General features: G+C 44.3%; 3 protein-coding genes across 10 annotated transcripts; all 3 read left to right on the plus strand.

Annotated features, from left to right (window-relative positions):
* The first annotated feature begins 35429 nt into the window (after nucleotides 1-35429).
* INTS6L (integrator complex subunit 6 like) lies at nucleotides 35430-91783 on the plus strand. Of its 8 annotated transcripts, none has more exons than XM_049644316.1 (18): nucleotides 35431-35875; nucleotides 36017-36094; nucleotides 58579-58728; nucleotides 59502-59591; nucleotides 59817-60000; nucleotides 60260-60388; nucleotides 62336-62499; nucleotides 64892-65044; nucleotides 69065-69197; nucleotides 78001-78095; nucleotides 79152-79262; nucleotides 81517-81735; nucleotides 82382-82505; nucleotides 84064-84206; nucleotides 85798-86032; nucleotides 88449-88826; nucleotides 89930-90023; nucleotides 90621-91783. In XM_049644316.1, exons 1-18 carry the CDS (start codon nucleotides 35765-35767, stop codon nucleotides 90727-90729), a joined length of 2700 nt encoding a protein of 899 aa, XP_049500273.1. In that variant the 5' UTR covers nucleotides 35431-35764; the 3' UTR covers nucleotides 90730-91783. The 8 variants fall into 8 exon arrangements, with proteins under 8 accessions (XP_049500276.1, XP_049500280.1, XP_049500273.1 ...); XM_049644320.1 differs by having other exon boundaries at nucleotides 88449-88643; XM_049644318.1 differs by having other exon boundaries at nucleotides 85798-85900.
* Nucleotides 91784-117487: 25704 nt separating this feature from the next.
* Nucleotides 117488-123666, plus strand: LOC125932390 (integrator complex subunit 6-like). The gene is made up of 5 exons (XM_049644910.1): nucleotides 117488-117741; nucleotides 119356-119458; nucleotides 122241-122606; nucleotides 122955-123048; nucleotides 123364-123666. Exons 1-5 carry the CDS (start codon nucleotides 117532-117534, stop codon nucleotides 123485-123487), a joined length of 897 nt encoding a protein of 298 aa, XP_049500867.1. The 5' UTR covers nucleotides 117488-117531; the 3' UTR covers nucleotides 123488-123666.
* Nucleotides 123667-140459: 16793 nt separating this feature from the next.
* LOC125931408 (integrator complex subunit 6-like) lies at nucleotides 140460-141956 on the plus strand. The gene is made up of 4 exons (XM_049643300.1): nucleotides 140460-140661; nucleotides 140871-140993; nucleotides 141378-141471; nucleotides 141860-141956. The coding sequence occupies exons 1-4, from the start codon at nucleotides 140460-140462 to the stop codon at nucleotides 141954-141956; spliced, it is 516 nt and encodes a 171-aa protein (XP_049499257.1).
* The last annotated feature ends 2223 nt before the right edge of the window (nucleotides 141957-144179 follow it).

Below are 144179 nucleotides of genomic sequence, written 5' to 3' on the forward strand. Positions count from 1 at the left end.
CATCATTCTTTGTTGCTAAGTCCAATCCCCCTGGTCCTCAGCTTAATAACCTTCCGAGGCTTCTGTTTTAGGATAATTCTAAACAATAGCCTGAGATGGAGAGGGTCTATGGGGATAATTTGTATTTTTCCCGGGCAAGGAATGTCCAGCCTGAGGTGCTTAGAAAAGGCTGGGAGGATTAGACTTGGCTCCTCTTAGGTCTCTGCCTTAACTGGTCCCACCTTCACCCTGGGGCAGATAATTGGGCTTGGTCCACTTTGCACAGTTGTCTGATTCAGCCATCTTGGAATGTAGGCTGCAAGGGTCCTATTTTCTTCTCTGCTTTCAGATGGATCAGTTTCACCATCCAAAACTTGTCTCTTCCCTGTAGAACCTTTCTGAATGCCACAAGGAGCAACCAAAAGAACACTTATATCTCAACCCTCTACAAAGCCCTATAAGACCGTAGCTTTGCTGGGTACACAGTTTACCAAAAAATAAAAATAAAAAAGACCACTTTGAAGCCATATAATGAAGTTTGCCCATTGCCCAACACAGGATAGAGAGCTCTTCACTGCCATCTACCTACCCTTGCCTTAGTCAATTCTACATTGTTCAGCCTGGCCTTTGCCAGACCCCACTTCCAGGGGACCAATTTCTGTATAGGATAGTTTCAGTTGTTTACAATGGAAAGATCAAATCATTGTGTTCTTGTGAGTTCACCTGAATTGGTGTCAAATAATGTCAGATTGTGAGGTGGAGCTGGAGGAATGAACATTTCCCATACTTTGATTTTAGTTTTTCTGATGTCTGCCAGTGCTTCTGATGCCCCCAATATTTGGGCAACTTGAAAGTGCCCTTGACCTTCAGCCTATGCCCACCAGGAGCACACCCGTAGTTGAACAGGTTGGGTTTATTACTCATTACAGTGAGGAGAAATAAACACCATGGGGGAAACCAGGAGGTGTGTCAGTAACAAAAGTGTGATGGGGCTCTCCCAAGTAGTTCAGACTGAAGGGTAAGGGGGAGGGGCAGAAATTGAGCAAGAAAGTAATAGAAGGACTGGATTCTGTCTAGGCAGTCCAGCCTGGATAAGAAGTCATGTCACAGAAAGAGAAATTTGATGGTGCAGAGGAGGAGGGCGGTGGTCAACAGCATTCAATACTAGGTAGATGACCAGAAGGAAAATGTCTGAATTTTGTCAAGACCGATATCAGTTGAGTGATAAGGGTGGAAGCCATATTGCAGCAGCTGAAGAGTGGATAGGAGAGCAAGATTTGGAGACAGCAAATACAGACAATTCTTTTAAAAAGCATGACTGTGAAGGAAGAAGAAAGGACAACAGCTAGAGAGGGCCAGAGTCAAGGTGTTGGTTACATTGATGTTGTTTTAATGGGAAAGACTTGGGTTTGTTTAAATGCTGGTGAGACACATGAAAGAGTGGAGAAGAGATCGAAAATAGAGGGTAAGGGGCGCCTAGCTGGCTCAGTCAGGGGAGCGTGTGACTCTTGATCTCGGGACCACGAATTCAAGCTCCATGTTGGGCACAGAGCTTACTTGAATACATAAAATTTAAAAATTTAAAAAAAAAGAAAATGGGGGGGAAAGGGTGGAAACCAAGGAGAGGGGACAAGTGAGGATTCAGTCTCAACAAGTGCTTAAGGGGCTGCCATATTCCCTGCATTATATAGGTCCTGAAAATGCAATGGTAATCCAGACCCAGAGCACAGATGGGCAGACAGACTGGGCTCAGGTGGAGCAACTTCTCTTCCAACATGACAAGACGAGAGGAGGCAAGGATGGCCTGCTGAAATGGGTGAGTTTTTAGTGGTGGGGAGGTAGGAAGCTAAGGGGCTTCCTGCCCAACAGTGTCCATTTTCCCTGAGGAGTGGGAAGCAAACTTCTTTTATTACCACCGAGGGTTACAAGTGGAGAAGGTTTCAAATAGTTTTTATGGGGCATGGAAAAATGTGATGGTTAATTTTATGGTTCAACTTGACTAGGACACAGTTTGATATTTGGTCAAGCACTAGTCTAGATGTTGCCGTGAAGACTTTTTTTTTCAGATGAGATTAACATTTAAGTCAGTAGACTTTGAGTAAAGGAGATTACCCTCCATAATATGGGTGGGCCTCATCAGGTGAAGGCCCTAAGAGGGAAAGACTGAGGTCCCCGGAGGAAGAAGGAATTCTGCTCACAGACTGCCTTAGAACTCAAGTTGCAACATCAAATTTTCCCTGGGTCTCCAGGCTGCTGGCTGATCCTGTCAAATTCCAGCTTGTCAGCCCCAAAGCCATGTGAGTCAATTCCTTATAATCTCTCTTTCATGATAGATGGGTACATAGGTGATAGATAGATAGATAGATGGTAGATAGATAGATAGATAGATAGGTCAAGATACATCCTATTGGTTCTGTTTCTCTAGAGAACTCTGACAGAACCTACAGTTAGAGGCTGAGTCTGCTGGCTTGGAACACAGAGAAAGGTTGCTGGATGGCATCAAGGACTCGGTTGAGGTTGAGACCGTGAATTTGTAGTCTACCCATCCATATGGTTGCAAGATTTTCTCTTGAAGTGCTCGGCAGCTCTAGATAAGGAGGCAGAAATAAGGCAGATGTAGTTAGATTGATCCAGGATCGGACTTCTGGAGAAATGGAATGGAAATATAAGGGGAATAAGACAGGGAGTCATCACATGATGTACTGCCAGTCTAGTCTGGATTGGGAAAGAATTGATGACAGAAAGGGGTTGACTGAGTAGAAGAACATGGAAGAACCAGGGAGCTGGAATCTGGTGAGATTAAACAACCAAACCAAAACAACAACAAATGGTATGTTATGGGTTGAATTGTGTTCCCCCTCCCAAAAAGAGATGTTGAAGTCCTAACCTCCAGTGCCTCAGAATGTGACCTTATTTGGAAATAGGGTCTTTACAGACGTAATCCAGTTAAAACGAGATCATTAGTGTAGACTCGAAACCAATATGACATTATATGTCCTTATAAAATGGGGAAATTTGACAGAGACAGACATGTATAGAGGGAAGGCAATATAAAGACACAAGAAGAATGCCATGTGACAGAGTATTAGAGAGATGCATCTATAACCCAAGGAAAACCAAAGATTGCTGGCAACCCATTGGGAGCTAGTAAGAGGCAAGGTAGAAATCCCATAGAGGTTTCAGAGGGAGCATGATCCTGCTAACACTTTAATTTCAGACTTCTAGTTTCCAGAACTGTGAGGCAACAAATTCCTGTTATTTTAAGCCACCCAGTTTGTGGTGCTTGTTACAGAAGCCCTAGGAAACTAATACTACAAATGTGGAGAGTAAGGGAGTCAAAGAGCCAGAAGGATGAGAGTTGATTAAAGAGTACATTCTAATTGGGGACAGACCCCTGCGGCAGTTGGATAATCTTGAGGGGTGTACAGACTCATCAGTCCCCTGGAGTTTCTGAAAGACCTAGATTTGTAGGGTCTGATGCTGAGTAACTTAGGGGGCTTCACTGGAGCCACTGGACTCTTTCCTATGTCATCTCAAGACTCAGTGGGGGTCCTAGGGAGCAAACCAGGGGTTCAGAATGTAAGACCTCCCCAAGGTAACCATTTTGAGATCAAATGAGCACTGCACTGCCTTCACCAAACGTTGCTATGAGGCCATTTTGTGTGAAGCTGTAATGGCAAACAGATTTGCGGTTCACCATAGGGTGACTTCCTTTGGCCGTCACTAGGCAACAAATCAGGATAGATCCATCTGTAGCCAATTACATGCTCTCCAGAACAGCACACTTTCTTTAGGAAGCAAAACTAAAAGTCCTAGATTACCAAAACCACAGCAGAAATCCTTTACTTTGCTAAGAACACTTTGACCTTTTGGAATTGCTTCAAAACGAGGCCAGAATTTCATGCCATATACTGGGTTCCAAGTTGTAGTGAATACAGTTGTTACCGTATGAGAAACGTCTTGTTTTGTTCTATAAAGCGAGGGTGGCCGGTGACCCATTTCGTTGACCTACTTTCAGTTTAAGTAGAAAGTGTCAACTAAAACCTACCTCATGTCAGTTGCAGAGATCTGTCTTTCAATATTGATGTATTTCTAAATTTTATTTCTAGAGAGAGAGGGCGAGAGTGCAAGAGGGGGAAGGAGGCAGAGGGAGAGAAAGGGAGAAGCCCAAGCAGTTTCCACGCTCAGCGCAAAGCCCAACTCAGGGCTTGATCGCATGACCCTGGGATCATGACCTGAACCTAAATCAAGAGTTGGACGCTTAGCCACCTGAGCCACCCAGGCGCTCCTCAATATTGACGCATCAAGGAAACATATTACTTCAGGTTTCCTCATAATCAAAAAGAAATGTCTTTTGGCCATCATCTTCAAAGATGATTAGGACACAGGTCCTGGCAGTAAATGTAAATAGAAAGATAATAATACAGAGTAGCATGGGGAATATCTCATTTAATCTTTATAACAATCCTGTGAGGTGGGTAGTATTATTTTAACCATTTTACAGATGAGGAATTCAAGGCACAGACAGGTTAAATAAATTGCCCAAGACAACATAGCTATCAAATGGTACCTCTGGGGTATTGGAGTCCAGGTAGTTTGGTTTCAGAGTCCATACTCTTCAGACTACACTCGAGTAAAAAGGAAACACTCTTTGAATGGCAGCCCTTCAGGTATTCCAAGTCTTGAGCTAGGACAACTGAGAGACAGAAAAGCCTTTGAACATAATTTCACATTCCAGACCCTCGTTAATAATGTGGATGGCTTTTTCAAAGTACACTAGGTTATTACAGACAGTCAGCCAGTATGAATCAATTATTATAAAAATTCTCCAGACACAGGTGAGTGTGGGGAAGGTTCTCGGTCATTCATACCTCAGCGGAGACTCTTCTCTTCTCTGGCTTCTTGCCTTCATTACTTCCTCTGACTCCACTGTGGTGGTCTGCCATATGGCCAGCTGACAAAATATAATGACTTATAAAGGACCTACAACCTTACATTTGTATTTAAAGAAGAAAAGCTCTTATGTATTTTTTAAATGTTTGTTTATTTATTTTTGAGGGAGAGAGAGAGAGAGAGAAAGTGCACACATGGGGGAGGGGAAGAAAGAAGAAGACAGAGAATCAGAAGTAGGCTCCAGGCTCTGAGCTGTCAGTGTAGAGGCCGATGCAGGGCTTGAACTCACAAACCATCAGATCATGACCTGAGCTGAAGTCGGACCTTTAACTGACTAGGCCACCCAAGTATCCTTGTATTTTTTTTAAGGAGCCTTCATGCCCAGCACAGAGCCCAACACGGGCCTGAACTCACAACACTGAGATCACGACCTGACCTGAGATCAGGAGTTGGACGCTCAACTGACTGAGCCACCCAGACACCCCAATAGCTCGTGTGTAGTATTACTGTATATCAGCCTGTTTGTATCTATGATATCAATCTTCACCAAAAATCTATGGAAATAGTGTTATTATCATGCCATTTGGCATCTGAGGAAACAGGTGCATATTGGTTAAAGTACACACAGCTAGTGAGTGGTGGCAGGGACCAGATCTGACCAGCTGGGGTCTAGTCTCTTAAATTCTGCACCCTAATGAGTTCCATGCAATATTGACTGAGAAAATTATGTCTGCATGTCAGTTGACTATGCTGTTGTATATTCCTATTAGTATTTGTATGTTCATTCTGGATACCTCTTCTTAGCTTATTTTAAATGGCTTTAGGACCCCCTGTCATTAATTTATGCAGAGAAACCAGAATTCCTCTATTTCTATGTTGTATGGCAAACTTCTCTAATTTGAGCTAACTCATTAATTCATCCACTCTTCTTATTTAGGACTGCGCATGTATATGTGCATGCATGTGTATGTATGCACATGTGCACACGTATGAGTGTGTATTGAGCAACAATTCAGCTCAGAAGATCTATAAACGGGGGCACCTGGGTGGCTCAGTCAATTAAGCATCTGACTGCGGCTCAGGTCATGATCTCATAGTTCGTGAGTTTGAGCCCCACGTCGGGCTCGCTGCTGTCAGTGCAGAGCCTGCTTCTGATCCTCTGTCCCTTTCTCTCTCTGCCCCTCCCCCACTTGCTCTCTCTCTCTCTCTTACTCTAAAAAATAAACATTAAAAAAGAAGATCTATTAAATTAAAGACCCAAAACCCTTGTGTTTCTAGATACTTTTGCTGTGAGAGACCTATCACACACACACACACACACACACACACACACGACTTGGGTTGGGTCAAGTCAACAAAATCATCCCTACCTTAAGGCCAACTGGGGAGATGGCTTTGGGGGCCCAACGTGCTGGAGCTTATGTAAGGGGCGTGCTGGGAGAGATAATAAGTCCCTGACGTAGAAAAATAAAATTACCTGAGGCTTATAAACTGAGTCTAGAAAGTGGTGAGAGACTAGCTTCCCTGGCGGCCACTCAGTCACCCTGCTCTTTGACTCCTTTTCCCACTAAAGCTATCCCGATGTGCATTTTAACTTGCTTGCCTCTGGATTTGAAACATAGATTGCAATGATCAGGAAAGGCACTGTGAGGTGATTTTCCCGACTCCTATGCCTGATGACTTAAAATGTTCTAGCACCATCTATTCTTCCCCAGCCCCACCCCTGCCAACCTAACTCAGGCTCTCATTTTCTCCTGCCTGAATGGTAACCAGCTGACCTGGATAATCACAATGACTCCCACCTTCGGTCCCTCCCAAGTACTGGATGCCAGAGTAATGATCCCTCAACGTCACATGTGACACTCACTCCCCTGGGCTAAACGTTTCAGATTTCCAGTAGCAGAAAGTCGAAACTTCTATGTTAGCTACCAAGATTCCGCCACCCTCACCCCCCCATCAGGCCACCGTGCCCTTATTTCCCTGCAACGCCTAACATACCTCTTCTACTCTGGTCAGGCCTGTCCATCGGTGCCCCCGTGAACCTAGCAAGCTCATTCATTCACAGATGGTCGTATTATATGATGAAATACCGTATTTGCTTCACTCAAAATGTCTTACAGACCTACTCTGTGCCAGGATCTTGATGAGGTGCTAGATCCCAAAGGTGAACAGGACGGTCCTTCGCCATCTGGTAGAGGTGAACATAAAGGCAACCGTCCGGCAGCATGCTAAGTGAGCAGCGAGATGCCGGAAGAGATGCACCTGACCCAGACCCAGGGCAGCAAGGGGGGATTCAAGAAGTGGTGTAATAATCCTGAGGCATGAGGAATGAGTCAGAGCTAGCTGGGCAAGGGGCTAGAGAGTACAAGTGACATTCTCTGGTTGAACAAGCGGCATGGACAAAGGCCTGGAGAGAGATGTGGACCTGTTCACAGAACTGCCGGTACCTCAGTTCCGGCCGAAGGGTTGAGAGTAGGAAGGTGAAAGTGTTATAGGAACCCACCTGGGAAGCAGGGAATCAAAGACAGAGACAGCGGGGTCTGAATATGTTTCAGACATTTTGCGTCATGCATGTGCACCACACAGCCTCCTGGGTGCATAAGAAACACTCGTGAATGATCCTTACTTGGCCCTTCTGCCTCTCCACCTGCTAGGCCATTTAGCGGATTCATTGTGACCAACGGATGATGTATTAATCATGCTGTAGTACCAATGCCAGAATCTCAGTGGCTGACTAATTTAGCCCAGGTGACACGTGGGGGCAGCTTTCCGCCATGTGGTGACTCAGTCACACCGGTTGCTCTCATTTTGTGGTACCCACATCTCCACATGTGCCTCCACAATCACTACAGGAAGGTAGACAGAAAGCATAGGGTCTCACACAGGCAATTCAGGGCCCTGGTCATGAAATACATCCCTTCATCTCACAATTCATTGGCCACACTGAGTCCCCTGGCCCCTCCCAATAACCAAGGGGCGTGGGGAGCTGGAATCCTCCAGGGCCCTCCCTCAGAAGAAGACCAGTTAGACTGACACCAGCTGGGTGAGCACTAGACTTCTCCTAAGCAGATACCACTTATGTTTATTGTACACCAAGTTCGTTTGTCGGTTATTGCATCTAGAGAGCCAAACACTCAAATGTTTGAGCTTGAATGGTTTTGTTACAGTCTTTTTTCCTGACTGGAGATTATGCCATCATCTGTTCTTGGGTTTGAGCCAACAACACAAAATCATCTGGCAAAGTGATTCCCGCTCCTTGAGCCGCAGTGTTAGCGATGCTGTTGTCACCACTTGGAAAGTGTGATTTGTACATGGTGTAAATGAAACGAGACAAACCGCTAAGTGGCGGACCCGGGGGGCACACCCCCTACGCTCTCTAGGTCGCTGTTCCCCGATAAAGATTTTCTTTGTCTGTGCCTTTTGATGGGTGATTCGGCTATCTCCTTGGATTAGGTTAGTGTACGCCCTGAGTTACACCTATTATCCATTTCCATCTATATTTCCTATCTAGAAACTCTATGAAGTAATATTTACCAAACATTTGTCTTAGAGCGTGTTCGCAGAGTGGACATCTCACATGCCAGGCCCTGAGAAATGGCCCTAATAACTTTCTGAAGATGTTTGCAGGTTATATGGAAGAATGACAGAGGCCAGTTAACCCCCTAAATAGTGATGTTTCCTAATTCACCCTAAATAGGGATTTTTAGCATCTATGGAGTATTGGAACAATAAGATACCTTTTTTTTTTTTTTTTTCGTCCATCATACTAGGAAAGGTTTAAAACTTTGATAATATTGAAGAGGATGTGAACAAACCAGCAGCCTCTGGCTGAAAGTGAAAATTGGTATAACATTTTCAAAGGGTAATTGGATAACATTTATTGAAAGATAAGTTTTCAGAGGCGCCTGGGTGGCTCAGTGGGTTGAACGTCCAACTTTGGCTCAGGTCATGAGCTCACGGTTTGTGGGTTCAGGCCCCTCATCGGACTCTGTGCTGACAGCTCAGGGCCTGGAACCTGTTTCAGATTCTGTGTCCCCCTCTCTCTCTGCCCCTCCCCCACTCTCTCTCTCAAAAAAAGATAACTTTTCTCTCTCTCTCTCTGTCTCTCTCTGTCTCTCTCTCCCTCTTTCAAAAAACAAAGATAACTTTTCAGACCCAGTGAATCCACATTTCCAGTGCTAAAAATGTACCACAATTTGATAAGAAATTTGCCACAAATTTGCAAAGATTTATATACAAGGATGTTGAATCCAAATGTCTATTCATACGAGAACTGAGAAAATATACAATGGTGCATTATTTTTTAAAAATTAGATAGGTTTACATGATATGGGAAAATGTCCATGACATATAGATCAGTGAAGAAAGCTTACAAATTGCATGAATAGTTTGTTTAGAAATTTTTTTTCTTAATAAATGCTATTATACATACAAGAAAAAATGTTTGGAGGACTAGATATTAACTTAACAGTTGTTATCTCTCAAGGGCTGGGACGATGGGACACTTTCACTTTCTATAATATTTGCAGAGTTCCATAATGTTAGAAAATTTTGGAATCAGGAAACGACATTACTTTTTTTTCTCATCTAAAAAGGATGTAAAACCTTTCTCCAAGAAAACCTATAATAAAATTCTTTGAATAAAACCCGACTTCTGAGAAAATCCTGGTTCACTCCATAGCTCAGGGAATAGATGTGACAGCTCTTAACTTGACCAGCCAAGTGTAACAGAGTGGAGCTTAGCAAAAGGCTCTGAGCAATTAAAGTTGCAGAATAATTCCCAGCTACCAGAGCTTCTGATGGAACCCTGGCCTTTGCACTGCTGTCTTTGATCTGCTCTCAGGACCCACAGTTCTAAGTGCTTAGCACTTTGGGGATGAGACCACAGTGCTCATCAGACCACACTCTTTAAAACTTTTCATGGCTACCAGTTGCCTGCAGAATACGTCCAAATCATTTAGCATGGCAGTAAAGGCCCTATGCGATTTGCCAGCCCTCAGTCCCAACCTTGTCAAAGGGCTTAGACAGCAAATGTTTAAGAGTTCAGGCTTTAGATCATTAGCCAGATCTAATATTGAATTTTCTGCTTCGTCTCCATTTCAAGAAACCCTAAACCATTTGTCTTGCAAAGCCAAGTTCACCTGCCCTTTCTCCATCACCCCCTACTTCCAGATCCCTATTGGGAAGCATCAAACTGTCTTTCCCCGAAAATCCGGCGGGGTTGTGTCACTTTTGCCTCCATGGCACTGACACTTTCTTACAACGTGGTTTTTCTTTTATGACCTCCCTAAGAAGCTATGAGCTGCATGAAGGTCTGAACTCCCCCATAGAGTGCAGCACTTTGCTTACACGTGCCAGGCTGACAGTAAATATTTGTGGAATTGAACGAACAAATAAATCTATTTCCCTTTTAACAAGGGCCCCACCAATTTGCATATGTCGCCAGCTCCTCTGCCATTCAGCACTTTGCTGCTCATCAGAGCCTAAAATCCTAAAATAATAAAATTTAAAAGTCCTTATACAGGGGTAAGACAATTTGGCAGAGTTGCAAGTGCTGAACTCAGAATCAGGCAACATGGCCTCGTGGCCTCAGATCTGCCACTAACTAGATAGGTGGCTTGCAATTTCCTTCGCTTTCTGAATCTTTTCTGTGTCTTTGAAACGAACCACAGAATGGGATGCTTTCCAGAGTTGGACACTCTATGATGTTCGTAGTCCGCAAACTCCAGATAACTAGAGCTATGAGATCCTTGGATAGTGGCCACCATCATTTCTCATCTATTCTAGAACAGACTTATGATCACAATAGGGACAGAGGCATTTCCTTAGAAATTCTTTTCAAATGCTCTTTCCTTGTTTAGACATAACGGGATACACTGGGGCCTGACCATCCCACCTTCTCTGACTAGTGTTGACTTGAATGAGGACTCTGACACTCCTCAGAAGTGGGAGGAAGAGGAGGATGAGGGGAAGGAAATTTGGTTCAAGAACCGTGAGATCAACCAAGGCCTCTAATAGCGGGAAGGAACTCTTGCTGTATTTATTTTGAAACCTCGGTTTTTCTTGTGCATAAACGTGTTTAAAAAGTTATGTTCTGGGGAAAGACGTATTGACCTTTTATAATTACTATTATAATTCAGCTACTAAAATTTTTAAAAAATTATTTCTTTGGAGAGAGAGAGAGAGAGAGAGAGAGGATCCCAAGCAGGCCCAGTGCCGGCAGCACAAAGCCTGAGAAGGGGCTTGAACTCACGAACCATGAGATCGTGATCTGAGGCAAAACCAAGAGCAGGATGCCTAACTGACTGAGCCACCCAGGTGCTCCAGCTATTTAAAAAATTTTAAAACCACAGTTCTGGATTTATCAGTAAAACACCGTCTTTGCCTTCCCAATTGGGGAGTACACCTGAAGCCAGGGACCCAAATGGTGCAGCCGAAGGTTAGAGTCTAGAGGCCAAGGCGAGTGCAGGCAGCCATGAGGACAAGAGAAATTCTTACCACTTAGGTCAGGTTATTTATTTTAAAAAATTTTTTTCAGTTTATTTTGAAAGACTGAGAGAGAGAGAAAGAGAGAGAGAGGGAGAGAATGGGGTAGAGGCAGAGAGAGAGGGAGAGAGACTTCCAAGCCAGCTCCGGCGTGACACAGTGCAGAGCCCTACGTGGGGCTTGAACTCATGAACCGTGAGATCATGACCTGAGCTGAAATCAGGAGTCGGACGCCCAATGGACTGAGCCACTCAGGCGCCCCTAAGTCAGGTTTTAAACGTGAGAAAGGACAAAGAGCTGCCAAGGTACTCAGAAAAAAAAAAAAGACATACCTAATTAATATTTTATTTTTGATCAACAGATTTAATGGGTATTGCATTCAAAGTTTCGGTACTCATAAAACTGTAATACAAAGATATACTTTTTGATGAAAAGTTGAACTTGGTGTAGAAGTCTGGTTCTAGCTCCAAGGGAAAATCTTCTCCCTTTCCCCATTATCTCGTGGCAGAGGGTGCAAATTACAAGAGCAGAGATGAAATTTGGACAGGGAAATTAACAGGTGGAAAGAATGTTTCCTAGTTTACGAGGAACAACTAAAAATTAACTTTTGCTGAACCAGTGATATTAATACATCTAAAGAAATAATATGTAGACAACAGTATGAGAGAGAAAGAGATTCTATCTGTGCATGTGCAGCATTGTCTAAGGGAGAGACAAACTGAATCTCATATAATATTAAGTGGAATACCGGATTTCAACCTGTCTACACAAGAGCATCCATTGCCTTTTTGGAGGTATGATTGACATAACATTATATTAGTTTCAGTGTACCATTGTCTTTAATTGTAGTGCACACACATAGAAAAATGAACGGCAGGGGTACTTGGCTGGCTTAGTTGGAAAAGCATGTGGCTCTTGATCTCAAGGTCGTGAGTTCAAGCCCCAAGTTGGGTGTAGAGGATACTTAAATAAATAAACTTGAAAAAAAAGAAAAAATGAATGGTAGAAAACACACAAAATATATTCATAGCGGTTATGACAGTAAGCAATTTTTATTTTCTTCTGTATAATTTTCTGTATCTTCTCAGTTCTCTACAGAACTTGTAAAACTTTTACAACGTAAAACATAAAGTTAATGTAAAGGCCTATTAATTTTTTTAATGTTTATTATTTTTGAAAGAGAGAGAGAGAGAGCAAGAGCGGGGGAGGGGTGGGCAGAGAGAGAGAGGGAGACACAGAATCGGAAGCAGGCTCCAGGCTCCGAGCTGTCAGCGCAGAGTCCAACGAAGGGCTTGAACCCACGAACCAGGAGATCGTGACCTGAGCTGAAGTCGGACGCTTAACCGACTGAGCCACCCAGGTGCCCCTAATGTCAAGGCCTATTATGTGAACAATGAAAAAGACAAGTATGGCTAAAGTTCTCCGGATCCTTGAAGGCTGTGTTGCTGGCCAAACCCTGCAGATTCCCTAATCCCAAAGATGCCCCAGGAAAGAGCCAACGTAGTACTGAGTCTCTAAGTAGTTAAATTTCCTGGTAAACTGGCCCGAAGTGTAAGTGACATGAAAGGACACCTCTTGTCCTTGAGCTTAAAGGAATTTAGGCTAGAGGTAGGCCTGCCTTTTTCTCCTTGGCCTACTCTGATTTCCTCTTTGGGTGAGGTCAAGGGTGCCTGCCCATCACAGGAGGTGACCCTGGTCTGTCTTGTCATAACAGCCACATGAGATGCAGGGGTTAAAAGGATACAGAGAGAACCTGCATCACACTGAAAAGCTGGCTTCAATCCTGTTCTAAAATCCCTTTACTATTTTCAGAAAAACTCCAACTCCCAGTAGGGGAGGGGAAAGGCAAAAGCAGGGGCTCGAAGACTTTGGTGACAATCCCAGTACACACATACCACACACTGTCTCACACACACACACACACACACACACACACACACATACACACACACACACACCTAAAACAAAACATTCGTAAACAATACCTTATAATCAAGGCCGGCTTCCCAGGCATGTGGCTAGCACAGTAGCACAGAGGTCCATGCTCAGAAGGACCCCCACACTTGGTTTAATGTTCTGCTGTTGCTGTCTTGAAATTCTTTGTAATTTTATTTTTGAACTTGTGTTTTGCAGGTGAAGTCGGGTGGAAGAGTGGCGCCTGCCCATGCGCAGATGAAACTCGGGCAACATGCGTGTCTGCTGTCATTTCTCGCTGCTCGTTTGCCCACGGCTTTGCGGATGCCGCCACCCTCCCCCCCCCCCCCGCTCCGGGGTGCCGCACTCCAGTGGGCCTGTGGTGCAGCGGGGTTCAGCAAGACTCCGGGCCAGGACAAAGTGAGAGCGTCACATCTACAACTGAGTAAGGTGGTGGTGACAAACCAGAGGCCACACTTTTCCTTTTGAACCAGAGCTTGTTTCCAGCACAGAAAGAAGTCAGTGGCATTCTGAGAAGCATGGAGACCCAGGAACCCCAGCATACCCCAGTGAGTTACTTTCCTGTATTAACTAATCATTGATGCTGGAAATAATGACACAGGAGGCAAAGAGACACCCGCCCTTTCCCTTTCATCCATCCTTACTCATCGGGAAGCTGAAGGTAGAGACTGTTGGTGAAATAGACATGTATCAAGAAAGGAAATAACATTTTTTCCCTTGGGATGAGAATAGCACATCATGGTGTTGTACAACCAAAACGAGTATCATAATATATGTCAATTATATCCCAACAAACATTTAAAGAATGCGAAATAAAAATTTAGAAAATGAAGTGAAATCAAAACAGCTGAATGAGTTTTGTGAAGTGTGGTCACTATTCTGGTAAGAACTGAATACTTAGTATACGTGCATGCATGGTGATTCGGCCTGTTGGTTAGATGTTCTTACATTTACATTTTATTTTTTAATTTGAGAGAGAGAGTGTGTGAGAGCAAGCGGGAGGGAAGGGGCAGAGGGAGAGAGAGAATTTTTTTAATGTTTACTTATTTTTGAGAGGGGGGGAGAAGAGAAGAGAGAGAGGGGGACTGCAATCCGAAGCGGGCTCTGTACTGACAGCAGAGAGCCTGATGTGGGGCTCGAACTCACGAACCGCAAGATCGTGACCTTGGTTGAAGTCAGACGTTGAACCGCCTGAGCCATCCAGGTGCCCTGAGAGAGAGAGAGAGAGAGAGAGAGAGAGAGAGAGAGAATCTTAAGCAGGCTCCATGCTTGGTGCAGAACCCAGCGTGGGACTCTATCCCACACCCTGGGATGATGACCTGAACCCAAATGAAGAGTTGGACGCTTAACCAACCAAGCTGCCCAGGTGCCCCGTTACATTTGCATTTTATCTATCTATCTATCTATCTATGCATCTATCTATATATTTATTTACATTTGCATTTTAACCTGGCATTGCAAAACATAAAAACGTATGGTAAAATTCATGTTAATGACCAAAGTTTTTGTTTCCTTAGGATGATAACAAATAGATAAAGAGCATGTAAAAATTCTGTGATAAGTCAAAACAAAGACTGCAGAAGAAGGGGAAAAGCTTTATATTTACATGCTTTTCATACCACCTTTGTCCCGCCTTTTGATGAGGAACCCCACATTTTCCATATTCTGCAGCCAGTCCTGCCTCTAATGTTGGGGGGGTGCTGGGATGCTTTCTGCTCTGGTCTTCTCTATTTGTTCTTAAACGCTGTTCATGAGCCACTAAATTGATTTTATGACCCTGAAAGCATTGTGATGGGCAGTTGGAAGAACACTGCCCTAGAAGTTAGAGTGCATAGTTACCATTTCCCCAAACATTTTTCTCCTCCACTAAAGCAAAAAGCTTAACAGCCAGGCCTGGGGTCAATCAGAAGCAGTAACATCCTCCCTTGGGGGAGATAATCAGAGGTATCAGAAAAGTCCTGCCAGCACCTTCACAAGACTGCTTGATTAATTATTGCCATGGCTTCTAGAACCAATGAGATGAGTAATTTGCTCCCTCAATGCCTTATAGTTATGTCTCTTTGATCTTACCCCAGAAGTCTCTGCAATCCATCAAAGTAATGCTTCAATTAAGTTTATCCCAAAGCCATTCCAGGTACTAGGTCAAGAAGTCACCCCCGATTCTACTTCCCATCTAAAATCATACACGACTCCGTTATCTCAATAAGGTCATTGGACAGAATTATACAATGTGTGCCAGATATTAACATCCACAGAGGAAACTACATTTTTAACAAAACAAACACTATGGTGGTTCAGAGCATAAGCAGAGGAATCAATTAGACACAGATACTAATCCTAGTTCTTCCCCCTCTCTTGGGCACATGATGATCTTTCTGAGTTTTGATGACCTCATCTGTAAAATGGGGATATTAATACTTACCTCATAGTGTCGATGTGAGGAGTAAATTAGTTAATGTTTGCAAAGTGCCTAATGACACTTAGTAAATGATAGCTGTTTTCAATTGTCTTTCCAACACAGAAATTTAAGTAAAATGATCAAAGTAAAGCTCCTTACATAGCTTTTATCTGGAATTGTTCAGTCCAGCCTAAAGGGTCTTTCTGGGGTGCCTGTTCTGTGGTTCTAAATGGGGGGTGACATTGCCCCACCAGGCGATATTTGGCAATGTCAATGTCTGGAGACATCTTTGGTTGTCACTACTGTGGGGGAGGTGTTACTGACATTTAGTGGGTGCTGGTAAACTCCCTACTATGCACAGAATGCTCTCCCACTCCAACATACAACAAAGAATGACCCTATGCAAGATGTCAGTAGAGCCAAGGTTGAGAAATCTTGCTCTGGTTGAAGCCTGGACCATCTACAGCATCTAAAGGAAAGTGTATAGCTCCTTCAACACCTCAAACACTGGATTACTCCAACCTCTTATCTTCCAAAGTCTCCAGATCTAGCAGAATACACGGTGTAGTAGCAAAGGAAAATATCCCTGGTTATCTGAAAAAGTTATTAAAACACTAATCTTTTTTTCCAACTACATATCTATATGAGGCCTGATTCTCTTTACATCCTGTAACCAAAACAGCATATGGCAACCGACTGACCACAGAAGCCAATTTGAGAATCTAGCCATCTTTTATTATGCCAGACATTAAAGAGAGTTTCAAAAATGCAAGACAACACCACTTTTCTCACTAGTTCTTTCTGTTTTGGAAAGTGTAAGGTTTTGGGGGGAAAAAATTCATGTTGCCAGTTCTGAGAAATGCTTATCCTCAATACGAAATTAAAATAGCAAATGGGACACAGCCTTCATCACCTACTTGGATTCCTATCACAACTGTGAATCTTCTCCCTGCGAGGAAAGGTATTCTAAGTAAGAATCTAGCTGACGTTTCTCGTCCGGTTTCTAGGGATAGACACAACTGGAGTGAGAATCCATGGATTCCTGGAAAAAGTGTAACTGGAACTAAAGTAAGAATAGAAAACTATTCTCACTGACAAGGTTAGACGATGGTAAGGGAGGGAGCTGATGGATGGATGAGTAGATACTTTGAGGTAGAACGTGGTGAGGTAAACAAGTGAAAAGTGAATTGAAGCTGCGTCTTACCCCGTAACAAAACTTTAATGAAATTCAGACTGACAGCCACTGGGAAACTATTCAAATGCCCATCAGCAGAAGGATGGAGAAACCATTTGGGATGTATTCATACGATGGGATGCTACTCAGCAGTGACAAGGCATGTTCTGCTGATACACACAACACAATTTCAACAACATTATGATGAGTGGGGAAAAAAAGCCAGGCATGAAGGAATATATGCAGTATGATTCCATTTATAGAAAGCTAAAGAACAGGCCAAAATAACTGATGGTGATATAATTTGGAATAGCGGGTACCTATGAGAGGGTACGCATCGACTGGAAATAGGCACGGGTTGGGGGGGCTCTCTGGGATTACTTGGGTAATCGTAACATGGCTGTGTACGTCTTGCAAAGATCATAAGACTGGGCAGGCAAGATCTGTGCCTTCAACGGAATTAAATTGTGCCTCAGTGAAACAAATAAATTCAAGAACCAATGGCTCAATCGCATGTCAAAAGAATCTGTTGTGGGTCACTGATCTCTCCTGAGATGCCCTCCTTTCCAACTGGAGTGGTTGAAGTAAGGCTGTCACCACCCGTGGGCTGTTCTTGTGCAACTGAGACAATTCTCCCTCCCAGAGTATTTCTAGCCTTACACGTGTGTGCCCCTGTGTCCTAACACGGAGCTCTATGTGATTCCTCGCTTGCAGATACAGAAAGGACCAGAATGGGGAAAGGGCTCATTTCTCCAGCAAAAACATCCCACGCATCTACTCCTTCCTGCCTCCACTACTCCACCCAGAGTACCCTGGGATCCTCCCATGTGGACTCCCTCCTTCCAGTGGTGCCCCGCTACAATCCTTTGTCTACACAGCAGCTGGGTCAACCAGATCATACGTACCACTCCCCTGATCAAGACTTCCAGTGGCTTCCTGCCATATCCAGGAAGAAATCCAAGCTCTTCCCTCTCTCCAACAAATCCCCGAATGAGCTCTTCCTGCCTTTTTCACTAGCCACTCTGCCACTTGCTACTATGCTCTGCCCACCCTGGCTTTCTTTCACTTCAAAAGCACCAAGTTCTTTCCTGACTCTGGACAATCACCCAGGCCATGTCTTCTGCCCAGAGAGCTCGTCTCTGTCCTTCTTCTACTGACTAATTCACACATCCTACAAATCTGCTAGAATGTTGCTTCCTCAGAAAGGCCTTTTCTGATTCTCCAGTCTGTTCGATTTCCCTGTTATTCATTCACAGAGCACATCATGTTCTTTTCTTTCATGGAGCTTCTGGTGATTTATAGTTACATGTTTCCTAGTGTACTCATACGTTTATTGTGTAATATTCCCTACTAGAAGGCTGCTGCCTCCAGAGTGCAGTGCTCATTGGCCAATAAATATTGGGTGAATGAACAAATGCTCTCATTCTGCTAATGACCTTGAAAAGTCTTCTAATGGAATACTTTGGAAGCTGCTAGGAAGACTGGCCTAATGAAAACGACAAGGGAGCATTAGAAGTATTCCACGCAAAATAGAAAGAGCAGTCGTGCAACAATGAAGGACATCTGTTGTTTCAATGACTGCCCTAGGTGATTCTGAGGCAGATGGTCCTAAAATGAGACTCATGCTTTACTTGATGCTACAAATACTTCATTAGCACTGGGTGCTGGGGATACCGCCAAGAACAGGATAGATAGTCCCTGCCTCCATGGAGTCCACAGACCGAGAAGTACCACCCTAGCCTGATCACTTTGCTTCTCTCTGCTGTCTCCCTATGTTAGACTACATCCTGACCAGGTCATTGCCTTTCCTGTTTTCACTGTGTTTCCTAGCCATGGCTACACAGTGGGATTGTTTAGGGAGCCTTTAAAAATACTGATACTCTGGGCTCCCCTCCCCTAGATATTCGGTTTTAATTGTTCTGGTACGTGGTCCCGACAGGCAGATATTTTAAAGTTCCCAAGATGACTCTAATGTGTAGCCAAGGTTGAGATGCTGAACTAGAAAGAATAGTGCAAGACGCAACAAGGTTGGACATCTGGGATCTTCTCGGCCCTGGGCCGAGCACGTTAACCCTAACTAGAGGTTCTCATGTGTGGTCCTCTCATTGCCTGAATCTGCTGGGGAGTTTGTTGAATGTGAACTCCTAGATTCTACACCCAGAGTTGGAGATGAGACCCATGAACCTGTCTTACTGCACCGTACAGAACTTCCAGCGCTATGTTGAATGGCAGTGGTAAGCGCAGATATCCTTGCCTTGTTCCCGGTCTTAGGGGTGAAACATCCATTCTTTCCCCATGAAGCATGATGTTAGATGAAGGATTTTTGCAGATTTTTTTTTTAATCAAGTTAAGGAAGTTACCCTCTATTCTTATTTTTAATAGTGTTTTAAAAATTATAATTAGATGTTGAATTTTGTCAAATATTTTGTCTGCATGGATTGACATAATCATGTGATTTTCGGGGCACCTGGGTAGCTCAGTCAGTTGAGTGTCTGACTCCTGATTTTGGCTCAGGTCATGATCCCGGGGTCATTGGATTAAGGCCCGCTGAGCGTGGAGCCTGCTTAGGATTCTCTCTCTCTCTCTCTCTCTCTCTCTCTGTTGTCTCGTCTGCCTCTCTCCCTTGCTCGAGCTCTCTCTCTCTCTCCCTCTAAAATAAAAAAAAAATTTAAATCATGTGGTTGGGGGTATTTGGGTGGCTCAGTCAGTTAAGTGTCCAACTTCGGCTCAGGTCATGATCACAGGGTTCGTGAGTTGAGTGCTGCAACGGGCTCGCTGCTGTCAGTGCAGAACCCACTTTGGATCCTCTTTCCCCCTCTCTCTACCCCTGCCCCTCTGGTTCTCTCTCTCTCTCAAAGTAAATAAATAAAAACTTAAAAAAATCATGTGATTTTCTTGAGCCAGTTATTATCGTGGATTATATTGATTCATTTTTTAAAACTACAGAACCAGCCTTGCATCTCTGGAGTAAAACTCAATTGGTTATGTAGTAGAATTGTTATATTGATGGATTCTATTTGCTAATAGTTTCTTGAGGATTTTTGCATCTCGGTTCATGAGGAATATTAGTCTATACTTTTTGGTCGTTTTTTTTTGTTTTTGTTTTGTTTTGTTTTGTTTTGTTTTTTTTAGTGTTCTGCTTGGTTTTGATATTAAAGTAAAACTGACCTCATGAAATGAAAAAGTGTTCCCCTCTTCTGGAAGATATGGTGGGTTATTGATGTTAATTGTCTGTTAAATGTTTGGTAAGATCCTTTAATGAAACCAACTGGGCCAGGAGATATCTTTTTAGAGAGATTTAAAGTTATGAATTCAATTTCTTTCATTGTTGTAGTACTATTCAAATTATTTATGTCATATTGGGTGGGTTTTGGTAGTTTGTGCTTTTCAAGAATTGGTCCATTTTATCTAAGTTCTCAGATTTCCATGTGTAGAGTTATTTGTAGTATTTTCTTATTATTCTTTCAAGGGCTGCAGAGTCTGTAGTGACGTCCCCTGTTTTGCTCCTGATGTTAGTTGTTTGTGTCTTCTCTCTTTCTTTTCTTTTTCAGTCTTGCTAGAGCTTTGTAAATTTTATATACTTTTTCACAGAACCAGCTTCTCATTTCATTGATCTTATGTAATTTTTTTCTACTTTCAATTTTATTGATTTCTGCTTTTTTATTATTTTCATCCTTTTCCTGGCTTTGGATCTATTTTGCTCTTCTTTTTCTGAGTTCTTAAAGTTGGGGCTTAAATTACTGATTTGATCCTTTTCTTTTTTAAAAAATGTTTGTTTGATTGCTTGCTTGTTTGTTTATTTACAGTGGGGAAGGGGGAGAGAGAGAGAGAGAGAGAGAGAGAGAGAGAGAAGGAGGGAGAGAGAATCCCAAGCAGGCTCCTCGCTGTCAGCACAGAATCCAATGTGGGGCTTGAACTCAGAAATTGTGAGATCATGACCTGAGCTGAAATCAAGAGTCAGACACTTAATCGACTGAGTCACCAAGGCGTCCCTGATTCTTTTCTTTTCTATTGTAAACATTTGGTGCCATAAATTTCCCCTCTAACACTGCTTTATCCGGGTCCCAGAAATTATATGTCAGATTTTAATTTTCATTCAGTTCAATGTATTTTTTTCATTTCCCTTGAAACTTCTTCTTTTGATCTCTGGATTATTTAGAAGTGTGTTCTATAGTTTCCAAGTGTTTTAAAATGTTTCTGTTAGCTTTCTCTTCCTAATTTCTAATTTGATCCCGTTGTGGTCAGAGAACAAACTGTGTGCTTTCAATTCTTTTAAATCTGTTGAGGTTTGTTGTATGGCCCAGTGTATGGTCTCTCTTGGTATTATGTGTCACGGGGGCCTGGAAAGAATGTGCATTCCTCTGTTGTTGGATGGGATATTCTATAAATGTTGATTAGATCCTTTTGGTAGATGGTTTGGTTCCTCTGTATCTTTGCTGATTTTCTGCCTGGTTGTTCTATCAGTTGTTGAGAGCGAAGTGTTGATGTTTCAACTAAAATTGTGGATCTATTTTTCCTTTCAGTTCTGTCAAGTTTTGCCTCACAAACTCCTCAGCTCTGCCATTTGGTGCATACACATTCGGGATTCTTAGCAGATTGGCTCTTTTATCATTATGTAATGCTCCTCCTCTGTCCCTGATACTTTTCTCTGTTTTACAGTTCCTATCTTCCTGTAGGTTATTTGAATGTTTGTTTTTTTTTTTTTTTTTTAGAATCCCATTTTGAGGTAAATATAGTGTTTTTTAGTGTATCTTCTTTTACAGCCTTTTAGTGGCTGCTCTGGGCATTATGCCTATAGAACTCATCACAGTCTACTGGTACCATCATTTTCCCAGTTTCGGTGAGCGTAGAAAACATAATTGAGAGAACTGAAAAGGAGACACGTTTTCTAAATGGTGTTTGACAATTGAAGCAAAGACGAAAACACTACCTTGACCCGGTCGTCATTTATGAAGACAATTACATTATAAATGGGGGAAGGTAAAGGGAAGCAAAGTCTCTGCCTGGGGTGGCTCCCCATTACTGCTGTGTGGGGATGGTAATTCTGGCTCTTCGTATTGTCTCCACTGATACCCGCTCGGGTGGAAAAGGTTGGAAGGTTTTGTTGCTTACTTCTCACAGGGCCTTCACTGATATTCGGGAACTGTGGGTGGTGTGGGGTGACCTATATTCCGCTAGAGGTCCTGACCCCTCACTAGGCCTTTTCGACTCCACCCTGGCAGGGGGAGAAGACAGCTCTGGGACAGCCTCTTGGGGGTGGAGTATAGGCTCTGCACCAGGACCCCATGAGCATGGCTGGGTTGAGGCTTCAGGATTTTCCGTGGGGGTTGGCTAGAGTGGTTATTGTCTAAAAGATTTCCGTCTTGCTAGGCTGCCTCTCTCCTTGGTCTTTGGCTAGAGAGAGCTTGGAGCATTTTTGTCTGTGCCTTTTGGCATTCGGGGTTGCCAGCCTCTCCAGAACCCAGTCTGGAGAGACTTCACTGTTTAGTTCTTTGCATCCCGTGTTTTCTCCTACACCTGCCTTTTTCTTCCCACCTTTCAGTGTCTTCTTGGGTTTATTTCATAAGTAATGTCCAGGGGTTTTAGCTGTACTTAGTGGGAGCACGAGGGGGAAGCACATCTACTCCATCCTTCTGGAAATGGAAGTCTACAGATATGTTTTGAAATTCTGAATTTGGGGGGATTTGAAGGTGACAGTGTGAGGCACGGTGATTCTCAGACTTGAGCCTGCATCAGAATTGCCTGGGTGCTCCTGGGTGGCTCAGTCGGTTAAGCAGCGGACTTCGGCTGAGGTCATGACCTCGCAGCTCGTGAGTTCGAGACCCGCGTCGGGCTCTGTGCTGACAGTTCAGAGCCTGGAGCCTGCTTCGGGTTCTGTGACTCCGTCACTCTCTTCCCCTATTCTGTTTGTGCTCGCTTTCATTCTCTCCCTCTCTCTCTCTCAAAAATAAGTAAACATTAAAAAAATTAAAAAAAAAAAGAATTGCCTGGAGGGCTTGCTAAAAGCACGATTTGCTGCACACATTCCCCAGATATTAAGATTGGCTAAATGTGGGATGGGGTTTGGAAATGCGCCTGACAAGTCCGTGCCAATACTGCAGCTTCAGGGACTACATTTTAAGATCACTCCCTTAGGGATATCTCTGTAGTGATTCTCAACTCTGGCTTCTCCTTAGGCTAACCCAGTGAGTTCGATCTTTTTAAAACAAAAATGTTCAGCCACCACCTATCCCCCACCCCTCCGGTACTTTCTTTCCATTGGTCTGAGGTGAGCCCCGGAAATTTTGTAGCTTTAAAAGCTCCCCAGACCTTGTTCATAATAGCCAAAAAGTGCAAATAACCCCTACATACATCAACTGAAGAATGGAGAATCAAAATGTGTCATACCCACATAATGGAACAGTATTCAGCCATGGAAACGAATGAAGTACATTATGTAAAGTGAAAGAAGTCAGATGCAAAGGGCCACCCACATATTATGATTCCATTTATATGGCATGTCCAAAACAGGCAAATCCATAGAGGCAGAACTTAGATTAGTGGTGGCCAGGGCTGGTAGGATTGGGAGGAAATGGGAAGTGCCTGCTAATGGCCATGGGGTTTCCTTTTGGGCATGATAAAATGTTCTGGAATAAGACAGTGATGATGGTTGCATGATTTTGTGAAAATGCTAAATGCCACTGAAGGGCACTCTTGATTTTTTTATTTTTTAAATATAATTTATCATCAAACTGGCTTACAGACAACACCCAGTGTTCATCCCAAGTGCCCTCCTCAATGCCCATCACCCATGAATGGCACTCTCCAAAACGATGCAGTTTATGGTATGTGAATTCTACCTTGATTAAAACAAATTCCTCCTAGGTGATATCCTGAATGGTCCAACAACTGGAACAACGCAGCATCATGCCTCACACTGAGTTACAAATGCTGCCAGGAGTCATGGAAATTTGTAAACGCCCAGGTGCAACATTTGTACTTTCTTTTTTTTTTCCAAAAAAAATTTTCAATGTTTATTTATTTTTGAGAGAGAGAGAGAGCAGGGGAGGGGCAGAGAGAAATGAAGAAACGACAGAGGGGCAGAGAGAGAGGGAGACACAGAATCCGAAGCAGGCTCCAGGCTCTGAGCTGTCAGCACAGAGCCTGACGTGGCGCTCGAACCCACGAACCGTGAGATCATGACCAGAGTCGAAGTCAGATGCTCAACAGACTGAGCCACCCAGGTGCCTCTAAGTATCTGTTCTTTTAAAATACCTGGAATGATTTTGACATGCAAGTAAGGTTGGGAAACACCATCTTTGGGGTTTTTTTTTTTCGAATAAAGATTTCTTTTTGATTAAAAGTTTTTGTTTTCTTTTTTTTAAACTGAAGTACAGTTAACACAGAATGTTACATTAGTTTCAGGTGCACAACATACTGATTGGACAAATCTATACATTATGCTGTGCTCACCACAATGAAAAAAAAAACAGCATCTTAAGTGAAGGGAAGCCACTGAAGGTTTATTCTCTTTTAATTGAGGATTGTTATTTTCCAAAATGTTTCATTGTTTCAGCAGCTTATTAGAATAGAGTTAATTTAATGAGAATTTTGATTTACCACACGTTTGCCAAAGAGCCATTCAGCGCCCTTACATGTGAGCTATGTTAAACAATGGGATACGGGCTGTGTATTTATAAAGCCCATTTGATGTTGAGTCTAATTATGTCTCTGTAGTCGGTTCCCACAGTTCGCAGAAGGGAATTGATGTCAACTGTAGATTTCTAACTGCTTGCTCATTGTTTCCCCGTCTTGTTCCTTTTTTCTTTTAGCCATGCGTAGCACGTTTCTAACATTTACATTATTTATGCAGTGTTTCTCAAAATGGAAAAGATCTTTCCTGACAGTATTAAACAGAATTGTTTTTAACTATAAGGGGGAAAAAATTAAAGCTCTCCACAGACTCGCCTACTTCCCAGAAGGAACTTCTGTTAATGCTGTGTTACATATACTTCAGACACTTTCTGCATGCACACAAAAGTGGAATTACACTGTGCCTTCTGTCTTTTCCCCTTACTTTGGAGAATACCTCCTGACAGTGCTTTCAAGAGCTACCTTGTCCATATTAATGACTGTATAGGGCAAAGATTAGCAAACCTTAATAGTACCCTGTTTTGGCTAAAGTGTTATGTGGATGACAATTGGTCCAACCCCATTAGGACAATCTTGCATTTCCTATCAATATTTAAATTGTCAGGGCGCTTGGGTAGCTCAGCAGGTTGAGCATCTGACTCTTGATTTCAGCTCAGGTCATGATTCCAGAGTTGTGGGATTGAGTCCTGCATGTGTGAGCATGGAGCCCACTCAGGATTCTCTCTCTTTCTCCCTCTGCCCCTCTCCCCCACCCTTGCACTCTCTCTCTCTCTCTCTCTCTCTCTTAAAAAAACTGTAAAAAATATTTAAATTTTCCACACCTTACGATCCAGTGGTCACATTTCCAGGACTCCAACCACTTCTACAGAAATGGCACAAGGGCATCAGGACATTTGCACAACGGTACCCATTGCAGCACTAGTTGGTAGCAAAATGTAGAAACAACCAAATGTTTTTCAACAGGGAAATGGTTAAATAAATGATGGTGCAATATACTGTGTAACTCTTAAAATGAATGAAACAGATCCACATGTGCTGTCATGAAAAGAGAAGCAGGAAGTAATGTTAGGTAAAAAAGCAAAATTGCAAAAAAAAAAAAAGCAAAATTGCAGAACATCATGTATGCTGTGATCTTAGTTTTGTAAAAAAAATGTTTCTGAAACATATCTATTGTGTATGTGTATATAACATATACATTTTTATACACACACACACCCCTAGAAAAATGTCTGCAATAGAACATAGCAAATGTTAACGGTAATTCTCTTTGGTGAGTGAGATGTTCATTTTTTAAAAAATACAAATTGTATTGTATTGCAACAAATCTAAATTGTAACAAATCTAAATTTATTACAATGAACAAGCAAAGTTTAATTTCTGTGTGTGTATGTGTATATATATATATATGTACATATATATATATATATATGGAATATATAAATTGCAGCTGGAACTGTACAATTCCATCTGGAAGTTGTGCTTTTGTGAAAGTTGGCAGTTCTGGAGACATTTGAACATGATTCAGGCAGGGCTTTAATCTGGAGAGAGACAAGCACCAAGAGAAAGGACCGATGGCAGACATACTCTATAGAGGAAAATCTACAGGACTTAATGACTAATTATATGCAAACTGAGAGCTCGGTCACTGAAAGAACCTGGGGATACCAGTTCCCTGGATAGGGAAGCTAAAGGAAGAATTTTAAAGGTGGTGCTATCGTCACTGCAGAGTCTAGACAAGTGTACCAGTTCTCTATTGCAGCAAAATAAGTTCCTCCAAAACTTGGTGACTTAAGATAACAATAATCATGTGGCATCTGTATGGTTTCTGTGGGCCAGGAATTCAGACTAGGCACAATGAGGAGAACTCGTTTCTGCCCCATGACATCTGTGCCCTCTGCTGGAAGATCCAGAATATGGGGGCTGGAATCATCTGATGTTTCTCTCACTCGAGTGTCTGAAGATTGATGCTGGTATCAACCAGAATGCCAACTTATGGCCTGTTCAGGTGGCCTGGCTTCCCCACAGCATGGTGGCTGAGTTCCAAGAATGAGCATCCTGACAGAAAGAGAGCAAGAGAGAAAGAAGGGCCCAGGTGGAAGCCATATTGCCTTTGTGACCTCGCTTTGGACGTCCCCTGGCACTGCCTCCACTGCATGCCATTGGCCAGTGCAGTCTCAAGCCCTTATCCCCAGATACAAGGGCAGGAAGAACAGACCTCACTTTGGGAAGAAAGTTAGCCACATGGTAAGAGCACATGAGCAAGATCCATAGGTGTGACTATCTTTGGAAAATACAATCTCTCACACCTACATCATACCTTAAGGTGAATTACACTATTAATGTCTCAATGGATTATCACTTTCAGAGAGATCTGTATTTAGCTAAGGACTCCAGTAGTCCCCTATGCCTTGGCCTAAATGAATAAGTCAGTGAATGTGGGGAGGCTATGTCACCAAAGTGGGAGGCATAATTTGAGGAAGAGTGCTGTAGTCTAATATAAAAGGCTTAATGTAAGAATAAAAAAGACTCAAAGGTCTTGAACACAGCATACAAGGTTCTCTATGATCTGGCTCTTGCCTAATTCTTGGGTTTAATATGGTTTAATCTTCCAATTATTCCTAGATTCATACCTTAAATACAAGGTAGGCCAAATTTCTAGAAGTTCATCAAACATACCATCTCAGGTCGGGTTCCCTAGAAGCAGAGCCTGAGACAAGGATCTGGGTGCTTGTAATTTACTGAGGGAGAGGTCCCAGGAAGAAGGGAATAAGGGATGTCCCCTGGAGCAGGGAACAGAGCTGGGGAAGGATGTGGTCTCATTTGGAGTCTAGCTTTGGCCAGATCCCAGATCCCTATGAAGGATGTTTGATACCACAAAGTGATGCCATTCTAAGGCAAGGGAACTGTGTCCATCAGTCATTGGCTGCAGGTTGGAGGAGGGGAGGCAGGCAGGCAGGCTGCCCACGTGGCATGGTGCCTGACCTCTGGACCAAGACAGCTCTCACACCTCAGGGCAATTTTCCGGAGAAGGGAGAGAACTTGTGAGCTTTTAGCAGCCCACATTTCACAGCAGCTGTGGGGACTTGGGGCAGGGCACCAGCAAGGGCCGTCGTGCACGTTAATCTGTTTCAAGCCCTCAGACTCTGGCTCGTACTAGTCCTTTATCCTGGGACACGACTGCCTCTTGTTTTCTTCACTGGTATCACCTCCTCCAGGAGGCTTTCCCTGATAACTAGCTGACTACACCCTACCCTTCTGTGCTCACATAGAACCCTGTGAGACTCTCCCCAGAGCTCAGTATTTACCAGGTACTGAAAGTATCTGCTTACGTAACCAGACTTCCCCTACGGATAGACACTCACCAAGGCAGGAACCACATCAATTCATCTTTTTGCCCCAGGCGCTTGGCAGAGTGCCAGGTGAAGCAGGCCTAAATAAATAGCTGGTGAATTGAACACCAGGTAAGTGGCTTCTTAAGGTGGTGGTGCTCAGCCAGCCAGCCCTGCTGTCAAGAGCTTTTCCATCCCCATGTAGTAGGACGGAGAGTGGGGAATCTAGTTAATATATTTGTGACAAATTAAGTGATTATGACAAATAAACTAGCTGAAGGGTTTCTCCCCACCCCTAAGTACAAACACTGTCCTAGTATTGTCACATTTAATTTTTAATTTTTTTTTACTCATTAAAAATTCTTTAAGTTTATTTATTTTGAGAGAAAGCGCGCGCTCGTGCACAGAGGAGGGGCAGAGAGAGAAAGAGAGAGAGAGAATCCCAAGTGGACTCCACACTGTCAGCACAGAGCCTGACGTGGGGCTCGATCCTACGAACCCGTGAGATCATGACCTGAGTTGGATGCTCAACCAACTGAGCCACCCAGGTGCCCCTATTGTCACATTTTAAAGAATATGTTCTAACATGGTTTAAATGTTGTCACTTTAAAAAACAACAGTGTTGAGGTGCCTGGGTGGCCTCATGGGGATTCTGTCTATAAATGTTTGGCTTTACATTTTCAGTTGAAGGGGCGCCTGGGCGGCTCAGTCGGTTAAGCATTCAGCTCAGGTCATGATCTCGCTGTCCGTGAGTTTGAGCCCCGCGTCGGGCTCTGTGCTGACAGCTCGGGGTCTGGAGCCTGCTTCTGTGTCTCCCTCTTTCTCTGCCCCTCCCCCACTCATGCTCTGTCTCTCTTTCTCTCTCAAAAATAAATAAACATTTAAAAAACTCAAAAAAAAAACAGTGTTAAGGTGAAGAGGGAAAGATGATGAAATCTATGTTTTCACAGGAAGAGAAGTGATTTTTTTTTTTAGCAGCTGTGGCTCGGTGTAAGCTGTGGGAGAGTTTGTCACAGCACTAATCCTGCTAGGACGTACAAAGAGAAACTAAAGTTATGTCAGTGCCATTGGCAACTCAGACGCAAAGGGCCTGAATCCAGGGATAAGGAGGGAGATGAATTTGAGTAATACCTACAAGATAAAGGCTCCTGGGTACTAAGTGACCTGGTGGATGTGGGGGAAGGCAGAGGAAAAGGGCTCCAGGTTGCCAGAGGCCGGAGATGCCAAGGCCAAGGCCAAGGCCGGTTTCCCTGCTGCTGTGCTTGGAATCATTCTGCGTTTGACGTACACCCCTGGAGCGCCACAGAGTGACGGTGTTCTTGCCTTGTGGGTGTCTGACTGAGGCTCCACACGATGGGGAATGGGGCAGTGGCCTCAGGGCAGTGAGGAGGAAGGAGGCGAGCACAGCAGAAGATATGAAGGGGAAACACTGGGATCCCAGGACCTCAGCCCAGAGCCTCCTGCACCCCGACTGGTGACAGGAAGTTGCCCAAGTGGCAAAAACCTCTGGGGACCTTGTCCAGGGGCTGCTCTGGGCCAAATTTCATCACCAGCTATTTTTATTTTTAGCTTGCACCACCTCTCAGGGTAACCAGGTCTATAAATGTCCATACAACTCGCTGTGTCTGAGCTCAGGGCAAAAAGGAGCAGCTAAAAAGGATAGTGCTCGGCCCCTGTGCTGGGCAATTTGCCACCTGCGGTTGGCACCGGCCTGAATCTCACACCCCTCGGGTTACCTCACCAGTCCTCCTCCTATCAGGTTTCACAAAGAAGGTTCCCTGGGCACAGGTAAATCAACAGCCGCCAGCAGGCAGATCACAGCAAACCCAGGTCCCACACCACCTCGTAGGATGGGTTATCCAAGGCCTACCCCTGGGGGATGAGATGGCAGTCTACGGGCCCATGGTGCCGCCTGGGGCTGGTGGACCACTCACGCCCTCCTCTCTCAGGCCCCTCTGCATCCTGCTGGTGAGCTGATTCCTGCCGGGCTGCCTCGAATCCGGGGGTGGGCTCTCGGGCACCTGCACGCACCCTCTCATCCCACTAATGTTCCTGCCAAGTGGGGAAGGAGAGCTGGGGCTCCAGGCTCAGGCAGCTGAGCAGCTGAGGGCCTGCAGTTTCCGACCCCGGCACAATGGGATGAACAGGCCTCACCTCACAGGACTCTCGCCCTGAAATTAGGTGTGCAAAGCGCCAAGCACCTTGCTTTGCGCATAGTTCGCGCTTAAGTAACGACGCACCCATAAGTCTGATGTGTTCCCCCCAAATCTGCAAGAACGGGGTGGCTTCTTGTCCCTTGGAGGCTTATTCTTATACTTTACCCAGCCAGCTTGCCTCCGACTTCTTTTATACTTGGGTCTCCTTCCTTTATTTTCTCCGTAGCACTTGTCACCATCTCGCGCACTAGATATTTGCTTGTTTACTTATTCTCCATTCCTGAGGGCAGGGAGCTCAGCCTGTCTTGTTCACAGGTGTTTCTCCAGCTCCTGGAACAATGTCCAATGTGTAGTAGATGCTTAATAAACATTTGTTACATGAGCCACCCCCCAATATGCGTGTGGCCCCGCAGCTGCCCTGTTGCCCAAGCCAGGGTACTGGTCCCCCTCAGCTCCTTCCCTTGCCTCACACCCACATTCAATCAAGGGTTAACACCTGACTGTCCTACCACCTAAGGGTCCCTGGCACCCATGCACTTCCCCTCATCCCCTTGTTAACATGACAACCTGGCTCACTCAGAATAAACAAAGAGACTCCTAATTTGTCTTCTGGATTCCATGTTTGCCCACACCTAACCCATTGTCTATGCTGAAGATGGACTGATATTACCCAAATAATTCTTCAGTTGTCCTTTACTGCCCCCAGAATAAAAGTCCCTCCCTAGCAGGGCCTACTAGGCGCTCATGGCGTGGCCCCTGCTCACCTCTGTGCCCATCCTGCTCCTCTGCCCTCCCTCCCCTTTAATACAGAACTTTCCTTTTTCTACTGGGTCTCCTTTTTCTTTTTAAGTTTATTTATTTATTTATCTGGTGGAGGAGGGCCAGAGAGAGAGAGAGAGAGAGAGAGAGAGAGAGAGAATCCCAAGCAGGCTCCACGCTGTCAGCACAGAACCTGATATGGGGCTTGAACCCATGAACCACGAGACCATGAGCTGAGCTGAAGTCAAGAGTCAGATGCTTAACTGACTGAGCCACCCAGGTGCCCCTCTACTAGGTCTCTCTCTCTCTCTCTCTCTCTTTCTCTCTCTCTCTCTCTTTTTAAATATAATCTATTGTCAAATTGTTTTCCATACAACACCCAATGAGTAGTGCTCATCTACTAGGTCTCTTTTAATGTCTCTCAGAATCTTGCCCACCTCACCATTCCCTATCTAGAACACTGTCCCTTGTCTCCTTGAGCCATGCCTCACCTGCACCAGCCCTCCTTCACCAGGCTACTCCCTTCGTTCCTCTTGAGTGACAGCTTCAAAGTCATCTCCTCAGGAGACCTTCTCTGTGTGTCCCCTTGACCTCTCCACACCCTGCAGAGCATATGCTCCTTCCCAGTGTCCCCATAACACAATGCATTGCCTCTCTCACAGCACTTCATATATACACTGCATCTACTCTTTTAATTATTTTCCCCAATAGAATATAATCTCCATGGCCACAGACGATATCTGTTCTTGCTTTGGTTTAACACTGACATAGAGCTGACTCTGTGCTAAGCACCTCTAGAAACTCTCTACAAATATTAATTCCTTTGATCCTCATAACAGTCCTAGGAGGCAATACTGTTATTACCATTATACAGACAAGGTAGCTGAGGCAGAGAGAGGTCAAGGAACTTGCCCAAGGTCATAGAGCTAGTAATGGGCAGAGCTGGGATTTGAACCCCCAAATCCAAGCTCTCAACCATTATAATACACCAGTTCCCTTGTTCACTAAAGTATTCTCTCTCCCTTTATTTTTTAAGTTTATTTATTTATTTTGAGAGACAGCACACGTGCTTGTGAGTGGGGCAGGGGCAGAGAGAAACAGAGGGAGAGAGAGAATCCAAAGCAGGCTCCGCCCCGACAGCACAGAGCCCAACGCAGGGCTTGAACTCACAAACGGTGAGATCATGACCTGAGCCAAAATCAAGAGTTGGATGTTTAACCCACTGAGCCACCCAGGCGCCCCTCACCAAGATATTGCCTGTCACATAGCAGGTGCACCCAAGAAATATTTGGAGAAAAAAAAAAGAATGACTAAATGGATACTGACCATGGGAATGGCAAAGTCTCTTGTGGAACAGTAGGAGAGGGAAAAGAGGTAGCCACACACTGAGACAGAGAGTAAGTTTAGGAGTCAGAGGAGTTGAAAGCAAATAGTCCAAAGGGTAAGGAAGACACCCAGAGAAATGGCAGGTGATGAAAGAAAAGGTGGCCGGGGAGGGAGAGCTCAGAATGGCCAGTGACAGCTCTGCCTTCAACAAAGGAAATCTAGACCAGACCATGGGATCTGGCCAGGAGCTGGCCCTGGGGGACATCAGAGCAGTTTCCAAAGAGTGCTGGGAAGAGAAGCCAGACTGCAAGGCTGAGGAGGCAGTAGGTGCTGCAGAAGCCAAACAGATTTCACTCCCCTCCGAGCCACGACAGGCGACTCCGGAAGGGGGAACAATCAGGTTAAGTCAGGTCTTTTTGTTAACATGCAGTGATCAGGGTCCACTTAAAGGCAGGGGGTCACACATTTTGGGGAAGTGAGAAGTCAAACCAGCTGTCACCAAAATACCCCACCACGGCCAATGCCAGGGAGTGTAAACGTGGGACAAAGCATGCTAACATTTGTTGTGAAGGGAATGAAGGCCAGGAGGGCAGTGCTTGGTAGGAACTTTTTCCTGAGAGATGCCTGCTAACCCCAGCCATAAGGTAGACAGATCTGGAATCGGGGAGTATGGTGAGGTATTAAAGCAAATTGATTTAGAAGCTACCGGTGAAAGAAAAGCAGATATGGAAAGGCAGAGATATGAAGAGGAAAGAGGAAAGAGGAAACTATTTTCAAGAGCTCACGAGTTCAAAAAGCATGAGGAAACCAGAAAGAAGACAGGACGGTCAGTGCAGGGCATAGAGCTGCAAAGAACAAAGAATCCTGTTACCTGGCCAGAGGCCTAGCAGTGAAAATGGGCCTGAAATGGGAAAGCAGTCAGGCACAGGGTTTGGCTGAGGCGGGGGGGGGGGCGGTAAACAGTGAGCAGTGGCCCAAAGAAGAGTCATTTCGGAAGGAAGCATGAGTAGAACCACAGGGAAGCAGCAGCGTTTTGTTTTTGTTTTGTTTTATTTTGTTCTTGCGGGGCGTGGTGGGGATCATCAGCTCAGGGGCTCGGCCTGAAGAAGCCCAGTGGTGCTCAAACCCCAAAGAGACAGGGAGCCATCCTGCTTAAGCGGGGGTGGGGAGGGTGGCAGGCAGGGGCCAACAAGGCAGGCTGAGAACCCAAGGAAAGCAGCACCCAGGAAGACAATGAAAAACAATGTGATAGTGCCGCGAGCAATTTCTTTCAACAACGATTTGCTGAGCAGGCTCCTTGCACCAGGCACTGGTTATAGGCTCTACCTGCTCTCCAGGAGTGTAGCTTCCAGTAGGAGGCAAAGCCAAAGCACAACTTAACCTATAACAGAGGGGACTGGTGGTCCAGAATGGAAAAAGATGTAAAAAGGAAGTGCTCTGAGGGGTTCAGTGTTGATGTGTGCCAGAGAAATGCAATAAAGAGGTATATATGCACACTCAAGCACAATACAAGGTTTACTTTCCTCCAGGAAGTGAAGAAGAGAGGTTGTATGCTGTGGGCTTGGGGTTTGGTGCGATCTGAAGAAGCCTATAAATCCACCTCCTGAAGGTGGCCGTCAGCAAAAGACAGCCACAAGGAAATGAATTCTGCCAACACGCTGACTGACCTTGGAAGCTGATTCCTTCCCAGTCGAGTCTCCAGATGAAAACACAGCCTGGCCGACGTCCTGACTGCAGCCTTTGAGACTGAGCAGAGAATCTAGCCGCTCCATGCCCAGACCCCTGATTCATGGCAGCTGTGAGGTAATAAATATCCATGTCGTTTTGAGCTGCTGACTCTGTGGTAATTTGTTACACAGCAGTAGAAAACTAACACACCAGTGCCCCAACCAGTCCTGCACTTTCAGCTCGTTGGCCCATGTGAACCTTGCCCTTCTCTAACCATATTTGTATCAGAATGGAAATGGAAGCTTCTAGTGCCTTTTTCATCCTGATTTCCTCATTAATTCCCACCAGGTGTATCCCACCAGACTGGCCTGGAACGCCCCATGCATATTACTGTTACTGGTTTGAATTTTTGTTCACCCTATTCCTTCCAACCCAGAATCCCTCCCTTCTGCCTCTGTGCCCCTTCCATGAAACCTTCCGAACTTCCAGACCACTAGACCATTGCTTTCATTGCACTCTTTATTTGCATTGCTTGTTTGTCTCTGGTTCAAATGCTGCCATGGCGCCTCTTCTGAAATATTATTTTTTTCTGAAAATGTTATTGAATGTGTATGCATGTACTATATATGTATATATGTGCGTATGTGTGTATATATGTATTACATTACAAAGCACATATGAATTGTAAGCTCATTGAAGCTCAGGATTCCATGTTATGCATAGCATACTGCTGGGATCACACCTCCATATTTAAAAGTTGTGTTACACCAAGTAGTCAGCCGAGCACGGTTGGCCCTCTACTGAGCCTCTCCATGGAACCAGACTTGAGAATATCCCTCAGTGTTACCCTAATTCTAGCAAGCTGCACTTTCCTTTACTGGAAATCAAATATAATGCCATCTAGCCCAATTATTTCAAAGATTAAATAAAGCCAACACGGGTGCCCGGCACATCATAGGTGCTCAATAAATGAGATTTGAATCAGAACCTAGGGTGGGAAACCTCCCATGTGTAAAGGCTGTAGCAGGCACAACCATGGGTGGAATTATCACAGGCAGGCCAATACTTGAAAAGCTCAATGAAACTGAAGAAGCTTGTAGATACAAAAGGCCAGTTTAGGTAACCGTGTTTGTTCCAAGCTTTAGTTTTCTTTCTAAGTAGATATATGTGGAATGCAAGGCCAGCAACCGCCTTACAAATACTGATCAAGAGTGGGGAGGCATCGAAAGGAATACGAGTAGGTCTTGCCAGGAAAGAAGTTTGCTGCTTCTGAAATGTTTTGGTCTTAGCCACTGGCAGGATTGATCGATTGCAGTTAGCAGAGCGTTTTCTGTGCAGCCTGTCCAAGCGTCTGCTTCTGTAGTGCTGCGCAACTGTTGCTCAAATTCACTCTTCCTTTCGAGCCATCGTGTTTGAAGAGCAAGAGAATATCCATCCAAACCACCCTAAGTATCCTAACGGCTTCCAAGTCGTTTAAAGGAGGGTCCTTAACATCTCCCCTCACTTACCCCCTGCTTGGGTTCAAACTTCAACTCCCAGGGTTCGCCCAAGTCCCGCCCCTTGCCCTGTCATCTAATGAATATGCAAATACCACATAATTGGCAGCCAATGGCGTGGTTTCTGGTCACATGGTGCCCATGGTAGGTGAGCGGACAGAAGTTGTGTGTCGGTGAACAGAGACAGCTCTCAGTCTGGGGCGAGCGCTTGAGTGAGCGTGGACGGATGCTTGGGCAGTAGTCCCTGCGGCGGCGGCGGCGGCGGCGGCAGTAGTGGTGGCAGGGGAGGGGAAAGGGGGAGGGCCCCGAGGGCTACACACGCTCCCACTTTCAAGTTCCCTTGGAGGGAGAGGAGGTGGGGCTGCAGAAAGAGGAGGCCAGGAGCAGTTCCATCCGTCCCGTCCCGTCTCCCCCTTTTCCTCTTGCTCCTTGCACCCTGCCTCTGCGAGAGTTGAGGGTTCGGGTGGCAGTCCGCGGCAGTGAGGGCAAGTGGGCCAGGAGAGTGGGCAGCGGAGCCAGGGGTGCGGGGGAAGATGCCCATCCTGCTGTTCCTCATAGACACGTCCGCCTCTATGAACCAGCGCACTGACCTGGGCACCTCCTATTTGGACATTGCCAAAGGCGCTGTGGAGTTATTCTTGAAGGTAAAGGGAGGGGAGGGGAGAGCTGGGGAGAGCTCCCGAGGGATGGGGGTGGTGGTGGATCTAGGTGCTTCTGTAACGTCTGTATCGCCCCCTCCTCCCTCCTTCCCTTCGCGGCCCCCTCCGTCATCCCTCGTCCCGCAGCTGCGCTCCCGGGACCCGGCCAGCCGCGGAGACAGGTACATGCTGGTCACCTACGACGAACCCCCGTACTGCATCAAGGTAAAGGGGCCACCGAGGGAGTGGGCGGGCGGGAAGTGGGAGCCAGGCTCCCCGGGGCTGCCGCCCCTGCCCCCTCCCGAGGCGGTGCTGCGGCGCCCGGCGGGGCGCGCGGGCCCGGCGGGCGGGGAGTGGGGGACGCGCGGAAGGCGGGCGGAGCGGCGGCGGCGCCCGGGGCCGGGGCCGGGGGACGCCGGAGGGGCGGCCCCGGGACGAACGGCGCGGAGGCCGAGCCGGCGGCGGCGCCGACCGCAGCGGCCTCGGAACATGGCGGACATTTTGCTTTTGTATGAGCCAGAGAGGGAGACTGAGGGCGCTGCTGAGATGGAAAGGAGGGAGGGGAGGGAGGGGAGGGGAAGGAAGACCCGACACCGGGAGGGAGGTTGCGGGATGGGCCCGCCCCCTCGGGGCGCACCGGGAGCGGCGGCGGCGGCCCCGGGGCCGGGCGGGCTGGGCGGCTCCGCCCCGAGGTGCTGCGGGCCCGGCGCGCGGGCTCTCCCGGCGCCGGCTCCTCCTCCTCCCGGCCCAGCCTCCTCCCCCTCCCCCCTCCTCTGCCCGCCCCTCCCCTCCTCCCCCGCGCCTCCCCCTTCTTCCTCCCGCTCCCCTCCCCTTCCTGCTGAGAGCGTGGCAGAGCCAGCCGCCGGCCTTCGGAGTGGAGCCGGAGCCCGTGCACGTCTGTGGTCTCTACCCCGCCCCACCCGATGGCAGATCTGCCCGCGGAGCTAGCCTCCCCCCACCCTAGACCCGGAGAAACTTCTCATTTCTCCCCCGGGATCGGTCCGCTCCAGCCCGCTCTCGGGCACCTTAGCGACTGTTAGTGTTTCCTTGCAGACTCCGCCGAAGCCGCGACGGGCTGGGGCGGGGACGTGCGGATCGGAACTCACTGGGGGCCCGAGCTTTTTAAGGACCTGGCCTACCTATTTACATCCTAAATTAGGTTGCTGTTAGCCACGCAGGGATTTGTCCGGGGAGAAGAAAGGAAGGAAGGGGGAGGACTCGACTGCGCGAGGCTGCGGTAGTCCAATTCGATGATTCGATCCACGGGATTCTGACCTACAGGCGAAAAGTAGGGAGGATTTAACCTCCGTGGGGGTAGTTAATTCATGTTCCTAATGGTGAGATAAAGAACTGCCTTGCCTGCAGTGGCCCGATAAACTAGAACTCAGACTATTAAGTCAACCTGCATGAGAGTCCTGCTTGCATGTTGAAATTTCAAAAATATATTACCATAATCCTTGACGTCTTTTGCTAGACGCCTTCTTTTTCTCAGAATTATCTTAATTGTGCTGGGGAGCTGCAGTCGGGACATGTTGTAATCCGTTTCAGCCGAGGGAAGTGTTTAAAAGAATGGAACCTACCAAACTGAAGAGTTGGCCAGAGAGAGCGTGCCTTCAGCAATAAAGCTAAAGGGAGGCTTTAATTTTGTAACTCGTAGCTTGGGTTCACAGTTTGATTATTAGGTTCCCCTTCAAACTGTTCTGGTTTGGGGGCTTTGTTTTCAGTTTGTGATTTATCTGTGTTAAAAACTGCAGCAAGTAGACCGCTTCCAAAATGCCACAAGCTTTGGAAAAATGTCAGTTTCCCAAAAGGGTGTGACCATTTTTTTTCCACATAGAAAAGCAGATGTTTGTACGTCCTAAGTCTGAAAGTCTACACCCTTTGAGTACTAATACGGATAAGAACCCACCATTTGTAGGGTGGCCATTTGAAATTCTCCTTAATTTGAAGTAGGAAAAAGGATAAGCCACAAAACCGTGTGGCTTTTTTTTTCTTTAAAGGATAACTTACTTAACATTTTTCCGAAATGCCAAGACTTGCCATTTAAAAGTGTTGTTGTTGTTGTTTTTGATCTAGAAACATTTCGTGGCAATATTTACAGAATCTTTGGAAAGGAAAAAGAAAGTCTCACCTTCCCACCCCACCCCACAGCTCCCCCCCCCCAACAACCATGGTGACATCTTTTTACCTAGCATCTTTATCACAGTGTATACATGTTACTTTATGTCCTGCTTTTCCCGCCTGTTTTGTCCCATGAATTATTCTGGGTTGCCACATAGTCTTCATACTTAAAATTTTTAGTGGCTGTGTAACTTATCCATGGTATTTTAGAGGCTCCAGATAGTTCTATGAACAGAGGGGGAAAGTTGGACTTTGTTTTTAGTGGAAATTTCATCTCTCAGCTCTCTTAATCCTGCCATGTTATATATCACATTTTTTCCCCTTTAGAAAAAAAGCATGCTTCCAAGTTGAATTTGATCTTTGTTTTCTTCTGTAGATGGGATAGGAGAAGGCACCCTGTGTAATACTTTTTTTTTTTTTTTAATTTTTTTTTCAACATTTTTTATTCATTTTTGGGACAGAGAGAGACAGAGCATGAACGGGGGAGGGGCAGAGAGAGAGGGAGACACAGAATCGGAAACAGGCTCCAGGCTCCGAGCCATCAGCCCAGAGCCTGACGCGGGGCTCGAACTCACGGACCGCGAGATCGTGACCTGGCTGAAGTCGGACGCTTAACCGACTGCGCCACCCAGGCGCCCCAGTAATACTTTTAATTAACGATCATTAGCTTATGATTTAGTCTTGATGCTTTTCAAAGGTTTGCTCAGGTTTTTCATTTTAATCTCACATGATACTTACATGCACTAGAAAATGGTTACTGGTTAGTTATCTTAATGATGTTCTCGTCACGTTGCTGTCCGTACCTGAATCACTAACGATGTACATCTTTGGTAGCATTTTCTTTTTCTGGGTCTCCTCAGGCAGTCCTCTGCCTCCCCCACCCCTCCCCTCAGCATGTGGTAACTATTTGTTCTTTGGCTTTTAGGATCTAGGCATTTGGGAAGGCCTGAAATTTTAGAACATCTGGTGAATTTTTCTTAAAAGTTAGTTGAGTCTTTCATTAGCTAATAGCTGGGAGCCAGAAGGGTCTGTTTTCCGTCACACCGATTATCAAATTGGTCTTTCTTTGATTGTCAGCAGGCATCTTGGTCCCTACTCAAAACTTCACTCTCCGTTAAGAGTCTGGGTCCCTTCAGCCAAGTGATGTTACATAGGGCTTTGCTGGTAGCTTATTTTTCTGAAGAATAGTGTGAACTGTATTTCTCAATTGCTCTCCAGTTGGAGGGTCATTGTTTATCTCTTCTCAAAATAACTACTTATTTCTCAGGTCTTGGTTATATCCAGCTCCAAACACTGCCGAACGAATTTGTGTGTGTGTGTGTGTGCTACTGGAAGATTCAGGGCTGTTGGTGGTGTAAACAGGCGTGAGTTGTGCATTTGGGAGGGTTTTTTTTTTCCTAATAGGCGTGGAACTCTTCCCAGTATATCCACTTACAGGCTCTGACAATAAATCTTGTCAAAAGTTACAGTGACTGGAATTTTTCTCTGATGTATACTGTTGTGTACATGAATATAGTATTTCACGTAGGGCTTAGTGGATTCTTACTGCACTTAGGGATGGCTGTGTGCTCTTTTAAAATTCGTCATACCTGTTACTTGCAGTCTGGCGTGGATGGAATTCAGTTTGATTTGGGGACCATATAGAAAGCATGTGGAATCCAAGCATTTTGTGCGACATCTGTTTCAAGCTTTGCTTTGTAGACACGTTTTATACATAGTGTCACAAGACTTAACACTACTTTCATACGATGGTATCTTTACACAGCTGGGATGAAACCCTGTTTAATAGTTTAAAATTTCGAGTATATCCATATAAGACTAATACATGATTTTAAAAAGTGGGCTTTAGGGGCATCTGGGTGGCTTAGTTGGTTAAGGGTCTGACTTCAGCTCAGGTCGTGATCTCTGGGTTCGTGGGTTCGAGCCCCGTGTCGGGCTCTGTGCTGACAGCTCAGAGCCTGGAGCCCGCTTCGGATTCTGTGTTTCCCTTCTGTCTCTGCCCCTCCTCCACTCACTCCCTGTCTTTCTCTCTCAAAAAAAAATAAACAGTAAAAAAAAAATTTTTAAAGTGGGCTTTGTTTTGCATACTAGTTCCTAATAGTTTTGGCTGAGGTTCCGCTGCCTTGTGTGTGTTGTTTTGCCATGAATCACAATTTCCTTTTATTCAGTGAAAGATAGCTGAGGTAAGCCTGTGGGTACTACCAGCTCCCAGCAAATTGAGGGCACCAAGAAGAAAGTGAACCATGAGACTGGGGAACATAATATTCAAAATAGTTTGATGTTTGAAGTGACTTTCTTTCTTAAAATGGTATCTTTTTTATTGAAGGAAATGCTTTTTTAATATAAACCTGAGTCACTTTTCTAGAAATAGCTGAAACACATGTATAAATAGTGGGCAGAAGTGTTTTTTTTTTATATATAAATAGGAAGAGATGTTTCAAAGAACTAGCCCAAGTCTGTAATTTGAAAACATAGAGCATTTGAAAAAGTGAAACTTTCCCTTGAGTGTTGCTTTTTTTCACATCCTGTAGCTAGTTGTGTTTACTGGTATCTTTATCAACATGTATCAGCAAAGGCAGTATTTTGGCTTACAGATTTAGGAAGTAAACTTGGGCTTTTTAAAAAATTTTTCTTTTACATTTATTTATTTTTGAGAGACAGAGAGAGACAGAGTGTGAGCAGGGGAGGGGCAGAGAGAGAGGGAGACACAGAATCCGAAGCAGGCTCCAGGCTCTGAGCTGTCATCACAGAGCCCGACGCGGGGCTCGAACACATGAACCGTGAGATCATGACCTGAGCCTAAGTCGGACGCTTAACCGACTGAGCCACCCAAGGTGCCCCTAAACTTGGGCTTTTTAAATGACCTGTGTTCCCAGCATTTATTGGTATTTTAACGAACGCATAACTTTTTCATATGCCCACAAGTGTATTTTATGGGCCTTATTTGGACAGAAGAGTGACCTTTAGGGGAGCCTTTCACTGTGGTTGGAAGCTAAGGAAGTGCTTTTGGGTGAAACAGTAGCCACACGGCCTGTGAGAGCAACATGAGAGTAGAGGGTGCACTCTACACGCAAAATGCCACAAAGGCGGTGCATTGACTTTTATGATGAATTGTGTCTCCCCTGACCTAGCTTCCTTTTCACCTTCCTCACTGGCCCTTCAAAGCATGCGATGATAGTTATTTTGAAATTAGAAAAGGGAGGAGAACCATTAACAAAATGAAAAGGCAACCTACTGAATGGGAGAAAATATTTGCCCATCACGTATGTATCTGATAGAGGTTAATATCCAAAATCTGTAAAGAACTCCTCCAACGCAGTAGCAAAATACCAATCTGATTTACAAATGGGCAGAGGATCTGAATAGACGTTTTTTCCAAAGAAAACCTAGAGATGGCCAACAGGTGCATGAAAAGATGCTCAAGGTCATTAAGCATCAAGGAAATGCAAATCAAGACCACAATGAGGTCTCACCTCATGCGAGTTAGAACGACTGTCTTCAAAAAGATAAGAGATAGCGGGCGTTGGCGAGGATGTGGAAAAAAGGGCACCCTTGTGTGCTATGGGTGGGAATGCAAACTGGTGCAGCCACTCTGGAAAAGTGTGGAGGTTCCTCAAAAAATTAAAAATAGAACTACCCTATGCTCCGGCAATTCTGCTTCTGGGTATTTATCTCAAAATAAAAACACTGATTCAAAAAGATACCTGCACCCCCAGGCCCCTGTGTTTATCGCAGCATTATTTACAATAGCTAAGATATGGAAACAACATCAGTGTCCATTGATGGATAAATGGATGAAGAAATAGTGATACCTATATTATCCAGCTGCACAAAAGAAGGAGATCTTGCCATTTGCAAACCATGGATCATGCTAAGTGACGTAAGTCAGACAGAGGAAGACAAATACTATCTGATCTCACTTATATGTGGAATCTAAACAAAAAACGAAAACAACACACAAGCTCACAGGTACAGAAAACAGATCGGCGGTTGCCAGAGGCGGGAAGTGGGAGGTGGGCAGAATGACTGAAGGGCTCAAAAGGTACAACCTTCCAGTTATAAAATAAATAAGTCATGGGGATTTTTTTTTGTAATGTATGGCATGGTGACGATAGTTAAAATCCTGTGTTGCATATTTGAAAGTTGCTAAGGGAGTAAATCTTAAAAGTTCTCATCATAGGAAAAAAAGAAAACCATTTTGTGGCTACACATGGCAGTGGATGTTAACCAGGCTTAATGTGGTGATCATTCCGCAATATATACAAATATCACATCCGTATGTTGTATACGTGAAACTAATATAACAATATGTCAGTTATACACACATACCTACGAAGTAAATGCTTACAGACTTTTGTCCAACCTATGATTTAAATGTAGTTTACCGGAAAGAATTTTAAGAGTGAGGTACCGTGAGTGGTAGCACTTTTTTCCCTTATGCCAGGAATTAGAACTTTAGTGAAAAGCCTATACAAATAACCCTTCATCACTCATATATGCCACTCTATCTGAACCTCTGCTGGTTGTTTTGCAGTGAATAAAATATTTCTTCAAAAAAAAAAAAAAACAAGCAAAGTTTTCTATAAAAGACTAGATCTCTGGCCAGGGGAGTAAGTGCTGTCTCCCAGACTGGGCACCCGCTGCCAGGTGACGGGGAGTGCTGGCAGAATTACAGAGTCCTGTGTGTTCTGTACCCCAAATCTCTCCTCTAGCCATTCATTCTTACTTGCTTCTCCCTTGTTTCACTCTTGGTCCTTCCTCACCTGGACTGCTTTTGCAACAGCCACTCCACTGGTTTCCCTGCTTCTGGTCTGGTCTTGCCCCTCACTGATTCCTCCCCCTCATTGCCACCGGATTGGTCGTTCTTTTTTTTTCTTTAAGTTTATTTCATTTTGAGAGAGAGAGAGAGCGTAAGAGGGGCAGAGAGAGAGAGAGAGAGAGAGAACGAGAGAGAGAACCCCAGGCAGGCTCCACGATGTCAGTACAGAGGCGAACTCCGGGCTCAAACTCACGGACCCTGAGCTCATGACCTGAGCTGAAATCAAGAGTCGGATGCTCAGCCAACTGAGCCATCCAGGTGCCCCTAAATCGGTCATTCTTAAAAGTAAAATAAAGTCACCCCCCTCCTAAAATCCTTCAGTGGTTCCCCCAGTACATTTCAGAGTAAAAGCCAGACTCCTCCAAGGCTTCCATGACCCTAGCTCACCTTCTCAACTGTGTCTTTCCACTCCTTTCCCTTCTCCTGGACCTCAGCCTCCGGCCACAGCGAGAAGGCTGTCTTCCCCAGACTTACTATGCCTCTTGCTTCTGTGCCATCGCATATGTTGTTCCCTGTGCCGGGGACACACTTGTTGACCTGACGTGCCTCAACTCTTGATCCTACATTCTCAAAAGTCATTCTGCCCCTCTGCCCCACCCATACTCCCAGCAGTGTGACAACTCCCACTGTGATCCCCTGACACTGTCCAGACCTTCACTATAGCAATTAGTGTGTCATGTGGTTTTTCCCGGTGTTCATGTTGGCCTCCCTAATGTGAGTTCTTTCAAGGGCACATACTTGAACTTCTATCTGAACCCTGAGCACTTAAGGGAGTGCCTAGATTTTAGCAGGTACTCAGTAAATAGACAAAAAGTAATGTAGCAGAATTGTATTTTTTACAAGACCAATGTATATGCATCCCCTTTCTTTGTTGAAGTATAACTGATATACTAAAACACAGCAATCTTAACAACTCAATGCATTTTTACACCTTTATACGTTCATGTAACCTCCACCCCAGACCAAGATATAGAACATTTCCGTCAACTCAGAAAATGCTTCTTCCTGTGATCCCTTCCTTCCTGCAGGTAACTGTTGGTCTGACCTTTGTCACCACTGTGGTGATATGATCAAAATGGTGTTTCCTGAAGAGAAGTCTGCCAGTGGATTGCTACTGTAGCAGTCTAGCTGTTCATTTGCCATATGTTCACTGAGCACCCTCTCTGGACCAGGTCTGTTACAGGGGCCTATGACATAGGCCAGAAAGTCCTGGCCCAGGGGGAGACCAGCAGAGTAAAAGACGCAGTCCTAGTCATCAAAGTTCTTGAGAATGGACATTGGAAAAAGGTGACTGGAAAAAGTGGATTCAGGTATGGGGTGTGTCAAGAACAGTGGACTCTTTTTTTTTAAGTTTGCTTATTTATTTTGAAAGACACAGAGCACAAGCAGGGGAGGGTCAGAGAGAAGGAAAGAGAGAATCCCAAGCAGGCTCCACACCGTCAACACGGAGCCCGATGTGGGGCTTGAACTCTTGAACTGTGAGATCATGACCTGAGCTGAGATCAGGAGTCAGACGCTTAACTGTCTGTGCCACCCAGGCATCCGAAGAACGGTGGACTCTTAACCAACACATTGGAAGTGAGGGAGGAGGGTGGGGAGGACACAGCAGTGTGAATTCAGTTCATCCAGTCAGGATTGTAACTAGCCGAGACGAGACCACAAAAGGGCTTTGAAACCTCTGAGCTAGAGTTCGTATGTTTTTCCTGGGATGAAGAGCTGTGAAGTGGATTTGAAGAGAAGTGAGGCAAAAGCTTGCCGTCTGTACGTTTGTTTGCTTATTCGCAGTGGCCTGCATTGAGGTGGGCTAGGGAGAGGGCAGAAGGAAAGGGGGAGGCGACCCCCAAAATGGAGTTGCAATTGCCTCATTTTGCATCACTGCTGATCGCGTGAGAGCTTTTGGCCTGGAGGTTGGGATCAGGGTGGACGGGATGGCAGAAGGGCAGGGCGCATGTCAGGCCAGGGCAGATATTGTCCTCCGTTTGCCTGTGCTTCGAGAAGATAATCAGAACGGCTCATGAGACAGGGTTCTTAGGTGCACGGAGTGGTCAAACATGGCTGCAGTTCCCACGACTCAGGGAGAGATGCGCTTCCCAGAGAAGGGCAGGGTCGAAGGACCCTCTGTATGGGGGGAGTGACAGGTATGAAGACGGGACCCCACTGGCTTAAGTTCTTAAATGAAGAATTCTTTGTAAACATGGCCTCTGGTTCCCTTTCACCGAGAGTGTAAATGAGAGATCCTGCCAGGCAGTCCCTTCGTGTGAGTACTTTCTGTGAGCTGGACCACACTATCTCCTGGATACGATGTTCTAAACGGTGATTAGGTTCCCAGACCTTCCTCTCCAGGAAAGCCTTCTTAACCCTCGATGTCAGTTAGCCAGAGAACTATTGTGTTCGTTATTGTTTCTACGGGGGAAATGGATTTGGGTTTCCAAGGTGATTTGTTAAAAACACATCCTTCCCCTTCTTCTTCACAACTCAGGGATGGTGGGGGCGGGGGGGCGACATTATAAAGGCTCCAGTGATGAGGGTGAAGGGCTGAGGTGTTGGTGAGAGTAGGCACAGCTCTTCAAATATACCATTCATGTTTTAGATTGGCTATATTCACCCTGTTAAGAACAGTACCCACCGGCCACATGTGGTTTTTGAGCACTTGAAAGGTGGCTTGTCTGAATCGAGATGTGCTGTAACTGTGGGACGCCTGTGTGACTCAGTCAGTTAAGCGTCCACTTCGTCTCAGGTCACGATCTCACGGTACATGAATTGGAGCCCCGCGTGGGGCTCTGTGCTGGCAGCTCGGAGCCTGGAGCCTGCTTCGGATTCTGTGTCTCCCTCTCTCTCTCTGCCCCTCCCCAGCTCGCGCTGTCTCTCTCTCTCTCTCTCTCTCTCTCTCAAAAATAAACATTAAAAATTAAAAAAAAAAAAGATGTGCTCTAAATGTAATTTAAACACTTGATTTTGAAAACTCGGTACAAAAATGTATAAAACATCTCATTAACCACTTTTAGATCGATTACAAATTTAAGCAACCATACTTTTTATATATTGGGTTAAATGAAATATACTATCAATTTCACCTACCTCAGTTTTTAAAAATGTGGCTACTTAAAAATACAAAATGACATATGTGGCATGCACTATACTTCCGTTGGACAGCGGTGTTAGTTTCTATTCTTTCTTAAGATATTTCTGACTTTCGCATCCTAGAAATTATTTGCCAAGGAAGTTCCTTTCTCTTCAAGTTGTTTAAAATTAACACCATAATGGACTCATTTGTGTATGAAAGGTTATCATACAGTTCAGAGTTGATGGGTTGATAACCCTTGGCCCTGGGGCAAAATATGAAAGCATCCCATTCTTGTTTGTATTGAAAGCCAGTTTGGTGATCTAACTGGTTGGGTTAGAAGTGTTTTCCTAGGCTAAGTACAATAGAATATATGTGTGAACTCCTAATGTAAATGCGGGAATTCAGAATTCTGTTGGTAATGTGTGCTCGCCAGTGGCTCGAAATGTTCCATGCTTTTAGTGTTATTAGAAATATGTGACATAGCCCTCATTTGACTTAGAGAGCTCCTTGGCCCAAGAATTCTTAGGAACAGTATTCATCAATAAAAGTAGGATAAAGGATAAATTCTCTAGCTTGGCATAGTACAAAACCTAAGAAACAAAGGGAGGTTTGTATCACTGCTCTTATTGAAGACTTTCTGGATGTTCCCTAGCAAGCCCTTGTCTTATATCATGGGATGTCATCAGTAGCATTGAAAGGGGGGGTGGGGGTGGGTCCAGGTTCACACGATAGGAGAACTCCCATGATTATTACTTTCTCTAACCTCAGTCCTCCTAATGGGGGTTACAGAAGTGACCATGTTGTTTTTTGTTACTGTAATGACTTCCATTTAAGGAAGAAAAAGCAATGTTTAATCCTGAGTCTGAACAAAAGTACTGAATGGCACGTATTTTACATATAACATTTCATATATAGTTTGGGGTCCTTCTAAAACCCTCCCTTGTAGTCGAAGGTGTTATCCGACTTTTACAGATAGGATTGGACATATAACTACTTTCTTGTAATAATGAACAATAATACAAAAGCTTTCTAATAACAGCAGCTGACATTTATTGAGTAATGCTTATGCACCGGGCAATGTGCCATTGAATATAAGGTACTTATTTTATTTATCTTCCCAACCAGCCTAAGTCAGAGGTACTGTTATTATCCCCATTTAACAGATAAGGAAACCGGGGCCCAGAGAGGTTAAGTAACACAGCCAAAGAGTGAGCCGGGTCTGTATTCCAGAGGCTTCGGTAATGAGCCGCTTTACTTTTCCTATCAGTCATGGGAGAACATTCCTTTTAATAACTTCTCACTTGTATTTTCTCGTCATGATATATGTCCTGGAGCCGTGTTATTTAGACAGAACTGTTATGCTCTTACTTACGGTTGTTTTTGGTATAGCAGTGCTTGGCACGATAGCAAGCATTCACTGACTGAACATTATTACTGCCAGAGTCACTAGTTTTATTTTTTTCTGACGATTTCTAGGCGAGTATCACAGTGCATTCGTTTGTGAAACAGTTTGGCTTTTGATGGGCCACAGTTCTGCCCCTACCCTGGCAGCGTGTGGAGTTGGTAGGGATTGAGATTGGTTAGTGTGTCCATGTCGGGGGTGGAGTTTGAGGACGGATCGTCTGGGCTGAGTAGACCCTATAGGAGAAGCAGTAGGCTTGAAAAAGCAACAGGGTAGTCTTTGGCCTTCTAGTGGCTGCCAGGATCTGATTTTGCCACTTTGACTTTATCAATCTCCTGACAAATGTGTTTCTGGTAAGGAAAAGAAAGACATTCAGGATACTTCACAGTGACCGTTGCTTTCTTCCAATCCACAACCTGTGGGGAGGCAGAGCAGCTTGGAAAAGGCTGGAAGGCACCATAAGCACCTTTACGGAGTTTTATGTATCAGCCTGTGCCTTTACCTGATGGTACCATTCTCATTCCCTCCACATCTCCCAGTCTCCCCAAGTCCCCGACCCCTTCTGGAGACAGATACCTATTTCTCCTTCCTGCTTAGTTAAGCTGGGAAGGGTGGATTTCCGAGAAGGAACAGCGATGCCGCCCACTCAGCCACTGGGGTCCTAACCAGAGAAAAGGTATATGAAGGCTTTTGTACTGATGTGCCAGATGTTGGGAGAAAAAGTGGGGGTTCTGTTTCTTAAACCATGTGCTCCTGATTATATGAGTCGTTAATGGCAGTTGTTTTTTTTGTTTTGTTGTTGTTGTTGTTGTTGTTATTTATATCCTGCCCCATAAGTCAAATAGTTCAGTAAACTTAGTACCAAGAGCCACATTTTGGACTTGAATGCGAGTGAACCAAAGGCAGAACGCACTTATGTTCGTGCAAGAAAGGAACAGTATGAGTAAGAAAGGGCTGAGTTACTAATGTTTATTCTCTTTGCCCTTGACTGCCTTGTTCGTGATTTCAAGTATTCCTCCCACACCGATGGCTCCCCATCTTCAGTTTCTTACCCAGGCACCTGTAGCTGACTACAGGGCATCTCCACTTGGCTGTCTGTCCTGCCATCAGCTCATAGTGACCATGTCAAGAAGACCCTGTGGTTCTAAACCTATACCCTTTTCCATATTTCCCAGCTTTTAGTCACCCAGGGTTGAAAGCAAGGCATTATTTACCTTTGACCCTGTCCTTCCATTTCTTCTGAGATCTGTCCATCATCCCTGGGAAATGCTTCTTACATACGTTCCTTCATCACAATTTCTGCTGCCATCACCTGAGTCCAGATCCTGAAATTTGGTTCTTTGACCACTGTTAACAACCTTCGACTTGGTTCTCCAAAGTACCCCCCAAATTCCAACTCTTCCCACACCAACCGTCAAGTTTCTAAAAAAGATGGTTTCGACCCCTGTCCCTGCAACCAAGCCTCCAAAGACTCCCTAGGCCTATGGATGCCATCCTGAGCCCTCTGCAATCTGCTCCATGAGTGCATAGAAACTTATTCCCTGTCATCTGCCCACGGGAGTTCCCTGCATCAGCCAGACCTGTCTCTTCCACCCCCTGAGTTGGTGTCCCTTAGAGCATCAGTGAACCAAAAGAAGGGGGGAGATACAGAGAACTGAAGGGGTGGGGCAGGGAGGGAGGAGTGAACTGGCAGCATTCCAGTGAGGGTGTGACTTGAGGGGGAGGATGTGACCAAAGGTGCTTTATCATAATGAAGAAAAGTTGCAAAAGGAAGAGGGAAGAGGCTGGAGTATGACCTTTAGAGGTTGATTAGTCTGAACTAGACCAATAGGTTGTGATTTAAATTGGCCTGAAGTTGCCTGGAGGCACGGTTTAATCTGGAGACCCATCTCTCTTTGCATTTGTTTGTGCCTAAGGGGGCCCGCATAACTAGACAGTAGACTGCAGGTTCCAGGGGGAAAAATCTAGGCTTTCATACAGCCATGACATTGGGAAGTGGGGGCCCCTCCTGTTTTATTTCTTATGGAAGAACGCTGAAGATGTGCGGGGCAAAGCTCTCCATGTTTCTTAAAAGCTTACTTGTAACCTCCATTTCATAGTGACGTTTTCAAGCTGTGTATTAGAAGTCTGTTTAAATCTAGGTACTTTTACAAAAATCAGGTTTTAAAAAATGGTCATGGTACATCCTGTCTGGTAGATCACCCCACCCACTGTCGTGGACGTGTGGCAAGGGGTGTCACTTCAACTCTTAGCCACAGTCTGCCACTGATTAGATAGATACATGACCCTGGGCAAGTAAGTCACTTACCTTTTATGTGGTCCATTTTCTTATCTGTAAAATGAAGGGATTAGATTAGGTTATTTCCAGTGTTCTTTCCAAAAAAAGTATAGGCGAGAATGGTATAACTGAAAGGCAGGAAGGCGAATAATTGAGGTATGGATTTCAGGGTGATTTCAAACTTGCTTTTTAAATTTTAGAAAACGGTTCCTGGCCATGCTTACTGTGCTTTCTTGGACACTTACTCATTATGTTGATGAATGTCACTCCATTTTCATTGGTAAATGGGACTCCATCTCATTGGTGTCATTTCTGTTTGCCGATAACAGTTCAATGATCAAGACAGATTCCTGGCAATGGTTACCTCTCAAGAGGGTGGCCCTGGGAGTTTGGGGAAGGTATTGACTGGCCTCATATTTCTGTTGGAATTTTTAACATTGAATGTATGTTACTTGCGTAATGTAAAAAACTGCTCATAGGGACACTTGGGTGGCTCAGTTGGTTGAGCAGCCGACTTCAGCTCAGATCATGATCTCATGGTTTGTGAGTTCGAGTCCCACATCAGGCTCTCTGCTGTAAGCGCAGAGCCTGCTTCAGATCCTTGGTTCCCCCCTCTCTCTGCTCCTCCCCAACTCATGCTCTCTTTCAAAAATAAACATTTAAAAAAATGCTCATGGGCGCCTGGGTGACTCAGTCAGTTGAGCGACTGACTTCAGCTTAGGTCATGATCTCAACCTCCATGGGTTCAAGCCCTGCGTTAGGCTCTATGCTGACAGCTCAGAGCCTGGAGCCTGCTTCGGATTCTGTGTCTCCCTCTCTCTCTGCCCCCCTCCCCTGCTCACGCTCTGTCTCTCTGTCTCTCTCTCTCTCTCAAAAATAAATAAACATTAAAAAAATAAAAATAAAACAAAATTTAAAAATGGTCATAAATTTTTTTGAGAAAATAATTTTTAAAAATTGGAAGAAAGAGATGCCATGTAATATTTTGGAAAGTAATGAATGGCCTTTCTGCGGCCTCCTCTGTTCAGTTCTTTCTGCAGTGTTTGGGTGGCTCTCACTCCTGTCCTTGCGTTTTTCCAAGGCCATCTTTGCTCATTTTTATTTTGTGTATGTGTTCATAAAAATTTCTCCTATCTGGGGGCGCCTAGGTGGCTCAGTCGGTGAAGCGTCCGACTTCAGCTCAGGTCATGATCACAAGGTCCGTGAGTTCAAGCTCTGTGCTGACAGCTCAGGTCCTGGAGCCTGCTTCAGATTCTAAGTCCCCCTCTCTCTCTCTGTCCTCCCCCACTTGCACTCTGTCTCTCTCTCTCAAAAATAAACATTAAAAATTTTTTTTTAAATAAATAAAAATAAAATGTCTCCTATCCGAACCCAAAGTCTCAACAATTGAGCATGTGATCTGCACAATAGCTTTTTTTTTTCCTGATAATAGGTCAATAGCCACAGTTGAAATGGTCCGAGAGTGAGAGAGGAAACATTTAACACTGTATCTGACCGAGTTTGGCAAAGTCTTTGCTACTCTAAGATATTTTTCTTTCACTAACAATATAATTGACTCTTGGACAAAGGAGAAAAGTTTCTAAAATGTGGCTTTTATCTCATAATTTCTTCCTGATTCTCTGGGGCAAGAGAAATTTTGAAAACTCAAAAATGCATTTTGCAGTTATTTTAGACTTACCTCTAGGATTGTTTATCCTCTTAAAAAATCCCTCATACTAGGTATTCTAGAGACCCATGATGCAAAATTGTGAACTTTGTGTCAGTAGACTCAAACTGTGGATCATTTCTTTGCCCAGTTTACTTAAAAATAGGTGCTCATGATGTGGGCCTTTAGCCATCTGCTGGAAAAACAATCCTGCAGGCCATAGACTGTCAAATACATTTCTGCAGTGTAGTATGGGGGTCTATTTCTTTTTTTTAATGTTCTTTTTTTTAATTTATTTTTAAAATTTTCATCCAAGTTAGTTGGCATATAGTGCAACAATGATTTCAGGAGTAGATTCCTTAATGCCCCTTACCCATTTACCCCATCCCCCCTCCCACAACCCCTCCAGCGACCCTCTGTTTGTTCTCCATATTTATGAGTCTCTTCTGTTTTGTCCCCCTCCCTGTTTGTATATTATTTTTGCTTCCCTTTCCTTATGTTCATCTGTTCTGTGTCTTAAAGGCCTCATATGAGTGAAGTCATATGATATTTGTCTTTCTCTGACTAATTTTGCTTAGCATAATGCTAGGGAGTCAATTTCTTAAGAATGTCTTTTAAAAACTAGGAGATTCAAGTAAGCTAGAATTCTTTTGCATGGTCTTGACTGGTATTATTTCAGTTGTCTCAGGGAGAGAACTGATGCAATCAAATCAAATGGACTTTGAGGCTTTTAGCAAGTTCAGGACACCAAGCGCCCCTGGGGAAGTAACTTAGACAAGAAGGAATCCAAGAGAACTGGATGGTCTTAAGTAATTTTATAAGAAGAAGCTGTGTCAGTGCACATCAAACACAGAATCCTAGATAGCCCCTGTCGAACCTGGAAGCATACCAGTACCTTGAGCCAAGGGAGAAAAACCACAAAAAAGTGCTACCAGTCCAAATTGCTGGAGATTTAAGGGAGAAAACAGTTGTGTCAGGGTCAGAAAATGCAATGCCGGAAGGAAGTTTTAAAAGAGATACGAGAAGCAAGACAGTTCTGTTCTTTCACCAATACAGCGTCTTCCTAAAGTGTGCGTTCATCATGTTAGCACCTTCCTTTGTAGGTGTGCTGCAGGTAAACACAATTGAAAAAGATGCTTGAACATTTTAAGATGATTCAGCTGTCACAGTGTTCTGTTTACGTAGGAGGCCAAGTAAACCGTGTCTCCTCTCTGTCCGAATTAGAGTCTGTTTCAGTCGTGAGGAGAAAACTCCAGAAGCTTTTCAAGCTTTAACTCACACGGATATTCCGTATAAGGCTCGAGGGAAAAGTCATGTGTCTCCTTGGGAGGCGGACTTGATTGGAAAAGCAGGGCTTCTTCCTTTCCACGTCATTCTGTTTCGCTGGTCTGGTTACCAATGCAAGGACGATATGCCGTGACAAAGTCGATAGAATGTCAGGTTGCAGAAGAAAGTGAGTTGGTTGAAAAATGCTGTTGAAGTCGATTTAGTCAGGTTGTCTGAGTTGTTGCAGAACCAGTTCCCCGCTCCCACCCCCAACTTGTGGAGAACAGATGGAAAAAGGAAAATAGTTTATCTTTCAACAAGAGAAATGGTGGCCCTGCTAAATTTAAACTCTTTGGCTTTAACTTGCGACATCTGGGAAAATACTCAAATCCGTTAATCATCTAGTTTGTAATCACCTCGAAGAAGAGCCTAAGGTCCAGGATAGCCCCCTCTGTATGGGACTCTGAAGGGCAAATGTTGCCAGCCTGATTTCATTTTCTTGAATAAAAGATTTTTTTAAACAAGTCTTGTCAAGGAGAGGGAAGCAACTTGTATTTTCTCTCCCTGGATCCCAGGAAGATTTGGGCGGAGCTTTTCAGGGGAGCATCCAAATGGGCTTTTGGGCGTGTGTGCCCAGAACGGGTCAGTGCAGTGGCTCAGCACTGAGTCAGAGGGACAGAGAGAGAGCCTGGCATGTGACAACCTATAATATAGAAGGACTATTTGTGCTCTTTGAAAAGATTCACTGTAATTCCCTTTCACACCCAGCACAGAGCCCAACGCAGGGCTCGAACTTGCGGCCCTGAGATCAAGACCTGAGCTGAGATCAAGAGTTGGATGCTTAACCGACTGAGCCACCCAGACACCCCTTCATTTATTTCTCGATTTGCAAGTTATTCCATTCATGTCATTTTTAAGGGGCACTTCTCTTGTGGAAAGTTCGATGTAGCTGCCCTAAATATGTTCCTCAGTTACCTTAGATGAGGAGATTCGTAGCGTGTTCCTTAAATTTGCACATTACACTAAGCCTAACAAGGTCATTTGTATTTTGGAATTGGATTACAAGTGACCTTTAGAGATGGGAGCAGGGCCTTAATAAGGTTGCAGAGGATAGTAGGACATATTTCTTTTAGGCTTTGCCCTTCCAAGGAAAGGAGTGCAGATTCTCTCCTTTCTGTGGTGATATGAGTGGACGATAAATGGCTAGTGGCTAGTCTGGAGCTGGGACAGAACCCAAGGCACTGGTAGACTGAAAAGCCCATACTTCTTCTGTTGGCATTCAAAGACGTTTTCAGTTGCCAATACACATTTCAACCAGGCCCGAACTAACGTACTGATTCAGATGTGAGTTGTTTTCTTTCTGTAAGTCAGATTTATATAAAGGTATGGAATTACAAGATGCAAAAACCCAAAGGGACCTTCCAGTTGGTTTTTTCAACCTTTTCGTTGCTTAGATGAGACAACAGCCCCAGTAAGGGATAAACGACTTACTCTGGACCAGTTGCTTTGCTAGTTGGCTATAGCCAGGAATGGACCAGGGTCTTCCAAGTCCTAGGTCACTGCTCCCCACACACAACTGGTCTGCATTTAGACATGAGGGAAAGGAAGTTTCACTGAAAGGAAATTTGGAAGTTCCATTAAGTGTATATGACTTTGGAGCTATAACAAGACTTGTCTACAAGGTGAGGATGTGGACTACCTAGAAGATTCTCGAGTATAGTGGTTTAAATTGGTGGGCTCTAGAATTAGGCTACCTGCATTCAGATCCCGGCCGTGTCACTTCCTAGTTGTTCGCCCTGGACAAGTTGCTTATCCTCTCTGAGCCTCAGTGTGCTCATCTATAAAATGGCAGTAATAACAGCACCTACTTCGTGGGATGGTGAAGGTGCCCAGATGAGGCTACAGATAGAATGGTATGCTGAGCCTGAGGTCCTGACACATAAGCACAGATGCACATTACCTATGACTATTACTGACCACCACTACCGTCTTCATCATCGTTGTGACTTTACTCCAGGGAGACTTTTACAACTTGACCTAAGACAGTAAACCCTTAGTTCAGGAGTTCACTCGTCTCAGGTTGCTCCTTCATCCCAAACCTCTGTCCCTCTGGTCTCCCGGGCTAGAAGTTTTGTAACCATCTTTGCGCTCTCTCCTTCACGCATATGGTCGGTCTGTCACCAAGTCCTATCTTGTTGGTTTAAAATGTTTCTGCCTTCCTCTTCATTCCCAGGCTAACTCAGGTCCTGATTCCCTCAGGCTGGGATTACTAGTCAAGGCTCCTAGCTTCTTTTTCCTGGCTATGGACAGAAATCTGTAGCCTGCCTTCCTTCCCCAATCTGTCCTATGTGTCACTGCCAGACTGACCTTCCTGAGACACTGCTTTGATCCTGTTTCCCCGTCCCCTGGAATCAGTAATGAGTCTATTGTCTGCTGAAGCCAGGCCGAGCTCCCTTGCCTGACCTCCCGGTCCTTCTAGCACATCTCTATCCAACAGACATATAATGCCAGCCATACACAAATTGTAACCTCATCTAGTAGCCACGTTAAGAAGTAAAAAGAAACAGGTGGAACTTTTAGTAATACATTTTATTTAACTGCGAAAATTTAAAACACTATCACTTCGGCACGTAACCAATATAAAAGTAAACACTGAGATACTGTCATTCTTATTTTTCTTCTAAGTCCTCCAAATGCCGCATGGATTTTACACCTACCTCACATCTCAAGTCAGACTAGCCGTGTTTGGGGGGTTTTGTTTTTGTTTTTTTTTTTAGAGGGCAGGGAAGGGGCAGAGGGAGAGAGAGAGAATCCCAAACAGGCTCTGCTCTCAGTGTGGAGCCGATGCGAGGCTCGATCCCACAATCCTGCCACTATCACCCCCACAAACAAGACCGACTTAAGTCTTACTTCTTCCTGGTTTCGGCAAACAAAATAGGGACGGTAATACCATGCCTATTTTATAGGGTTGTCCTAACCAAATGTGAAATGTGAAAGTACTTGGTAAGCTGTAAAGCTTCCATAAGAATGTATGGAACTCATTATCGTGAGTCAAGATTTTACTGACCTGAGAGTAGCGTACCTTTGGAGTAATTTGAAAGAAAAGACTGTGTTAAGAAGACTGTGTTAGGAAACGGGCTGTCCTGAATTCATTTCTATAAAAAAAAAAAAAATCAACTCCAAACAATGAGCGAGAAATAGAAACACAGACTTTCTGCCACTAGCTCTTCATGATTATCTTTTGGGAAGAAATTTGTCACATTAATGAAGTTCTCAAGATAGTGAGATTAATCCATAGGCTCTTTCCCCTTCAGCATGGTGAGGAATGCGTTTAGGGGCTTTTAGTTCTTGTGTTGTTCAGTTCATTGCAAAGAATTGGGATTGACCTGATAACAGAATGCCAGCGATTCAAGTGCAGGAATGATTTGTAAAATGCTTCCTTCCAATCCATAGGCTAAAGAGAAATCGAAAGAGCAATTATTCTGACAGATTAATTAGCAAGACTCTGAACAATCGGGACACGTTATTTTCAATATGGAGGAGTTACAGGGTGCTTGCCTAAGTGGTACCCACATCTTACCCCAGCCCTTTACCAAACCAAGCTGTCTGCTCATTTTTCTTTAGTCATGCCACGGACTGCTTTGCGGCTCCCAGGAGTTCAGTGCTCGCTGTGGGTATAATGCGGAATTTACAATGTGGAAGTAAGATTGCTACGTGAAGTAACTCCGAGAAAGCAGTCAACTTTATAAAGTGGATTGTGAGGGAAGGGCCCACCATTCTCAGGTTTGCCCAGGCCACAAAGCTCACCCATCCCTTCTGATCAGCTCCCAAATCCTTCTGACACCGCCTCTGAAATTCTTGTTTCATCAGCAGCCCCTTCTCCTCCCCTCTGCTCTTCCCATAAGCTATGGCAACAGTTTCCAAACCAGTTCCCTGCCTCGAGCTTCAGCCTCCCCTCCACCTCCCAGTTTGTTCTCCAACTCCCCAGCAGAACGATCTTGCTAAAACACAGATCTGATCAAGCCGCTGCCCTGATTAAAAACCTCAGGTTATTCCCAGAGCCAACAGATAAAATCCAAACTACAAAGCATTATACAGCCAGAACCCCACTTATCAGCCTTGCCTCCTGCCCTATCCTTCTGTGGACTCTCGTTCTCTTCCTTGGCCTGCCCCTCCATGCCTGCCATCAGTGCAGGATGTCCTTTGCTCCTCTTCCGATGCCCCATCTTCCGTGAGGAGCCTTCCCTAACCTTCTGGTCACTTGTCCTTTTAGTGCCCATAAATACATTTCTCATGCCTCTGTGACAGGAACTCCTCAAGGGCTGATCCCTTTCTAGATCTCCAGCATGTAGTGTTCTGTCCAGTACGGCATAGTTGGCCCGTGCAAATTTGTTGAAGAAAGGAAACAATTGCTAGTATCCCTCCCAAATGCATACCTTTCTCTTCCACCACAAAGAAGAAAGCTCATTTTTTAATTCAGTGTGATTTGCAACGTGCTGATAGTTCTAGGTATTTGAGGAGGACAATTTCCACACAAGCTTTCTTTGTAACTACGCTTTTAGTGAAAAAGCCATAATTGCTTGTGGCCTAAGATTTTCCTTAGGCCACAAGGAATTCTCATGCTCTGCTTTCCCTAGGTACTAAAAGTCATATATACAATCTGGCCAAAGGGACACGTGGAAAGGTTTTACCTTTAGACCCTTCGATCTGTAGGATATGTCAGGAATATTAAAAAAAAAAAAAACCCAACAGCTAAGCACATCTTTAATTTCACAGAATTTCAGACTATTGGACTGGAATGGATATTAACCAGGACCTTCATCACCCTGTATGGTTATGCGGGTTCTGGACGGTTCAGCCGAAGGGGGCGCCATTCCGTCGGATTCCAATGTGAATGACTCCTTCCGCTGCTTATATTACGCACAGCCTCGCACAGTGTCCCTGCTTGCCTAATCCTCTCCAATTCCAGAGAATACCATCTCGGTCCCTGGGGCCAACAGGCTCACTCAGGGTCATGCAGATATCTCAGTCATTCTGACCCAAACTGCTTCTGGAGACTATGAAACTAGAAGAGAGAACGTTTGCTGTAGTTGTATGGATAATGGCCAGTGTGCCTTCGGCCAGACATGAAATTGAAATGATTTGGTTGATCTCTTATTATTTGCTCTCGCCCTCCACCTCCAGCTGTACCGGCCTGGTTGGCATGACTTCAGCATTCAACCTATCACACTGCTGCCCTCAGTGTCACTAACACTAAGATGGCTGTTTGTCCCACCCAGTTGCCAAGCTGTGCTGTTTGCTCTCTCCCTTGCTGGCCTTCTCCTCTGTGACCTGCTGTCAACTGCCAGTTCTTCTTTTGGCTTCTCTTCTTTGCATTTGGTGCTGCTTTGTTTTTATAGCCATTACTGGCCCCCAGTCAACGTGATCTTTTCCTCCTGGTCTCCAAACCATTCGATCACAGCATGTTGGCTGCTGGCCTGGGGTCTTTGGTTCTTTGCTGCTGCTCATAGCTGCTGGGAGTGCCTGGGGGCTGCTTCTTTGCCAAAACTTTTTAAATTTCTTTTCTTTCTCCCCTTTTTCTAGACGTGGGGCTTTCTGAATGTTTGAAGATGCCAGAAAGGTTTTCTCCGAATAGTGGTGGCTCTATTCCTAGAATTCCTCCTTGACTCTTATTTAAAGTGAACATATTGTTTGGGGGGAAGAATCTTGGTTAGAAAAGTTCATGCAGTTCAGCCCCTCAGTAGCGAATTGTCTCTATCAAGGACAGCGCACTTAAAAATAGCCCCTCCTCTCCTCCTTTCTTCATGCTCATCATCAGTGTCAAACTAAGGTAAATACTGAGGTGTTTGGGTAGGTTTGATTGGACCTGAATAGAAGATTGGACTTCTTGAGCCAGAGCCTTCCAGCCATAATGGACGAATGCACCGTTTGCCTCTTTGCTCTTGGTCGTTAATGCCGACAGATCTTTCCGATCAGCCAAGATCTAGACTAGAATTAGATCGAGGGACTAGTGAATCTGTTAGAGGTTGGATACTTGCTGTTTAGTGGTTGTTTGCACTTTATATATTGTTCATTGTGTAATCGGGAATTTCTTTGTAAATGTTTGGTTTTCAGGCTGGTTGGAAGGAAAATCACGCAACATTCATGAGTGAACTAAAAAATCTTCAGGCTTCTGGACTGACTACTCTTGGTCAGGCTCTAAGATCCTCATTTGATTTGTTAAATCTCAATAGATTAATATCTGGAATAGACAATTATGGACAGGTAAAAAAACTTTTGAGTGAGTACAGCTAATTTATTTTGGTGACTTGGGGTAAGAATTTAAAACTGGGCGTGGTTACCAAGTTTTCTGCTACTTTTCACAACTGCCCAAAGGAAGTCCATATCTTTTAAACACATACTTTAAAAAAATGTCCCCCTTTTGGGGGGTCTTGTATGTGGCTTTATCATAAAATGTGTAGTGCCAATTGCCTCCCCCTCAGGTCATCAGGTATCTGAGAATGGGATGAATAAATTGCTGACAAGTGTTGGAACAAGGTATTTGAAGAGAAATTTTCAGTGTCCTTAGCTCCCTCTCGCCTCTCCCAATTCAATTGAAAAAGCTCTAGAAGTGCCCATTGATGGATAAATGGATGAAGAAATAGTGTTGTCCTTTCCTGCCCTAGAAACTCTGCTCACGGTAACCAGAGTAGAGTCCAGATTGCAGAGCATGAGTCACTAATGTCCCCCTACCTGTGCCAGGAATTTGCCAGTCTCTTTCTTTTATGATTACTTAGACCGCAGAGGGAGAGGAGTTTTTGCATATGCGAGTTGGGGGAGTTCCCGACTGATAAGAATCCCTCAGTCCATTCTGAATGTTACCTCTGCAGGGATTGTTACTTGGATTTCCCACCCGTTTCAATCCCTAATCTTTTACTTCTTGTTTATCCAGGCAAATTTTATCACACACTTGAGAGATCACTGGCCAGGCAGATGTAAAAGTTTAAATACCATTTTATTACTTTACATGGCTCTAATACTTTTTAAATGTATTTTAGGGGAGAAATCCATTTTTTTTAGAACCATCTATTTTAATTACCATCACAGATGGAAACAAGTTAACAAGTACTGCTGGTGTTCAGGAAGAGGTGAGATTTCATGTTTTTTTGTAAATTTTGTTTAAATGGCGGAGAACATGCAGCTATTTCTGTGGGAGGCATACGTTTCCAGTTAAGAATAAGTTTGATCAGACCTTCCGTCTTCACAATCCTTGAAAGATTACCGAGTACATGAAAGAAAAATTACCCTTTTGACTCTCTCTTCAGTTTTGTATGGGTTGTTATGATGAAACTTTTCAACTTTTGCCTTATCAGCTTCATCTTCCTTTGAATTCTCCTCTGCCTGGAAGTGAACTAACCAAAGAACCTTTTCGTTGGGATCAAAGGTTATTTGCCCTGGTGTTGCGTTTGCCTGGACTGGCTTCTACGGAACCAGAGCATCTAGGGAGTGTACCAACTGATGAGTCTGCCATCACACAGATGTGTGAAGTCACAGGAGGTATTGGCAATATTTCATATTTCTAGAGGAAGAATTCAGAGCAGCAGAGTATGGTTTTGCTTAAATGCCGTATCCTGTCTTGTCTTGTTTTCCTTCAGAATCTTTCAGCTCTCCTGCTTAAGCTCATCATGAGTGTGATGTTTGCAGCCATCATAGTTATGATTGGTTCAAGATATACTCTACGATTTCAGATGCTTACATTGTTAAGTAGTATTTTATTTGCTCAAACTGACACTATTTGCTTTTCCTTCTGGTATAGGTCGCTCCTACTGTGTTAGAACACAAAGAATGTTGAATCAGTGTTTAGAATCTCTAGTTCAGAAAATTCAGAGTGGTGTAGTTATTAACTTTGAAAAAACGGGACCAGATCCACTTCCTGTTGGAGAAGGTACAGTACGTGACTTTTTTGTGTTCTTTTTGCGCCCCAGAGAATGATCTGAGGTTGGGAAGACAGTCAACTGATAACAGACACAGCCTGTACTATCCACACACGTTCATGTGGTTGCAAACATCCATCCAAACAATGGCCATGTGTTCACGTGTCAGGTGGTCTGATGCTAACAACTTTAATCCAGTGGCAAATCTTCTTTAGAAAATTCTTCCTTTTTCCTACCCATTTCATCTTCCCTGGTCCCAGTCTTGGGATACCCTGCATTATTCACCTCTCTATGAACGAAGTACCTGGAGAATCACGGAGGAGTGCCACTTAACCGGTAATCTGGTTTTGGTCTTATGAGTGCCAAATGGGCCACGCTATCTTTATGAAATCTGTGTTCGGTACCGTATGTCAGCAAGAGATTGTGAACCTTTATCCGGAAACTGCTGATATCCTATGAGATCCTACACCAGTATTTTCCCGGCCACTGTTTAACTGCAGAACCTTTTCTCTTCAAATGACATCTCACAGAACGTTCCACATCTCAAAACAGACAGATTATGGCAGTGGATGATAGCAGAGGTCCTTTTGTACAGGGGAAGGGTCTTCTCCTTCAAATCATCCCTGTGCCGCAAGCCCTGGAGCACTGTGCACTTCACCTCGCTCCTGTGCTCTCGCACACATCATTACCACCTTGCCTGTCTGACCTGATCCACACATTTTTTTTTTAAGTAGGCTCCATGCCCAGTGTGGGGCTTGAACTCACAATCCTGAGACGTAGAGTCGCATGCTCTATCGACTGACTCATCGAGGCTCTCCTGATCCATGAGTTTTATTTGTGTGGCCACAATCAGTCATAGCTGCTCAGAAAGACATACGTCTCTGTCGGAAGCCATGGATCCTGTGGCTCCTGACCTTTCTGATGTTTAGTGCCTTGAACCCTTTGAGAAGCTGTTGGAAAAATAGAGACCTCTCTCCCTAGAAGAACGGACATAGGCCACACAAACACAATTTTGTATTTAATTCTAGAGTTTCTTGGACTCCAGTTTAAGAACACCCACCACAGAAGACTGAGGCCTCACAGCCTGTTTTAAATTCATTAATGTAATTGTAAAGGAAGGACATGTTATGTATTGCTAACGATTCACTGCTCCATCCATACTTTTGTGTTCAGTTACCTTAATGTGAACTGGGGATGGTCATACTGGAAGCCTGTTGGATTTGGTGTCGTGTAAATAGCTCAGATTTTTCTTTCTAGCTCCATTTCTCCTTTGTCTAGGGTTCTTTTTTTTTTTTAATTTTTTCCATGATAAAATTTTTTTAATCTTTGTTTATTTTTGAGAGAGAGAAAGAGAGAGAGTGCAAGTAGGGGAGGAACAGAGAGAAAGGGAGACACAGAATCCGAAGCAGGCTCTGGGCTCTGAGCTGTCAGCACAGAGCCCGACGTGGGGCTCGAACCCATGAACCGTGAGATCATGACCTGAGCCGAAGTCGGACGCTTAACCGACTGAGCCACCCAGGCGCCCCTACATTCCTTCTATCTTGGAGTGAATCTGGATCGTTTTCATTTTGCTTTTGTAGTCATTGGGTGGGTTTAGTCAAGCATACTTTTTGCCACCTAATGGGGACTAGAAAGAAAAGGCAAATGGAATTTATGACCTATTTTGTCAGATTCCACAAATGTAAAAACTATACCAGGGGATGAGCGATTTCATTTGCCTGATTTGGAAGAATAACTCTAGTTGGCGTGCTGTGTTTAATTTATGTGTCCAAATCTCAGCAAATTGAAAATTAATTTTATAATGGTTTTCGATGTAACCACGCATTTGGGGCATAGTTAAGGATCGGGGTGTTTTGGTTTGTTTTGTACTTTGCTTTTAGCTGAAAATTTTGTACAAGAAGATCAGCAGCTGGAAAAAGAACTGTATGCCTTAGTGTCTGTCTTTGTTTAACTTGTAGATGGACTTACGGATTCATCCAGGCCAAGCAATTCATTTGCTGCTCAACCCTGGCATAGTTGCCATAAGCTGATTTATGTACGGCCTAACTCTAAAACTGGTGTTCCTGTTGGACATTGGCCAATTCCAGAATCTTTTTGGCCAGATCAGAATTTACCTTCACTAGTAAGTAGCATAAAACAAAATGGTAAACATCATTTGGGTTTTCCGTTTCCTGATTACAGTGACCCTTGTAAATTACTTTGAGGATTTTAAGCCGTGCTTTCTATCTCTTGCTGGGAGTCTAAGCTTGTACCAAAAAGCAAGAGAGGACTTCGTGCTATTCTGGCATTCTTCCTTTCAGTCGCTTTTGCCACTTGAGCTACCCACTTTGGATGTTAGGGCATGGCTATTTTTGATGGTGTTGCGATCGGTGGCTTGGCTCTTATTTCAGAGTGGCTGACTTGATTTACATGGCAGACGCAATGTCTGAAGAGTGCTAGCATTGATTTTCATGTACATCCTCAGGGAATTACAATTTAGCTTGCACCTTGTGTAGGTTCTAGAAACATATTTAAAACAGAAGCTCTTCTACATCTTTCTAGGGAGTCACTAGACACCTAGTGGAACTTTGTGGACCTGCTTTTCATCTTTTTGTAGTCAATGGACTTGTGTTCCTTGGCAATGTACCTCTCAATGATGGGTAGTTAAGCAATATATATATATATATATTTTGAGAGGAGGCAGAGAGAGAGAGAGAGAGAGAGAGAGAGAGAGAGAATCTCAAGCAGGCTCCATGCCTGGCACATGGTGAGCTCGATCTCATCATCCTGAAATCATGACCTGAGCCAAAATCAAGAGTCAGACGCTTCAGCAACTGAGCCACCCAGGCGCCGTAACTAAGCGATCTTTTAAAAATTATCTCTCAATGAGGACTTTCCTTTTTCTTCACTGCATTCAGGAGAGGAGGGTTTGATATTGTAGTTGCTCCTTTTTAGTCCCAGATGAAGTGGACTTTTGTGGGAGACAGGTATCTGCTAACACGGGAAAGTGCACGAAACCCACTCCCCCTTCTTCCTCCCCGCAGCCTCTGTAAAAAGGCCAGAGCAATCCTCCTTCTGTGGGCACAAAACAATCACCGAGCCTTCAGTTTAGCCCCTTACTGCTTCAGCCCGTCTCTGTTCTGTGTACGTTTTAGAAATTTCTGACATGAACTGCATTTTCTCCTGGCCTACTCCTTTTAGGCTCCTGTTTTCAGGAGAGGCCATGAGACTATAGGACTGAAGGGCCACTTCCGCCCCGGCTGGGAGTGAGGGTACATCTCCTCCACCTTCCCTCAGGGCTCCAAGGTGACACACTGGTCAGATCCCGGTGCCCAGTTGCTCTCAGCTCCAAACCCGAGAGAGTGAATGTTTTGGTCACGAATTTACTTCATTGTTGCCAGTGACGGGGCTTCACTTGGATCTTTACGACCTTTTTTTTTTTTTAAATCGGTTTAAATGTAAAAAGCCAGAAATATTTCTCAAGTCTAATTGAAATGAAAATCAGGAAAAAACTGGAATGAAAGAAATTCCGGCTCACTCCCACATCACCCGTGTTACCTACCATCCCTCCAGCTCTGAAAGCACATCTGATGGTTGTTTGTTTCGACTCCCAACACATCTTGTAGGTGTGTCAACCATAAAGGCAGAGGAGCATGTTTTTCCCTTTAAAGGGGAAACAGAGATGGTTTGTCACATTCACGCTCGGCTTAGAGAGCTCTCGGCAAGAACAGGTACAGCCACATCTCACCCTTGTCCCCGGGACTCAGTCCTGTCTTCTCATATCTTGGGATTTCTCTTGCTGCCGCCATGTCTCTCCCGGGCGCTCTCTATCCCCACAAGCTAAACCTGTTAACGAAACGGCTGCCCCACCAATCTGCTCTGCTACCCCAGGCACAGAGGCCTTTGCAGCCCAGTCCAAAGCATACCCAGCCCTAGCTGTTCAAGGCAAGCGTGTGGGTGTGAGGAGTGCTTAAAAATTTCAGTTGAAAAAAAAATTGCCACTAGTCCTGGGTGTTGTGACTGGCTCATTTGGGGGCACCTGCCTTGCCCTTTCCATGCCTTTACAGTTTTTCATTTTGCTTGTTAGTGGCTCTAGGTCTGTCATCAACTCATCAGAAATCTTCATGGATTTCTTCTTTGCTAGCCACGTCTGGCCCGTCCGTAACCTTTTGGGTACAAAGGAATGAAGGGCGGGTCATGCTTGGAGGTTGCAACAGTGGATCTGAAAATCAGGGTTCATCCTATGGATCATCGGTGACTTCCTAACTGTATTCAAAGCAGTTGTAGTTTTCACTTCGCTGAAATGGTAGTTACAAGTGTTTGAATTTACCTTTCCTCCTCCCAATGCCAAGTACATGGAAGAAATAAAGAATCTGTGGGCCCTTCCCGGATGGAAGCCGTTGGTGATGCCCTCTTTTTCAAAGCGCTGGTTTTATCTCAGCGATGGTTTAACAAAAACACGAAAGGGGTTGCAGATTTGTCAGAAATATAAGCTCACTTGCTAACGGACCGTATTTTCCCCTCTTGTTTTTTAGCCTCCACGAACATCTCATCCTGTTGTGAGGTTCTCCTGTGTAGATTGTGAGCCAATGGTAATAGACAAACTTCCTTTTGACAAATATGAACTTGAACCTTCACCCTTAACTCAGTACATCCTGGAACGAAAGTCTCCCCATACCTGCTGGCAGGTACTTCCCCTTACCTGTTGGCCCAATGTCTGTAACCACCCTGGGATCGGGGAATTGCTTTGAGAAGTTGCAAAGGTTAATCTAGGAATAATTAGACTGAATCTGTTAATAACTTTTCTGACAAATCCTATCAAATAAGCAACAGGGCCAAGCAAATCATTTCAGTGTGATAGGAATCATTAGCCTCCTGACATTGCCATTTAAGGCAGTGGACTCTGATGACACCTGTGTATTTGAGGATTTGGCAGACCCCTTGAAGCCTATTCAGGGACCCCAGGTTAAGCATCCCTAACCTAAAAGATGTCCTTCTATTTAGCTGTGGCTTCTGCAGCTGAAACTTAGCGTGAACTTGACAGATTGGAAGTACAAGATCTATTTTTAAAAAAAAAAAAATTTAACGTTTATTCATTTTTGAGAGAGACAGCGTGAGTGGGGGAGGGGCAGAGAGAGAGGAAGACACAGAACCCAAAGCGGGCTCCAGGCTCTGAGCCGTCAGCACACAGCCCGAGCGGTGCTCGAACCCATGAACTGCGAGCTCCTGACCTGAGCCGAAGCCGGACGTTTAACCAACTGAGCCACTAGGGCGCCCCACAAGATCTATTTTTTTAAGCTTTTCTTTAAATTCCAGTTAGTTAACATACAGGGTAATATTAGTTTCATGTGTACAAAATATTTTTGACACAGACACACACACAAACCTTAAGCCCTGAAACTACTTTTTGGATTAGTGTAATGTAACCAAACTTCTCTTCCTGTACCAAGCACATTGGCATGTGTAATGTGGATTTTATTTGGACGAGGCAAATGCACATATGCTGGCTCTTCCAGGTGTTATACTCCAGCCAGAAGGGCTTGCTGATTCGTTAATAGATTCACCTTTGGATATTAGTTTGTAAAAATCCAGACACGGCAGTCACAGCCTTTTTATTTGGATATAATAAGGAGGCCCCACGCTGGAAGTATGTTTGTTCTATTTCTAGACTACAGCACCATATAGCAAATCAGTGATTGTTAGGTTCTATTTACACAAGAAACACTTTTAGACTGCCGTCTGTTTCATCCTAAAATGTGCAATTATTGCTACTAGCTGTCTTTAAGCCACTTAAATTCTCCAAAGATGCTAAAACTGGTTAGAAAAAAAGGAGCAAGCTTAAAGCAAGCATGTAAAAGTGCAAGAAACAGAACAATCTCATAAATATAATATTGAGCAAAAGAAACCAGACATAAAAGATCCCATGTCCTATGATTCTATTTTGTCTACATTCAAAAAAAGGTACAGTTGTCTTACTCTGTCAGAAGCCAGAATAGTGGTTTTTCTTGGGGGTGCAGAGTTGTGACCAGCAAAGGACATGAGGGGGTTTCTGGTCATTGTTCTATTTCTTGGTCTGGTGCCAATTACACATGTTCAGTCACCTCGTGAACATTCATTGAGCTGTATACTTTTTTTAATGTTTTCTTTTTATTTTTGAGAGACAGAGAGAGACAGAGCATGAGTAGGGAAGGGGCAGAGAGAGAAGGAGACACAGAATCCGAAGCAGGCTCTGGGCTCCGAGCTGCCAGCACAGAGCCTGACGCGGGGCTCGAACTCACGAACCGCGAGATCGTGACCTGAGCTGAAGTCGGATGCTCAACCGACTGAGCCACCCAGGAGCCCCCATTGAGCTGTGTGCTTATGATTCATGCACTTTTCTGAATGTATGTTTATATTTCGGTTAAGTGCACTGGAAATGTGCTAGAAATGTAGAGCTATGGATAGTAGAATGTTAAAATCAAGATAGGAGGTTTGACTTCATGGGTTGACAAAAATTTCGCAATAAAAGCAAATACAAATTATAGCTTTCCCCTAACATAAGCCCTCTTTTCCAAATGGCACATTTCTTGTAAATCTTATCCAGAGAAACTTAAATCCTGCCCTGGCTTCCTGCACCACTGCTCAACTATGCCACATGCCTATCTCCTGTACCTTACGTTACTTTGATTTAGAGTAGTTTTAATGCAATGAATTAGTGGGGATGAACAAGAATAAGATGAACCAGGAGCCAGGAAATTTGGCTAATTCCTAATGGAGACTGGATTCCAACCCTTAACTCTGCCACCAGTTTATGTGGTCTTGGGCCAGATACTTACTTTCTCTAGACAGTCTCTAATGATCCCTTTGAACCCCCAAGTTCTTTGAATCTGCAAGTGATAAGGAATTTGGAAGAACTCAAAGGGCTTATGAGAAGGAAGGAAGGGAGGAAGGAAAGGAAGGAGGGGAAAAAGGGAGAGAGAGAGAGAGAGAGAGAGAGAAACAAAACAGTGTTTCTCCCTTCATGGGAATCATAGGTCTGACCCTTGACAGTGTGTGTAATGCTTTTGATCCTTTATGATGATTTTTCCTCTTCTGTTATACACACTTAGGAAATAGGGCAAAACCTACCATGTGTTATTACAGATATTTGTTTCTATTAAGGTTCAGATTATGACACACAGTCTAGATGAGTCCTGTTTTACAGCTCAACTCATTGTATGTGGGGTCATAAATGGCATAGGAAAGATTTATTCTTAGCTATGACTAAACATAGCAAGAATTTACTCAACTGGTAGATTATATTGCTGGTACCAGCAATTAGCAAGGTAGATGGATTCTCTTTACCACCAGGGTTTGACTTTTGTCTTAAATGATCCTGCTGAGGGACTTTGGAAAAGACAAAAGTCTAGGTCCCTAAAAGTATATGTTGGTGCCCTGATTTGGGCCAAAGAGCAAACACGGAACACTGAGAAGGCATGGTAGCCAGAGGACTTCAGCACAGCACAGCGAGTGTATGGGAACTGACAATATAATATATAGCAAATCAGGAATATCAATAAAGGAGAAGATGGAGTCACACGGAATAAAGATTAATGTTTTGATCTTTAGTGAATGTTTGCTCTACCAGCATAATTGATAAGACAAAAATGCCTTCCAGACTGAACCAAAGCATCTCCTTGCTGCCTCAAAAGAATTAGCACCAGTGCCTGGCTTATAATAGGCTACTTGATAAATGTTTATTGGATGAGAGGCACCTGGGTGGCTCAGTCGGTTGAGCATCCGACGTCGGCTCAGGTCATGATCTCACGGTTCATGAGTTCGAGCCCCGCGTCGGGCTCTGCACTGACAGCTCGGAGCCTGGAGCCTGCTTCGGATTCTGTGTCTCCCTCTCTCTCTGCCCTGCCGCTCTCACGCTCTCTCTCTCTCTCAGAAGTAAATAAACATTAAAAAAATTATTGGATGAAAACTGAATAAATGGATAGGGGAATGGGGGTACCAAAAGGAAGTAGAGCAAGACTGATAATCGTACGCGTGAGGAGTGTTAGCATACTACTTTAAACGGGCTTTGCTTTTGTAATTGCATGCTTTAGGCATGGGGCCATATTCCATTTTTCTAAAGCCTCCACTCCAGTCACCAGTTGTTCTTTTGAGAAGTCAGTTTGTTTTAATGGCTGGTTATCACTTAGCACTATTTCAGCCATGTTTGCCATTGTGCTAACCAAGTAAATATCTGGACGTTGTGGTCTCCGAGCGGTTATTGCACAGTACGGTGTCATTTCTTTTTCTTAAAAATTTTTTTTTTCATTTTATTTATTTGAGAGAGAGAGAGAGAAAGAGTGCCCAAGCGAGGAAGAGGGGAAGAGGGAGGGAGGGAGGGAGAGAGAGAGAGAGAGAGAGAGAGAGAGAGAGAGAGAATCCCAAGCAAGCTCCATGCTCAGTGTGGAGCCCGACATGGGGCTCAATCCCACAACCCTGGGATCAGGACCTGAACTGAAACCAAGAGTTGAATGCTCAACCGACTGAGCCACCCAGGCGCCCCTCATTTCTTAATATAATGTATACAGGAATTGCGATGTGATTTAGTATGACATATTTGGGCATAACCATAGGCTAGAAGCACTATTGCCATTTTTAAATTACATAAATTAGCTGTGCCTTAGATGTTGCTGGGAGTTTGGTTTCACATAAAATCCTTATTGTCATAACTATATATTACTTCATGTTTTTAGGTATTTGTTACCAGCAGTGGAAAATACAATGAACTTGGTTATCCATTTGGTTATTTAAAAGCCAGTACGACTTTAACTTGTGTAAACCTCTTTGTGATGCCGTACAACTACCCAGTTTTACTCCCTCTTTTAGGTAAGTAAAGTATGTGCCACTTTATCATCTTTAAACTCTTTTTTAATGTTTTATTTTATTTTTGAGAGAAGGCGGGAGGGGCAGAGAGAAGGAGACACAGAACTCCGAAGCAGGCTCCAGGCTCCGAGCTGTCAGCACAGAGCCCGACGCGGGGCTCGAACTCACGAACCGTGAGATCATGACCTGAGCCGAAGTCGGATGCTTGGCCGACTGAGCCACCCAGGCGCTCCCACGTTATCATCTTTAAAATACAACAGAGGGGCGCCTGGGTGGCGCAGTCGGTTAAGCGTCCGACTTCAGCCAGGTCACGATCTCGCGGTCCGTGAGTTCGAGCCCCGCGTCAGGCTCTGGGCTGATGGCTCGGAGCCTGGAGCCTGTTTCCGATTCTGTGTCTCCCTCTCTCTCTGCCCCTCCCCCGTTCATGCTCTGTCTCTCTCTGTCCCAAAAATAAATAAAAAAAAAATGTTGAAAAAAAAAAAAATTAAGATACAACAGAAATGAAAAATAGGATAATGGCCTAAGCATTTTAAATGTAGTCCAAGAGCGATAGCAGGATATAGAAAAATTTGAAAACTGCTTTGGAAGGATAGCATTTACACACTGTTTTCTGTTCTGTTCATTTTCTTGCTGTTTTTTTTTTTTTTTTTTCCACATCAGACAGAAGGGACGCTTAGCTCCAATACTGCCGTTCCCCATGCCCCCCTCTGCGCCCCCGGCTTAAAGTGCACTTGGCTTTTTCGTAGACTAATTTGGGACACAAAATTCCATTGATTGGGGTTAATGCTCCAAGAACCTCTCCAGGAAGTAGGCCTTCTGTGCGGGTTTTGGCTCCCACTCATTCCTCCACAAACGAGTCTTAAATGCTCTGGAGGCATCTGTTTCAGGCAAGTTAAGGAAACAGGTACAAGGGTAAATTCTGTAATGACTGTAGTTGTAGAAGCTGCAGTTTCCATGGTACAATTCTACAAGGAACAGCTTCGGCAGCTGTTACTGAGATATCACTGAAAATGTGAGTAGAGATTTTTTTTTTCTCATTGAAAGAGCCGCATCTGTTGAGAGTAATAGAGTACCACGTGGCATCCTCCTAGCTGTGAATTGCGAACATATTTATTTGGTGGGGTTTTTGCAAAAGGTGTCAACCTTTAAGTTTAACCTAGTCATTAAAAGCATAAGATTTTTAGTGCTGTGAACTCTATTTGTACTAAATGTACTGAAAAAGCAATTCTTTTAAATGTTGCAGGTTAGGAACGGGCCATGGTAAATGTATTAGCATGGTTGTTTTGTACATAGTCTACTTCACTTCTTAGTCTAATCTAAAAATATCCTCTAAAAGGTGATTGTCATTGGGGCGCCTGGGGGACTGACTCGGTTAAGCTTCTGACCTTGGCTCAGGTCATGATCTCACAGTTTATGGGTTCAAGCCCTGCATCGGGCTCTGTGCTGACAGCTCAGAGCCTGGACCCTGCTCCAGATTCTGTATCTCCCTCTCTTTCGGCCCCTCCCCCACTCCTGCTCTGTCTCTGTCTCTGTCTCTATCAAAATTAAATGAACATTTAAAAAAGTTTGAAGGGTGATTGTCATTGCTATAAAATATAGGTTATGTCTTTGATATTAATAAGGGTACCAATAAAAAGTACCCATATTTTGTAGATTTGTTTAAATTATAAACAAATATAAATTCATACAAGTATAAATATAAGTATAACAAATATAAATTCAAACATGTATAAATTCATAAATAAGTTTATTATTTATTAGTGACTTATTTCCTTAAAAATATTTTTTAAAACCGAGTGTAGTTGATACACAATGGTACGTTAGTTTCAGGCGTACAACATAGTGATTGGCTAAGTCCGTATGTTACACTGTGCTCATCACAAGGGTAGCTACCATCTGTCTCCATACAACACTATTACAATACCATTGATTACATTCCTTATGCCGTGCCTTTTAGTCCCGTGACTTATTCATTCCATAACTGGAAGCCCGCACCTCCGTCTCCCCTTCACCCATTTTGCCCATCCCCCTCCAGCCCCTCCCCTCTGGCAACCATCGATTTGCTCTCTGTATTTATAGGTCTGATGCTCCTTTTTGTTTGTTCATTTGTTTTGTGTGTTTAGATTCCACATATGAGCAAAATCACATGGTATTTGTCTTTCTCAGTCTGACTTATTTCACTTAGCAGAAAACTATCCATGTCACAATCTCATCCTTTATGACTTCAGTTTTCACAACTGTAAAGGGAGGGATTAGACTAGATAATTTACACGTAGGCTGTTTTATGGTATTATTTTTCTATTTTTTAAACTTTAATTATTTTTGAGAGAGAAAGACAAAGCGTGAGTGGGGGAGGGGCAGAGAGCAAGAGGGAGACACAGAATCGGAAGCAGGCTCCAGAATCTGAGCTGTCAGCACAGAGCCCCAGGTGGGGCTCAAACCCGTGAACCTCGAGATTATGACCTGAGCCAAAGTCGGATTCTCAACTGACTGAGCCACCCAGACGCCCCTATTTTTCTACTTTTAAGACTATATCTTATTTTGAGATAATTGTAGATTCACATGCAATTGTAAGAAATAATAAGAGAAAACCGGTGCAGTCACTGTGGAAAACAGTATGGAGGGTCTTCAAAAAGTTAAAAATAGAACTACCATATGATCCATAATCACACTACTGGATACATACCCAAAGAATACAAGAACACTAATTCAAAGAGATACATGCCCCTAGATGTTTATAGCAGCATTATTTTTAATACCCAAGATATGGAAACAGCCCAAGTATCCATCGATCAATGAATGGATAAAGAAGATGTAGTATATATACACAATGGAATATTACTGAGCCATAAAAATGAAATCTTGCCATTTGTTGCAACATGGATGGATCTAGAGAGTATAATGCTAAGTGAAGTAAGTCAAAGAAAGACAAATGATTTCACTCACATGTGGAATTTGAGAGACAAGAGAAACGAGCAAAATGAAATAAAAATAGAGAGACCAACCAAGAAACAGACTCTTTTTAAAAATTTTATAGTGTTTATTTATTTTTGAGAGAGAAACGGACAGAATGTGAGCAGGGGAGGGGCAGACAGAGAGGGAGACGTCGACCCTGAAGCAGGCTCCAGGCCCTGAGCTGTCGTCACAGAGCTCCATGTGGGGCTCGAACTCACGAATTGCAAGATCATGACCTGAGCCGAAGTCGGACGTTTAACCAACGAGCCACCCAGGCGCCCCTCCCCCCCAAAAACAGACTCTTGGCCATAGAGAACAAACTGACGGTTACCAGAGGGGAGGTGGGTGGGGGATGGGTGAAGTAGGTGATGGGGACTAAGGAGGGCACTTGTGCTGAGCACCGGGTGATGTATGGAAGTGTTGAATCACTGAACTCTACACCTGAAACTAGTATAACACTGTATGCTAACTAACTGGAATTAAAATAAAAACTTACAATAAAAAAAATAATATTGATAGAGAGATGACACCAAAAGCACAGGCAACAGAAGCAAAAATAAACACATGGGGCTACATCAAACTTAAAAACTTCTGTGCATCAAAGGACATAATCAGCAGAGTGAAAAAGCAAGCTATGGAATGGGGGAAATTCTTCAAATCATGTATCTGGTCATTTTTTGGTGTGTGTGTATGTGAGGGGGGTAGGTTTTCTGTTTTCTGTTATTCAGATTGGGTACTTTCTACTGTTCTCTTTCCCAGTTTACTGATCATTTCCTCTGCCCCCTCCATTCTGCTTTTGAGCTGTTCCATTGAGCTTTTTACTTTGGTTATTGGATTTTTCAGTTCTAAGATTTCCATTTGGTTCTTCTTTACATCTTCTGCTTTTTACTTTCTCTTTCTTTGATGAGGCTTTCAGTTTTTCTCACTTGTTTCAAGCCTGCTTATAATTGCTCGTTGAAACATTTTTTATGATGGCTCCTTTTAAAATCTTAATCGGACATTTTTAATGTGTCTGTCATTTTGGCGTTGGCATCTCTTGATTGTCTTTTGAATTTGAGATCTTTCTGGTTCTTGGTATGATGAGTGATTTTCAGTTGAATCCTGTTCATTTTCAGTATTCTGTTACGAGTCTCTATCTTATTTAAGCCTTCTGGTTTAGCTTCCTGTCACACTCCTGGCAGAGATTGTAGGTACTGACTCTCCTCAGTGCCAGGAGGGGGTAGAAGTCCGGGTTCTCCACTTGGCCTCTGTTGACATTCAAAGGGAGGGGCTCCTTCTTATTGCTGTGGGGGGCGGGAGTTCTGGATCCTCACTAGAACAATACCTTAAGAATTAGGAATTCCTTGTTACTCCTCCCCACGTGGTCTACATGGACACCGCAGGGGTGGGGGTGGCCTTATCACCAGAGGGCAGTGGAAAAGTTCTATAGAACTATTCTGGGCCAAATTTTAGGACCTCATCTTTGGCCTAAGCTCAGCCTGCCTTCCAAAGTATCATATGAAAGTGCCCCTAACTAGAGTAGCTGGTCTCCCATTAGAAACTGAGATGTGCTGCACTTCACAAGCCCTCCTCCCTCTAGGCCTGGCCTTTGGTGGTCTTGCAGGTAGCAGAGGTCAGATGTGGACATGGGATAATGGTTGAGTTGTTCTTCCTTTGTCTAAAACCTGTCGCACCTAAGTTGCCGCATGTTGCGCCCTCTCACTCCCCAGTACTACGTGAGGTCCTGGCACTGTGTTCTTGGTCCCCCGTTAGGCTGTATCACTCTCTTCCCCAAGTGTCAAGTTCCCTTTCTCCGTGAAACGCTTCTGTCCCAAGAGATACACGTGCCTCATTTGTTCCTGGTCCTCCTTACGCTGTGACACGGAGCATCCCACCCTGCCTAGAGTGTCACCATCTCTCGGTAAACATCTCAAACCAGAAACCCCAGAGGCACCTTTGATTCCTTCCCCTTCTCCAACACCACACATCCATCTGAAGGTCAGTCCATCCTTGACTTATTTCTCATTCTGCCATTTGGCTTTAAATATCCATTTTCAGGGACGCCTGGTTGGCTCTGTTGGTAAAGCATCTGACTCTTGATTTCAGCTCAGGTCATGACCTCATGGTCATCGAGCCCTGAGTTGGGCTCTGTGCTGAGCGTGGAGCCTGCTTGAGATTCTCTCTCTCTCTCTCTCTCTCTCTCTCTCTGCCCCTTCTCTGCTCTCTCTCTCAAAATAAATAAATAAACATTAAAAAATAAATATCCATTCCCACGCTTTTCTGTAACCTGTGTCTTCCCAGGAGCACAGGGTTTTTCACACCATTTGAGGCTGGAGGTCCTTGTGCCCCCGAACCCCAAACTTGAGTTTCATGTGGAGTTCTGAAATGGACACTCTCAGCATTTCCACCATGATTTCGCTTTCTGGGTTGTGCAGCCCCATAGTGTTAAGAGTATGGACTACAGAGCAAAGCTGCCCTGGTATGGATCTTGGCTCTGCTGTTTGCTTGCTTTGTGATCTTGGATAAGATACATAGCTTCTCTGTGCCTTAGGCATTTCATCTGTAAAATGGGGGGTAATGATAGTGGGGGGTACCCCAAAGGCATTTAGTTGGGATTAAATAAGTTAATATCTATGTTATCTTCATAGCTCTTGAAGGCACTGCTAGTCCATATTAAGGACATTATATAAAGATATAGGGCTTTTTTGCAGTTTGGTGGACAGGGCATTGAGGAAAAGGGCAAGTTAAGTCACATATACCTCCTAAAGCCCAGGAACATCACTGTATTACTGCATAGTTGCATAGCTGTCCATTAAGGTCACCCTTGTTTTTTTTCTGTATTAATTCAAGATTTCCATCAGAAGTAGTTAATCGAGGTTTAATTATCGAAGCACTAAAACTTAACCTGGAATGGGTAAGTGAGGCTTAATTGGGTCAATGAGCTATCACAGGAATCATGTCAGTAGGGTGGCAACCAGAACAACACAGTCGGCAAGAAGATTATCTCTCACTAAGGAAATTATTTTTTCTTTTCTTTTTTTAAAAATCTTTTTATTTATTTTTGAGAGAGAGAGCGAGCAGGAGAGGAGCAGAGAGAGAGAAGGTGACACAGAATCTGAAGCAGGCTCCAGGCTCTGAGCTGTCAGCACAAGGCCTGACATGGGGCTCGAACTCACGAACCGTGAGATCACGACTTGAGCCGAAGTCGGTCGTGTTAACCAACTGAGCCACCCAGGCGCCCCAGGAAATTATTTTTTTCTATCGAGGGCCAACAACTACAGAAATGAAGACACTTGTTGTAGCTTTGTCTTTTAACTTAAGAACCGGGACTTGTGCAAAAAATAAAATTCAGATTCAGACCAGTTATGATCAGGAGAACAAGAAATGGAGGCCCAGAAAGGGAAGCGATTTCTCAAAGCTTACTCTGCCAAGCGTGTGGCTGAGCCTGGAGCTCAAACCCACATCTTCCCCCCCCCCTTTTTTTTTTGCTGCCGGAAATGGGGAGAAAGGAATGGAAGAGAAAATGTCAGTAGTCTTTGAGGTGTCAGCAGTTATCACTTCACTTTCCTATCCTCTGGTCTCCTCGTCTTTCAAATGTTGACGAGTTGGTTGTTTATGGCGTCTTCGGGGTCCCATTGTGGAGACTCCGTGTGAATGGCGACCTCATGCCATGGAAATCATTCACTGAGCTGCGGAGAATGTGACTAAAGGGGTGCTACCCCAATGGCTCTCTACCCTTAATCTAGATTGTGGAACATTCTCTCTCTTCTTTCCCCCCTTTCAAAAACTCCGGCAAGAAATAATTAGACTGAATTAGACTAATTGGTGGAATCATTGCAGTTGGCATTGCTAGAAATGTTAAGAGTATTCTTGACTCTCGTTTCACTATCTAATCTGTTTATATCTAGATGTCTCCCCAGTCTTGTGGTCTTTCAATTTGTCAGTTTCCAAAACTCTGCTTCATTCCCAACAGACTCCACATAAAGACCCAAGTGTAACAGGATATTTCCACAGTCTCTCATTCCTTTCTGTCAAGATATGAATGGTCTTTAAAGGACCTGCATGTTACAATGAGCCAGAAATCTCTTCAGATCTGGTTTTCTTTGTTCTTTCTACCCTGCACCAAAAGAACAAAAGACCTACATTTTATGACTTTGTAAATTCATTTAAATTAGTTTCGGCAGGGGTCAATCATTTATTATAGCAGTAAAAGGAAGAAAATGTGTAGTTGTTTTTCTTAACTAGTAATTCAGAATTTCAAAGAATAGCCCTAATCATAGAGAAATTATGCACGTGGCGTTGGGATGCTTTTGTCCCTGGAAGTAAAGCATTTGGATTTTTTTTGGATAAGAGCCAATGAAACCTGAAAAAACAAAATCGAAGATGGATTTGAAATATCTTTGGTATTTATAGTAAGCGTGGCAGGCTCCTGTTGATGTGTGGGGCTATTGATTTTGAATTATTATATAAAATATATTTTTTCTTTCCCTCAGAAGGGAATAATGACATATTTTGAAAATTTTCCTGTAGTGTATAGAATGCATTTAGATTATTAAAACAATTAAATTTAAGTGTGAAAAGATAGATCTGCTTACTTAAGGACAGTGTCTTTAGTGGTATTAACACACATGGTATTCAAGAGAATATATTTAGTTGTACAGAGTTTTGAACTACAACCTAACATCTCTACTAGCTTTTGCTAGTGCCATGACCCAATTGGTAACTAGCATTTGACAGACGCAAAGTTTGAAAATGAAAGAAATGAAGAAGGCGGGGCGGGGAGGGACTATACAAAGTATAGACTTATTAAAGAGGATCCAAAGCATAATTTGGAGTTTGCGGTCTCTGCCTGAAAGTTAGAGGCTTTGCTTTTGTTCTCATATACTTTGTAAAGCTTCTTACCTTGACCTTTCAGCCAAAAGTGTAACACTCACTGTTTACTTCTCTATTCATTACTGAGATATAACTGACATGTAACATTATATTAGTTTCCCATGTACAACATAATGATTCAATATTTGTATACCTATTGTGAAAAGAACACTGGGAACACTGGTTAGCATCCATCACCACACAGAGTCACAAATTTCTTGTGATGAGAACTTTGAAGATCTACTCACTGAGCAACTTTCAAATATGCACAGTATTATTAACTATAGTCGCCAGGACTTTATTTTGTAAGTGGAAGTTTGTATCATTTGACCACTTTCAGCCATTTCGCCTGACCCCTTCTCCCCACCTGGCCTCTGGCAACCACCAATCTGTTCTCTGTGAGTTTAATTTTTTTGTTGTTGTTGCTTTAACAGCCTTTATTTATTTATTTATTTATTTAGAGAGCCAGGGGGAGGTGGCCGAGAGAGAGGGAGACAGAGAATTGGGCAGGCTCCGTGCTGAGCCCCAGGCGGGACTTGAACTCATGTGAGATTATGACCTGAGCCGAAACCAAGAGTCAGACCCTTAACAACCTGAGCCACCCAGGCGCACCTTAACAGCCTCCATTTATCAACCAATGTCCGTGGATTCCCCCTCAGTGCACATAACTACAGTAGTGTTACCAGCATGTAGGAGGTCAGAAAAATATTTCCTGTGGCTCAGAGGTGGTGCTTTAATACTAGATTTTATGTAGCTTCACACATGGAAGAGGCGTAGGTAACTTGAGAATTTGTTTTACTTACTAGAAAAATGCTATATATAATGTTGGCAAAGAGCACCCAAAAAAAGACAATCAAATAAGTTCCAAAGAAAGGTTCGTCTAATGTAATGTTTTAATTACACTGAGATTTCTAGGAAATGCTATAATGGATGTGCTTGATTTAGATCTTGGAATTTAGGACTGGAATAACGTAATATTTTGTTTGGTTTTCTCTTGCAGATGACTTGTTTAAAGTTCACAAGCTTAAGCCAAATCTGAAGTGGCGACAGGCTTTTGACAGCTACTTAAAAACTCTGCCTCCATACTACTTATTAGTATGTATTTCTGTGTATATGTGCATTAACTGTATCAGTGATGATTCTTGTTGCAAGAAATGTCAGTGAGCCAAAAACTTGACCCCCGAAATGAGACAGATTTTTTAATTTCTAAATATCTGTATCGCCACCGTCTTCGCGAATTATGCGTAAGACCTTGGAGATGTCATGTTGGCACAAAAGAGAATTGCTTATTTTATTTCCTTTAACTGCCATGGTTATTTTTATAAAAACACATCTCTGTTTCTCTGAGCAAAAGCAACCTTGTGAAATTGGAATTTTGGAATTTGCAAAAAATATGTCTGGATTCATGTATGAATGTCAACTTCCCTTTTTAACTCTAGAAATTTTCAATGTGGGGTTTCCCTCTGAAAGAAGAAATTCTGGAAGGCGGCATATGTGCCAATTGCCTGTCAAATGTGTTCTAGACACAGCAGGAAGCGGGGCTGCTGGTTGGGGGAGGGGAATCCAAAAAGAATCAAAAGTTACTTGGCCTCATTTGGGTGTTTACAACTTGAGAAAAATCTTCGTGATGCTTTTGAACTGGTCATGTAATCGAAATCAAGATTACCAAAATCGTTTCAGAGGCGGATGTAGCAAACCTTAAGCCAAGTTTCTAGAGGTGAAAAGGCAGAATCTTAAATGGTACTGTTGGTGTCACTGGAAGGAGAAATTGGGGTGCGTTAGTATTTACCATGGCAGGAATGGGGTGCACGATAAAATGCAATATGAAATGACTTTATGACTTGGGAATTAAGACTGAAAGCAATTTACCTGTTTGAATATGCTGTTTCTTGATCTTCTTATCCCACTCTCTTCTGATTTATTTATTTATTTACTTATTTATTTATTTATTTATTTACTTTTTATTTTTTACTTTCTGCTCCTTACTCCTCTGCTATTTTCATTGCCACTTTTTAATGTTCCATGTTTGGTTTTATGTGCAGCACCTTGACTTCTAAGAAATGAATCATGTCCCTTTGCCCCTTATAACTGAACTTTGAGTATTTTAAGATTTATTCTATTCTTACTGTTGTGTATTTTGTTTCCTTATAGCCATTAAAGAAAGCACTAAGGATGATGGGAGCTCCAAATCTGATATCAGATAATTTAGATTGTGGACTTAGTTACAGTGTTATCTCTTACCTTAAAAAACTCAGCCAACAGGTAGTATTGGTAAAAACAAACAAACAAAAATCCTTTGCCCTCAGAAGTGCATTTCCTTATTCTTTAGTGTAATTGTCATTTTTCAAATTAAATGTGTATATATCTCTCCACTTTATGGATTAGTGATAATGTGATTCTCTATGGCTTCTAGCTTCACCATTAAGCTGCAGCTAAGGGTCTGTCAGTGTCATTGGATGCTGTGCCGTTTCTCCTTCTGCTTGCCAGTTTGTGCTACCCACGAGCTGGTTGACATCTTGTGGCCTAAGAGGGGCAGAGGCTTAAGAAAATGATCTCATGGGTCACATGTTGTCTATCCTCAACCTAGTTTCTCCTCCAATCACACTGGGCTAGCGCATCCCCCTTCTTTAGGTCGGCACACTGAGGCATGGTGTGCCTCAACGTCTGGCCTGAAATTAGTTCTTAGGCAATAAACGTATGCACACGCTCTTTCTTGGCGAGGGGGAGATGAGACCAGTGTTCCTCACGCTGGAGAGTGATAGGCCCCTTGGGGACCCGAAGAGTGAGTTCAACCTCCTCTCTTCTTGCCCTCCGTCCGTTCCTTTATACCCCCACCTCATTTACCATTATTCACCTTGTCCCTTGCCTGCCCCTCTATTAGTACCTCATCCTCCACTCACCCCTACTTACCATACTTCTCACCTCTACCTAGCCCATTCTTGCAGGATGGAAGAGTTTCAGAGCTACTGAGGTAGAGCGTTACTGCCATACGAATGTGTTACGTTCTATGACAAATTAATGCAGCCTTTTTACTTTCTTCTTATGCACAAGGGTGCTCCCAGGTAGGGGGCAGTGGTAGCGTCTGCAGTGGCAGTCAGGCTTTAAGTCACATATGTCTGGAAGTTGGGCCTTTAGAAGACAGACAGCCGTAAGCAAAAGAGTGTCAGATTTCACTAAAGAACCAAAATGACTCCGCAGTTGGGGGACGCTGACACACCTTACTAGGATCCGGCACAAACAGAAGTATGGTCTGGAGTTTACCAGCTCCTGCCGGTCCAGTGTGCTCATAAATGCAAAAGAAAGCACAGGCAGACCTAGATTTCTGGTCCACCGAGCGTCCCCGTGACCCCCTTTCCTCTCCGCCAATAGATTTTTGTTGTTGTTGTGAATGTTTTGTTTTGGTTATTTATTGATTGATTGACCTATTGATTTACATATATTTTTTTATTTGATGTCTACCTTAGGCCTTTAAGGCTGTGTCAGCAGGGTATGGCCACCAGGAAGAATAGTGAGCAGAGTTGAGTCGTGCAAGTTCTGGGACCTTCTGGAACACGTTGCTTGTGTAGTTTTCTAAATGAGATTTCGGGACCATTTCTGGAAACAGACCCTTCATTTGCTCTTATCCCTTATTTCATGACTTAATTTTGTGCCAAAGATAAGAAACATACTTAATTCCAATCATAGTGAGAATTAATGAATCTCTCCGACCTAACCGTAAGAAATGAAAAATCCTTTTGGGCTTACTGGGCACTGGTGGAATCCCTTCTTTTAAAGAAAAAAAATTATTACTAATTTGTAATCACTCTAATCACTAATTTAATTACTAATTTAATAACAACTATGTCACCAGTGTTCCTTGAACCATGTATGTGGATCACCAGATATGCCCAATATATTGCTACAAGTCACCATCAGGCACTATTTATCAATGCGGTTTAATAGCGTCCATTAGGATTTTTTTGTAAGTTAGCTAGAAACTTACTGAGCAGATATTACAAATCATTTGCGTGGTAACGTTTGTTAAATTTAAGCATTACTTTTTTGGGGGGTGGTCCGATATTAGAAACAAACAGCTGAATTATTTCCAGATGTAATGCCAATCTGTGTAATCTGAATTTTAGCCCTAGTTTACATTTATAAATACAGAGTCTTAAACCTTTATGTCTGGGTCTGAAATAAATATATTGACTTAGACTAGATTTTACAGCAACAAAATGTGATTTTAAATGTCTATGAATGTAATTCTTATCCATGGTTTCCATTCTCTCCATGATCCAATCATAATTTTGCCATTAGACAAGAGAAAAAAATGTAGTAAGTTATTTTTCTCACCCCCACCTCCCTGTTTGCTGTGATAGTGCAGAGAAGCACAGGGAAATGTTTAATTACCCATTTTTCTGTGATTTACAATTGAAAAGTGTTCTGTGGGGTTCTTAAAGTGTTCCCTTTCTTAAGTAGTAAAAACAACAGTGATAATATAGATCTTTTCATAACATACTATGTACTTTCATTTTAGACCAAACTAGAGTCAGAACGGATACTAGCGTCCGTGGGGAAGAAACCTCCCCAGGAAATTGGAATCAAAGTGAAAAATCATTCTGGAGGTGGCGTGTCCTTTACCCACAGTAAAAATTTTAGAAAACTATTGAAAGAAATCATAGGGGAAAGTGCACCAAGACTAACAGAATTGAATACCAAAGAATTTGCTGGCTTCCAAGTAGGGCTCTTAAACAAGGTAAATTGTGGACATAAATACTTTGTATTTGTTTGAGCTTGTCTGATGCATTTATGCCATAGTATTTTAGTTTTGAAATAATTACGATCCTGTTTTGGACTTCATACTTATCAACGGTTTAGTTTAGGAATTGCCCTGCCCACAGACGCCAATATGGAATTAAATGTGCAAGATATGTTTGGGGGTAATGTCTGTGAAGGATAAAGGGGAGAGAGAACAGGAGTTGGCAGGGGAATCTTCAGGCCACACGGCTGATTTAGCACCTGTGAGAGGAAGGGACGAGGAAGAGAATTGGGTGTGAAGGGTCTCAGGCAGGAGTGCAGCTTCGAGAAAGTCTTGGCCAGCCCAGCAGGGACCTCTAACACCAAGATTTCCCATAGAGGAGGTCCACATTGGGCAGAGGTGGCCAGGCCAGTTGACACACTTGGGAAAGGATATTCTCAGTGGTTTGAGCATGTTGTGGGTATATTAGAATTTGGAACAAGGCCAGCAAAGGCGAGGTTTCCACTGGCAAAATTCTATGGTAGTTATTGTATTGAATATCCCTCTCTTCACTACGATTTTACATACACTGCAGCATTAAGAATTACATTTCTATATTAAAAGCGTCAGGAGTAACTGAAATTATTTGTTCCATTTCAAACAGGATTTGAAACCTCAGACATATAGAAATGCTTATGATATTCCACGTAGAGGTCTTTTAGACCAGTTAACCAGAATGAGATCCAATCTGCTGAAAACACACAAGTTTATTGTTGGACAAGATGAAGGTAAATGAACAAAGAAGTATTTTTTGTTGATTAGGAAAATATCAAGCCTGACTTACATGAAAGTGCTTATTGCATAACGGGTAGGTTATTTTGTAATACTTTCAGGCTTAGAATGCTCATTTTCACCTGTTCTCAGGTTTTAGGGCAGGTGTGCATTAATTGGCTCACTGAGAGTGAGCATTTTTTAAAGTTTTTATTTGAATTCCAGTACAGTTAACATACGGTGTCATATTAGTTTCAGGTGTATAATATAGTGATTCAACACTTGCCTACCTCACCCGGTGCTCCTCGCGACAAGTGCCCTCCTTCATCCCCATCACCTGTTTCACCCATTCCCCTCACCCACCTCCCCTCCGGTAACTATTGGTTTGTCCTCTATGATTAAGAGTCTGTTTCTTGGTATATCTCTCTCAAGGGCGAGCATTTTGATAGCCACTCCAGGTTTAGTGAACTGGAAAGTGGCGGGACCTAGGTCTGTCAGATTTTGGAAATGGCACAACCCAGCCTGTCGTGATGAATTCAGTCCGGAATTCCTCATTTACATGAAAATTATGAAGCTGGTAGTGTGTAGGACAGTTGGTGATGGTGTACAATTCCCCTTTACTCCATTGTGTTCATTTGAAACAGGGTCATTTGTCCATTAAAAGGAGTTAAATCTTAGCCTGGCCGACCTCCTAAAATTACATACCAAGTTCTGTGGAGAGGAGGGAAGCTTCTCTAGGAAGGGAGCCTATAGATTTAGTCACATTCCCCAAGAACGGAAGGCCTACTAACCAAGGTCTCTGGATGATAAGAGAGAACCATGGAGGCCAGGCTCTTTGAAATGCAGCACAAATATGGTGTTTCAGGCTGGGTGGTGGCATACAGGATGTCAGCCCATTTTCAAACCTGGTTTGAGGCCTAAGGGCGTTGTACTTGGCCTAGTGATTTGAGCTTGTAGGGAGTAGTGATGGTACCCTGAGTAGTGAGTGGGATGAAGAGAGATAATTTTAGATCTTAGAATTTGAGATGTTTTTAAATGTTTATATTTATTTTTGAGAGAGAGAAAGCGCACGCACGAGCAGGGGAGGGGCAGAGAGAGAAGGAGACACAGAATCAGAAGCGGGCTCCAGGCTCCGAGCTGTCAGCACAGAGCCTGACGCAGGGCTCCAACCCATGAACCGTGAGATCATGACCTGAGCTGAAGTCAGATGCTTAACCCACTGAGCCACCCAGGTGCCCCCAAAAGTTGAGATTTTAGACTATTGGATGCCAAGGTACACGTTGCCAAACCAGACTATGATCATGCCCTCTTAAAGTTTTATTTATTTATTTATTTATTTAGCACACATGCACACATGTGAGCAGGGGCGGGGCAGATAGAGAGGGAGAGAGAATCCCAAGCAGGCCCCATGCTGTCAGCGCAGAGCCTGACACGGGGCTCGATCCCACAAACCGTGAGATCGTGACCTGAGCCGAAATCAAGAATAGGATGCTCAACCTACTGAGTGTCCCCTTGTCCTCATGATGCATACACTGCAGCTGTGTACCATTTGTTTCTTTGCCGGTGATTTTACAGATTCCCTTCATAGTGTTCCAGTCGCACAAATGGGTAACTATCAGGAATATCTAAAGACACTGGCTTCTCCGCTTCGAGAGATTGATCCAGATCAACCAAAAAGACTACATACTTTTGGCAATCCATTCAAACAAGATAAGAAGGTAAGATACCTATTTCTAAGTCTGCTCAAGTTGTGATAGTCTTGCTATAATTCCTTTCTTCTGGGCAAGGTGAATATAAATCAGAGGTTCTCTGTTGGTTGACAAGATAAAATAGGACTCCAGGGCTCTCTGTAAATGGAAAGTGGGAGCCTCCTGATACAAAGGTGTGTTGTTTGAAGAAAAGAATAAGTGACATTTACTGAGTACCTAGTAGGAGTTGGTGTTTTACGTGATCACATTTAATGGCCACAACGGTTCTGCAGATGAGTGTTACCACGTGTCCTCTCATAAGAAGAAATCAAGGCTCACGGTGGTCAAGCGGTGTGCTCTGAGTAGCACAGCTGAGAAGAGCCAGGATTTGAACCCACATCTTTCCAGCTCCAGAGTCTGTATTCATTCCCACCTCTGCACACTAATTCCTTTAATATTGAGATCACCAGTTATTTCCTGTTTCCATTACTCGGATCTCTAGTGCTCTAGCCAGACGGTGATGAAGTGTTCATCTTGAAATAGGAAGTACTACGTGATGCTGCTTTCTTTGGATTATCCTAGTAGAGATCTAAATGTGAGGTGTGTGTGTGTGTGTGTGAGAGAGAGAGAGAGAGAGAGAGATACCGACTTGACCATCTAAGGATGAAGACAAATGGGGATTCTGTTTGCACACATGGAGAAGACTATTGGTGTTAAGCTGCAGACCATATAATAATCTGTCTGGTAACAAAACTAGACTGAGAGATACTCCACTTCACCCCAATCCTCAATTAATTGGACTTTTTCTTAATTTTTCTGTGCCTTGGGCTCCTCATTTGAATCCCTGGGGATAATGATTACACTTACCAGAGTCCTGTGCAGTATTGAGTTAGTGCATGTACCCATTTCAAACATGACCTACATGCAGTAAATGCTCAGGGTGTATGGTTTCCCCTTTCTGTACCGTGTTGCTTTGGAAAATGCCTTGGAAGCGTCATTTATCATGATTTTATGAAAATGTTTTCATATTCTCAGGTTATCCTTGGATGGGAACAGCTTTTAGCTAACCCTCTGCACTGATGGCTGTCATCCTTTACCTACCCCCAAGAATGAAAAGCCCCCAAGGTGGACATATTTGAACCTCCGTGAGGTTGCTGTTGGGACAGTGACATTTTCTGTCAACCTGCTCTCTACCGTCCACATGCAGCGTTGTGTACAGTGATAGTCAATATTTCTTAATGATGCATTTAAAGCACAAAAGCACACAAAAGGGAATTGGTTCACTTGCCAAGGGTCGCTTCCGAATGGTCTGTACTTCCTCCGAAAAGTAACCTCTTCGGTTGATGCGAGTTGCTCATTTCTCAAGCTTTCTGGTTAATCATGATTGTATTGTGTTTGACCTTGGCAACACGTTATCTTTTCATTTCCTCCTTGTTTCACCGAGACTAGGTCAAGATGGGACTGGAGTAGCACTTTCTGAGAACAGGGTCTAGGTGGGGCACGGTAAATCTCTGGCCCGTGATGAAGACGTGTGTTGGTAACAGGATGTATGGTTGAGTGTGCGCGTGCCGCGTGCGGGCACTGTGCTCTTTAATGGAGAGTGTTCATTGGTGTTTTCTAGGGAATGATGATTGATGAAGCAGATGAATTCGTGGCAGGGCCACAGAACAAAGTGAAGCGCCCCGGAGAACCCAACAGTCCTCTGTCATCTAAGAGAAGGCGGAGTATGTCCCTGCTGTTGGCGAAACCACAAACACCACCCACTGTAACTAACCATGTGGGCGGAAAGGGACCACCCTCAGCCTCGTGGTTCCCATCTTATCCAAACCTCATAAAACCCACCCTTGTACATACAGGTATAGAGTAGTGGTTGTGATTTCCTTATGGCTCCTAGAAGACTAACACTAAACAGCCTTATTTTCCTTTGTGTTCATTTCCTTTGTATCCGCTTTTTGTTCGTTAAGTAAACCATTATTAAATCATCAATGTGGTAGGTACAAAGGGCCCCGTGGGGAGCAGAGTCACTGTCTGAGGCAAGAAGATCCATACTTATGTAGTAACTAGCACAAGGGGGAGACATGGGGATAGGAGCGTGTTGCTGCGTGAGTCAGAACGAGGAAGCAGGTTCTCGACGCAGCAAGAGAGAACCAGCTAAATACGAGGCTGGGTCTGCACTGGCTCTCTGTGTCCTCAACTCCTGCTCCCGCTCTAGCCCAGTGCGGTCTGGCTCTGCCTCCCCACCGCACTGAGACAGGCATCATCACGGCTCCCAGGGTCTGTTGCGTGTTCCCATTGCTTCTTCGCGTCACTTGTCACAGTTGTTCACTCCCTCCTCCCTGGAAACTTTCTCAGGTTCCCAGACACCACACGTCCTAGTTTTCTTTTCCCTTTGATGGCAACTCCTCTTCACCCTCTTTTTCTGGTTTCTCCCCTTCTCTCCCACCTGTAAATAGCGTAGGGACCCAAAGCTGGATTCCAGACACCAACCCCCCACCCCAGGTGATCCCATGCAGTCTTGGGCTTTCCAGGACATTTACATGTCAACAACTCGGGTGTTTACACCTTGCTTCAAACTCCAGACCTAAATTTAACCATGGACATGGTATTTCCACTTAGGTGTCCCATACATAGACCAATAAAACTCGGTTTCACGTGTTTCGTCAGAACTCCTAACCTTCGCGCTCTCCAAAACAGCTCTGCTTGCTGCCTGCCGCAGGCATGACTCTTAATGTTAAGTGACACCATCCGGCAGTATGCTGGTAAAGGTGCAACAGCCAGCTGTCCGAGTGTGTGGGGGCCGGGAAGGTGAAGCCCTGGATTATAATGTTTGCAGGTTTCCACAGTGTAAAGGATGCCAACGTGATCGCTGTCAGGCCATCAACATGAGGTCACTGGGCCAGATCAGGAAGAGCACACTCCCGGCACCGTTATTTCCCCAGGGGTTCAGTGAAGACCCTCGGAGTCACCATGATTTCTCTTTTATTCTTCTCTCACTTCCATCCCTTAGCAAGTGCAGACACTTTGACACCCAGTCTCTATCCCTCTAGTCTGTGCTGCCACCGTCTGTCCCCAAGCTGCTACAACAGCTTCTCATCTGATTTCCCTGCTCTCCCACTTGACCCTCCTGACCCATCACTGCCCTGCAGCCCGACTGACCCCGTGCGCACGGAAATCCGACCCTGCCACGTCCATCCCGAAACCCGCCACCAACTCCCCCGAGCACTCAGAACACAATCGGAGCTCCCGACGCTGGTCTACACGCTCTGCAGGACCCGGGCCTGCCCTCCTCTCCTGCACGCGTCCTCTGGGTGTCCTCCTTGCTCTCTCTGCCTCTGTCCTTTGCTCCACGGCCCCGGCTCGTCCCCTCCTAGGGCCCTGCACTGGCCCTCACGGCAGCCAGAAGTCCTCCTCACGTGCACAGGCCGCCCTGTCTCCTGCTCCACGGGTCACCTCCTCAGAGGGCCCTGCCCGACACCGTGGTCACGGAGACTCCCCCTCCTCTCTGTCACATCCCTGATACCTTCCTTCCCAACAAGAATTCAAACTGTATTATTCCCCTTGCCCAAATTACACATACCATCTGACTTCCCCATGAGGATGTAAGTTCCGTAAGGATAGGGATTGTTCTTGTCTGTCTCGTTCACTGCCGATCCTCCAGCTTTGTCTCAGTGCCTGGCAGGAAGGAGGCAGAGCATGTGAAGTAGAGGTGTCAGGCCTGGAGTAAAAGGAAACCCATTTCCTTGTCACAGAAGGGAATGATGAGAATCACAAAGATTTTTGGTGACGGACTACATGTAGAGCCTCGAGGCCTAACGGCCACCTCTGTTTTCTTAGAACTTTTGAGATAGAGAGGAGAGAAATTGAAGGGGGCCCATGTAGTCTGGTGCCAAGCTCGGTGAAGCCTGGCATTTTCTTTATTTTCTTAAGCATGGCATTTTATGTGTAAATTACAGAAATCGTGACATCAAGTGAGACTTGCTGCCTTTCAGCTTGTAAAGCACAAGCAGCCACTAAACCACGGGTGCCAGGGACCTAAGAACGCTCAGTAGTTGTCTTGCCTGACTCGGTTTCCATATGTATTGGGAGTGCCGTGAAGAAAAGAAGGTGGTTTTGTTGTATTATTTTCCTGGGCTCGGTTTGAGGGGTCTCAGCCTCCCATCTGTACGCCTTCTTGCTTTTTGAAACAAATAATTTCCTCAAACGTGAAGATCTGCCTGTGGGGTTGATATAACTCACCCACCTCACAGTTTACCTTCTTGATTTGGCCTCCAGATGTCACTGTCATTCCTGATGTCCATGAGGAGAAGAGGGAAAATGGTCAGATCCCACCCGATGGCTTCTTGTCAAAATCTGCTCCCCCAGAGCTTATGAATATGGCAGGAGATGGTATTCCACACCACCACCAGTTGGATTCTCTATCTGACGACTTCACTAGTCTAAGGAAAGATGGCCTGATTCACAAACCTGGTACGCATGCACTTCTAGGAGGAAGCAAACACTGCAGTGTCTCTGTAGATGATCGAAAAGCCTCAGTGACACCCACTTTGGGAACTGTACCAAACACCTTGCAAATAACTCCTGCTATGGCGCAAGGAATCAATGCTGATATAAAACATCAGTTAATGAAGGAAGTTCGAAAATTTGGACGAAGTAAGTAATGAAGGCACAAGTATCAATAATATAATGGGAGGTCCTTCTCATAATCCTATGATTCAGGATAGATTCATGCTATCTCTGGAGGTATTGGGGAAGTATTGGGTTTTCACATAATTTATTATTATTTTTTAATGTTTATTTTTGAGAGAGATTGAGAGAGAGCACGAGCAGGGGAGGGGCAGAGAGAGAGAGGGAGACAGAGAATCTGAATGAAGCAGGCTCCGCACTGTCAGCACAAAGCCTGACGTGGGGCTCAAACTCATGAACCCATGAGATCATGGCCTGAGCCAAAGCTGGACGCTCAACCAGTTGAGCCACCCAGCACCCTGGGTTTTCACATAATTTAAAGTGATTCCTCTTGCTTTAACTAAAAGGACCCAATACACCCTTTTCTCTTTTTGCACCTTACTGATTGTAATAGTTTCCTTTTGCTGCTGTAACAAGTTGCCACAAACCACGTGGCTCAAAACTGTACTCCCCTTACTGTCATGGAAGTCGGAATTCTGAAATTATCTTCACTGGGCTAACAGAAAGGTGTTCCTTCTGGAGACTCTAGGGGGAATCTGTCTCCTTGCCCTTTCCAGCTCCTACAGGCTGCCTGTGCTCCTTAGCTCCTGGCCCCTTCCTTCAGCTTCGAGCCAGTAACGTCAGGGCCTTCTCTCCTGTCTAGCCGCGCTCCTATCCTTACATCTTTTCTCTCTGGCTCCAATTCTACTCCCCACCTCTTATTATTTGGATATTTGTGATTACACTGATGCATAAGCCTGGATAATCTCCCCACCTCAAGATCCACAGCTCAATTCTATCTGCAAAGTCAAGTCCCTTTTGCCGTATACGGTAACATATTCACAGTTTCCAGGAGGTAAGATGTGGACAACGTTGGGGGCCATTGTTCAGTCTGCCACATTTGTTCAGTGTTTACAAGAGTTTCCTTAGTAGCTGATGCGCGGATGTTTGGGTTCGAGTGTTTAAAATACAAATGATAACTTTCCACCTGTGAGGATTGATTACTGAGGATGTGTAAGGATTGAATTTTATTTCCTATTCGTATTTTTTAAGAATACTGAGGTTTTGGGGTTTTTTTTAAATATCTTCAGGGTACGAAAGGATTTTCATTCTGCTTGAAGAAGTGCAAGGGTCTCTTGCAGTCAAGAAACAATTTGTCGAGTTTACCATCAAGGAAGCTGCAAGGTGGGTGTAAAGTGGAGACCTTCGTTGTTTGTCGTTAAGCGGTAGGGCCCGATGCAGAATGGGGGTGGGGGGTGGAATGAGCTGTCCCTTGGTTTTCTCAAACCCTGGCTCTCTCTCGTACTTAAGGCTGTCTCCGGAGGCATCGAGATTGGTATTATCAGAGTCCGACTCATTCACCCATGGCTGTGGAATCTTCTAAGCTCACCACAGCCTGAGGTGGGCTCGGGCCCTCAAGCTGGCACTGTCAGTATTTGCTAAGCCGCATCTTTTTTTGTTTGTTTTTGGTAAATTTTTTTTGAATGTCTATTGAGACAGAGAGAGACGGAGCATGAGCGGGGGAGGGGTAGAGAAAGAGGGAGACACGGAATCCGAAGCAGGCTCCGGGCTGTCAGCACAGAGCCGACGCGGGGCTCAAGCTCACGAGCCGCGAGATCATGACCCGAGCCGAAGTCCGGATGCTCCACCGACTGAGCCACCCAGGCGCCCCTGCTAAGCCGCATGTAGACCACCAGTTCCACCTTGTGCCCCACACAGTGCCTTGCACATCGGAAAGGCTTCGAGTATCTTTTGGTTAATAAGATTTCTCTTTATCTCTAGGTTTAAAAGACGAGTCTTAATCCAGTACCTTGAGAAGGTACTAGAAAAGATAGACTCCCACCACCACCTCAACAACGTTAATCACATCAACAGAAGGTCATCATGTTAATGCAAAGACCAAGGAGAAAAAAGGGCAAGTTTTCTATGCTGTACGATGGAAGATGATATTGTCAAAGCTTCCTAGAATGTTTTAGGCAAAGGAATTGCCTTCCCGAAGCTAAGAAAAAGCCATGGAGCTTTTTTTTTTTTTTTTTTTTTTTTTTTTTTATGGTTCTCTGGAAGTAAAAGCTGGCTAAGGGTTTTTCTGGAAGTATTAATTTGTTGTTTTGTTGTTTTTTTCCCAGTTGAGGAAGGTGATATTATTAATTCAGCAGGTCAACTTCAGTAAGCACTGTCACCCCTTCTAATCTTTATTTGTTTTTGAGAGAGAGACAGAATGTGAGCAGGGGAGGGGCAGAGAGAGACGGAGACACATAATCCGAAGCAGGCTCCAGGCTCCGAGCCGTCGGCACAGAGCCCGACGCGGGGCTCGAAGTCACGAACCGCGAGATCGTGACCTGAGCCGAAGTTGGACGCTCAACCGACTGAGCCACCCAGGCGCCCCACTGTCGCCCCTTCTAGATGTGACAAGGGTTTCCTCATATGAACTTTGCTGTTCTGGGCATTTCCAGAGTGACTAAGAGCCACCTGTAACGTGGAGCACTGCCTGGTGGTCATCTTGTGTGTGCCGAACAGAGTTTTCAACAATTCCTAGTTGTGCCTTTTAAACCATGCAATATTCAGGACAGTTTGAAACAAAGAGTAAGAAAGCTGCTATTCGGGTAACTTATTTCTCTGTGGGAGGGGGCAGGGTGAGTCACAAATGATCTACCTCCAACTCTCTTCTATTTTGTCTAGAGACATTACAAAGTGCACCTGAGGCTACCCCAACCCTGACATTTGTTCTTGCGTGTGATGACCGAAAGTCTTCAGGCAGACTTGTATGTTCTGTGCTTTGGGAGCACTAAAAGAAAAAAAAATAATGTATATATTTCCTTTAAGGTTTATACAAAGGTTTATATGGAGCAGTATTGTTTTGTCTGGATTAATTTGCAGAAATTTAAGTGTACAAAGAGATTTTGAGTTTGCATATATAAAATAAATCATTTTATTGATTTTCACAAGTTTGTTAATGCTGGAGACATTTCTAGTTTTATCTTTCCTGTGACTTGTTACTCCTTTCAGAAAACAGAATGCACATTATAAAGTGAAGATGTTAACATAAGGATTGAAACTTCAAAACATCACTCACAGAACCCAGCGATGTTGGGGGAAATGGCAGAGCAGGGTATTCTGGGGGTCAGTCCCTCTCCAGAAACACTGAAAACACTGAAAAAGACACCTATCAGAATGAAGGACTCTGGAAGATAGCAAAGGTTTATAGCAACCAAGCGAACACTGAATCAGGAGAAAAGCCAGTGAAACATGATAAGAGAGTTTTGTGGCATTTGAACGTATTCTTGCCCCACCCCCCCAGTCTTGAGGATGACAGCTTACGTTCTATGTGTGGGTTCTCGCTTCTGGAGGGAGGAGAGTGGACCTCAGTCCCAAGAAATTATGTTTGTTTGAACCTGTCTGGAGCTCCCTGAAGGATTAACGTAAGGGGGGCAATTGCTTCTGGTTCACCCAACTCCTGGAAGGAAAAACTGGGGAATGAGTTACCTTGGAGAATGAGGGCTTTGAAATGCTCCTGTGTGTGTACCTGGATATCTAGAAAACCATGTGCATGCCCGGGGCAGGGCTCAGAGTCGAAAAGACCTGAGAAGACCATAAGATTTCACCTCTGGTGAAGCGTTAGGCTCAGCACCATAGTGGATAAACTAGTCAGAGGATCAGTAAGGAAAGAGCGCACTTGAGCAATGCTATACATCAATTAGGTCTGACAGACACCTGTAGAGCGCCCACCCAACAACAGCAGGGTACATATTCTCAAGTGCTCACAAAGTACTCTCCAGGATTGTCCGTATACTAAGCCATAAAACAAGTCTCAATGAATTTTAAAAGATGGAAATCATACAAAGTAGCTCTTTTGCCATAATGGAATCAAACTAGAAATCAATAACAGAAGTTGGATACTCATCTCATACCAGACACAAAAATCAACGAACGATAAATAAATAGGAGCTAAATCCCTAAAACTCTTAGAAGGAAACTTTGGAGTTAACCTTCATGACCTTGCATTTGACAATGGTTTCTTGAATATGGCACCAAAAGCACAAGCAACAAAAGAAAAGTATAGATAATTTGTCTTCATCAAAATTAAAAGCTTTTAGGGGCGCCTGGATGGCTCGGTTGGTTGAGTGTCCGACTCTTGATTTTGGCTCAGGTCATGATTTCACACTTTGTGAGGCAGTCAGTGCAGAGCCTGCTTGGGATTCTCTCTCTCCCTTTCTCTCTCTGCACCTCCCCCTCTTTTAGTGTCTTTGTCTCTCTCAAAATAAATAAACATTAAAGGAAATTAAAAGCTTTTGTACCTCAAAGGACTATCAAGAGAGTGAAAAGATGATCCATAAGAGGAGTGTTTTATATTTGTAACACATACATCTAATAAGAGTCCAGTATCCATAATATAAAAAGCATTCTTTCCACTCAACAACAAAGATACAAACAATCTAAGGAAAAATAGGCCAAAAAACTTTTGAAAAAACCCATCTCCAAAGAACACACACAAAGGAGCACGTGAAGTGTAAATGGCCAACGCGCCCAGGAAAAAATGGTCAACATGTAATCAGGGACATGCAAATCCAAACCACAATAAGAGAACACTTCACATCTACCAAGACGGTCATCGTCAAAAAGGAAATAAGTGTGTTGAAGATATAGAGTAACTGGAGCCCTCATACATCGCTGGGAATAAAGTACTGACACGTGCCACAGCATGGATGAACATCGAAAGCATTGTGGAAGAAAGAATGTGAAAGAAGCCAGACAAAACAGGGCATATATGTGTGATTCCACTTATGCGGAATATCAAGAACTGGCATATGCATAGAGACACAAAATAGATAACTGGTTTTGAGAGCGTGGGGAAAGGAAGAAATGGGCAATGACTGCCAGTGTAGTTCCCTTTTGTGAGAGTAAAAAAGTTCTAGAACCAGAGAGTTCCTTAAGGGTTGCACAACTTTATGCCATTGAGTGGGAAATTTTAAAGTGGTACATTTTACGGTAATTTGCAACAACACCAACAGCAACAACAAAATGCTCTGGAGCAGTCCAGGTGCCATCTGATGCCACGTGAGGCCATATGGAGCAGAATGGTTGCCATTCAGCCCTGCTCAAATTCCTGACATGCAAAATTATGAAGTGTCATAATGTTTTTTTTAATTCCAGTGTAATTAACACACAGTGTTACATTAATTTCAGATGTACAATATTGTGATTCAACAATTCTATACATTACTCAGTGCTCATCATGGTAAGTGTACTCTTAATCCCCTTTATCTATTTTATACATCCCCCTCTGACCTTACCTCTGGCAACCACCAGGTTGTTATCTACATTTAAGAGTCTGTTTTCTCTCTCTCTCTCTCTCTCTCTCTCTGCCCCTTCCTTGCTCTCTCTCTCTCTCTCTCTCTCTCTCTATTAATCTCTCAAAGTAAATAAATAAACCAAAAAAAGAGTGGCTATTTGTTTGTATTTTTGCCTTTGTTCATTTGTTTTATTTCTTAAATTACACATATGAGTGAAATTATATGGTATTTGTCTTTTTCTGACTGGCTTATTTCCCTTAGCATAATACTCTCTAGCTCCATCCATGTTGTTACAAATGGCAAGACTTCATTCTTTTTTATGGCTGAAAAATATTCCATTACACACACGCATGCACACGCCCCCCACATAGCCATCTTCTTTATCCATTCATCTATCGATGGACATTTGGGTTGCTTCCATATCTTGGCTATTGTAAATAATGCTGCAGTAAACATAGAAGTATATATCTTTTTAAATTAGTGTTTTTGTTTTCTTTGAGTAATAGTATAGAATAGTAATAGAATCACTGGATCATATGATAATTTTATTTTAAATTTTTTAAGAAGTGTAATAACTTTTAAAAAAAAATCATTGACTTCTGGTTTCTGGTCCCACATGGCTTGGAAGTTGCTACTCCCTCCCAACAAGTACAAGGCTGAACAGACTGAAAAATCAACAACTCTTCTTGGATCTATAAGTGAGGGGAGGACACAGGGCAAACCACTGCCCCCAAGATTAGCGAGACATAGGTCAGTAACAGCGAGGCATGGCTTGCTGGAGCAGAGATTAATGATAGAAAACCACCATGAGAATGGGGTAGAAAAACCTGAACTATGATTGACAAACTTCTGGATGCTTAGTGTGCACAAGTCTGAGAGTTAAGATCTCAGTCTTTGATCGTCAAGATGTCAGTTCTTCCCAACTTGATCTACAGATTCAACGCAATCCCAATCAAAATCCCAGCAAGTTATGTTCTGGATATTGATAAACTGATTCTAAGATTTATAGGGAGAAGCAAAAGATCCAGAAGAGGCAACGCAATAAGAAACAAAGACGAAAGTTGGAGGGCTAACACTACCTAACTTCAAGACTCACTATAAAGGTGCAATAATCAAGACAGGGTGGTATTGGTGCAAGAATAGACAAATAAATCAGTGGGACATAATAGAGAACTTGGAAATAGGCCCACATAAAATAGTCAAATGATCTTTATCTTTTCAAATTTTTGTTTAAATTATGGTTAGTTAACATACAGTGCCATAGAGGTATCAGGAGTAGAATTCAGTGATTCCTCACTTATAACATCCAGTGCTCATCACAGCAGGTGCCCTCCTTAATACCTGCCACTCATCTAGCCCATCCTCCACCCATCTCCCTCCATCAAACCTCAGTTTGTTCTCTATCTTTAAGAGTTTCTCATGGTTTGTTAGCCTTTTTCTTTTCTTTTTTTCCCCTTCCATATGTTCATCCATTTTTTTCTTAAATTCCACATATGAGTGAAATCATATGGTATTTGTCTTTCTCTGACTGACTTATTTCACTTAGCAGAATACTCTCTAGCTCCATCCATGTCATTGCAAACAGCAAGATTTCATTCTTTTTGATGGCCGAGTAATATTCCACTGCACATATATACCACATCTTCTTTATCCATTCATCCGTCGATGGACATTTGGGCTGTCTCTTTGGTTTGGTTATGGGTAATAATGCTGCTATAAACATTAGGGTGCATGTGCCCCTTCGAATCTGTACTTTTGTATCCTTTGGGTAAATACCTAATTGTGCAATTGCTGGACCTTAGTGGAGTTCTATTTTTAACTTTTTGAGGAACCTCCATACTATTTTCCAAAGTGGCTGCACCAGTTTGCATTCCCACCAACAGTGCAAGAGGGTTCTCCTTTTTCCATATCCTCACCAACACTCGTTGTTTCTTGTGTTATTATTTGTAGCCATTCTGACAGGTGTGAGGTGGTATCATATCGTGGTTTTGATTTTCATTTCCCTGATGATGAATGATGTTGAGCATCTTTTCATGTGCCTGTTAGCCATCTGGATATCTTCTTTGGAAAATGTCTATTCATGTCTTCTACCCATTCCTTAACTGCATATTTTGGGGGGGGGGGTATTGAGTTTGATAGGTTCCTTATAGATTTTGGATACTAACCCTTTATTAGGTATGTCATTTGCAAATATCTTCTCCCATTCTGTAGACTGCCTTTTATGTTAATGAAGCTTTTTATGTTAATGAAGTCCCAATAGTTCATTTTTGCTTTTCCCTTGCCTCCGGCGACATGTCTAGGAAGAAGTTGCTCCCGCTGAGGTCAAAGAGGTTGCTGCCTGTATTCTCCTCTAGGATTTTGATGGTTTCCTGTCTCACAGTTAGGTCTTTAATCCATTTTGAATTTATTTTTGTGTATGGTATAGGAAAGTGGTCCAGTTTCATTCTTCTGCATGTTCCTATCCAGTTTTCCCAGCACCATTTGTTGAAGAGACTGTCTTTTTGCCATTGGATACTCTATCCCGCTTTGTCGAAGATTAGTTGACCATATAGTTGTGAGTCCATTTCTGGGTTATCTGTTCTGTTCCATTGATCTATGTGTCCAAGTTGGGGGCATAAATATGTACAATTGTTAGATCTTCTTGATGGATAGATCCCTTAATTATGATACAATGCCCTTCTTTATCCCTTGTTATATAGTCTTTGTTTTAAAATCTAGTTTTTTCTGGTATAAGTATGGCTATTCTGTCTTTCTTTTGAAATACATTATTCAGTAGCATGATAGGTGGTTCTCCATCCCCTCACTTTCAATTTTCAGGTGTTTTTAGGTCAAAATGAGTCTCTTGTAGGCAGCATATAGATGGGTATTGTTTTTTTTTAATCCATTCTGATACCCTATGTCTTTTGATTGGAGCATTTAGTTCATTTACATTCAGAATGGTTATTGAAAGATATGAGTTTAATGGCATCTGGTATTTCTGGTGATGTTCTCTCTTCCTTTCTAGTCTTTGTTGCTTTTTCTCTCCCCCCCCCCAAAAGAGTCCCCTTTAATATTTCTTGCAGGACTGGGGTAGTGGTCACAAATTCCTTTAGTTTTTGTTTGTCTGGGAAACTCTTTATCTCTCCTTCCATTCTGAATGATGGCCTTGCTGGATAAAGGATTCTTGGTGCATATTTTTCCCATTCAGCACGTTGAATATATCCTGCCATTCCCTTCCAGCTTGCCAAGTTTCTGTGGACAAATCTGCTGCAAACCTGATCTGTCTTCCCTTGTAGGTTAAGAACTTTTTTTTCCTTGCTGCTTTCAGGATTCTTTCCTTGTCTGTGTATTTTGTGAGGTTGACTATGATATGTCTAGGTGATGGCTGGCTTTTTTGAATTTAATGGAGTTCTCTGTGCTTCTTGAATTTCAATGTCTGTGTCCTTCCCCAGTTGGAACTTTTCAGCTATAATTTGCTCAAATAAACTTCCTTCCCCTCTTTCTCCCTCTTCATCTTCTGGGACTCCTATGATATAAATATTATTATGTTTTAAGAAGTCGCTGAGTTCCCTACATATACCTTTGTGATCCAATACCTTTCTTTCCCTCTTATTTTTGGCTTCATTATTTTCCATAATTTTATCTTATACATCACTGATTCATTCCTCTGCTTCTTTCATCCTCATTATGGCAACCCATTCGGGTTTGCATCTTGGTTATAGCTTTTTAATTTTGGCCTGACTAGATTTTACCTCTTTTGTCTCTGCAATAAGGGATTGTCTGGGGTCTTCTATACTTTTTCCAAGCAGCTAGTATCCTTATAATTGTTGTTTTAAATTCTAGTCCAGAAATCTGACTGATTACTGTGTTCATTCAATCTCTGGCCATTACTTCTACTTCCTGTTCTTTCTCTCGGGGTGAATTCCTCCAGCTTGTCATTTTGTCCAGAAAAAAAAAGGGGGGATATCCTAGGTGTGTTTTGGTCTGCTTGCTAAAAGAAGCTAGATCTAAAAATTAAAAGTAAAAGCACATATAAGAAAAAAATATTTTAATCAAAAATAAGATAAATTGCAAAATAAAAGCAAAAAGGAAGCCAGATCCTCTTTTCCCCTAGAGCTGAAGCTTTGCAGCACTCTGTGATCAGTAGGCTTGGTGCATGTGAGGGGTCTGTGGTGGTCTTCTGGAGGATGCACCCGTTGTCCTGATTCTCACGCCTACTTGCCCTTATGGAGATGCCCCCGCAGAGTAAAGGAGGGCTGGGCTTGGTGTAAGAGGCTCCAGTCTCCACTCGGTGGTGCTGCTTAGCTCACTGGGGTCAGTCAGGGCTGATGGCCAGGGGGCAAATTGGCCTCACCCTGCTCTGTCATCCCCAGAGCAGAAAGCTCGCACCTGCCACTCTTCAGGAAGTCCTCAAAGAGGAGCAAACAGTCACCCCTCCTGTGTCCCCAGCTTCCATCAGATCCCTGCCTTCACCCCCTATTGGTGTCCAAGCTGTTTTATCTCAGCACACAGCTGGGTTTCTAAACCCCAAATTTTAGGGACTCATGCAGCAGGTCCCCGCGCGGATCCTCTGGGGGAGGGTCTCCCCACGCTTTTGCCATTTGCGGGCTGGTCCCAGGCAAGTGGTCCCACAACCACGCAGTGGCTCAGAGTTTATGGTAAAGTGGAGCGGAAAGCTGGCACCAAGTCTCAATGCCCTCAGCCGGCATCCCTGCTCCTATGCCTGGGAACAGTGCAGCACCTGGCACCACCTGTTCTGTCCCTGGAGAAGCCTTGCTGCCACTCCCAAATGCATTTCAAGCAGAGGACCTGTTTCTCCCCTAGTGACCCAGGGGATCCTCAGACCATGCTGTCTGCTCATGGGACTCTTCCCTCGTTCCCCTCAGAAACACCACTACGCCAGGCACGACCCTGGCTGTGGAGGACTTCTACCGCTTCAGATTTTGCGTCCTGCTGCATATAATACCTTGTGGTAGTCTCTGTAAGCAGGGCTCCCTGCCGTCCACAACACCCACAGCACCTGCAGTTCTTATCTCCCCCAAATCAACTCTCCGCAACTCCTACCTTCCATGATCCTACCTGTGGACTTGCAGTTTTGTTCTCTCAGTCCTCAGCTTGATTTCTTGGGGGTTAAGAATGATTTGATATTTATCTAGCTGTGCTCAAGGGATGAGGCAAGCTTAGGGTCCCCCTACTCCTCCACCATCTTAACTCCCCCTCCTAGTCAACTGATCTTTGACAAAGGAGCAAAAGCAATACAATGGAGCAAAGGTGTCTCTTCAACAAATGGTGCTGGAACAACTAGACATCCACGTGCAAACACACACACACACACACACACACCACGAATTTAGACACAGACCTTACATCCTTCACAGAAATTAACACAAAATGGAGCATAGACTTAAATGTAAAATACAAAAGTAGTAAACTACTGGAAGATCACGCAGGAGAAAACCTAGAGGACTCTGGGTATGATGATGACTTTTTAGATACAACGCCAAAAGCACAACTAATAAAAGAAAAATTGAGAAGTTGGACATCATTAAAATTAAGAGCCTCTGCCCTGTAAAAGACAATGTCAAGACAATGGGAAGTCAAGCCACAGATTGGGAGAAAATATTTGCAAAAGACATATGTGATAAACGGCTAGTCTTCAAAATATTCAGAGAACTCTTCAAACCCTACAATAAGAAAACAAACAAGCCAACTAAAAAAAATGGGCCAGAGATAACAGACATCTCACCAAAGGTGATATACAGACAGGAAATAAGTATATGAAAAGATGATCCGCAGTATATGTCATTGGGGAATTGCAAAATAAGGTAGCAATGAGATATCACTACACTCATATAGATTGGCCAAAATCCAGGACACTGACACCACCAAATGCTTACAAGGATGTGGGGCCACAGGAACTCTCATTCATTGCTGGTGGGAACACAAAATGGTACGGCCACTTTGGAAGACAGTTTGGCAGTTTCCTACAAAACTAAGCACACTTTAGCCGTACCATCTTGCAGTCACTCTCATTGGTATTTATCCAAAGGAGTTTAAAGCTTATGGCCACACAAAAACCTGCACATGAGTGTTTATTGCAGCTTTACTCTTAACTGCCAAAACTTGGAAGCAACCATTGTCCTTCAGTAGGTGAATGGATAAACTGGTACCTCCAGACAACAGGATGTCACTCAGTGATAAAAAGAAATGAACTATCAAGCCATGGAAAGACATAGAGAAACCTTAAATGCATATTAATAAGTGACAGGAGCCAATATGAAAAGGCCATTTACTGCCTGATTCCAACTATCTGTCATTCCAGAAAAGGCAAAACTATGGAGACAACAAAAGGCCAGTGGTTGCTGGAAGTTGGAGAGATGGAGGAGAAATGAATGGGCCAAGCACAGAAGCTATTTTTAAGGTAGTGAAAATACTTTTCATGATACTCTAATGGTGGATACATGCCATTATACATTTACCCAAATCTGTAGAATGTGCCACACCAAGATTGAACCCTAATGTAAACTACAGACTTTGGGTGATTATGATGCATCAAAGTAAGTTCATCAGTTGTAACACATGTATCCCTCTGGGAGGGATGTTGATGGGGAGAGGCTATGCATCTGTGGGGCAGGGGATACTTGAGAACTCTCTGTATCTGCTCAGTTTTTCTGTGAACCTAGAACTTCTCTAAAAATACAAAGTTTAAAAAATTTACTTACTAAAATGGACTGAATATTTGTGTGACCCCCCCAAATGCAAATGGAAATCGTAGCCCCCAATGTGATTGTATTAGGAAGTGGGGCCTTTGGAAGGTGACGAAGTCATGGTGGTGGGGCCCTCATGAATGGGATTAGTGCCCTTATAAAAGAGACCTCAGAGACCTCTCTTGTGCTCTTTCTGCCATATGAGGACACAATGAGAAGTGAGCCGTCTGCAGCCTGGAATAGGGCCCTCATGAGAATCCAGTCACGCTGGCACCTAGATCTCAGACTTCCACCCTCCAGAACTGCGAGAAAGAAGTTTCTGTTGTTTTTAAGCCACTGTGTCTATGGTATTCTGTTGCAGCAGCCTGAACTAAGACACTTCCAATCAATAATGGTATTTTTTTTTCATGTGTCTGTTGGCCATCTGGATGTCTTCTTTGGAGAACCGACAGATGAAAAAATGCTCCACATCACTCATCATCAGGGAAATACAAATCAAAACCACAATGAGATACCACCTCACACCTGTCAGAATGGCTAACATTAACAACTCAGGCAACAACAGATTTGGCGAGGATGCAAAGAAAGAGGATCTCTTTTGCACTGCTGGTGGGAATGCAAGCTGGTGCAGCCACTCTGGAAAACAGTATGGAGGTTCCTCAAAAAACTAAAAATAGAACTACCTTCCGACCCAGAAATTGCACTACTAGGCATTTATCCATGGGATACAGGGGTGCTGTTTCAAAGGGACACACACACACACCCATGTTTATAATAGCACTATCAACAGTAGCCAAAGTATGGAAAGAGCCCAGATGTTCATCAACGGATGAATGGATAAAGAAGATGTGGTGTATATATAATATACAATGGAGTATTACTGGACAATCAAAAAGGATGAAATCTTGCCATTTGTAACTATGTGGATGGAACCGGAGGGTATTATGCTAAGTGACATTAGTCAGAGAAAGACAAAAATCATATGACTTCACTCATGAGGACGTGAAGAGACAAAACAGATGAACACAAGGGAAGGGAAACAAAAATAATATACAAACAGGGAGGGGGACAAAACAGCAGAGACTCATAAATATGGAGAACAGAGGGTTACTGGAAGGGTTGTGGGAGGGGGGATGGGCTAACTGGGTAAGGGGCATTAAGGAATCTACTCCTGAAATCATTGTTGCATGATACGCTAACTAATTTGGATGTAAATTAAAAAATTAAAATTTAAAAAACAGAAAGACGCAGAGACACCAGCAAAAAAAATACAATAATAAAGGTATTTTTTTAATGTTTGTTTTTGAGAAAGACAGAGAGACAGAGAGACAGAGAGTGAACAGGGGAGGGGCAGAGAGAAAGGGAGACACAGAACCTAAGCAGGCTCCAGGCTCTGAGCTGTCAGGAGAGAGCCCTACACAGGGCTCGAACTCACAAACCATGAGATCATGACCTGAGCCAAGTCAGACGCTTACCCGACTGAGCCACCCAGGCACCCCAAGTGACCAACTCTTTAAACCACACTTAATCTTTAAATAAAGGCAGCAACAAAACCATATTCCTGGCCAACAAGCTACAAGACTCCCTGCTTATAACTGATACCATGTTAACGCTTTTCCTAAAGAGGATACAATGTTCAACTTTTGCCTTTAGATCTTTGTCATTCTTTTGCTACCTAAACCACCCCTGCCTTTAATATCCTGCATCTTATTTATTGAGAATAAAGTTAGCTCTCATTACCACATTTTTTGTTAGCAGCTAAGGGGATGAGAGGGGATAAAACCCCAAAATATTTGGTTAATATGTATGTAAACTTATTCATATTAAAATAAAGAAGTAACACTCAGAATCATTACAGTCCTTGATTCTGCAAATGGTTGTATGGTTACTTTTCTAATTACCCATTCCACATTCCCTTAGCCCTTGGCAAGCATCTTTCCCAGAGAGGTCCTGTTTGTACTGGGGTGACCTAAACCTTCATTCCCAAGGTTCATGGCCATTAGCAGTCCTAAGTGAATTAGCTTGGTGTAGTTTGCATTGACCGTACTGAGTGGACATAGGAGTATCAGGAGATGCCCTGCAGGATCTCTGGCATTACAGACATACACCTGCTTACTCCCCTTACAACGAAGGGTCCCTCAGTCAATCAAAGCCCAACCTTGATTGGTTAAAGATCCAAAAACTCATGTATAAAGGGGAGGCCTCTTGAAGAAAGACCCTTCTACAATAAAAAGTTTCTACTGTTAATCTTTCTCCCATTCATACCCAAAGGGGCCTGCAACCCTTTACCAGTGTGACTGTGCACTGGGGACAAGAAATTATCAGGTTTATCCAAGATCACAGGACCCCAGCTCCAAAGTGGCACTACTTTTCTGGACACGTTAAATGTCATCCTGGTCCTTTTGAACAACATTTGGCTTACCACTGGGACTTAGCAGGAATGAATGCTTGACCAAGGGACACCGAGTTCCCAGGTCACCTGAGCTGCCCGTCCTAACCTGGGTGACCCACCAGTCACAGCAGTGGGTGTGCAGAGAAGCACCCCTTTTCCAATGCAAGTGGCTGTACAAGATCAACTCAAGCAGGTCCTGAAGCCACAAGGGCTTTGCACGAGGAAGTGGGCCCAAAACCCATGGCTCTGACTCCTGCTACCTTAACTTCTTTCTCTTGGAAAGAAGAGAAGAATTTGAAGATGTTTCCCGTGACCTTTGCCCTCTGGTGTTCTCCCATCGTCATATTGGTGTCCTCCCATCTGACCTTTAGAGTGGGATTCATGGGAGTGCCAGAGCTCCCCTCCTGAGCCTTTTCTGCCGTTTCCTCCAGCTGGTAGCATTGCAGGCAGCCCAGGTAGTTAGCAAGCTCCAGAAGAATCTGATGTGTCATTGCTCACTTGGAGATGGACAGAGCCCCTGAAAAGGGCCTGACAGTGGCCTCTAGAGGTGACACTGAGCCCTAGCTAACAGCCCGTGAGAAATGCAGGACCGGTCTCACAGGACAAAGGACTTGACTTCGGCCAACAATCCCAGTGAATTTGGAAGCTCATTCCATCCCGGATCTTCCAGATGAGAACCCAGCGCAGCTAAAATATTGACTTCGGCCTTTCAAGCCCCAAAGGAGAGAACCAAGTCAAAACTATCCAGACTTCAAGCTACAGAACTGTGGGAGAAGAAATAACAAAGACTGTTTCAATCCACCAAGTTTGGTATACCTTTTGAAGTCACTAAACTGGGGGCAAATTGTGACACAAACTAAAAAAACGAATACCCTCTCCGAATGGGGATTCACATATGCCCATGTGGATTTCACGAAAACCAGTTGGCTAGAGAAGCAATGCATGAGGCCTGGATTGGGGAGTTCTTCCTAACAGGCAGGCACTGCCGATTCTAGTTTCTTCCAAAACAAGAAGAGAAACAGTGTAAGTAATTTACAACCGGATGCACTGGATTTAGACTTTGTTCGAAATGTAACATACACGAAGAGGCGCGGGGGGTTAGTGGAATGAGATCCTGTGAAAATCCACTCCAGCATAAAAGCAATACGAACACAGGCATCGTATCTAAATGAACTGGCTCACAACTGTGCAAAGTAACCCAAGGCTTGCCAGGCCAGAAGAGCGTTTACTCCCGAAACCTGGCTACATCCCAGTAGGAACAGCGAGCCTTGGGCTGTGGTAACAGCACTATTCCCACCGCCCCCTCCCCAGCTCCGCGGTGGCCTTGAAACCCAAGACCTCACATCCAGGGTAGCTCTGAACGCCAGCAAGCTGTCCGCCACTGGAGGGGACAGAAGTGATTGCAGCTCCCCAGCAATCTCTATTCCTAGACAATTGTCACTGTTTGACGTGCCTGGTGACTCCTTGAAAAGCACCACTCCTGGGGCTTGTCCCATAATTGAACAGTCTGACAGCTTGCTTTTTGTGTACAGCCCTGTTCTCCATCTTAAGGTGCCAGGCAGGACCCCTGTAGGGAGTGTTCAATAGAAGGGACAACAGTGGGCATCTTCGTTTCTGATCTTACAAGGAATACTTCTAATTCTTCACCTAGGAATAGTGTCTGCTGTAGATTTCTGTAGATTTGTATACCCTTCTAAACAAATGCTTTACAATTTTTTTTTCATGAATAGTCATTGCTTTTTATTCCATGTGGTGTTTTTTTGCATTCTTTTGGATGACTGTGTGACATGCCTCTTCCGATGTGTTAATAAAGTGCCTGGTTATATTGTCTATGAGCTCCAAATTCACTCTTGCTCTATGGAAATGTTCTGTGTCGTTGAAATGTTTTCTTGCAGCAGTCGTTACCGAAGCTTGTCTATAGAGGGCGCCAGAGACAATGAAAGGGACACTTTGCATCCTGGAGCTGGATGGCTGGCAGAGCCGGCTCCTGGGGGCCCTGGGTGTCCCCAGCACCAGGCTCTGCATCGTGCAGCTTCTCCGGGGCGGGGTGCTGCAGGGCAGTGTGCCCGCAACACTCTGGGAGTCTGCAGTTCCGCTTACACCTCCGTGGGGCCATAATAATATATCAGAGTCTTCTGGTGAGAAGGGCTTTGCCTTGTATGCTCTATCTTACCCTAGACAGGATACTTCCTGGGTGCTCCTCAGCTCTGAGCAGGAGAGTCTTCCTTGTGGGATCAAACTCAATTCTTGGGAGGTTCCTCTCTGAGTGCTTTAACTTGGCCAAGGAATAAGGGGGGCGGAGGGGCAGTTCCTTGAATGATCTATTTTCACAATGGCAGGGGGAAGTTGGAGGGGAATAGACGATCTTGGGTGCTATAACAAATGACCATAGACTGGGTGGCTTAAGAAACAACAGAAATTTATTTCTTACAGTTCTGAAGGCTGGAAGTTCAAGATCAGGGTGCCAACAGGGGCAGGTTCTGGTGCGGGCTTTCTTCTGGCTTGCAGACAGCTGATTTCTTGCATCCTCACGTAGCAGAGAGAATGTCCTTACACCGGTACTGATCCCACTCCCGTAAAGGAGGAGACCTCATAATGTAATTACCATGAAAGTGGAGCCCTTATAATGTAGTTACCTCTCAAAGATCCCACCTGCAAATACCACTGGGTATTGGGATGAGGATTTCAATATATGAATTTATGGGAGCGAGACACAAACACTCAGTCCATTGCAGATAGATGCTCTATTTCAGTTTTGGGGACAGTAGCTGCTCCTTATATTTGCTCTTTCTATATTTAGAGTTCTCCTTACTTTTTTTTTAAGTTTATTGTTATTTATTTTGAGAGAGAGAGAGAGAGAGAGAGAGCAAGGGAGGGGCAGAGAGAGAGAGAGGGAGACAGAATCCCAAGCAGGCTCTGGGCAGTCAGCACAGATCCCAACGTGGGACTCGAACATTTAACTGATTGAGCCACCCAGGTGTTCCTAGAGTTCTTACTTCTTACTAGCCAGTCTCTTGTTACTCTCCTCCCCCTCTCCCCCCATTATAGTTCATAATTCTTTATATTAATCATTCACTGTTCGAATTACTCTGTGGTTTCTCTCTACTGATATGATGCATTCTGAAACAGAGCTGGTGTTGTGGGTAGGATGGTCCTTGAGGTAGACCCTTAAGATAAGACTTTGGAGTTTATTTGATTGTGCCTTTGGGCTTGGGTGCAGTGCTCTGCTTCCTGCCAGTGGTAAATGGGATAAATGTAATCCATGGCATGCCGTAACTTCACAATTTGTCACACTGTCACAAGGGATGATTGTGATAAAGTGCCAACTGGAGAACTGGGGAACCAGTGTATCAGTCTGGTTCCAAAAATGCATTAGAGTTCTGGTTATGTCAAATTCTTACAAACATATGGTCATTGTCTGTCTTACATTTTAGCCATTCTGGTGGGTGTTTAATGGCATTGCATTGTGGCCTTAATTTATGTGCCTCTGGTGATTAATGAGCTATACTTATTAATATATTTAGTGGCCATTTGGGGAATGTTCTTATGAAGTACTTTTTCAGGCCTTTTGTCCATATTTTTTGGGGGTTGTCTTTTTCTTATCAGTTTGTAGGAGTTCTAAACTCAACTCCTTTGTCAGATGTATATATTATGAAGACCTTCTATGAGTCTCTGGTTTACTTTTTCACTCTCTTAATAGTGTCTTTTAATGAAAAGAAGTTCTTAATTAGGTCCAATTAACCAATCTTAGATTTATTTTTTGTATCATGTTTAAAAATCTATGTCTATCCCAAAGTCATGGAGTCCCAAGCTTTCTTCTAGATTTCTGATGCATCTGAAATAAATTTTCATGTATGGAATGATGTAAAGATCAAGGTTCATTTTTATCATATGGTCATCTAGTGGACTCACTAAGAAGATTATCATTTCCACACAGATATGCAGTTATATTTTTCTGTGAATTTGTCTATTTCACCTAAGTTTTCAAATTTAATATAAAGCTCACAGTATTTGCCATCTCTTCTTTTTTTAAATGTTTGTTTACTTTTGAGAGACAGAGCATGAGCAGGGGAGGGGCAGAGAGAAAGGGAGATGTAGAATCTGAAGCAGGCTCTAGGCTCTGAGCTGTCAGCACAGAGCCTGATGCGAGGCTTGAACCCACGAACCATGAGATCATGACCTAAGCCAAAATCAAGAGTCAGATACTTAACCGACTGAGCCACCCAGGGGCCCCTACCATCCCCTCTTAAAAATACGTGCTGGATCCATTGTTATGTTTCCTTTCTCACTGCTAATATTATTTATTTGTGGATTATCTTTCTCTTGGTCAATCTCATTAAAGGTTTGTCTGTGTTTTTGTTGTTTTCAAAGGACAAACTTTTGATTTTGTTGACTTTATTGCAGTTTCTATTTCATGAATTTCTGCTTTATATTTACTACCCCTTCTTTCTGTTTTCTTTGGGTTTATTCTACTCTTCTTCCAACTTCTAACATTGGATACAGATAACCGATTGTCAGGCTTTTTTTTTTTTCTTTTTTAACAAAAGAGCATAAGGAAGGCTATTCCTTTGAGGTCCACTTTCACTGCATCCAAAAAGTTTTGTTATGTAATATTTTCCTTAATCATTTCTATGTGTTTAGAAGAGTGTTTTAAAATCTCAAAATATATTCTTTTGTTGTTCTTGACTTCTAATTTAATTTCATTTTGTTGAGAGAGTATGGGGTGCACGAAACTGTGTACTTGAACATCATTGAGACCATGGCCCATTTATATATATATATATATATATATATATATATATGCTTGAGAAGAATTTACACTATTACTGTTGTATATAAGTTTCCATAAATGGCCACAGATCAAACTTGTTACTTGCATTGTTAACATTTATGCATTTACTTATCTTTTGCCTATTTGAACTCACAATAATGTAGAGAATTGTGTTAAAAAATCTTCCACAATAAAGGTGAATTTTTCAACTTCCTTCAGTAGTTCTACTTGTTCTTGCTTTATGTATCTTTGAGGCTATTTTATTAGGTTTATGTGAGTGGACAGTCGTCAAACATTTCTGGTGAAATAAAATGTAGTTATTTTATAGTGACTTTTGCACTGTGATAATGCAGTGTTTGTTTGCAATTGTTTATTTATTTTTGAGAGAGAGAAAGAGTGAGCAGGGAAGGGGCAGAGAGAGAGGGAGACACAGAATCCAAAGCGGGCTCCAGGCTCTGAGCTGTCAGCACAGAGCCCGACAAGGGGGTCAGGCCCACAAACTGTGAGATCATGACCTGAGCTGAAGTGCTATGCTCAGCCCACTGAGCCACCCAGGCGCTCCTGTAATAATGCATTGTTAAAGTCTCTTTTATCTGATATTAATATAATTACCTCAGCTTTATTTTGCTTAATATTTGCCTGGTATAAAAAATATTTGCCTGGTATAAAATGTTATTTTTTAAATAATCACTCTGTGTTCTCATATTTTAAATGTTTCTCTTTTAAAAAACATATAACTAGAATTAAAAAAAAATCCTTACTAGAGAAGGTGATCAACATGGCAGGGAAGTAGGGGGACCCGAAGTGCCCTTGTCCCTCAAACACAGCAGTGTTGAGGCCAGAGGACTTGGAATTCCAAGAGTCTGGGCTGAAGAGTGACAGAGACGTCTCCAGGGGCCCACGGGGACAACTTGGTAGGCCACAGGTGTGTGATTACGAACTGGGAGAGATAAATGGGTGGCGTAGGCACGCAGGGGAGGGATCCCTGAAATGCCCAGAGTCTAAGAGAACCCCAAAAATGAACCACCAGAGTCCAGAGTCAAAGCTAAGCAGCAAGGGTCATTTATTGCAGGTTCGAACCTGGACCTCTGCGCCCTCGTTGCCGGTGACGCCGAGAGGTCCTGAGAGAGGTTTTTACACCCCTTTTATAGACAGGTACAAACAAGTCATGGGGAAATCAGGAATTTTCCACAGTTACAGAGCTGCGATTGGTTTGTGTTTAAAGTTGGACACTTAACAGTATTCGATTGGTTCCTGCCTTTAGGTCAGACCACAACCGGGGGTACGGGTATCACAATGATTGATCAGGAATACACGGATGTGCCAGGCAACAATGATTGATCAGGAATACATGGGCGCGCCAAGCAATTGTACAGAAGCGGAACAAGCTGGTTAAGCTTGGTTAGGTTTCAGTTTCCCGTAACTTAAGCTTTTAAGTTTTAATTTTCTCAGGCCTCTCATCCCCTTCTGCAGAGAGACAGAGGGAAGAGAAAGAGAGGCTGTGGGGTGTAGGATTGTATTTGCACAAGAGAAAGACCGGGGACCGGGGACTGGAAAAAAACGGAGAAAGATCCAATCTCTAACTGCAGGGTTCGTTCCCGACTGGGGCCGGCTGCCCAGTTGGCGCCCCTGGGGAGGAGGGAGCCAGCCCCGGAACTGGTAACTAGTTCAGAGGCGCAGTTGGCAGTGGGAGAAAGCAGTCCCCTCCCTCGAGTGCTGGGGGAAGCAGGTATATAACCACTCAAAGGGCAAAGACTGACTGCGCCCACCAGCCAGAAGCCATTTATCGGCGGGGCGGGGCAGCACTTTCTTGGTACCAGGGAGCACAGAGTGGGACCCTTTAAGACATCGGGGTTTAGGTCCCAGCCAAGCACCTGGAAGGCACGGGGGACTGTGGAGTGAAAAAAAAAAGGCCGCTCACACCCACACAGCACTGTGAGGACACCCTGAACAGGGTGGTTTGGGACACCCAGTCCAGGGAGGAGAGAATGAAGTGTCGCCAGTTTTCTCCCAATCACCAGCAAGGTGGGGGGCTTCAGGGAACGGGCCAGGGGCCAGGGTGGAGGCGGGCCCGCTTACACCAAACCACGCCCCTCTGTGCCTGGTAACTACGTGTCTACCCAAGCAAGATCATTGCTGACCTGGGGCGCCTGGGTGGTTCAGTTGGTTGAGCATCTGACCTCAGCTCAGGGCAGGATTTCATGGCTCCCGGGTTCGAGCCCCCTGTCGGGCTCTGTGCTGACAGCTCAGAGCCTGGAACCAGCTTTGGATTCTGTGTCTCCCTGCTCTTGCTCTCTTTCTCTCCCTCTCAAAAATAAATAAACATGAACTTTTTTTTAAATTTAAGATTGATGCTGACCAACCAGACAACCCCTCCTCCAGACCAGTGCTGCCACTGGTTCCAGGGCACCCAGCAGTTTTGCATTTTCTGATTTAATCTGGGGGCAATTCTTATTACATATATATATATATATATATATATGTATATATTCTCCCTTTTCTTCCTCTTATTTCTCTCCTTCTCTAGTCTGGTTATTCTGGTTGTTAGTTTGTTTAAGCAGACATACTTAATCTATTCTCTTTACATCTGTTCTGCATCTCCTTCTTTATTTTCCTCTTTCTCTCTGGATTAAGCCATATAGTTTCTCTACCTGGTCAATTTTCTTTTCTTTTCTTCTTCCTTGTCCCTGTCATTTGTCTCTTTGTATGGGATAAGGCTTATTCCACCACCACCACCCCCATTTAAAATTTTTTTCCCAGGGTTACTTCAACTAACAAATCAAACCACACGTGGTGGAGGGTCCAAACCACCACTATGAGTAGGAAGATAAAGCAACCAGAGTCACAACAGCAGAGAGCATGTAACACACTCCCAAAACACTCCCTGAAGGGCCAGGGCCTGGACAGTGTATGATCCCTCTTTAATATAGTAGTGCTTGCAGGTGCAGGACACTTAACAAGCTTTTAAAACACATAAGGGACAGAAAACTAGCCAAAATGATGAAACAGAAGAATTCTCCTCAAAAGAAATTCCAGAAAGAAATTACAGCTAAAGAATTTATCAAAACAGATATAAACAATATATCTGATCAAGAATTTAGAATAATAGTCAGAAGATGAATCACTCCACTTGAAAAACGCATAGAAGAAAGCAGAGAATTTATTGCTGCAGAGATCAAGGAACTAAATAACAGTCATGATGAATTAAGAAATGCTATAAATGAGGTGCAAAATAAACTAGATGCAGGGACAGCGAGGCTGGAAGAGGCAGAGAGGAGAATAAGTGAAATAGAAGATAAAATTATGGAAAATGATGAAGCTGAGAAAAAGAGAGAAAAAATACTAGACCACGAGGGGACAATTAGAGAACTAAGTTACTCAATGAAATGTAATAATATCCATATCATAGGAGTTCCAGAAGAAGAGAGAGAGAAAGGGGAATAAGTGTACTTGCACAAATTACAGCTGAGAACTTCCCCAGTCTGGGGAAGGAAGCAGGCATCCAAATCCAGGAGGCACAGAGAACTTCCTTCAGATGTAACGGGAATAGGTCTTCTCAACGATATATTATAGCGAAACTGGCAAAATTCAAAGATAAAGAGAGAATTCTGAAAGCAGCTAGGGACAAACGGGCCTTAACCTACAAATGTAGACACATAAGGGTAGTAGCAGACCTATCCACTGAAACTTGGCAGGCCAGAAGGAAGTGGCAGGAAATATTCAATGTGCTGAATAGGAAAAAGAGGCAGCCAAGAATCCTTTATCCAGCAAGGCTGTCATTAAGAATAGGAGAGATGAAGGCTTTCCCAGACAAACAAAAGCTGAAGGAGTTCATGACCACTAAACCAGCCTGTAGGAGATCTTAAGGGAGACTCTGTGAGTGGAATGCTGCAAAGACTACAAAGAATCAGAGACACCACTACAAGCATGAAACCTACAGATAACACAATGACTCTAAATCCGTATCTTTCAATAATAATGCTGAATGCAAATGGTCTAAATGCTCCAGTCAAAAGACATAGGGTATTGGAATGGATGAAAAACAAGATCCATCTATACGCTGTCTAAAAAAGACCTGTTTTAGACCTGAGGACACCTTCAGATTGACAGTGAGGAGCTGGAGAACTATCGTGCTACTGGAAGTCAAAAGAAAGCTGGAGTTGCCATACTTATATCAGACAAACTAGATTTTAAATTAAAGACTGGAACAAGAGATGAAGAAGGGCATTACATCATAATTATGGGGTCTATCCATCAAGAAGAGCTAACAGTTATAAACGTTTATGCCCCCAATTTAGAACACCCAAATATATAAATAAATTATTCACAAACATAAGCAATCTTATTGATAAGAATACTGTAATTGCAGGGGACTTTAATACTCCACTTAACAGCAATGGACAGATCATCTAGGCAGAAAACCAATAAACAATGACCCTGAATGATACACTGGACCAGATGGATTTGACAGATATATTCATAACTTTTCATCCAAAAGCAGCAGAATACACATTCTTCTCAAGTGCACATGGAACATTCTCTCCAATATAGATCACAAAACAGGGTCACAAAACAGCCCTCTATAAATATAAAAGAATTGAGATCATACCATGCATATTTTCAGATCACAATGCTATGAAACTTCAAATCAACCACAAGAAAAAGTTTGGAAAACCTCAAATGCATGGAGTCTAAAGAACATCCTGCTAAAGAATGAATGGGTCAACCATGCAATTAAAGAAGAAATAAAAAATACATATGGAAGCAAATGAAAATGAAAACACGACAGTCCAAACACTTTGGGATGCAGCAAAGGCAGTACTAAGAGGAAAATACATTGCAGTCCGGGTCTATCTCAAGAAACAAGAAAAATCCCAAATACAAAAATCTAATAGCACACCTAAAGGAACGAGAAGTAGAACAGCAAAGAAACCCCAAGGCCAGCAGAAGAAGAGAAATAATTACAGCAGAAATAAACAATATAGGATCCAAAATAAAAACAGTAGAACAGATCAATGAAACTAAGAGCTGGTTTTTTGAAAAAAATAAACAAAATTGATAAACCCCTAGCCAGATTTCTCAAAAAGAAAAGAGAGAAGACCCAAATAGATAAAATCATGAGTGAAAATAGATTTATTACAACCAATCTCTCAGAAATACAAGCAATTATCAGGGAATACTCTGAAAAATTATATGCCAACAAACTGGACAACCTGGAAGAAATGGACAAATTCCTAGACACCAACACACTACCAAAACTCAAACGCGAAGAAGTAGAAAATTTGAACAGAACCATACCTAGTGAAGAAATTGAATCAGTTATCAAAAATCTCCTACCAAATAAGAGTCCTGAGCCAGATGGCTTCCAGGGGAATTCTACCAGACATTTAAAGCAGAGTTAATACCTATCCTTCTCAAGCTGTTCCAAAAAATAGAAACTGAAGGAAAGCTTCCAGACTCATTCTATGAAGCCAGCATTACCTTGATTCTTGAACCAGACAGAGACCCCACAAAAAGGAGAATTACAGGCCAATATCCCTGATGAACATGGATGCAAAAGTTCTCAACAAGTTACTAGCAAATTGAATTCAACAGCATATTAAAAGAATTATTCACCATGATCAAGTGGGATTAATTCATGGGCTGTAGGGCTGGTTCAATATTCACAAATCAATCAATGTGATACATCACATTAACAGAAGAAAGGATAAGAACCATATGATCCTGTCAATAGATGCAGAAAAAGCATTTGACAAAATACAGCATCATTTCTTAATAAAAACCCTCAAGAAAGACTCCACCAAAAGGCTGCTAGAACTGATACATGAATTCAGCAAAGTCGCAGGATACATGAATTCAGGAAAGTCACAGGATACAAAATCAATGTACAGAAATCATTTGCATCTCTATACACAAATAATGAAGCAACAGAAAGAGAAATCAATAAATCAATCCCATTTACAATTGCACCGAGAACCATAAAATACCTAGGAATAAACCTAACCAAAGATGTAAAAGATCTGTATGATGAAACCTATAGAAAACTTATGAAGGAAACTTAAGAAGACACAAAGAAACGGAAAAACATTCCATGCTCATGGATTCAAAAAACAAATATTGTTAAAATGTCATGACTACTCAAAGCAATTTACATGTTCAATGCAATCCCAGTCAAAATTGCACTGGCATTCTTCTTAAAGGTAGAGCAAACAATCCTAAAATTTGTATGGAACCACAAAAGACCCCGAATAGCCAAAGCAATCCTGAAAAAGAAAAGAAAAGTAGGAGGCATCACAATCCCAGACTTTAGCCTCTACTACAAAGCTGTAATCATTAAGACAGTATGGTGTTGGCACAAAAACACATAGACCAATGGAACAGAACAGAGAACCCAGAAATGGACCCACAAATATACAGCCAACTAATCTTTGACAAAGCAGGAAAGAGTATCCAATGGAAAGAAGACAGTCTCTTCAACAAATGGTGCTGGGAGAACTGGACAGCAACATGCAGAAGAATGAAAGTGGACCACTTGCTTACACCATACACAAAGATAAACTCAAAATGGATGAAAGACCTAAATGTGAGACAGGAAACCATCAAAACCCTAGAGGAGAATACAGGCAACAACCTCTTTGACTTCAGCCAAAGCAGTTTCTTGCTCAACATGTCACCAAAGGCAAGGGAAATAAAAGCAAAAATGAACTATTGGCACCTCATCAAGATAAAAGTCTCTGCACTGCAAAGGAAACAATCATCAAAATTAAAAGGCAACCACTGGAATGGGAAAAGATGTTTGCAAATTACACATGGGATAAAGGGCTAGTATCCAAAAATCTATAAAGAATTTACCAATCTCAATACCCAAAAAACAAATAATCCTGTGAAGAAATGGGCAGAAGACATGAATAGACGTGTCTTTTCCAAAGAAGACCTCCAGATGGCCAACAGACACATGAAAAGATGTTCAACATCACTTATCATCAGGGAAATACAAATCAAAAGCACATTGAGATACCACCTCACACCAATCAGAGTGGCTAAAATTAACAACTCAGGCAACAAAAGATGCTGGAGAGGATGTGGAGAAATGGGAACCCTCTTGCACCGCTGGTGGGAATGCAAACTGGTGCAGCTGCTCTGGAAAACAGTGTGGAGGTTCCTCAAAAAATTAAAAATAGATCTACCCTACAACCCAGCAATAGCACTGCTAGGAATTTACCCAAGGGATACAGGAGTGCTGGTGCATAGGGGCACTTGTACCCCAATGTTGATAGCAGCACTTTCAACAATAACCATATTATGGAAAGACCCCAAATGTGCATCAACTGATGAATGGATAAAGAAGATGTGGTTTGTATATACAATGGAATACTGTTGGCAATGAGAAAGAATGAAATCCTGCCATTTGCAGCAATGTGGATGGAACTGGAGGGTGTTATGCTAAGTGAAATAAGTCAGTCAGAGAAAAACAGATATCATATGTTTTCACTCATACATGGACCTTGAGAAACTTAACAGAAGACCATGGGGGAAGGGAAAGGGAAAAAATAGTTACAAACAGAGAGAGAGGGAGGTGAACCATAAGAAACTCTTAAATACTGAGAACAAACTGAGGGTTGATAGGGGTGGGGGAGAGGGGAAAATGGGTGATGGGCATTGAAGAGGGCACTTGTTGGGATGAACACTGGGTGTTGTATGTAAGTGATGAATCACGGGAATCTACCCGCCAAACCAAAAGCACACTATATACACTGTATGTTAGCCAACTTGACAATAAATTATATTAAAAAAAATCCTTACTGGCAGCCTTTACTGGCAAGTGTAGTCTATTTATATTTATTATAATTACAGATAATATTTGGACTGTATTTAGCAAGTTAACTTGTGCTTTTACTTTGTATTTCTTTTTTTAAGTTTATTTATTTTGAGAGTGAGAGAGAGCGGGGGAGGGGTAGAGAACCAGAAGGAGAAACCCAAGTAGGCTCCACGTTGTCAGCACAGAGCCCAACACAGGGCTCGAACTCACAAACTGAGATCATGACCTGAGCCGAGATCGAGAATCAGCACTTAACCGACTGAGCCACCCAGGCGCCCCCTTTGTATTTCTTTATGCTTATTTTCTCCTTCTTTATTTTTAATTTTTTAATTTAGATTTTTGACAATGAATTAAAACATGAGTGAATGCTCTTGTGGATTTTTTTCCTGCTAACAAAGCTCTTTTGTGGTTGGCACTTACTATTTGCTTACATTTAGGTCTATGGTCCACTTTGGGTCATTTTTGTTTATGGTGTGAGGAAGGGGTCTGACTTCATCCTTTATTTATGGATGTCCAGTTCTCCTGGCAACATTTGTTGAAAAGACTTCATTTCCCATTGAATAGTCTTGGCACCCTTGTCGAATTTCAACGGATTATAGATTAAGGATTTATTTCTGGACTCTCAGGTTTGTTCCTTTGACCTCTATATCAATTCTTACGTCGGTACCACATGGTCTTAATTATTGTAGCTTTGTAGCAAGTTTTGAAATCTGGAAATGTTTATGATGTTGCATGTGGTAGTCAGACTACTTAACTAGAAGGTGATTGATCCGCTAAAGACAGACAAGATTTTGTTTAGGACATTTGTGGATTATCAAAATATCAAGTTTAGCTTGCATGTTTATTGCATGAGTAGGTTACTTTATAATACTTTAATATTTAGAATACCCTTTTTCACTGAATCCCTACATCTACCCAGTCCACGTTTATTTTTCTCAAGCATAAGGGGAGATGTGTGTTAAGCATCACATACACTATCCTGTTCATGCTTTATCTCTTGTAATCCTTAAAGCAGCCCAATGAGGTAGATACTGTTTTACGCTTATTTTATGGTAATAGAAATTTTGAATAAGAATTTAACTGGTTCTGCCAGGTTTAGCCAATCGAAAAGTGGCAGAATATAGATCTATAAGATTCCAGAGACTGCACACTCTAATACTATATCACACTGCCTACAGTTATGAGTTCAGCAGAGAATTCCTTATTTACATGAAAATAATTTAACTGATAGTATGCAGGATAATTTGTGTCAGACTATAAAGCTTCTTTGCCCCATTTGTTGATTTTCAGTGGGATCATCCGTCCATTAAGTTTAACAGATCTTAGGCTGGGCACACCCTTGAAATTATACATCGAGTTTTGTTTGTAAGGGGTCTTTCTGAGAAGAATATAGGTTTAATCAAATCATCCAAAGAGGTTAAGGCCCAGTACTCAAGGTTCTACGGACTAAGTGTAAAAGAATTCCATGGAGCTTAGGTTCTTCCAAAAGGAGAACAAGTATGGTCCTTTAGTTGGGATGATGGTATAAGGGAGGTCAGCCCACTCTTAAACCTAGCTTGTAGCAAAAGGGAATTGTTCTGGACCTAGTGGTGAGCCTATAGGCAGTAGTGATGGTGGACTGAATAATGACTTAGCTGAGGGGTGATGATTCTAGATTCTAAAATATAATAGAGATCGTAGATATGAGATTCTAAACTCTGTTTGGTGCCATGGTGCACATCGCCAACAGTGGCCATGTCCTCCCTAATGGATAGTACATTTAAGCTGTGTAGCATCAAAGTCTTTTCCACTGATTATCCACTTTCCCATTGGAGTGCTCTACTCAAACAAATAGCTAACTATGAGAAGAATCTGAAGACAACAGCTTCTCCATCTCAAAAGACTAATCCAGAACAACCTAAAAGACTTTATACTCTCAGCTATCTGCTTCAAGATGATAATAAGGTAAGATAACTATGACTATTTCTGCCTAAATTGTGGTATTCTTTGTATAATTATTTTCTTCTTCAAACGATGAGTGTAAGTCATGTGCTCTACTTCTATTTATTTAAGGGACAAAGTATGATGCAAGGAATCTCATGTGAACAGAAAGTAGGAGCCTCCTGATCCAAGAGTGTGTTAGTTGAACAGAAAGAGTGGTTGCCATTTATTGGAGTAGAAGCTGGTGTTTTAAATGATCCCATTTAATACTTACCACCGTTTTGTAGATGAGTATTACTATCCCCCCTTTCATAAGAAGAAATCAAGGCTGACGGTGGTCAAACGTGTTGCTCTGAATGACACAGTTGACAAAAGATAGAGCCAGGATTTGAATCCACATCTTTCTGGCTCCAGAGTCTATATTTGTTCCCACCCCACCCCCCCAGTAACTCCCTTCGTATTGAGATCACAGTTTACTTTCTCTGTTTCCATTTTTCAAGTCATTAGTGCTCTATCTAGAAAATAAGTGTTCCTCTTGAAATTGAAGTACTAGCTGATGTTGCCATAGTTGGATTGTCCTATGGACATCTTAATGGGAGATGTGTATAGTGTGCATGACAGAGACATACTGACTTGACTATTGAAGCACGCAGGCAAAGAGGATCATAGCTGCTCTCATTGGAGAGATCATTGACATAAAGTCACAGAACATGCAACAAATTCTTCGGTAACAACACAAGACTTGAAGTTAGCCACCTCACCCCAAACTCCTCAGTTAACTGGAGTTTTTCTTAATTTCCTGTGCCTTGGTTTCCTCATTTTTCACAAGAGAGAGAATCACACCTAAGTCAGAGGGCTTGGTGGAGGATTGAGTTAGTGTAGAGCATTTAGAACAGTACCTATTGGAGACTAAATGCTCAATGAAAATGTTTTCACCATTCTGGATTCCTCTTTTATGGGAAGCGCAAACGTGCCGGGAAAATATTTTTTTATCACAACTGTATTCAGATAAGGCAGTTATCCTTTGATGAAAACAGCTTTTAGCTAACGTATTACACCCTTGACTTCCTGTTTTATCCACCAACACTGAAAAGAACTCCCTATACCCACCCAGCTCCAAGGATGACATATTTAAATCTCGATAAGGTTAGAGGTGGGGAGATTTACACGTTCAGTCTATTCTACCTTTTACAGTCTCCATGTATCATTTAATAAAGTGTTAATCAGTATTTGTTAATAGAGTTAAAGCACAAAGGGACAAAAAAGGTATTTTCTTTTTTCTCCAACAAAAGCTGAAGCAAAATGGTGTGTACTTCTCCAAAGAGATAACCGTGGGTTTATAAGCTTGATTGATGAAAGCCACTCATTCTCCAGCAATCTTAGCAAACGTGGTTGTCCCATGTTTGGTTTTGTACAAAAACCTTGTATTTTACCTTCTCCTTATTTCACTTAGGTTATACTAAAATTGGATCGCATTTTCTGAAAACATAGTGTGGGCTAAGTGAATATAAATCTTTGGACCATGATTAAAACTTATATTAATAATATAAACGCATGGCTGTCTGTGCATATGAAGAGTGCAATTTTGCAATGATTGGATTTTGTCTTTAATGGAATGTGTTCACTGATGTTTTTCAGCAAATAAAGAATGACAAAGGATATCAGGTTGAAGCAGGGCAACAAAAACAAATGAAAAGTCCTAGGAAGCCCAGCAGCTGCCCATCATCTAAGAGAAGGCCAAGTACGTCACCAAGGTTAAGCAAACAGGAAAGAGAGGGGAACCCCATCTCTAGGGTTCAGCCAGGTCAAAGGAAATATATAGTTATGTCCTTGAGGGATGGACAGGTACAAACATGTTTGCAAGCGGAGGGGCAGGTCTGTACGTTGGGTCCAACCATTTGGGCAGTGTAAGAGTTAGAACAAGCAGGTTCCCAGGGCGCCTGGGTGGCTCATTTGGTTAAGCGTCTGACTTTGGCTTGGGTCACGATCTCACGGTTTGCGAGTTTGAGCCCCACACCGGGCTTTCAGCTGTCAACTGAAAGCAGGGCCCACTTTGGATCCTCTCCCTCTCTCTCTTTCTCTCTCTCAAATAAATAAAGGTTTTTTAAAAAGCTGTAGAATAAGCAGGTTCCGGACACACAAAAAGATGATGGGCTCACCACCAGGACGGATCTGCTCATATTCTCCTTGTCTTCACGTTGTGTTCCTGCTCTAACCCAGTACAGTCTGGCTGCTTCTTACCATAGTCCAGTGAAGCTGTTAGCGTCAATTTCACCAGTGGCTGCTACACTTTGGCATTCATTTCTCAGAAGCATGTGATGTATTTGTTCACTCTGGGCTCCATGGAAACCTACTTGGTTCCCAGACACTGCGTTCTCCTGGATTCCTTATCCCCTGGCTAGTGACCCCTTTTCCTTCTCCCTTTTCTGACTTTTTCCTCTTCTTTCCCACCTGTAATTCTGCAGGGGCCCAAAGCTGGATCTTGGGCCCTTGTCTCTTCAACCCGCTCTCCCCTTAGGCGATTCCACACAGTCTTAGAACTTTAAATATTATTTGTACTGCAAGAACTCTCACCTTTATACCTCTAGACTACAGCTTGCTCCTGGACTTCAGACTCAAATACAACAGCTTACGTGACCCCTCCAATCAGCGTCTACTACATACCTAAAATACAATTGGTTCTGCCTGAACTTCTGACCTTCCTCCTCTCCAAAAATGCTCTACTTTCAGCCTACTCGATCTCAGCAAATAATACCATCCATTGGTGTAACATGTATTTATTTATTTATTTATTTATTTAATAATTTAAAAAAAAGTTTTAATGTTTATTTATGTTTGAGAGAGAGACACAGGCACACAGAGCGTAAGTGGGGGGAGGGGCAGAGAGAGAGAGAAGGGGAGGGAAACACAGAATCTGAAGCAGAACCCAGGCTCTGACCAAGACGCGGGGCTTGAACTCACAAACCATGAGATCATGACCTGAGCCAAAGTCAGAAGGTAAACCGACTGAGCCACCCAGGCACCCCATTCGTGTAATATTTATAAAGGTGTAACAACCTGCTGTCCAGCGTATGGGAGCCATGGAAGGCCTAGAAGCTCCAATACTTAGATTTGCAGATATCCATAGTGTAAATAGCCCCACCATGGACTAGTTCAAGCTACCAACCTGAGGTCACTGAACCAGAATCAGGACAGATTGACCACATCTGTGACACTTGTGAGCAATTGCCTAACAGCCTGCACACACCTGGCACTATTATTTCTCCAGGGGTTCAGGACAAAACGCTTAGATTCACTCATGACTCCTCTTGTTATTCTGTTCTTCATCTCTCACCTCCACCCCTTAGCAAGTACAGGCAGCTTAACTCCCAGTATCACCCTTTGTATCACCCTTGCCTGGATCACCCTTGGTCTCTATCCCTCTAGTCTGTGCTGCCACCGTCTGTCCCCAAGCTGCTACAACAGCTTCTCATCTGATTTCCCTGCTCTCCCACTTGACCCTCCTGACCCATCACTGCCCTGCAGCCCGACTGACCCCGTGCGCACGGAAATCCGATCCTGCCACGTCCATCGTGAAACCCGCCATCAACTCCCCCGAGCACTCAGAACGGAATCGGAGCTCCCGACGCTGGTCTACATGCTCTGCAGGACCCGGGCCTGCCCTCCTCTCCTGCACGCGTCCTCTGGGTGTCCTCCTTGTTCTCTCTGCCTCAGTTCTTTGCTCCACGGCCCCGGCTCGTCCCCTCCTAGGGCCCTGCACTGGCCCTCATGGCAGCGAGAAGTCCTCCTCACATGCACAGGCTGCCCTGTCTCCTGTTCCAGACTCTGCCCAGGGGTCACCTCCTCAGAGGGCCCTGCCTGACCACAGGGTCCTGGAGGCTCCCTCTCCTACTCTCTGTCACATCCCCAATGTCTTCCTTCCCAACGCGAATTCACACTTTATTATTTCCTTTGCCCATTTTACTTGTACCACCTGACCTCCCCACGAGGATCTAAGTTCCATAAGAGCAGGGATTGTCTCGATGCCGATCGCCCAGCACTCGGCAGTGTCTGGCACAGAGGGGGCTGAGAATATGAAGCAGGGGTGTCAGACTTGGAACAAAAGGAAATTCACCTTTCTGAGACAGAAAAGACAAATGGGGAGGATCATATACGGACTGGGATTCTTGGTGATGGAGTGCCAATATCAGATATCTTGGCATCAAGTAAGATAGATATTCTGCTTTCCACCTTGTAAAGGGCATCGAGGAGGCATTAAATCACGAGTGTCAGAATCTGTGAGTGTTTGTTAGTGGTACTGTCAAACTGCATTTCTGTATGTATTCCTAGTGCCAAGAGAGAAAAAGTGACTTATGGTATGATCTTTATGGAGACCTACTTGTGGGATCTGATATTTCCACTTGGTATCTACTTCCGCTTTAAGAAACAAACAATTTTCTCAAAAGTGCAGAGCCCGGGGATGTCCCCCGGGGGGTGATGAAATGCACCTGCCTCACAGCTCAATCTCTTAATTTGGTTTTCAGGAGCCACTGTCACTCACAAAGTCCGTGACAAGAAGATGAAAAATAATCCAACCCCACCTGATGGCTTCTTGCCAAATGCTGCTGCGCCAGCAGTTACGAATGTAGCAGGAAATGGTATTCCACTCAACCAACAGGATTCGCTCTCTGATGACTTTGCTAAAGATGGCCTGTCTCGCAAACCTGGTAGTAATTCACCTGGAGGAGGAGCCAAGAACAGCAGTGTCTCCGTAGGTGACCCAAAAGTCCCAGTGGTGCCTTCGACAGGAGTTGTGCCAAAGGAAGTGCCAATGAGTGCTGCTCTGGCACAGAAAATTAATAATGATATAAAACATCAATTAATGAAGGAAGTTTGGAAGTTTGGACGAAGTAAGTAGTGACAAGATGGCTCTTAATAAAACCATGGGAAGTCTCATTCTATGATTTAGAATAGATCCAACCCACCTCTTGGACTCATCCTTTGGCTGAATTGGGTTTTTACAGAATTTAGGATGGTTTCTCTTTAACTGGTCTCGAAATTCACGATACACCTCTTAAAATTGTCTGTTTGGCTTGCTTGGTGTTTACAATAGTTTCCTTAGTAAGCATTCAAAACACAAACACTATGCAACCCTCTAGCCCGTGAGAGATGATTGCTGAGGCAGTGGATGCACTAAGAATGAGTTCTAAGCCATCTTTGTGTTTTTAAAAATACTGAATTTTAAAAACTATTTTCAGGGTATGAAAGGATTTTCACCTTGTTTGAAGAAGTTCAAGGGCCTCTTGTAGTCAAGAAACAATTTGTTGAATTTACCATCAAGGAAGCTGCAAGGTAGGTGGAAAAAAGAACTCTTCATTTTTTTTTTAAGAACTCCTCAATTTTTTTAAAGCAGTTGTGCCCAATGCTGAACAGGGGCAAAACCAAGCCCTGGCCATCATAGTCTGGGCAGGGGAGGGCATGGGCCCTCAATTGATGACACTCTTGGTATTTTGCTAGACTACATCTTCCCAAGAGGATGCATTTTCTATTCCCATGGAGATTGTAGGCTCTATTTTGTATCCACTACTATGACTAGCACATTATAGATGCTAGCACATTATAGATGCTAGGTATCTTCTGGTTCCTTAAATTTGTCTTAATTTTCAGGTTTAAAAGAGCAGTCTTGATTCAGCAGCTTGAGAAGGTACTAGAAAACCTGGAATCCTGCTGCCATCTCAAGAACGTTAATCACAAGAAAAGCAGAGAATTGTGTTCTTGCAAAGACCAGTGAGAAGCAAAGGCGAATTTCCTATGTTGTAAGATGGAATAGGGTAGTGTTGAAGCTCCCCAAAATGTTGTAGTCAAGAAAATTCCCTTCTAGAGGCTAAGATAAAAAGGAGTGGAGTCTTTTAATTTTATGGTTCTCCATCAATAAAAGCTGGGCTATGGCCCTAAGAATTTCTTATGAAAGCATAGTTTGTTGTTTGTTTCTTTGTTTTCTTACTTGAGGAGAGGGATGTATTAACTCATCAAGCTGAATATTATTACAGTGCCGGTTTCTGTGGCAGGTCCCACGGTTGTAGCTGGTATTTAAACCTGCTTTCTTTCACTACCCATTTCTCATTCCCTTCCCCCTGACGTAGCATCTCAGGTCATGGTCAGGGTTCTTTGCTTCGTAGCATGACTCAAAACTTAATTGCTGAAGCATCTGGGCCACTAAGATGTCCTGCCTTAAATGGGTTGTTGCAATTTTCCACAATCGAATCACACGATGTGAGAGTAGTAAGCTCTTTGGACGTACTGGACATACTCTTTCTTAGCTCCTTGGGTAGCAGGAGCCCATTCCCTTTGATTGTCTGCTTTCATCACCCCAGCCAGTATGGGACCCCCTTCTTTGGCTTTTGATGGAGAGGGCTGAGGGAACCAAAATGGCCAGCTAGCAGTCTCAAGTCCCTCTCCATGGAATCACGACTGTGTTCCTCAGTGAAAGCTTTTCTCCCTTTGGGATGAAGACCTCTGGTTCAGAAAAGCCTAAAGCAAGAGGCATGGGAAGGTTTTAGGGATAAAGTGACAGGAGGGTACTTCCATTCCACCCTTGGATTTCAATGCCTGTGAATCCTGACTACAGGAGGGAAAAACAAATGATGTCAGATGCTGATATACAGCAAATACTGCTCCTTGGAAGTTATTACTTCTAGGGGCGCCTGGGTGGCTTAGTCAGTTAAGCATCCCACTGTGGCTCAGGTCATGATCTCACCACTCGTGAGTTCAAGCCCCACATCAGGCTCTGTGCTGATGGCTCAGAGCCTGGAGCCTGGTTTGGATTCTGTGTCTCCCTCTCTCTCTGCCCCTCCCCTGCTCATGCTCTCTCTCTCTCTCTCTCAAAAATAAACAAACATTTAAAGAAATTAACATTTTTAAAAATTAAAAAAAAGAAGTTATTACTTCTAGCATAATCTCCACCCCTGCCACATTGGCGACTTTACTTTTGAGCCCACTGGGGAGGATGCAAGTGTGGTAGAAGAGGCTGATTGCGATCTACACAATGGATACTTTATTCATTAGATCACTAAACTTCTGCACCGGTAAGGTTATTCTTCGCTGATTACCCTCATGAGACACACGTATCTTCACATCAGATGTCTGTCTGGGTGGGTGTATATCCACATACATCCTCTCCAGACCTCCTTGTCCCACATTTTCAACCACGTATCCTCAAAGTCCCCGACCATTCGGCCAATGACTCGAACACAGCCTGTGCATGGCCATACGCTTGTACCTCTGCTCAAAATCTTCCCTTTGGGAGGCTTACCCTTCATGTCCTTCAGGGCTGTCCCAGGTGGGACCGTAGTACGGCAGCTGTCCACTTTTGGCTTGTGTGGTAGGCAAGTGCTATGCACTAAATGTCTGTGTCTCCCCCTCCACATTCATGTGTTGAAGCCTTAACCCCCAGTGTGATGGTGTTTGGACGTGGGCCCCTTGGGAGGTAATAAGGTTTGGGAGAGGTCATGAAGGTGGAACAGCCACGATGGGATTGGTGCCCTTATAAGAAGAAAATAGAAAGCTTGCTCTCGCCCTCCACCCTGTGAGGACACAGCGAGAAGGCAGCTGTCTTAGTCTATTAGGGCAGCTCTACCAAAACATCATAGACTGGGTGACTTGAAAATAACAGAAATGAATTTCTTGGAGTTCTGGAGGCTGGGAAGGCCCTCATCAAGGCACTGGCAGATTCAGTGTATGGGGAGAACCTGCTTCCTGGTTCACAGACAGCTGTCTTCTTGTCATGTTCTCGCGTGGCTGAGGGGATGGGGGAACTCTCCGGGGCCCCTTTTACAAGGGCACACAGCCTATTCATGAAGATCTGCCAAAGGCCCACACCTCAAAGTACCATCACACTGAGAATCAGGATTTCAATGTATGCATTGGGGGCGCGGACACACATTCAGACAATGGCAGCAGCAACCTGCAAGCTAGAAAGAGAGCCCTCACCTGACACTGAATGTGCCAGCACCTTAATCTTGGACTTCCCAGCCTCCCAGACAGTGAAAAATAGATTTCTGTGGCTGAAGCCACCCAGGCTAGGCTATGGTACTTTATTATAGTCGCCCGAGCAGACAAAGACAGCAAGATTCTCATCATGGCCTCCCGTATTCCCGTTTCCCGTATCGAACGTACGAGTACAATGCACGAGTGCCGTTCTGGTGGGATTTTGCCGATGTAATTAAGATCCCAAGTCAGTTGATCCCGAGATACAGAAAGAATGTGGGCGGGCCTGACCCACTCAGGGAGTCCTTTCAAAGCTTTTCCCTACCGAGGAAGGGAAGAGGAAGTCAGAGAGCCTCAGAGCACAAGAAGCACACAACACGCAGTGACCACTATGAGGAGAAAGCGGTGCCCCTGAGAAGGCATGGGGGTGGCTGGGAAGGCAGCCCCTCGTTGGCAGCTGCAAGGAAATGGGGACCTCGTTCTCCACCCTTCAAGGGTTAGGTCTGAATGATTCAAAGAGGAGGATCCCAGAGCTTCTAGGTAAGCACCAGCCTAGCTGACGCTTTCACTTGGCCTTATGAGTCATTCAGCAGATACTAGATGAGCCTTCTGGGTTTTTTTGATGTGAATAGTGAGGCGATCAATGCATGGTGTTTTCAGCTGCCCCACTTGTGATGATTTGTCATGTGCCAAAATAAAATCAATACTGTGTTGCATGCCTGCTGTGAGGGAATGACAGTAAGCCAGGGCTGAGGTGTGTTGCTTTTTAAATTTTTTTTAATGTTTATTTTTGAGAGAGAGAGAGAGAGAGAAGCAAAGAGAGGGAGACACAGAATCCAAAGCAGTCTCCAGGCTCTGAGCCGTCAGCACGGAGCCCGACGTGGGGCTCGAACTCAAGAACTACGATCCCATGACCTGAGCCGGAGTCAGACACTTAACCAACTGAGCCACCCAGGCGCCCCTGAGGGGGTTTGCTTCTGTTCTCCAGCCACCTGTTCATAAGAAACTCCCCTGGCGGCCATAGGTGCAGGGGCAGAGGGCTTTCTCATGAACCAGGCCCCACTCAAACTAGCAGGTTTTCAGGTTACTTGCTAAATGGCTCAAAATAGCACAACGATGAGGAATAGGGTACCACCGGAGCCACCAAGTCCCATTGCTCTTTTGTGTCCCTTATAATGGTAGGAAAGGATAGTTGTCACAGACTGTTGTTCACAATCGGACACGCTCCACAATACTCATTTCACATCTATGATTTCACCTTTTTTTTCACACTGCACTAATATTATCTGACAGTTCTTCTGCTTATCTAGTGTCTTTATCTCCCACCTGGAACGGATGACCCGTGAGAAGAGGGTCTAGTTCACGGTTCTTTCACACCTAGTGAAGCGGATGGTGCTAAAATGGTTTCTGACAAACATTGAATGAGTTATTTTTAATCATCACAACAAGTATGGGAGGTGGATGGTGGCAGGAGCCTCAGTTCACCAAAGGGGATGCAGAATCAAAGACTCTGGGTACGGAGCCCCCGTTCAGGAGCAAACGAGGAGGTCCCTGGAGGAACCGCTGGGAGCCGGGTCTCCCTTGAAGCCAAGTTCTTTCCACGCCTCCGATGCTGCCCCTGGACTCCACAGCCTCTGGCTGCCCCTGGCCCACAGTCTCCCACTGGTCCCTATTTGTCACCTGACCCTGGATCTGGAACATTCTCTGCTCACTCTCCCTCCCTGATGGGAGCTCCCAGGGGAGGGAGGGCCTAGCTCTCACCTGCCTCACCCTCGGCCTCAGCCCTTCAGCACTGAGGACTCCCAGGGACACCTGTCCTGTCACACAGGCCTAAGCTTGTGTCCCTCAGCCAGTGCCAGGCCCGTAGGGGAGTCTGCTCTCTGTGTGTGCCCCAAAGGAGATCCCTGCCCATCAGTGAATGACCCACCGTGCACTGCTCTCTGCCCCAGAGCTGGTAGCCTCTCCTGGGTTCTGGGCCACGACTGTCTCCCATAGGCAGCACCAACCCCGAGCAGCACATTTGCAGAGCACCCACATCGTGCCAGGATGGGCTGGGGCTTCTGCCCATCCCGCTCACCTCAACCCCACAGCTACTTCATGAAGCAGGGGCTGCGATTTCCCCTCAACACCTGAGGAACCTGAGCCCCCAGGGAGCACGTCCTTGCTCAAGGTCAGACAGCTGGTTGGGAGCTGAAGCCAGAGTTCAACCCGGGCGTCCCTCCCTCCACTGCGTGTGCTCTTGAGAGCCGTGCAGCTCTGGGCCCGGACCTCACAAAAGGGAAACTCCATTCCTTACTAAATTGAGATGTAAAGTCTAAAGAGCGTGCGGACTTGCCTCGCCGGGTGAAGAAGTTGCTAACCTTCAAAAGAAAACCGTCAGTTATTTTGCCAGCAAAATGCACGTATTTGGGAATAGCCGAGAACTGCGATCCGGGCCAAGCAGGCTCCAGCAAAACCACAGGCGAATTCAGAGAACAAAGCAGAGGCCGGCTCTCTCACAGAGGAGAGGGGACAGCGGTAAACAGCGAGTCCCCAGCAGTAAAGTCACAGTTCCCAGCTGTGACGGTCTCTCATTGGCTGAGCTGTGACGGTCTCTCATTGGCTGGGCTGTTGCTGGGGGCAGAGGAAGATCTTTCTGCGTCCTGCTGGGATAGTAACACAGTGGCTGAAACTGTTGCTTTGCCAGGTACCTGTCTTCTTGTTGGATTCACTATTGGCCCCAGATGGTGGGGAGCGAGAGCTCCCCCTTCCGGTCTCTTGGCTCCAACGTAGTGAAGTTTCCCTTTATTAAACTTAAGAAGTCCACGGCAAGTCCCCCCTTTCATCTTCAAGTACAGCCTGAGGCCTCCCCGGTTCAAGAGACCAGCACAGAAGGCTGAGTGCCCCTAGGCAGACACTTGGAGTTTCTGCAACACGGAGCGGGTCAAGGGATACGGATGGCCCAACTTCCGAGAGCCTGCGCCTAGAACAACAACGTCCCTTCAAGGGGACTGACTCAGAAATGCAGTTCACATTGACAGCGGGGAGTCTGCTGAGCTAAAGCGGACATCTCACTTGGGACGGTGTTCCTGCCCCCCAAGAGCATGCTGACCTGTGGCCTAGCTCTCTGCACTTTTAGAGTGTCTCCCTTGTGTTTTGGGTTCCCCAGAGTGTGTCTCCATGTAGCGGTCACCAGCACTAAGGAGCCCAGCTGCCCCTCGTCATCACCCTCATCATGAATCCACAAATTTCTGGGTGCCACTGTGTCCAGGCACTCAACGCCCTGAGAACATCTGACTTCTTCCACGCCTCCTTAGGATCCATGTGGTGGAGATTATTCACCCCTGCTGTTATGAGGAAATTCAGGCCAAGGCAAGTGAGGGGACAGCTGAGGCAGTTCTCTCAGTAAGTGGCAAAGCCAACTCTTACTGATTGGGGACAGACAACCAGCAGGGACGCTGGAGCCAGATAATGGTTTTAGGAGCTTTGATGGGGGGGGGGTGTGAAATTAACCCCAGGTGCTAATCTTCCTGCCCTCCTTCCATGACAACTACCCTGATGATTCAGGAAAGAGCAAATACGTGACAAGTAGATCATGTGGGATGAACAAAAATCAGGGTACCATGTAATTGTGCCCTTGGATGTGCAGCAGGTTTCTGCTTATATTTTTTAAATAAATGTTCATTCACTTTTAAGAGAGAGAGCATGAGCAGGGGAGGTGCAGCGAGAGAGAGAGGGACAGAAGATCTGAAGCGGGTTTGGTGTGGGCTCCGTGCTCATGGCAGCGAGCCAGATGCGGGGCTTGAACTCACGAACTGTGAGATCATGACCTGAGCCGAAGTCAGACTCTCAACCTACGGAGCCTCCCAGGCGCCCCAGATCTCTGCTTATTATACCTGATGTTCTGCTTCCAGTAGACTTTCCACCAGCTCATTATCCAATTCATGGAATCACTAAAAGTGATGATCAGGGAGCATAAGAAGAGGAATAGAGTTATCACTTCCCACCAAAAGTTCCTTATGATGGCAACAGTGGGCGACACAGACCTGTGTTTAAACTGTTTTTTTTTTCTCTTTTTCTCTCTATTTAAAAAACGTTTTTTATTTATTTTGAGAGTGTGCGAGAGGTAGATGTGCAGAGAGAGAAGAAGAGAAAGAGGGAAAGGGAGAGAAAGAATCTCAAGCAGGCTGCAGGCTGTCAGCACAGATCCCTATCCAGGGACTCAGTCTCACAAACCGTGAGATCATGACCTGAGCCGAAATCAACTGTCAGCTGCTTAACTGACTGAGCCACCCAGACGCCCTGAGAGAAACAATATCCTGATTATTGAATACAGGTTTCGTTGTGAGGCCAAGATCAAGTCTCATGGTATCTTTCAATCTATACATTTGCTATTTGGAGCCTGAACTGAGCAAATTGGCACATTCTGATTGAGGCCCCATTGAGCAAACTAACTGGTGCAGGTGGACAGGTGCATGAAAGGATTCCATCAAGCAAAGCCTAGGACCCCACCTGGGAACGCCAGGCAAGATGCCACCGTATTCTCCCAGGACACGGGACTTAAGTAGCACGTAACTGCAGAGCCCTGACAGCCACTTTGCGATCATGAGGAGGAGCCAGAATGGGGAGGAAAATGGCTTCCAGAAAGCAGAAGAGAACGTGGGGAAGAGGCCAGGCCCTCGGTCATACTATTAATGGAGGACTTGGCCTCACTTGATGCTAATCTCCACTTAGCTGTTGGCTCCTTGTCTCACGTTAGCCCAAATGGGGGAGTTCTGTGCTCCTGCGCCTGAAAGCAACCTTTGCAAAACAGCGTTCGCAGCGGCAAGTCAAAGAGAAAACACAGGGTGCAGGTGGAAATCACCCGAAATTGCCACTTGGCCACAAGCAGTTTGCACATTCAGCATTACCACAGCCTGGAGTCCTCTCGGAACAAGGCAGGGCTCTCAGTACAGTTTGTGCTTCGTGTGAAGATTCTGTTTAGTGCGTCCCCCCAGGGGGCCCCCACTCTGCTGTGACAAGTGAGAGACTGCAGAGCAGCCCCGAGAGAAAGAAGGGCTCCTTCCTGCACTTGTGTGGGTGGACACCATGGAGGAGGCCAGGCGGGAACCCTGAGCACCTGGAGGGGGCGGCCCCTGGGTGGGGGACTGTGCTGTGAGGACTCAGCGGGCCCCAGCGCTGCTCACCCCTCACAGGGTCACATTAACCTAGGCCCCGGTCTTCAGTGACCTTTAACATTTCGGGTTCAATTGCCATTACAGCTTAGCATTTAAAGTGAAATGGAGTAACAATTTTGCAGTTACAATGTCGCTAAGGGAGTGTCCCGGGAATGAGAGATCTCGGAAAGACGGGTTCACACTCAGCACCTTCACAAGATTCGCTCAAATAAACAAGCCTATCAATTGCGGGGTGCGGGAAATAGTAACAAGCTGACGGCCATGCTTTCCCGGGACTCCTGTTTCCTAGGTTCCTTGTGACCCTGGTGGAACAGGCACGTTGGGACCTCCGGCCACGGATTCCAGTGACTCTCAGTTCTCGTTCTGGCCACTTTTAACGTTGCCCAGCCCCTTCCTCACCTGGTTGCTTTCACAAGACGGTCCTCTCTCAAGTAAAGGGATTTTGATGAATGGATGATACTGTAGGCTGATGGGAGGGACCCGGGTAAGGCCCCTGTCCTGCCAGGCCACCCCCCGACCCCCCCACCCCCATCCAGGCAATCTTGTGCTTGCTGATTCCTCTTGACCCCTACATCTTCCCTGCCTTACCTTGTCCCTAGTCTTTGCCAGAATTATGCCTTTGTTGAAGGCATTCCTAAGAGAACGTGACCTCCTGTTGACCTGAAGCTGGCCCTGGGCCATTGGAGGCCCCTCACCCCCTCACCCCCTCCCTTGTGCTTGAAATATAAATTCCCTGTACCTTAGGAGCTTTTGCAAGGTCACAGCCTGAGGGCAAGCAGGGGTCCGCCCATCTGGCCGTTGTAGTCGGGGTGAAATCCCTGAAGGCGTCCATAGGAACTGTAAAGGTTCCGAAGGCAGGACAGATCCAGTCGTAGGGCTGCCTGGTATGTAATCCCTTGCTTCTTAAACCTGCCACGACCCACGTGGAGTGGCCTGTGTCTTCCCGGTCTCTCCTTGTCCTCCCTTTAAGGGGCCAGTGTCTGAGTTCACCCAGAAGCTCTGGAAGGAGCTCACAAGGGGCCAGCCGGCCAGGAGACCAGAGAAATGGGTCTGGAGAAGGAGGCATCCTTGGGGAAGCCCAGGGTTGGCCATCGACCTCTGTGTGGGGAGGTGTGAACGTCCATCAGGTGCTTGGGGACCACCCCGTGGGGATGGGGACACCCCGACCGCACCGGCCAGGCTGATGTCCTCATGGGGGAAGCAGCTCCAGGTCACCATGACAGGGACATACGCCACAGCCACGTGGCAGGCTGGCCTCTGCTGTGGGCATATCAGTGGTCACCCGTGCCCGGCAACAGGCTCCATACAGCCTGGATACAAGGGAGACAGAAGAGCGGAGGGTAGAGAAGGACTTGCCCGGATGCACTGCTCCGAGGCCTGGGGGCGGCAGACAAGGCAGGACAGCAGGATGGCCTGTTGGAGAGTTTAGGCACAGTTTTGCAAAGTTAGGAGGCACGGGCCGTCCGCAGATTCTGATGTGAAGACTGGGACAAAGCTGACAGACCGCTGAGAGGAAAGCCCCCTGGGAAAGTGCAGGGAGCGAGGAGGAGGAGACGCTGGTGATGCATGAGGACACGGATGTGTGCCCTGTGCTCTCTGACCCCTGATACCAAGGAAATCAAACTCAGCAGCACAGCCCGGGTCGCGGAATCCCACTCGGTAAATGCTTGACGAGAGCTCATAGGCCCGCTGAGCTCACTGACATAGCTGCCCACCCAGCCCAGGCAGGCATCCACGTGTGGTTAGTGTGGCCGTGGGATACAGGGTCATGGCATTCTTGACTGAGGGCCCAGAACCCTTTGTGCTGACAGTTGGTCCGATCCCCAGGGATGAACCCCAGGCATGGCCAATGGGAAGCTAGGGTGGGCGATCACGAATAAGCCCTTCTGGGGTCAGGGTATGTGGACAGACATCTGGGATGCCTGCAGGAGCCTGAGGCAGTCTTTCCTGTTTTCCACTTTCTGGCTCTTAAGGCACTGACACCGCTGGCAGTCAGGAAGCTGATGCCCTAGCATGAGCTGAGCCCTAGCAACTGACCCTTCGCAGATACAGCAGATTTCGGGCATGGGAAGGGGGGGCTTGAAAATACAGCGACTAGGTTAAGGCAGCAACAGCATGTCTTGTGTATTCTAAACAAAACCCAGGGCTACTGCCAAAGGCATCTGGGGCCCTCCACCCGAGTTCCCAACTGGTGAGGGGTTGGCAAGTTGATTACATGGGCCCCCTCCCTCCCAGCGAGGGATCAACAGTGGCTGTGCGTTGCGTGATCAAACATCTGGCCTAATGCAAGCCTTACCCAGTAGGGCAAACCAGGCCACCATGATTAGGGGATCGCAGATGCTGAGGACTGAGTAGGGATGCCCTTGTCAAACAGTGACCGGGGTCACATTTTAAGGGTCATGATATGCAAGACTAGGCAAAGGACCGTGACCTGGGATGGAGTTTCTAGCTGCCCTGTGGCCCGTGGGCAGCAGTTTGGTCAAGACGAAGACTGGGATATTAAAGCAGCAGATTAAACTGCCGACAGGTAAAACCACCTTGGTCTGGTGGACTCAGGTACTGTCCCAGGCCTTAATACATTTGAATGAGCAACTAGTAGGGCCTGTGTGTTACCCCACACAGCAGACTGGAGACCCTGACGAGACACCTAGCATCATAAAGGTATGGAAGGCTCACGAGGCAGCCATTGCCCCAACTTTCACGGAGGATCAGTGTGCTGTGCCGCCGAGGACTCCAAGTGCCATCGGGCCTGGGAGAGCCGTTATCTTCCGGAATTTACAATGGGACGTCTCACAGGATGTGTGTGTTACACTTCACGTGTGTGAGCCAGGGAAAGTGCTCGGTCCCCCATATATGGTAACACACAAACATGCAGTCTGATTAAGTGGTCTTGTGTTACAAGGTCGTGAGGGACGTTGTGACATACACGTATAGCCAGGTTGCCTTGAGGTTTTTGTTCTTTCCTTAGGGGGGGAAACCCTACCACATCCCCCCCTTTAATGCTCGGACCCCTCTATTTAGGGTCAAAGAGCATCATCTTGGCTCAGAGGTTTATGTAGGCTGTCCTTCCACATATCTAGCATAGTCCACCCAGGGCCTGCCATTTGATGACTGTGTTGACATTGTCCCAGGTCTCTCGGAGATGAGAGAAGTTAGACAAGGGGTTGGGATCTGGCTCAAGGGGATCTGGGGACCCCCACCATTGGATTTTCTGGGCAACTGAGTTATAAAACCTTCGGCCTAGGCATGTTAAATTTTTAACAGAGACGACAGTGAACTTTTTCCCTACCAGGAAAGACAGCCTTTCCCAATAATTGAGCTTTTGAGAAGCCAAACCCCAGTATTAGGACTGGAGTATTTTGTTTTACTCTAAGGTTTGTGGGGATCTAATTTTCTAGGCTCTTAGGGCCATTGTTTCCCCACGTTGGTGCCAACGAAGTATCCTAGCCATAAGAGGAAGGTGAGGGTTAACAGAAACTTCTTACCATGTTTCCAGCCGGCCAGGGCGGCCTCCACGAATCCTACGGCAAAGAGTAGAGCAAGAATCACAATACCAGTGAGGAACAAAGAGTGATAGTGCATCACAGTAAGGAAACATATAGAAAATAAGGACAGTCTATTTGTTCTACCGGACCGCCGATTTCTCAAGCTTCTGCCATGCGTGGATCAGTCAGCTTCCAGAGTGACCAGGGCAGGGCTGCAGTCTCCCAGAGCCTCTGGAGTTGCAGATTGCTTCTTCCGTATGGTCAGCTTGCGCGGCGTTGATGGATCAGGAACACACTCCCAGTTTCGAGAGGCTGCCTTCACTCTGCCGTAGTGAATCCAGGGACGCGCTTTGTCTACCTTTACTGCAGTAGGGGTGGACAAGATGACAGTGAATGGGCCCCTCCAGACGGGTTTTAGGGGCTGGACATTTCACTCCTTTATCCATACAGCATCTCCTAGTTTAAAGGGGTGAGTGCCCGTGGTCGGATTCACAGGTAATCGCTCCCTGACCCAGTGGTGTAAAGTGGTTAAGGTAAAGCCAAGGGCCCGCCTCTGTTGTTTTAGGGTTAGATTGCCTATGTCATTTAGATCCTCCCCCTCATGCCATTGATAATGGGGGGAGGGTGCCCATAAAGGATTTCCTAAGGGGAGAACCCCATCTGCTTCTTCAGCCTCCCACCTGGAGCTGCAGCCTGCCTCCCTGAAGGTCCCTTATCTCTCCCTGCCTAATGTAACCCTTTCCCTATTTATTTCTCCCCTGGAACAGGGTTGTAACTACTGTTAGGGAACAGGGACGATGACCGCTCTGGCTTCTTCAAGCTGACAAGGGACAGTGTCGGGCTACAGCAGTTAGAGTCACCCACGGTTGAGTGGCCCACACTGTGGTTCTACAGGAAGGCTGGCAGGCAGGAGGCGGCATAAACATTGGCAGACACCAAGAGAAAAAAACACAAAGTGAAGTTGGTTATTATACTGACCAACAAGATGGCATCTTCAGATAATGTCTACACTTTCCAAACCTGCCAAATAATCTAGGAGAGACCCTGACTTTGTAAACAACATGTCAGGGGATCTCTCATAACCCAAGTGATGGAGAAGCAGGCGCAGTAAATAATCAGTGATGGCTCTATTTCCAAGAGTTTGGCCCTAATTTAATTTAAAAAAATTTTAAAGCACCTAATGCTTGTGAGGTGTTATTTACTGTTTTGCTGAGTATAAGCAGACAGTTTGTTTTATTTTGATGCATAAAACTTTCCCAACAGCCAGGAGTTCTACGAGAGAAAGAATCAAGGCAGCCATTTACCATTATTTTGTAAATTTATAGGTAAGCCAAACCTGGGTATTATTTTATAAAGCAGAATTTTTATTACTTTTTGTGCCTTTTCTGTCTTGTAGGGGAAGGCCTTTACCCAATTACTAAAAGTATTAACCCATACCAACAGACGTTAGAATTTCTTTTGACCGTGGCATAGGAGTGAAACTTAATTGTTAGTCTTTTCTGGACAGCTTCCAGTTCCTTGATTGCCTGGGACAGCAAGTTTGTGGTTGAAAGGATTGTTTCTTTTTTTTTTTATTTTTTTAATCTTTCTTTATTTTTGAGAGAGAGAGAGACAGAGTGCGAACAGGGAAGGAACAGAGAGAGAGGGAGACACAGAATCCGAAGTGGGCTCCAGGCTCTGAGTTGTCAGCACAGAGCCTGATGCGGGGCTCGAACCCACGGACCTCGAAATCATGACCCAAACTGAAGTCAGCCGCCCAACCGACTGAGCCATGCAGGCACCCCAAAAGGATTGTTTCTAAGACATACTTCACAGGCTGATACAACTTGCAGAATTGTCCTTGACAATTTTTTTTTCTGTAAACATCTTTGAGCCATTTGATAAGCTTTGTCCCTCTCTAAATGAAAGGGCTGATATTGTGTTTTAATGATCTTTTAGTTCTGTGAGCTTGGTAATAGTAATTGCCCTGCTTTGTTTGTAACCATTCCAAGGGCTGGAGAAAGTGTCTATCAGTCAGACCCCAGTTTATGTATTCATTTTTTTTTGGAGGGGGGAGAGTAGGTGGGATTGATTTTCCTTTAATAATTGATATAGCAGCAAACTATTTTCCTGAACCCTGGTATCTATAGCCTACAATATCCAGTAATTTTCAAAATCACACGTAATGGTTTATCTGTCCTGGAGTGAGTAGCACCATAGTCTCTAATACAGTTATAATGTCCCTTTCTAGCAAGGGAGTAAGGCTCTCTGGCAGATATCAGGGAAGAATGGGAAAAAATTAGGTTTCCCCATACACACCCCAGGGGCCGAGAGAAACAGAAGTTTTCCGGAGATGCCTCTAATTGTCATGCCTTGTTTGTATAGTTGGCCTGGAGTGGAAAGGAAGGCAGAAAAGATATCTCTGGTGTTAAGAAGGAAATCAACCGGTTTTCCTTCTGAATTTAGTTACCCGAGGTTCTGGGTTTCTGATAGACAGTTGGTTTAGGGGATTCACCGTGAAGAGCCCCAGGCCCCAGTTAGTCCCTTCTAGGGACACTGGTTATCCAACCCTCACAGATACAGGTCCCCGAGGGCATCCAGATCTCCAGTGACTGTCTCCACATTAGAGGCAGGGCTCATGGGGTTTTCATTTTGGTTGTCTCCTCTGAGGACATTCTCATTTTACTGCTCTGAATGGCCATATAACTGGCACTTGGTGCCAGGACCTTGGGTAGTCTGGTCTGACATAGTACGTTAAGGCCACAACTAAGGCCTCAGATTTTTTTTAAGCCTCCTTTTCTGTTTTGTTTGTAATATACCCAATTGGCAGCTGTAAGAGCTCCTCCCCTTCAAGGCCATTTCCCTTCGCATTTGCAAAACGAGTCCAATTGTAGGATAATATTGTCATTGATATTTCCCTCTGGAGGCCAGGTTCCTCTTACAATTTCCATTGGGACCAAGCCTTTGGGCAAAAGAAAATGAATCATAATGCATTCCAAAGGAGTAATGGCCCTGGTTGGGGAGTTACCCATCTATAGGAAAAAGGAAGAAAGATGTCCCTTATCTCAATTTCCGGTAGGTGGCCAGGGGAAACCTCATCTCCTGTCCCTGCGTTTTGGCTGGCTATGTGACTAGCAGCCAAAAGCCCTGTCAGTCTCGTGAGGTGCTGGGAGTAGTCATTCTTACCCAGGCTTGACTCTACCTCTGAGCACTGGCCTGGTCTTTCCTGTTCTGTTTTGTTTTGTTTTTTTTTTAACTTACCCCTCCATTTCCCACCTATAGGACCTTGGGGATATGGACTGTGACCAAGCAAGACTTTCCTGGTTGTCGTAGGATGCACTAATTTTATTGTGGCCTAACAGTAACTTACATATTGATCATTGGCCATTGAGGGAAGGGGTTAAAGGGCCAAAGTCAAGGTCTATTCCCCTGCCTTTGTCAACAATGCCCATATAAATATGTTTCAGCCATGTGGATATCCATTTTGGGCATACAGTGGACTAAGTTTAGTAAAATGGTTCCCATGTATCTTAGTAAAAGCCCTTCATATATCATCCCTCCCTCATATGGCACAGGCATCCAGTCCTCTGCTAAACAGGAACAACACAAATGTGTAGGATTTGGAGGCCGGCACCAAGGATATTGCCATCATTTCCCCAGCTTTTGGATCAAAGGAGGAGGAATTTTAATCTTAACCCAGTGTACATTTTTAAATTTTTTTTTTCAACGTTTTTTATTTATTTTTGGGACAGAGAGAGACAGAGCATGAACGGGGGAGGGGCAGAGAGAGAGGGAGACACAGAATCGGAAACAGGCTCCAGGCTCCGAGCCATCAGCCCAGAGCCCGACGCGGGGCTCGAACTCACAGACCGCGAGATCGTGACCTGGCTGAAGTCGGACGCTTAACCGACTGCGCCACCCAGGCGCCCCAACCCAGTGTACATTTAAAATCCATTTATCTTAACCTTAGTCCATCCTGACCACACATAAAATTTCTTTTTAAAGATTTTCCTTCATGAACCTTCTACAACTTTTCTTTGCATTTAGATTTTGTCCCAAGCCATTTTTCTCCAACTAAACAGTCTCATTTAGGACAAAATTACTTTCTTTTACCTTTAACAAAAATATATTTTCTTTTATATATATCTTATCTATATATATGTATATACATATATATATATACATATATATCTTTCTTTCATATCTACTACTTTTCTACATAGTTTTTTTTTATTTTTATCAGTTTTAACTATATTTAGCAGAATTTTAACTCTTAGAAACCTTAGTCTCCAGTGAAAACTAAGTAGTAACCAATTGCGAACTCTATGTTATATCAGAATTTTTTTTAGATGGCAAACTTATGAATCCATTAAGCACAAAGCATGTTTGTCAACAGTTCCAAATATCCTTAGTTTTTTTTGCAACAAGTCAAAAGCACAGACCTACTTCTAGTAATTAGTGCTTTAGCTTATCTCATTAGATATCCAATGAATTCAATCTTAGTTTATCATGCAAGCCAAACTTTAACATTTTAGGTTACCAAAGACTTTGAAAACCATCTTAACAATTACCCATGGAAACTATGAGACAGACAAAGTTAACCATCACTTTAAGTCATCCTTTTGTTAACAAATTGGAACAGAGATAACATGAGCTTATTTGACCTTCAACAAATCTAGGTAGAATAAAAGATTTGTTTTCAATGTTGATAAACATTGTCTACATCAAGCCAACAAACTTAAATTAGCTTAAACACTGAATCGGTTTTATTTGGGTCCATATAAGACAACTTGTTCCCCCTGGTTAATTTTTACCTGGAACATTGGTGGGGAAACCTGACGTAGGTGGTCTTCCCTCCTCAACATCTAGAGTGGGAGGAGGAGCTGCTAGTGCATGAGGCATTAAGGAGCCGGTTATACAGGTTGCCTCCCCCCCATGTGGTGCAGAAACAGGAGTGGGGGAGGGCGAGAGAAGGCAGAAGAGGAGAGGTGCCAGCAGAAGGCAGAGAAAGAGAATTCCCAGTTTTAAATCTTGTCCACTCACACAGAAGACCCAACCCTAGGTTTCTTTTGTCTTTTTTGGTTTGTTTTCCACTAGTGGAATTAGGCGGTCCATGTCAGTCTGGAGAATACAGGGAATGTTCCCGAAACAAAGGGAGTTTCAGCTGCTGCTTGGGAATATTCCTTAAAGTCCCCGTTCTGAGGTGGGCTAACCAGAGACACGTGGCTCTAATTATCACCGTCATTGACCCAGGAAGTAAATGAGAGACAAGTCCCCCCACACAGTCACACAAGGACTCCAACCCACCACCCTACATTCAGGGCCTTAGAGTGGCAGCTTCATTCCTTGCCCTTTGTGGAACCACTAGGGCAACTCTGAGAGGTAATCAGGCTCCCCTTCTGCCTCGTAGGGACAGATCTGCCAAAGCGAACCTGGGTTCTTACCAGTGTGACGGGTGTTCCCTTAGCTGGCTCCTGGGCCTCACGGGTTCCATTGACCCACACAGGGTCCTCGCCCCGGTGTACCTGGAGGGCTAGTCTCCTGCAGATCAAGCGGTCCACTGGCTCCAGGTGAGCTGCCTCCCGACACCTCAAGGTTCGGTTCATACCCCCGGCGGCAAAGGAGGTGGAAACGCACCACCTCTGAATCCCGGACATGAGCCCCCAAATAATGTAGCAGCATTCTCTCACAGAGAGTCGTGACCCAAGACTTTTCATTCCCAGAAAAAACTTTTTTTGTGCCGGCACTGCTCAGTTGGGTTCATACCCAAAGCACTGAGCCCCGAATGCCACATGGTGTAGCTTTTTATAAATTTTTTACCTCTTTGTCTCTCATATATGGTAACACACAAACAGGCAGTCTGATTAACTGGCCTCATGTTACAAGGTCATGAGGGAAGTTGTCACAAACACTTACAGCCAGGTTGCCTTGAGTTTTTTTAATTCTTTCCTTAGGGAGGGACCCTACCACATGGCTATTGTTGATAGTGCTTACTACAGTCATTCAGTTGTATGTACCTCTTAGAATCAGTGTTTTTGTAGCCTTTGGGTAAATACCTAGTATTACAGTTGCTGGATCATAAGGAAGTTCTATTTTTAACTTTTTGAGGAAACTCCATACTGTTTTGGAATGATTGCATTTTTGTCATTAATGAAACATGTATATTGCTACTTGTCAGGAAATGATGACCGATAAAGCAGAGGAGTCTGCTTTCGGACCCGAGAACCAAATGAAACGTCATGGAGAACCCATGACTCCTGCTCCATCTAAGAGAAGGCCGACCATGGTGCTGCTGTCACTGAAACCGGAAGAAGAAGGAGCATCCCAGGCCGGGGGCTCAGCCATGTTCTTGGAAGAAGGTGAGGGATGTCTGTCTCCCTCCCCTTCTTGACCCCTTGTCAAAATCCGTTCCCTCAGAACCTTTGAATATGGCAGGAGATGGTATTCCATGCCAACCAGTTGGATTCTCTCTCTCATGACTTAACCCATCTCAGCAAAGGTGGGCTGAGTCACAAACCGGGTAGTAATTCACTGGCGGGATGAATCATTCCCAGCTGTCTCTTTACAGATGACCCCAAGGTCACAGCAATATCTGTGCTGGGAGAAGTGCCAGATAAAATACCAATACCAATGGAAATCAATATAGAAATAAGAGATCAGTTGAAGAGGGAGATTCGACAGTTTGGACGAAGTAAGTAGAACAGGAATTTCTAACCATGAAACCACAGTAAGTCTTACTCATTCTATGATTTAAACTCAATTCAAAAGAACTCTTGAGGTACATCCTTTGCCAGAATTGGGTTTTCCCAATTAGAATGGTTCCTCTTTATCTTGACTGAAATGTGCCAGGAAAACTTTTTTGGGGGGATTCTTTTCTATCTCTCCATTGGTTGTTGTGTGCCAGAGTTCCATTGGTAGATGTTCCGGTGTCTGGATGTAAGCATGTAAAGCACATGTACCCTGTCACATTGTAGGCCTTGAACGATTGCGGAGGCAGCACATACACCAAGATTGACTTCTACGTACTCTTTATACTTCAGCAATACTGACAGGTTTTTTTTTTTAATATCTCCAGAATATGGTAGAATCTTCAAATTGCTTCAAGAGGTGCAAGGGCCTCCAAAAGTGCAGAAAAAGTTTGTCTTATATGCCATGAAGGAAGCAGCGAGGTGAGTGTGGAGAACTCTCCAGTACGTTTCACACTGGGGCCCAGTGAGGCGTTGGGGGAGGGGTGGGGACGGGTCTGCCTGGCGTTTCTCAAACCCTGGTCCTCACTCAGAGGTCCTGCTGTGTCTGCACTTATTTATTTTGATATCGTCTGAGTCTCACTCATTCTTCCAAGCTCAGGGAGACTTCTGTTCACACAGAGTTTCAGGTGGGCGTGGACCCTGAACTGACACTCGTCTTATTTGCTGGATTTTCCTTACCATGCTGGTTCATTTTCTATTCCTATGTAGATTGGAAGCTTCTCTTTCTTCTCTTTCTATCCCCCCAAAGCCCCCGAAATTATGGGTTCTTGGATATCTTTTGGTGAATGACCTGTCTCTTTATTTTCAGCTACAAAAAACAAGAGTTAATAAGCCACCTTAAGAACATACTGGAAAAACTAGAATCTGACCACCTCAACGAAGACAATCCCAACCCAAATTTGTAATCCTATTGATGAAATGATCCATGAGAAACCAGAAGCAGTTCTCTGCCGCAGAGTGGATCCCAGTGTTGTTGATGCCTCTTCATATGTGTTAGTTATGAAAATTGTCTTCTTGAGGCTAAGAAAAATCATTAGAACTTTAATGAAATAAGTTTCTGTTAGTAAATGCTGGGCATTTGCCCTAAGTGTTTTGTTTCAATGGAAATTTTTTGTGTGTTTGTCTTCCCTCTAAAGTGGAAGAACCCCCATGGGGCATCCAAGTGGCTCAGTTGGTTAAGGGACCATCTTCGGCTCAGGTCATGATCTCACAGTTCATGAGTTCAAGCCCCGCATCGGGCTCTGTACTGACAGTTCAGAACCAGGAGCCTGTTTCGGTTCCTGTGTCTCCCTCTCTATGCCCCTCCCCCACTTGCACTCTGTGTGTGTGTGTGTGTGTGTGTGTGTGTGTCTCAAAAATGAATAAACATTAGAAAGTTTTTTTTTTTTAATAAACTGAGGGAATCCCCTTAAGCCATCAGGATACACTCCATCCTAGTTCCTCAGGGGGTCCCAGGCCTGTAGCTGGCATTCATAACTGTCTTGTCCACTAGCCATTTCTTCTTCGTTTTGCCTGAGAGCTGTCTCAGCCTGAGGGGTCAGTGGGCTCCTCCTGAGGGGATGACTCACACCTTAATTACAGATGGACCTGACCAGTAGATGTCCTCACTGAAGTGAGTTGTTATAACTTCCTTTGACTGGAGTCAGCACCGTGAGAGCGCCGGGAGACACCCAAACCTCGCCGACATATTCCTCCTCAGTGTCTTGTGTCGTTGCGAGCCAGTGTCCTTAACACTCGGGTTCCGTCTCCCCACCCTGTGCAGGCGCCCCGTGTTTGCCTGACGGTGGGGAGAGACGAGCATCCAGACTGACCGCCGGGCAGCGTCTGTTTCCATTTCAGCGGAGTCAGGGTAGGGGCTCTGGTGGAAAACAGTCCTCCTTTGGGAAAAGACCTCCAGTACGGGGAAGCCTGAAGCTGTGGGGACAGGAAGCAAAATTTCGCTACTGGATGCGTGGGAGTGAGAGTGAGCGGAGCCCCTCACATTGCCATCCCTTCAGTAGGGAAGACGTGATCACGCCTACGGGAGGGACAGCTCTCTCTCTTGGCAAATGAGGGAGAGCGTGACAGCCTCTAAACTATATTGTCCCAGCCCCTCAAGGTACCGTCTCCAAGTTAGAACCAAAACTGAGGCTTCGAAAGATCATTCTATGATTTTTTTTTGAAACTTCTGCTTGGGGATGATGAGGCAGGTCATAACCCTAGTGAATTCGGTGAGCATGTGCCCCGAGAAGCAATATCCTTGTTTCTAAGTGATGCTGCCTGGAAATCCATGACAGGAGATCAGGCGTTTTCTAAGTCCATGGATGTTGGGTTTCTCAAAAATCGATGGGTGGGAAGGAAGATCCATCGGCAGAACCGAGGTGCAGCTACCTTTCCCTGAGGAAAGAGACCAAAATAATCAACCTGCCACCTGGTAGCTGACTGACCACGTGGGGGAATGGCGCCATATTGGGTTCTCGGTGTGGGTCTGTGTGACTGGCGCACAAAGAAGTCAGCAGTGTCTACACAACAACATCAGTCCTGGTGCGTGATGCCCCATTACTACTTGGAGGAAGAGGGGTGCCTGTAAGGAGCTATGGGTGTGGTCCTGGGAGCTCAGAGTGGCCTCAACTGAGAGACATAAAGGAATTGGCGACCTCACTCCTACAACCTGAAGAAACTAGACCTGACAATGACCTGACAGGGCTTGGAAGCAGGTTTTCTCTCTTGAGTTTCCAGTTAATGACTCAGCATGGTCAACAACTTGACTTTAACTCCATGAGCCCCTGAGCAGAGAAACTCATAGTACCTGCCTGGAATTCTGAGCTATGAAACTGCTTGAGAATACATTTGTGTCATTTCACGCCGCTAAATATGGACAAATTTATTATGCAGAATTATAATATTAATATGGGTCTCTTATAGTTTGCCAAACCATAAGAGACCCTTAAATACAGAGAACCATTTCAGGGTTTATGGGGAGTGGGGAAGAGGGGAAAATGGGTGATGGGCACTGAGGAGGGCACTTGTTGAGATAATCACTGGGAGTTGTATGTAAGTGATGAACCATGGGATTCTACCCCAAAAACCAAGAGCACACTGTATACACTGTATGTTAGCCAATGACAATAAATTGTATTTAAAAAATA

Source organism: Panthera uncia, chromosome X, assembly GCF_023721935.1.
Source record: "Panthera uncia isolate 11264 chromosome X, Puncia_PCG_1.0, whole genome shotgun sequence".
NCBI lineage: Eukaryota > Metazoa > Chordata > Mammalia > Carnivora > Felidae > Panthera > Panthera uncia.

Bases quoted from the DNA above. Each gene is read 5' to 3' on its own strand.
- INTS6L (XM_049644316.1), top strand. From the start codon at position 35,765: ATGCCCATCCTGCTGTTCCTCATAGACACGTCCGCCTCTATGAACCAG. The intron at 36,095-58,578 runs GTAAAGGGGCCA...TTTGGTTTTCAG, and splicing joins AACCCCCGTACTGCATCAAG to GCTGGTTGGAAGGAAAATCA. The intron at 78,096-79,151 runs GTATGTATTTCT...GTTTCCTTATAG, and splicing joins TGCCTCCATACTACTTATTA to CCATTAAAGAAAGCACTAAG.
- LOC125932390 (XM_049644910.1), top strand. From the start codon at position 117,532: ATGTCCTCCCTAATGGATAGTACATTTAAGCTGTGTAGCATCAAAGTC. The intron at 119,459-122,240 runs GTACGTCACCAA...TTTGGTTTTCAG, and splicing joins ATCATCTAAGAGAAGGCCAA to GAGCCACTGTCACTCACAAA. The intron at 122,607-122,954 runs GTAAGTAGTGAC...AACTATTTTCAG, and splicing joins AGTTTGGAAGTTTGGACGAA to GGTATGAAAGGATTTTCACC.
- LOC125931408 (XM_049643300.1), top strand. From the start codon at position 140,460: ATGTATATTGCTACTTGTCAGGAAATGATGACCGATAAAGCAGAGGAG. The intron at 140,662-140,870 runs GTGAGGGATGTC...GTCTCTTTACAG, and splicing joins AGCCATGTTCTTGGAAGAAG to ATGACCCCAAGGTCACAGCA. The intron at 141,472-141,859 runs GTGAGTGTGGAG...CTTTATTTTCAG, and splicing joins GCCATGAAGGAAGCAGCGAG to CTACAAAAAACAAGAGTTAA.